We start from the raw sequence: 142,958 nt of genomic DNA, 5'->3' as shown, positions 1-142,958 counted from the left end.
CCTGGGGTGTCCCTTTACCCCCTCTTAGAAAGGAGATCAGAGAGTAGTGGCTCAAAGATGGATTGTTTTGCTGCTTCAATAAAGGCTACACAGGGCGAGAGATGGAAGAGGAGGAAAGATGTTTAGCATTGTGCCTGGAATCTTACCATTAGGAAGGCCTTCATTCCAGCCAGCCATTACCCTCACCACACCATCCTCCTTCCAAACACGATTTCCATTTCACCCAGTACAGAGCCATCAGTAGAGGTTAGCCACATAAGCAATGTGGTTGCCTATCACCACACATCATAGAGCCATTAAAAGGAATGTGATATGATTTTTAAAATAATAATAATAACAATAACAATGTCCACAACATGTTGCTAGGTGATATAAGGAAATTGCCAAGTTCTACCTCGGTGAGACAAATAAATAAATAAAACAGAAAAGTAAGCTAGTGAATGCACCAGGGAAAATCATCAATAAAGACATACATTCAAAGGAGTTACCTCGCCCACCCACCCAGCATCAGAGTGGGAGAGAGATGATGTTCATATTCCATGCTAAATGTTTCGTTGTTGTTGGAGTGTTTTACAATGATTGATTTTATCATCAGGAAAGCCATTAGGGAAGGGGAGAAAATTTCCCATGGAAAGAAGATGGTGGATGGTAGATTGCTGCTACAAGATACCCTAAGGCTAGCAGAGGGGGTTACAGTGGAGAGAGAATGTGGGCAGGCGTGGCCCCCCAACTCAGACTTGCCCACCCGGCTCCAATCAGGCCTGCTCACTTTCTTAAGCACTCATTAAAGGCTCACTCTCTGGAGAAGCACATGAAGTTTGTAAAGTCTTTGCAGTTTACAAAGCTCTTACACATTTTCATTCATTCTTTCAGAAATGTTCAGTCTCTCCTATGAATGAGCCCAGGCCCCGGGTTGTGGGGAGACAATGATTAATTCAGCCAGGGACAGAATGCAACCAGCCTTGTTGGTACCTCATCATCAGAACTACCTCCTAGGTGTGCCTAGGGCAAGTAGGATCACAGAGAGTGTTCAGTCTGAGCCAATAACAGTGCTGGACTTTAAGGGATCCATGACATAAGCCTCATGAAGAAGGAAGGAGCCCTGTAAACAAGCACTGCCAGTCACCAGATGCGAAGAAGGGAGATGCCCTCCTCGGTTAATCTCCTCTGACACTGCTCAGAGGTATATCATTACCCACAATTCCAAGGAAAGGGGATGGATCAGAGAAGGCACTGGTGAGCATAGGAAGTAGAGAGAGGCTAGAAAGATGATGCCAGATTTCCAACAGTGGGAGGGACAAGGTTCTGTAAGTTTCAAGGATGTCTCTCAGGTGTCCTAGTCTCCCTCTTACACCTAACCCCCATCTCTAGCTGGTTCTGGGATAACCAAGGTGCAGTAATCTCTTTGCTCCGTGTCTCTTGGGGTCCCTGGATCCGAATGCACCCAGTCCTGCCTGGCTTTACCACTACCCCCTAGGCTAGGCTTGTTGAGTCCCTCCTGAGGTAGATGAGTCTCTTCCAGTGTTCCCTGAACAAACCAAGCTCCTGTGACCCTCCACCCCTCCATTTGTGGTATTTCTGTCTAGCATGACATTCCTACACCCCTGGATGTACCAAGCGTTAAGCAAGCACACCTCACATCTCCACCACAAACCCTTCTGTGTTTATTTCTTCCCAGAATGCCCCCATCACACCCACGAAATCCCAGTGCTTCATTGTCCTCTGTTGCTCGTTTTTTGTATGTGTGCTTTTATTTATACGTGTGAGTATGGGGTTGCCTACATGTATGCACAACTGAATTATAACTCCTCTGGGGCAGGCACTACAGTTTGAATGGGTCCCCCAAGAGTTATGTGTAGGAAACTCTCTCCCCAGTTTATAAACTGATGATATCTGGTGGTAGGGTCTTTGAGAGGCAATCAAGGTCATATGAGGTCATTGGCATGGGATACCTACGGTCCCCTGGGGGCCTCCCCCACCCCTACCCCCAAATAGATACTCCATATTCTAACAGGGGCTTCCCAACTACAATGTAGGGAGCAAGATGGGCGAGAAAGCCTGCCCTTCAGAAAAATGGCACCGGGATTTGTCTAAGGTGCCTATGGGCATCAGCCACAAAAGTGGGTCACTCTGGGAGGAAAAGTGCTTTTTAAAGGAAATATCTGTTTCCAGATCCTCCACTCAGTACTGCCTAGAAGCGAGGCGTCCTCTGAGAGCAGCCCAGAAATCTCCCTCGGTTTCTCCCCAGGATCACAAAGGCCACCAAGGATCCAGCCGGAGGCCCAGCAGCCAAAATGAGCTCCAAGCAGAAATGCCTGAGGCCTCTTTCTCTATCCATTTGCCACCCTCTCAGCCTCCTGGGGCATCTCCCTGGAACCATGGCCCAGAGCCAGCCCTGGCTCCCTGGGGTGGGCACAGTGGGGCTGTGCGAGCTGTTTTCTGGGTTGCGCCTTTGCTGCTCCATTTCCTGTTAAGTAGGACAAGTCAGGCAGGGACAGCACCGAGCTCTGAGAGGGATAGGGTGGGAACTCAGAGGAATGGAGGAGGCAGGAACCTTGGTTCTTCCAGATCCATCTGAGCATAGAGCCGTCTTCATAAGACCCAGAAAGTGGGGGACAGGGTTGGCCCGGGGGTGTCTCACTAGTGAATGGTAGGTATGAGATTGACATCCATCAGTTTCTGAATATGGAGGAGAGAGTCCCATGAAAGCCAGATTCTCCAGGCAGGGTCTCTATGGTGATCTAAGGCCTTGATCCTTCCACCTCTAAAACAAGAACAACAATTCTCCTTCCCACTTCCCAGAGATCACTGGAGTCCTTTTAGAATCAAATTCAGGCAAAGCCTTGCCCAGTGTGCTCAGGCCTCTCCCTTCAGTCCTGTCTTTTGTCTGCGTGAAGCCAGCTTCAGGAAATGACCTGTTTCCTTTCTCTTTTCTTAGGCTTCAGGATGGTTTCAATGAGTCAAGACCCTCACACCTCTCAGAGCACAGCCGTTCACAGGTTGTGTCTAGTCTACACGGGGCCTTCCTGGAATCCTGTCTTTTCCTCTTCACCATGGTCTCCTCTGCATCCCAATTCCACCTCCTTCCCATAGGTACCTGCACAAATACATTTGCAACATGACCTCCAATAAGCATATACCTTTATAAATTATGAAGTGTTGTTTCCAGTGTGTGTGTGTTTTCTGGGTTTTCATACATGCTCATTGGAATTTTGCTCTTCTCAGTCTCCACTGTGTTTTGGAGCCCTGTCTTTGTTGATGTTGTATCTGGTTAGTAGATTCCAGCATAGAATCCTCAGTCTGCTGCTTTATCCCAGAGGCCAAGAGCCCCCGGCCCTCCACACAAACAGCATGCTATGCACGTCCCTTCCCTGTGGAGGAAACTTTCTGCAGGAGTAAGACCACTCGATCATAAACCATATGCCTACTCAATTTAGTAAGTTAGCGCTTAAGTGAGCTCCTGTCCAAGTCCATTTTGTGCTGTTACATGAGCATTCCTGAGAATGGGTAATTTAGAAAGGATAGAAACTATTTCTTACAGTTCTAGAGACTGGGAATTTCAAGGTCCAAAGGCTCACCTCGGCTCAGTCTTCTTGCAGTGGCACCCATGGCAGAAGGCAGAAAGGCAAGTCGTTCATAAGAATAAGAATAAGAGAGGAAAGGAGCCAGGCGCCATTCCTCATACCTGTAATCCTAGCTACTTCCGAGGCTGAGAGCGAGAGGGCTGCAATTTGAAACCACTTGGGGCATACATACGAGACCCCTTCTCAATCAATAACGGGTGGCAAACGTACCCAACGCTGAGATTGTCAGGGTCATGGCTCCAGATCATTGTGGTCTGGTCAGTCTTCTCAACACAAGTTTCGAATGGTACCACAGTCCTGATTTCTCAGCTATGGCAGGAGATGAAAAATAGGAGGCTTGTGGTCCTGGTTTGTACCTAAATAAAAATCTAGACCCTGTCTCCAAAATATCCAGTGTGAAAAAGGGCTGGAGGTATCACTCAAGTGCAGTGCCTGCCTAACTAAGGCAAGTCCCTGAGTTCCAACCCCCATCCTACCAAGTAAATAAATAATTAAGAAGAAGGGGAACTGAGCTCGCCCTTTTTATCAGTCACCAACTTCCTCAATCACGCCATTGATACACCAGTAACAACGCCAGAACCTTCAAGACGTCATCATCTCTTCAAAGTCCCACCTAGAAACATCGTTGGAGTGGGGTTTAACGTGTGAACTCTGTGGGACATACTCAAACCTTGGCAAGTAGCCTAGGACGAAGTCTAAAAGGCAGTAAGCCCCGTATATGTCGCATTAACTAAAATGACTAAATAGCACTAAATGTGCCAGGTTGCTTTGCAGAAGCTAAGAATGTGAAGGCTGTCTGAGTCAGAGGGCTCCTCTCTCCCACCTCACCAGCTGGCTCCACCTGTCAGTCTTTTGCGGAGGTCAAAGTTGTGTTTTGATGGTTTATACTCAAATCCTTTGATTAACAGCATTTGAGTCTCATTTCAAATGTTTGTCGTTTGGTCTTTTTTTTTTTTTTTTAAGATGAAGGTAGTGTTAAAAATAGGCACCCACTACGCACCGTGAGCTGTAGGATTACATCTGCTAGAGGTTGACATGTCCTGGAGGAGGAAAAAAGAGGAAGAAAAAGGAGGAGGAGGAGGAGTCCAGAAGAAAAAGAAGCAGGAAATATGGAGAAGGAGACATAAAGGAGGAAGACAATGTCATTTCCCATGCAGATAAATCATGCCAGTCAATCAACGAAGGCAGTCGTGTGCTTACCAATGCCCTGTCAGGACACGGAGCAGGAGAATTTGTGGCACAACTCCCACCCCACCCCACCCCATCCCTTAGAGTTCTAAGGAGCCCTCTGCAGTAAGCCTGCGACCTGTGGGGAAAATCACTTAACCTCTGCAACCTTGGGTTCATTAACTATGAATTGGGGAGAGTGTGGTCCCCGCCCTGCCTCCCCCTCCTCCCTCCCAGCCCGACCAAGGGAGATAATGGAGCAGAGCTGGGCCTTTTCAAGCACCATGTGTTACTCTTAGCTAGGAATCAACCAGGGAGCTGGAGCCTGGAAATAAGAGCCTTCCTCACCACAAAAGCGATTGGGTGTGCTGGGAGGCTCCCTACCACTTGAGTTCTCATATCCAGAGAGTGGGGTGAGGTCAGCCCCCAAACAGCCTGAGTCATCTGCCCTCACCAGGCCCCAGCTGCTCCACGTGTAACAAGGAAGTGAAGCTGGAAGGTTCCCAGGCACCTCCCAGAGCCTGCTTTGCAAGCCAGAATGGTGATCCTGCAGAACCCTCGGCTGATGGGGGAACCCTTGGAACTCGATTTGTGTTTGGTTTCCATTTTTGCTGTGTTAGCAAGAAATTCTTCTCTGCATCCCATGGAGGAAAGAAAGCATTTTTATTTCCCCTCAGAGGGGAAGGGAGAGGCCTTTATGTTCCTAAGACCCGGGCATGGCTTAGCCTGTAAAGTCCATAAGCGATGTTGGGATATGCATCTTTCTGGATGGCTCTCAGATCCTGCAGTGGGCAAAAATCAAAGATGTGTGATCTTTTGGAATGGGCCTTTTAAAAAAAGTGTGGTAAGGTGGGCACTGATGGTTCATGCCTGTAATCCTAGCTACTTGGGAGGCTGAGATCTGAGGATCACAGTTCAAAGACAGCCTAAGCAGAAAAGTCTCCATGAGACTCTCCAATTAACCACTCAAAAAACAGAAATAGAACTGTGGCTCGAAGTGGTAGAGTGCTAGCTAGCCTTGAGCAAAAGAGCTCAGGGACAGTGCCCAGAGCCCTAAGTTCAAGCCCCAGGACCAACAACAACAATAACAACAAAAAGTGTGGTAGAAGCTGTACAGAGTGGCTCTTGCCTATTGCCTCAACTACTTGCGGGCACAGATTGAGAGGATCACAGTTCAAAGCCAGCCTAGCTGGAGTGGGATGAGAAATGACCAATAATTCATGCATGATGGTGGTGTATGCCTATAATCTCAGCTGTGTGAGAGACATAGAAAGAGGGTTACAGTTTGAGACTGACCCTGACCAAAAACCCAAGATCCTACCTGAAAAAGAACTCCAGCTTAAAAAGGTTGAGAATGATGCTGCAAGTGAGTTCAAGAGCCCAGTACAACAGACAGAGACAGAGAGAGAGAGGAAGAAGGAGGAGGGGGGAGGGGGGGGGGAGGGAGAGGGGGAGAGGGGGGAGGGAGGGGAGGGGAGGGGAGGAGAGGAGAGGAGAGGAGAGGAGAGGAGAGGAGAGGAGAGGAGAGGAGAGGAGAGGAGAGAAAGGGAGGGAGGGAGGGAGGGAGAGAGAGAGGGAGAGAGGGAGGGAAGGAAGAGAGGGGAAGGGAGTGAAAGATGGAAGGGAGGAGGGAGGGAGGGGCACAAATGGTGAATATGTAGAGAGGAATTAAGAGGAGTTCTCTACATGGACCCCTGGACTTTACCCTCAAAATGCTCTCGGATGGTCTAGGGTCCAGAAAATGTCAAGTCTGGTAGATGCGGACTAGCAATTCCGCAGGGCCACTAGACGGTACTCAGGTCTAAACCCTACAGCATCCAGCCAGACATTGTCTCCAGACAAGGTTGGTAAATGCCCTCTGAGAGGCAAACCCTGGCCCCAGGAAAGAACTACTGCTTTAAAAGTTCCAAGAGGCTAGGGTTCAGAAGAAAAGCAGGCTGCACTCTGGTCCAGGAGAGAGGACATACATTTACTGTGCAAGTTTTCTCTCCCCAACCCTCCCAGACCCATTTCATGCCAGACAAACACACTGGAGGAATTTGTGAGTGATGATTAGAATGGTACTTTTCCAGGGAAGCATCAAGGTGAAGACCTTGAGATAGAATCAACTGGTAGAATCCCTGGGCATCAGAGGTAAAATAGGCAGGAATCCTTCCTATCAGCAGGAGAGGAGAGAAATGTAGGGTGTCAGGGAAGGGGCTCAAAGGGCCCACTCCTCTTCTAGGCCCAAATCACAGAGACCAATTTGAATCCAATCAAGCTACCATTGATGTCGTGGGCCCCCGTGGGACTGGCCTCACAGCAGGAGTCCTCGCTGATTTTTGGAGAAGTCTTTTTAGGTTTAATCAGAATCCTAGCCAGTGGCTAGAAGGGCAAAAGGGGGTGGGGGGAACACATCACTGACATCTAAAAGAGCAAGAAAAAGTTCACCAGAGACAGCTGTCTTCGCAGCAAGGCAAGATGGGGCTTCCAGCCACTGATGGACTGAGTTGCAAATCAAGCGCCACCGTCAAGAGCTGAACCACTTACGCAGGGCAAAGTCTGGAGGAAGAGGAACCCATGGTACCCTGAGATGCCAGGGACTCAGCTGAGACACAATGGGGGGACTGCTAAGATTCAAGCCTGCCCTTCACCCGATGCCGCATCCAGGCAGAGGGACAGGGCCTGGCACTTGGCTGCAAGGTGACAGTGTAGCCATCCCAGCCTTGGATGTTACATGGACACAGTATCTGGACACATCGCCCATCCCCTTTGGCTGCAGAAGTCACAGCACATCATCAGCTGCTAGGAACTTAGTGATCATCGACTTTGGGGTAAGTCTCCTTCGAAGGCCCACGTGTTAAGGCTTCGTCTCCAGGGTCTCCCAGTGGAACCTTTTGGTGGAAGGGACCAGTGTGAGGTCTTAGGTCACTGAGGGATGCCTTTGAAAGTGATTGGGGGACCCCAGTCACTTCCTCATTTTCTTTTGTCCACACTCACGCATCGCCAGCACCATTGCTATCCAGCATTCCCCCCAGAAGAGGAATCCAACCAATCATGGCTGCCCTGGAACCCCTACATCTATGAGCTGGAATAAACCTTTTCTCCTAATAAGTTGGCTATCTTGGGTGTGTGTTGTAGTGACAGAAAACTAACACATCTCTCAATTAAATCAAGGTTGACATTGATGGAGCTCAAGGAAAGCCTGGAGGAGGGGGTGCCTCGGGCAGCAGGAAAAGGCCAAGATTGCAAGTCGAGAGTGGCAGGAAGAAGGGAGCTACAAGCTCAGGCCAGCCAGCAATCAGGTCCCAGCTCCACCAGGCACGAGCTGTTCTGCCTCCGGCAAAGAACTCGGCCTTTCTCTATAAAATGAGGTGAAGAAGAGATGGGTACATCCAAGGGCTTTGGGATGTGATGATGTGATCGTATGAAATATATATTTGTTCTCCTTCCCATTTCCGGGCATGGAACTGCTAAAATCCTTGGAATGCCCCAAGTGAGAAGTGTCTTGTATGCTGATGGAGGCCTAAGCCGGAGGAGTGCTGGTCACTGGAATAAATGCCAGGGAAAGACGAGAGAGTTGGAACTTTTGGCCCCTATCCACAATCTTTTTGGCTCCGACCCACAGTCCTTTGGGCTGAGGAAAGCGTATAAAGGTTGAGTTGATCACCAGTGGCCAATGGTCTAATCAATCATGCCCGAGTAATGAAACTTCCATTAAAGTCCCAAAATGAGAAAGTCTAGAGAGCTTCTAGACAGCCGAATGCATGGAAGTTTCTGGAAGGTGGTGGCCTAGAGACACATGTGCCCTTGGCATTCACCGGGCCTGTGGAGCAAACTAACCGACAGATAGTACTCCCTAAGTTCAGGGAGCTGGCTGCTCTAGCAAATTAAACCCAAACAAGGGTTTGTGAACCCCTCAACTTACAGACAGGTAGAAACACAGATAAAACAACAAAAATAGTAGTTGGCATTCAAAGGGTGGCAGGGAAGGGAAAGACCTTAACCTGTGGGTTCCAACACTAGCTCCTAGGAGATACTGGGAGAATTGAATTGAGCTAGGGAGTGCCTAGCTAGTGTCTGCTGAAGAATTAATTCTGTGCTGAATATATACACATATATTTACACATATATGTCTATAGGTGTGTATTCTGTTGGTTCTCTGCCTCTAAGGAAACCCAACCCAGAACCCAGCAACATCTACATTTCTCAGTCAGCTTGCACTAAAAGAAAAAAAAAAAAGAAAAGAAATAGATGTGTGTGAGAAATAAAACAATATTGGCTCACAGAAGTCTCCTGTGTGGATTGTCCAGTTGGAATATAGGAGAAATTTGAGTTTGTTTACTCCTGCATTCTTGGGACTGGGATTATGTGCATCAAGCTTTGGCATGGACCACAACACTTAGAGTCCTCAATCAATGTGCTTTCTTCTCATGAAAATGCCCTCTGTGCCACTGCAGACAGGGCCCCTGTCCTACTCAGACCCACAAGGAGCATTTGCTTGCCTGGACAGTGGGAATCCGAGAGTACCGGCTCCACGCATTGACTTCTGGATCCACATTCAGCAACCATGACCAAGACACATAGATCATCTCCTCGTAGCTCCAGAGGCAGAGAGCAGATTCCTGCAGAGGAAGGTCAAGTTGAAGCGCACTCTCTGTCTAGACTCACCAGGGAGTTGCAGGGAAGGTGTAGCCCACAACTCCAGGAGCTTGGAGGTCTTTGTCTTCACCTGTAGGGAGAGCATGAGGTGTCATTAGGAAGGTTATGCAATGTTTCTGGTGGTGTAGCTCCCAGGTGGCCATCGGTTGGGCTCTGGGTCCCTCAAGAATTAGTGAGCAGGGCTGGGAATGTGGCTTAGTGGTAGGGTGTTTGCCTACCATGCATGAAACCCTGGGTTTGATTCCTCAGTACCACATACACAGAAAAAGCCAGAAGTGGGAGCTGTGGCTCAAAAGTAGCAGAGTGCTAGCCTTGAGCAAAAAAGAAGCCAGGGACAGAGCCCAGGCCCTGAGCCCAAGCCCTAGAACTGGCAAAAAAAAAAAAAAAAGTCAGTGAGCAGGCTTTCCCAGAGTTCTGCTCTCTGCCTTGGACATCGCCGCAGAAGGCCAGAGTGCAGACTCAGCACTGCAATGCCCAGCGTGCACCTGTCACCTCACAATGTCAGACCTGCAGAGTGACCCCTGGAAGAAGCCACAGACCTGCAGGTGGACCCTTTGCAGAGCCCCACAGACAGGGCCAGAGACACTTGGAAAGGAGTCAGGGACCTAGAATCGCTTAGAGTCAAAGGGTTTTTCCAGGAGCCAGTTGCAGATAGCCTCAGAGAGATGGACGTAGGGGTGGAAAGTCAAGGCCAATGCCCCTTGCAACAAGCACCTATGGACAACCTGCCTTCCTCTCTCCACAGTCCTCAACCCTTCGAGAAAAGACACATGGCTGATGAGCTCTTTGCTATATCACCAGCACCTACCTTCAATATTTGGTGAATGAATACATACAGTTACAATGCACAATGTTTCAGTGGTTTGAAAACTTGAAACCTGGACTATCTTTAGTCCCACCTATGTTAACAGCAGTTGGATAAAACTAGATGTGGACTGTGAGGTTCTGTGATCAAGACACAGAATCCAGTGTAACATATATACACACACAATGTAGCATATGTATACACCCTGTAACATATATACACACAGTGCTGCAGATATATGCATACAGTATAGCATATACACACATACAGTATAGCAGATATACACACACAGTGTAACAGATGTGCATTATACACAGTGCAACAGATGTACACATAGTGTAGCATATATACACACACAGTGTAACATATATACACAAACAATGTCACAGCAAACCAACTCTCCAGTGTAGCAGGATCTTGCCCGAGCTTATGAAGAATGTATCAGTAGAAATACTACTAATGAAATACTACTATTGGACCCTCCAAATAATTCTCACACATTGGAAACATCTGGACTTAAGTACTTTAAAACACAGAATTTATACTGCCCCCAAAACTTCCCAGGTATCCAGAATGTCAAGCAGGGAACTATATTTTACTTGTACCAATAGCAGGGCTTGAACTCAGGGCTCAGACACTGTCTATTCATTGTTGTTTTTTTGCTTGAGTTGGTGCTCTACCACTTGAGCCACAGCTCCACTTCTGACCTTTTGCCACTAGATGCTTACCTTCAAGTTCAAATCTGTGCTGTGACATGCTAACGAGCTCAATGCTCTGCTAGGTCGGATTCCAGAAAACTGCCCACAAAGCTGGAGAGACGAGAGATAACCACACCAAGGCTAGCCATAGGGAAAATATAAAACCCTTTCTGAAACATAACTAAAGCCAAAAAGGCTGCCATGTTGGTTCAAGTGGTAGAGCATCTACCTACCTGTGAGGCCTGGAATCCTAGCTACTCAGGAGGCTGAGATCTGAGAATCACAGTTCAGAGCCAGTCCAGGCAGGAGAGTCTGTATGAGGCTCTTACCTCTAATTAACCACCAGAAAGCCAGAAATGGGAACTGTGGCTCAAAGTGGTAGAGCAAAAGAGCTCAAAGACTCAGGCCCTGAGTTAAAGCTCCACAACTGACCAAAAAAAAAAAAAAAAAGAATGTGTGATGGAGGGTTGAGTAGCATGGTTGTCATCATAAGCAAAAGGATATAGAACAAAGAGGCCACAAGCCTGGAGTAGCTTGGGTATGTCTCCCAAGGGCTGTGCACATGGCCACCTCCCCACAAGCCTTGTGTTCAGGGGTGAGGCCAAGGGACTCTCCAGCCTCCCGAATGGAGATGGGGTCCCCCAAGTGGAGGAGCAGGGCTCCCTGAGTTCCCCTTCCCCTCGCCTGTTTTCAGCCACACCTTGTTGACTACACGTCCACGTTGGTCTTCATCAACTCAAATTATCTCCATGGATTAATTTCCTCCCCACTGTTTGCTCAGAAAAAGAATGCGTGTTTGCCTCCTACACTGATAAAGATTAAAATGTTTATTCCAGACCAATATAACCCAAGGTATGAATTGGTTCTGCAACACTTGGGTGCAAGCAATGTGATGTTACCATTTGTCTAAATCAAACCAAACTTAGCTACCAGCCTCCCCTCGCCCACCCCCCGCCCCCTGTCACTAAAGGATGGGCAAGAAATGCCATCCTGATTATCATTTGGAAGGTTCTGGGAAGAGAATACATTCCAAGATCACCCCAAGACAGGCACCAGAGATGCCTATGAGCTGGGCTGTCCCAACCTCACTTCGGGAAATCACCTCCAAGGTTGAGTCACCCCTTCCATGTCACCTTCCAAAATGAGGTGACATTGATGTCAATGGCCCCCATGGACTCCTCTTTTGACGTAGTCAAGCGTTGGCGTGAATAGGCAAAGTTGTCTGTGATTAAACAGCCCACTATCCTGCACCCTGGCTTTGCTTGACTTTTACATCAGGTTGGTCTGAGTAAATCCCTAGGTCTGTGTACACTCCCAAGGCAGGAGGCCAAAGTAGAAATGCTACGTTTATTAATAGAAGAATGAGGTTGAGTCAGGCATGGTGACTCATGCCTATAGTTCCAGCTACTTAGGAGGCAGAGATCAAAAGGACCATAGTCCAAAGCCAATCCGGACAACCAATACAAGACCCTATCTGAAAAATAACTGAAGAAAAAAGGGCTGGTATTGTGGTTCACGTTGTAGAGTGCTTACCTAGCAAGTATAAAACTCTTGAGTTCAAATTCTACTACTGCCAAAAAGAAGAGTAGAAGGATGTAGACGAGGAGGAGGAGGAGGAGGAGGAGGAGGAGGAGGAGGAGGAGGAGGAGGAGGAGGAGGAGGAGGCTGATTCAACCTCTGACCCCATTTGAACCCCAAACTCAAAAGTGTCCATGATTATATGTGGACAATATCACTGTCACAAGTTTTTACTTCCTTCTTTTGATATATTTGCATTCTCCAGCTTTCTAAAAGGAATGTATACTGTTTTTACAAAAATAATGTAAAAAGGAAGAGAAAGAATAAAAATAATGTTACTGAAAGTGGGAAGAGGAAGAGTGATGGTGGGGTGCGTGTGATCAAGGTGAATTTGAGGCACATATAGACATATCAAAAATAAATAAATGGGGGCTGGGGATATAGCCTAGTGGCAAGAGTGCCTGCCTCGGATACACGAGGCCCTAGGTTCGATTCCCCAGCACCACATATACAGAAAACGGCCAGAAGCGGCGCTGTGGCTCAAGTGGCAGAGTGCTAGCCTTGAGCGGGAAGAAGCCAGGGACAGTGCTCAGGCCCTGAGTCCAAGGCCCAGGACTGGCCAAAAAAATAAAATAAATAAATAAATAAATAAATAAATGATACCAATAAAAATGTCAGATGTTAGTAGCTTCCACCTGTAATCTTAGCTACTCAGGAGGCTGAGATCTGAGGCTCACTGTTCAAAGCCAGCCCAGGCAAGATAGTGCTGTGGTTCAAAGTGGTAGAGGACTAGCCTTGAGCAAAGACAAGCCCCAGGAGTAGCACAAAATTGTGTGTGTATATATACACATATATCTATATCTATATCTATATATATAATATTATTATAAACATCAAAGTTTCCTGCTTTCTTTTGGTGATCCTGGGGTTTGAATCAAGGCCTCATACTTGCTGAGCAGGTGTTCTACCACTTGAGTTACTCAACCAGTCTTTTTTGTGTGTTGGTTGTTTTCAAGTCCTCACTTTATGCCCAGACCTACCTAATCTGTGATCCTCCCATTTGTGCTTCTTTTTGTTACTGGGATGACAAGCATTCACACACCACTGTATTCAGCCATTATACTCCCCCATGCAGTTTGGGGTGGCAGACATGTACCCTGAGCCCAGCCAGTTCATCAAGATAGAGTCCCATGAATGTCCAGCCTTACACTGCAACACCCCCTATCTCTGCCTCCCAAATAGCTAGGATTACAGGCAAGAGCTGCTGCACCTGGCTTCTAAATATTTTTTAAATGACCATTCTTCTGGGCCCAAATCCAAAGCTACTTTCTCCATGTATCACTGCCCAGGCCAAGCATGTAAGACTTGTCTGCTACAAAATCCAGACAAGACCAACATCTGCTGTTCTCCCTGTGTCTGGGCTGTGATCAGCTATGTGGAAGATTTCACCTCACCACAGCCAAGACCTCCACACAGCCCTCAGAGAGTGCTGGAGAGCTCATCCTGGTACCTGTGCCCTACAACAGTAGGCATTTGTTCAGTCATGACACCCTTGGTGTTTACTGAAGGCTGAATGAGGCCTACTGAGACCATCAACTTGAAGCCTCAGAGAAGAAGGAAGAGGGAAGGCCAGGCCCTTCTGACTCCAAGCCCTCACAACAGAGCCACAAATGCCACCTGTGGTCAAAGCCAGGTGGCAGGGACCCTGAATCACATGGTTAGTTCTGGGTCATGCACCATTTGGGACAAAGAAGTTGATCACAGGGCTGGGAATATGGCCTAGTGGCAAGAGTGCTTGCCTCGGATACATGAAGCCCTGGGTTCGATTCCTCAGCACCACATATATAGAAAAAGCCGGAAGTGGCGCTGTGGCTCAAGTGGCAGAGTGCTAGCCTTGAGCAAAAAGAAGCCAGGGACAGTGCTCAGGCCCTGAGTTCAAGCCCCAGAACTGGCAAAAAGAAGAAGAAGTTGATCACAGTGGAGATGGAAACTGGGCGGATGTGGCTCAAGAGGATGAGGCTCCTCCTGCTCCCCCAGCCTCAGTCCGGAGGCCTCTGTTTTCAAAAGGAGATAAAGAAGTCCAGTTCCAGGTTTGGGGAGTTACAGATCTCCCCAGGTCATATGCGACAGCCCTTTTCTCTCCTCAAGTTCCTTATTGATGAGAATGTTCATGGCGCAGAATGTGAGGAAGAAAGGGAGCTACCACGGAGAAATGCCCTCCATCTCAGCAGAATGGAGCTGGCCTGGTGGAGCCCCAGAGTTCCTCCTTGTGGCCACTGTATTAACCTCAGGGCAAGGGTTCTCAATCTCAGCACTTTTGCTATTTCACACAGGCCTGGGTTACTGCTGCTGTTGTTGTTGTTGTTGCTGTTGTTGTTGTTGTTATTGTTGTTGTTAGAGGCTGTGTATTATAGGGGCTCAGTGGCCCCCTTGGCCTGCCAGTGGATGCCAGGAACAGATCCTCAGCTACCAATGTTTGGATGTGATTTAAGTGTGACCCCTGAAGTGTTGGGAACTTGATCTCCAGTATGACAAAGTTAAGATATGGTGGCCTCTTTAAGAGACAGAGCTAAGCTAAAAGTTCTACTACCCCACAATGAAGCCATCTACCATGCGGTCCTCACCAGGGCTAGCCAAAGCTGGTACCATGAACCTTGAGCCTTCAGAACGATGCACTATATATACAGCTCTCTCTTTTACATATAAGTTACCCAGCCTAAGGTCTTTCATTATAGTAATGGAAAACAAAAATGTTCTGCAGACATTGTCCAAAAGCCAAGGAAAAGTCATCAGCTGAGCACCACTGCTCTATTTTCTTCCATTCTTTATCTAACGAAAACACAAAAATGCAAATGTATTGTTAATGGGGGCACCAGGCTGTGCTTTGTGTGTGAATACATTGTGTCATGCTCAAATCAAGTCCAACTCATCCGTCTTCTCGAATATCCATCATTCTTCTGAGGTGAAAACCTTCAGAATCTTCCATCTAGTTTTTTGGGATGTACAGAAAATGGTAGTATAGCTACCTGCTATACAGTAGTCCACCAGACATTCCTGCTCCTGCCCAGGTAACCCAGAGCTCGCCGACCGGCATTTCCCATTTCACCCTTTCTCCCGTCTCCACTGCTTCGTGCTCCGACACGTCTCCCCTACGAATCCTACAAGGGAAGCACAGAACACATGAAAGGAACAGGGGCTTTGATCCTAAGTCAAGCTTCATTACTGAACAGACACAGATACATATTCCTGGTAGAATTTGGTCAAAAGCAATCAGAAGCCATTCATCAGTCAGTCAACAAATACTTATCTATTTATGGATGAGGTACCATCTGTAGGGCACCGGCTAGATGTTTGGAGACACAAAGATCAAGAAGATAAGCGGAGTCTTTGCCCTCACATAGCTCACCCCTTAGCAGAAAAACTGATACAACACAATCAATTATAATAAAGGATGCCAAGGGCTATAATGCAATAGAAGAAGGACTCTGAATGAATTCACAAAAGATCTACTCAGGGCTAGGAAAGAATTCTTTAACTACCAAATATATTCTCTTGCACTATACTATCTTGACCTATCCAACCAGTCTCCCCTTTCCCACACGGCCCCCTCCTCAGCAAGCTCCTCCGATCTGAAAGCACTGTTCTGATCTGCTTCTTACAGCTGTTACCTGGGACCAGGTAGGCCCAGAGTTGGGAGGGTGGATCAGGATCCAGTTGACTTTGCTCCTAGTAGTAACTTCTGGTTCCATTTGGAGCCAGCTGAGGCTGCCGAGTAATCAAATTAGGCAAATATTATGGAGAAGAAAATGGGCCTGTAAGTAGCTTAAAGTGATGGAAATGACCTGAAGGTGGCCATGCAAATGGTCTGTATAATATCCTGTAATAACCCTGTCCAGGCAGCCCGAGGAGGCAGGCTTCCAATAATGAGGTGTCTGATTAGAATAATATTCAGTGGGAGAATGTGTGAGTGTCCGCATAAATCAGGCCTGGAGAGCCTCCCCAATTAGCCTGGAAGGAGACAGGCAAGGTGGGAGCCAATTCGGCACCGGGAAGCTGCCAGGTAAGCTGCAGAGGTGGGAAGGAAAACTCATCATTCTCGTAAAAACCCCTGACATTTTATAACACTTTACAGTTTATAAACCCTTTTCCTGTGCAATAGTTCATCTGATCCTTACAGAATTGTGGTAAAGGATTAAACGAAACAACTTCTCTTGGAGGAGAATGTTCAGCTTGAGATATGATTTTTAGCCCAGCATCCATCATGGAGTTGGGCACGTAGTAGTTGTTCAGTGAACAGAAGCCATCAAGGAGCATGTAGCAGAGCGGGAACTGTTTTCAAATCATCTGATTCTCTCTCCTGTTGCCTCCAGGGACATGAGGAGAGTTACATCCACCCACAGAGAGCTTCCTTGCCCCGCCTTTGCTCACCAAAGCACTGGGAGATACTGCAATCTTTTAGTACATTGCCACTCGAGAAATGCTCTTCCCATCTCTATCTTTACTTCTCAGCTTCAGCTGACAAGAGCAAGAATGGCTAGAATGCATCAAGAGGACACCTCCCCAGGACACCTTACCCTCCCTGAGAGTTGGATATTGAATCTCATCCATAGCACCATTCGTTCATTTATGCACATTCATATTGCACATGCAATGTGCAATTCACTGGGAAATGTATTCAAAAGTAATTATTGAATACTCAGGGTGAGTCAGAGCCATGGGACCTGGAGCTATGAAGATGGAGGGGAGTCCACCAATTCATCAAGGTCAGCCACATCTACCCTCATGATGGTATAGCACCACAGCCAACCTGCCCTTATGTCAGAAATGTAACGAAGGCACATCCATTTTAGGGGTCAGAAAAAGGGACAGGATTTAATTCAGAGAATAGCAAAAACCCCAGTTTTTACCGTGGAAGCCTCATGTTCATAGACTTGTACTGAACATTTCTTTACTGCTTCTCCCACCTGTCTAGGAAACTCCACAAACATCAACTCAGCTGCATTGGGACTGCGAGGCCACCTGGTGGCCAAAAGAGGAATTTCCCAACCTTGACCTCCCCACCCCCCACTGTGTGTTGTCATGTAAAAAGGGTAACTCTCCTTCCCATTTCTCCTTCGCTTTCCCTCTTCTTATTAATTTACTTCACTTGGGAGTTTCAACCTCAAGTGTCTAAAGGAGCCAAACAGAAAATATTTTCATTGAATAATGTATCTGACCTGGGGAGCCACTCCAAGGACAGCTGCTGGGCAGTGACCTGTGGTCATGTGCCGTGCCATGGATCGAGATTGCTTTTTAATTTCCTGGTGAGCCACATGTTTGAACTTTAAAGTGCTATGAGAGGTCCTTGTATCACACAAGGTATCCTTGTCCAAAGAAATCAACCCTGCCACCACTTTGGATTGGAATTCAATCTCCACAGCTATAAGAACACAATCCAATTGTTTAATCTACCTTAGAAGAAAGGGAGGGAGGGAGGGAGGGAGGGAGGGAGGGAGGGAGGGAGGGAGGGAGGGAGGGAGGGAGGGAGGGAGGATGGAAGGAACGGAAGGAACGGAAGGAGGAAGCAAACAAGCAAGCAGAGGAAAGGACCTTCCTAGCAAATGCAAGGCCCTGAGTTCAAACTCAAGTACTGGAAATAACTATAATAACAAATATATATGAAATTTCTGAAGGGTTTCAGAGAGCTATTAAACAGCTTATTTTTATTCGTGTTTACGTTTTAAATTTTATTTTGGAAAAACAAAAAGATTGTACTACATACAACTAATTTGAAAAGGAAAACAATAAAAGACTGATAAAGGCATTTGGCTGGAAAGGAAAAAAGTAAAGGAGGGAGGGAGAAGGGGAAGGAAGGAAGGAAGGAAGGAAGGAAGGAAGGAAGGAAGGACGGACAGACTAACTAGACATGCCCGAGCCCACTCTTCTGTAACATCAAAGCTCCTGCTTGCCTTCTCTCTCCTTTCCCCTCTTTCTCTGTCCCTTTTCAATTGAAAAGCCCAAACGGACACAGTGGCCATCAGATATGAGAACTGCTTAGGAGTGCCACCTTAACGAAATGGTAAGGTCGCATAGAAGGAACTCTTGAGTTTTTTTAAATCCAAACCTGCCATTTCACGACCTTGTTTCCACAGCCTCGGTGTAAACAGTCCAGGAGGCGTCGGCTGCAGGGGCACACATCCGTGAGCCTGCCTCTCCCACAGTAACCTGCACCCCTCACGCAAGAGGAGTCCAGGGAAACAAAAACTGAGCCCTTGTTCAATGGAATTGTTTTTCTGTTTGGTTTCATTACCAGTATTGCGGCAGTATTGTTTCCTGCCATTTCCAATGCAAAGGCAGTGTTTCTGCATTGCTGTGGATTAAACCTGGCTTTGTGAGCTAGCAAAGCCAGCCTCCACTTGGAAAGGTAACTCTAGAAAAATCACATGCGCTGGGGCCCAGAGACCCAGCTGAGGGCTGCCCGGGAAAACGCTTGGTTTCCAGGGGTGTGTTTTGCTTTTCACACCACGCATACTAGAATCTCAGGCTATTAGGGCGAGAAGCATCCTTGGAAATCACTTACCCACCCCCCTCACTTACAGAGAAAGAAAAATGTTTACATGTGAGAATATAGCGAGCTGAAGTGCCATGCCCCAAATCACGCAGCTAGATGGTGACCCGGGTCCCCAGACACCTGGCACAGAGACTGCGCAGCCTTTTCAGAGGATGGGAAATGCAGTCTCACAAGGCAACCAGAGGAGGAGGGAAAAAGAAAGAAGAAAGGAAAACAAGAGAGGCCCACAGCTGGTGTGTGCTTGGCGTAAGCCAGGCACAATGCTAGGCACTGAAGGGCAGCTACTTTCCTAAAACTCCACTGAATGGATCCGGTTCAAAGGTCAGGCTGTCAGCCTCAAGCCACAAAGCAAGTGACTTCCGGAGTTAGGATGGGGATTCAGGTACCCACAGTCTGCTTGAGTTACCCAGTCTGCCCCTACCCCACCATACCTCCAAAGGAAGACCTTTGTCATCCAACCACCCTGTGGTATGACTGCCCCTTTTCTTCCATGTTGTAGGAGCAGTGGCCTCCAAAGGGTAGAGAGAAACATCTAGGATTTCTCCTTCCCAGGTCATGTGGTAGTCAAATTGTGCAGGAAACCTTCCCTTAAAGAACACCAAAAATGGGGCTAGGAATAAGGCCTAGTGGTAAAGTGCTCACCTCATATACAAGAAGCCCTGGGTTCCATTCCTCAGCACCACATATATAGAAAAAGCCAGAAGTGGCGCTGTGGCTTAAGTGGTAGAGAGCTAGCCTTGAGCAAAAAGAAGCCAGGGACAGTGCTCAGGCCCTGAGTTCATGCCCCAGGACTGGCAAAAAAATAACAAATAACACCGAAAATAAGCCAGGTATGGTGGCTCAAGTCTTTAGTCCTAGGTACTTAGAAAACAAAAATCAGGAGATTGTGGTTCAAAGCCAGCCTGGGCATTGAAGTTTGTAAGGTTCCATCTCAGTCAAGAGCTGGGGAGTGATACATGCCTCTCATCCCACAGACAAAGGGAAACACAAATATGAGGAGCAAAACTCCATAACCTGGGACCCTATCTTGAAAAAAACATACAAGGGAGTGGCAGAGTGGCTAGACGGAAAGAGGTGGCACTTCACATACACAGGCTCCAAGTTCACACCCTAGCACCCCAAAAAATAAGAGTACTTTATAAATAAATACATCACTGTTGGTAAGACAGTATTGGGGGGGGGGCAAAAATCATCAGAAAGCCCACTTCCAAGAAGTAAGGGCCCACCCAAGCCGAGAATGAAGGAATCGAATGAGCTCTGTTAGCTAGAAGCTTAGGCTTGTTTGTTTTTTTGCACAGGTACTGGAGCTTGAACTCAGGGCTAGGCACTCTCCTTTAGCTTTTTATCTAAGACTAGGGCTCTACCACTTGAGCCACAGCTCTACTTCCAGCTTTTTTGTTGTTGTTGTTGTTTTGGTGATTATTTGGAGATAGTCTCATGAGCTTCTCTGCCTAGGCTGGCATTGGACCACAGTCCTCAGATCTCAGCTCCCTGAATAGCTAGGACTCCAGGTGTGAGCCACCAGTGCCCAGTAGAAGCTTAAGTTTTAATAGAGCCGTGTGAAGGGAAGGGGCTCAGGAGACAAAAGCCTGGATAGAGGGAAAAAAAAAAAAAAGAAAATTTGGGCCTGGTACTAGTGGCTCACGCCTGTAATTCTAGCTACTCAGGAGGCTGAGATCTGAGGATCATGGTTCAAAGCCAACCTAGGGAAGGAAAGTTCATGAGACTCTTTTTTTTGTTGTTGTTGTTGTTGTTGTTGCTGTTGTTGTTGGCCCTGGGGCTTGGACTTGGGGCTTAAAGGGCTTTGTTCCTGAACCTCTGTGTGCTCAAGGCTAGCACTCTACCACTTGAGCCACAGCTCCACTACCAGCTTTTTCTGAGTAGTTTATTTGAGATAAGAGCCTCTGGGACTTTGCTGCCTGGGTTGGCTTTGAACTGTGATCCTCAGATCTCAGCCTCCTGAGTAGCTAGGGTTACAGGCGTGAGCCACTGGCACCCAGTTCATGAGACTCTTATCTCCAATTAACCACCAGAAAACCGAAAGTGGCTCAATGGCCCAAAATGGTAGAGTGTTAGCCTTGAGCAAAAGAGCTCAGGAACAGTGCTCCCACCTTAAGTTCAAGCCCCATGACTGAAAAAAGAAATTATGGTCAGTACTGGGGATTGAACTCAGGGTCTCAAGACAAGAATTTCTTATAGAGTGTTTTCCTAACATGGCCAGCCCACCCAGCCAAGAAGGGACTGAGGGCAGCCGGAGAAGGAAGGAGCAGAAGGAGACACTGAGGCACCTCACATAGACATGGCAGATTTCAACAGTGATTTAGGGATTGGCCTCATTACTATCTCTTCTTTGACCTGGAACCTTCTAGACCTTCCATTTTTAAGGTTGATAAGGCAAATCACAGATAAGATTATGAAATTGTGGCTCTGCTGGGTTTTATTTGTTTGTTTGTTTGTTTGATCTAACACACTTAGCAAAATTTCTAATTCTAGATGAAGTCTGTCCCTTCAAAGCCTTCAACTCTAGGAGTCACCATTCATTTCAGTGCCTCTGATTTAGGAATATTAATAGTCACCAAGGGTGAAATGTCTGCTGCAGGCTCAAAACTACGCCAGGCATTTCATCCAATGTACCTCATTAAACCTTTGTTAAAAGAAATGTTGCCTTTTAAACAAGACGAAGAAATTGCGTTTGAGCCACATCGAACCTCATCAGAGGCTACAAAAACTCTAATTCCTCTGCCGGCCATCACACTTGGGTATAACTACGGGCTGTTCCCAGAAACCAAATCTACCCTTGAAGTATAGAGTGACTCCGTAGGGATTCCCAAAACACAGCTCCGGAAACCTTTTCCTGGCAGGTGACGTCTCCTCCGCAGTCAGTCCGCAGCCTTCCAAGATGGCTGCTTCCATGTGTGAGCTCCTGCACTTCCTGCATGCAGGTGTGCGTGTGGTGACTACAGGCCTCTCTGCGTGTCAACGCGTTCGTGTTTTTCATCAGCGCAACTATTTTAGAAATACAAGATCTGGCCTCAGCTCTGCTTGTGGGAGAAAAGGCAATAAAGTGTCTCAGAATTTCCTTCCTGCTGGGCAAGAGGTATGGCTGCCAAGTCCCCTGCACATCCTACTCCCCGCTCCCCACCCTCCCCTTCTATCTGGTTCTAAAGCTTCCCTCCTACCCCATGGGCTGTATTTCTTCTCTTCCTTTTCCTTTTTTCCTTTGGATGGTTTTGGGGTTTTGAACTCAGGGGCCTTGTGCTTGGTAGGCAGGCCACCTACCACTTGATCCATTCCTCCAACGCTTTTAAAATTGGTTATTTTTGAGATAGGGTCTTGCCTTTCACCTGGGCCAGCCTGGGCTGTAATCCTCCTTCCTGCCTTTTTCCATGTTGCTAGGAGTTACAGATACTCACCACTGCACCCAGACATTGGGCTTCCTGGTAGCTGGGATACCAGGCAGGTGCCACTACACCCAGCCATTGGTCAAGATGGAGTCTCTCAAACTTTTCATGCCTAGGCTGGTCTGAAACTGTGATCCTTCGGTCCCTGCCTCCCAAGTCGCTGGGATGACAGGATTGAGCCACTATGTCCGGCTGCGCTGCTTCTCCTACAGGCTGAGATCCCAGGATTGAGGTTCAAAGCCAGCCCGAGCAGGTAAATCCACGAGACTATTACCACAGAAGAGCTGAAAGTGGATCTGTGGCTCAAGTAGTAGAGTGCTAGCTTTGAGGAAAAAAAAAAATCTTTGGGACAGTGCCCAGGCCCTGAGTTTAAGCCCCAGGACCAACACACACACACACACACACACACACACACACACACACACACACACACACAGCGGAGTGAAGTCAAACTACTGACATCTGCTCAAAATCCTCCTTTGGCACTGACGATAAACCACAACATTCTTGCTGGAATTGCAACCCCTACACACACACATGCATACACGTACACACACATGCATACACGTACACACACGTGCACACGTGTATCCACAGGAGCACACACACGCACGTTGCCTCTCCTCTTCTCAGCCCCTCTCTTTCCTCTCACTGCCTGCAGGCCTCCGCTGCTTTGAGGATGGAGGTGCTCCCTGCTTTGTGCTGGCTCTGCAGGCCTCCGCTGCTTGGAGAATGGAGGTGCTCCCTGCTTTGTGCTGGCTCTGCAGGCCTCCGCTGCTTTGAGGATGGAGGTGCTCCCTACTTTGTGCTCGCTGCTCCCTCTGCTGGCTTCCAGGGTCTCTCATGGCTCTCCCCGAAGGCCTATCTCTGTAGGTGTTTCCTACCCCAGCCCAGCTCCAGGAAAGCTCAGACCTCAGCTTCTCCCCGGCTGCCCAGATTTGGCTCCTCCCCAAACCCCGCCCAAACTCATTCTGTTTAGCTCTTGCACCTTTCTCTTCCACCTGGGCCACCAGAGATGAAAGCAGACACCCCAGGAAGCAGACACTGAACCAGTGTGGAGCTTTTGTGGTTCTGATTGTGACCCAAGAGTGACTTCCTTGGGGAATGCACCCATCCCCACCCCCAGAGCAACTACGGACCCCAAAACAGACTCAGCAAGGGCTATGGAGCCTCAGCAACACCACATGCCTCTCTGAGGAGAAAGGGGAATCTCGGGAAGGAACTTCCGAGTCTGCCCACACCTTGCCCACGCCCTGGGCAGGCCTTCAGTAACATTGTTCACATCTTTTTTTTTTTTTAAGTTCTCTCATTTCAATTCTCTTTCAAAGCCCCTGTACAGGTTGAATGTGCTGTGCCTGTAATGAAGTCCCATCCCCCAGTGCTTCATCACATGGGCTTATTTGGACATGAGGCTGTTGCAGATGTAGTTGGTTAAGATAGGGTCATTGTAGAGGAAGCCAATAGGGGCCCTTGTATAAGAAGTGTCAGGGGAGGGGGGGTGACAGGAAGGCAAAGGGGGGAAGATGTAGCTGAGGCCAAGAAACACTACTGATGGTCAATCTATCACCAGAAGCTAGAATAGGCAACAGTTCTGAGAGGGACAGCCCTGGTGACACACAGACTTCGTGCTTCCAGCCCCCAAAACCAGGAGACAAACTTTTTGTGGCTGAACACTACTCTGTTTGTGGCAGCCTGAGAAACTAATACAGACCCTAAGGACCTGAAGGAGAAAGTCTCACTCCAGGTCTTTTAATGTCTTTCTATCCCTTGCTGATTTCCTTTGAACACAGAGCAAACAGTCACCAAGCTAAGAGCTTTCTGCGGGAACAGCACCTCACTAAGTTTTAATTGAGTTGTCTGAGTTTTCTGTATTTATTTTTATAATTGCCATCTATTTCTGGAAAGTGATAATGGGTTTTCTCCACACACAGCAAAACAAGGTTTCCTTTTCAGATAAAGAAATTAAATTTAAAATGAATTAATTAAAAAAAGTCTGTGTCAAATTAATAGAAATGGCACAGATTCTGGGAGCTGGTGGTTCACACCTGTAATCCTAGCTACTTAGGAGGCTGAGATCTGAGGATCTCAGTTCATAGCCAGCCCAGGCAGGGAAGTTGTGAAACTCTTATCTCCAATTAAAAAAAAAAAAAACAGAAGTGGTGCTGTGGCTCAAGTGGTAGAGCACTAGCCTTGAGCACAAACAGGCTCAGGGACAGAACCCGGTCCCTGAGTTCAAGGCCCAGGACCAGCAAAAAAAAAAAAAAAAAAAAAAAAAAAGGAAGGGAGGGAGAGAGGGAAGGAAGGAAGGAAGGAAGGAAGGAAGGAAGGAAGGAAACAGGAATAAGGTAAATACGAGGATGGTGAATGAAGTTATAGTTCTAGCTACTCAGGAAGCTGAGATCTAAAGATCTCCTGTCAAAGGTAACCCACATAGACAAACCCAAGACACTCTTATCTCTTGGGAACTAGCAAAAAGCTGGAACTGGAGGTGTTGATTAAGTGGTAACACATCAGCCCCCAAGCAAGAACTTGAGTCTCTTAAGTTCAAGGCCCAGAACAAGCTCGTGCACGCGTGTGCACATGTGTGCCCACACACACAGCAAGTCAAAGTCAGAGAGCCACATCTCTTTCTTTGATGTCCCACACCACGAATACAAGATAGATAATAATGAAATGACAGCACACACAATGGCTAGGAAAGTTTGAAAGTATAGCAGTCTTCACACAAGCGTTGCTTTTGCATACTTTCTCCCCCCTCATCTGTCTTCCCTTGTTTAGGGGCCTAAGGTCTACCAACAGCCAGCCTCCCTCTTGTCACCAAAGAAAACCTATCTAATAAGCTGGATCCACCCAGCCCGGAGTCTGAGGGCCTGGGAACTGTCACATCCCGGTCACTCCATGATGAGTGACTTGAGGCAGATCCCTTTGTCTCCCTAGGTGTCAGTTTCCACTCCACGAGAGCTAAAGCTATCTTCCAGTCCTCATCTCACTCTGAATTGCATGTTTCTGGGCTAGTAGGAGTTTCCTTCATAGGCGAACACTGTGAGAGGGCTGAACGCACTTGCAGGAGTGAGTGCCCAGTAGTGAAATTCAGGTTGAACCGTCCATGACGGACAAATAATTTCTTAAGTTGAAGGACAGAACGTTCCTAAAATCACCTACTTGACATGTCTCCAGATTAGTAGAGGCCTATCATCACTCAGACCCATACCCCGCTAGGGGGCTTGCCTCGGCACCGCTGGGTCCTGCCTTCCATTCCAACAGGAATCAGGAAGCCAGGGTATATATTGCATTTTTAACTTTTAGAAAGGGAAACATGGGCATTGATTCACATGCATATCTGTACACGTGTGTGATCACGCAGACATACACTCATGTGCGCGCACACACACATACAACACGTGTCGACTTCTGAGGGGGGTTGAGCTAGAAGACGGATCTTCCCAGCTGTAACTGGAGACGTGATGCTCCCACTTTGCCCACTGCCCCGCCTCCCTCCCCCAAGATCCCCCCTCAGATAGCAAAGCCCTTGCCTCTCTCTGATTGACTAGAGGTCTCTGTCCGCTAGGATTTGTTTCCGGATGTCAAGGTGCAAGGAGGTGGAAGTGCCCTGACACTGCTGGGAGCAGAGCAGAAAGCAGCAGACTCGGCCCCAAAGACAGAAGGCCGACAGTCATACGAATGGCGCATGCTCAGTGCCAGTGTGGATGCCCTCTGGCAGAGACAAAGGTCCCTCCTGACTAGGGTACTTACTGGCCTTTCTGATAAACTAGATCTACCCGGCTTGGAGTCGGAGGGCCGCCAAAGCGACAGCTACATCCTGGTCACTGACATGATGAGGAGAAGAGGAGCATGATGGGAGAAGAGGAGCACACAATGGCCTCCCTGTGGCAGGGAGAGGCAGAAGGCCTGGTTTAGCTCAGGAGCCAGGCTTCCTAGGATCACAGCCTGGGACTACCACCACCAGAATTTGGATACGGCCTTTCTGTGCCTGGATTTGGTCATCTGCGCCACAGAGATTAGCACCGTCCCCAACCAAAAGCCTTTGAAAAGAGGAAAGAAATGGGTTAAGTCAGGTGAGGGCTCAGTCTCACACTCATACAGAGCTTGGGAGTCAGGGAGTCGGCCCCAAACTGTGGAATCCTGACAAGCAGGCACCTGTCGCGCCCAAGACAGCTCCACTACAGCAGTCCCTGTCAAGCATCTGAACACCTGGCCCAGTGAGGCACTTTGTCCACTTTGATGGTGGTGATGGTGGTAGTGGTGATGCTGTTGGTGGTGGTGGTGTGAGCCTGGAATTGAACTCAGGGCCTCATGCATGCTAAGCTTATTCTCTACCACTAAGCTACCCCCAGCTCCTGACCAGCCATTATCCAATAAACAAGAAATGCTTTTCCAGCTGCTTTGCCTGGCTGAACCCCCAGTCATTCTTTTGGCCTCCTGTAAACCCTGGAGCTAGCCTTGCAATTTAGTTCCTTTTCATTATCAGTTACTTTCCAAGTAACTAGTATCTGCGTAGTGCTTCCCAGTTTACAAAGCAATATTCATTTATATTCCACATTCACATAAATTCTGTTAATATGGTCACATAGTTCAAAGTTTTATATACATATGTGTCTATATATCTATACAGAGATATTTATTTGTATTATCAATTACTTTCCAAGTAACTAGTATCTGTGTAGTGCTTCCCAGTTTACAAAGCAATATTAATTTATATTCCACATTCACATAAATTCTGTTAATATGGTCACATAGTTCAAAGTTTTATATACATATGTGTCTATATATCTATACAGAGATATTTATATCTCTGTATAGATATTTACATATGGGAATGTCTGATAGTACTAGGGTTTGAGCTCAAGGCTTTTTCTTAGTTTTTTGTTTTTGCCAGTCCTGGAGCTTGGACTCAGGGCCTGAGCACTGTCCCTGGCTTCTTTTTGCTCAAGGCTAGCACTCTACTACTTGAGCCACAGCACCACTTCTGGCTTTTTCTGTTTATGTGGTGCTGAGGAATCCAACCCAGGACTTTGTGCATGCTAGGCAAGCACTCTACCACTAAGCCACATTCCCAGCCCTGAGATCACAGTTTTTTGCAAGCAGGTGCTTTACCCCTTGAGACATAGCCCTAACCTGTTTTTGCTTTTAGTTATTGCTCTGATAGAGTCTCTTGCTTTTTCCCAAGGCTGGTCTCAGACTTTCACCCTCCTTCTTATGCCTCTCTTGGAGCTGTGATTACAAGGCACCTGCAACCAGATTGTTGGCTTCAATGAGGTCTTGATCACTTTTTGACTGAGGCTGGCTTTGAACCACGATGAGCTGCAGCTGCTCCTGAGCTATACTTGTCAATGTTATGGGGGGGGGGGGAATCTATAATAATAGATCAACAGTGGAGAATCTTTCCTGTGGCACCCCACCTATTTCCTACCCTTCCAGACTCCACCCTTAATCACCCTTAATCTCACATGTTAGAATTTCCTCCAAGATCCTTCTAGAGCTTCATTCTGTGCACACAGGCAAACATTCCCATCTCGTTTTCTTTTAAACATGAAATAGTCACTATACATACTGTTCTCTCCCTGACTTTTATGTCTTTTTTTCTTCCTGAGAGATGCTTTCCCCTGTAATCAAGATGATAGGCCTGTGCCATCACATTCAGTTCTTTATCACTTGAGATGGGGGTGGGGGTCCCTCAAACTTTTTGTCCAGGATAGCATCGAACCATGATCCTCCCAACCTCTGCCTCGTGAGGAGCTAAGATCTCACGCGTGAGCCACCACACCCAATTATGAGCTCTAATATATTTATAGGATAAATTCCCAGACATAGAATTGCTAGGTCAGAAGATAGGTGTATTTAAAATGCTGACAGATATTGCCAAATTGCTCAGCTAAAGCTTATATTATACTCGTTTATCGTCCCATGAGAAAGATGAGAGCACCTATTTCCTACACCATCACTGTATCACAGTGCATTATCAACTTGCTGGACTGTTGCCAATCTCATAGGCCAAAAAAAAAAACTTTACCTCAGTGTAATTTTAATGTACATTTCTCTCGTTCTGAATAAGGTTGAGCAACATTATATTCATATATATATATATGTACGTATATATATGAGCCATTTGTACTTCCTTGCCTTAGGTATACTTCCCACTTATCTCCTTTGGTCCTCTTAGTACCCCGTGAGACACAAGTATCCTAATATCTACATTCCAAAATCATAGCACCAAAGCTTCAAGTATTTGAGTCTGTCTCAAAACGGTAGGCTGGTATGGAGGAGACGAAACATCATCTTGCAGAGTTTTGTGGAGAAGAGGTTCTGCTTTCTTTTTTCATCTTTTCTGGATCTTGAGGATCACAATTTTATCAGCCTTCACATCACCCCAGGCCCGAGAGGTGGTGGAAAAGCAAGCCAAGGAGCAAGAGTGCGGAGCCCTGGTTCCTGACTGTGACTTACTGGCTGTGTGCTCTGGGCAGGTCCCCTAACTCTTAGGGGGCACTTTTCATATCTGTAAAACCAAGATTTGGACTAAATCACCAAGGCCCCTTCTAGAAAATGACTACAGTGGGAAGCACTCCATGAATCTTTTATTATTTTTTCCTTTTAAGCAGAGGAAATAAACCTCTCTGGATGAGAGCCTCCAAATCATCTCGGTTTATGTGAACCTCATTTAGTCACAGGTGGGGAGTGGGGAGGCAGGGGAAGGGGGAAAGAAGGGGGGGCTTCAGGAAAGGGGATGGGGGCTGTTGCAGTTGTATTCTGAAATCAGCCCAAACTAAGAGCCTGTTGTGAGATTTTTTCAGTGTGGCAAGCTGATTGATGTTGGCTTGATAGTTTGAAATTGGCCATGGTAGGGATTGGCCTGTGATGGAACTATTTACACAGTAGCAATTGGCAAAATCAGAGAGAGACAGAGACAGAGAGAAAGACACAGAGAATCCCTCTCTCCCATGTCCATAGCCAGCTAGTTGTTGCCCACTAGTCATCTCTGCCTGGGAATGTGCCAGCATCCTAAGTAACAGAGGCACTGGCCACATCCTCTCACACACACCGCACACACACACACACACACACACACACACAGAGTACACACTGTCCACACCCATATATATACACATGTGTATACATATACCACACACAGCACACACCACACACGTGCACAAAGTACACACTGTCCACACCCATATGCACACATACACATGCTACCTTTAACACACAGCACCTATACACATGCAGACGTGCATGCTACAAGCTTACACTTATGCACATACTGCACTGATACACATGCTAGACATACCACAAATACACATATGCATGACAGGCACACTACTCAGCTACATGTACTGCACACCTACACATGCAAATGCGCATAATACACGTGTACTATATGTATGTGTGTGCCCACACCATGTACAGGTGTGTAGTACACACACATGAATCCACTACACATGCCCATCCTATGCACAGACAGTTGCACAGTACCTAAATGCACTACACACAGACACACAGACACCTGTATCTATGTCAGATTTCTGCCTGTCACCTAATTCCTATAAAAGTGACCATAATTGAGATGTTGGCAGATAATGAACTTCATCACATGATCACTTTGTAGAGGTATTTGCATTTCATAAGAGAAGCTTTTAGAAGTGATCAAATCTTTTGTGAGTCTGCGGAGAGAAGTAGTCCCGGTGAAGGATATACGGAGGAGGAATTTGGGGTCCCTCCCTTCCCTGCTCCAAGCAGATAAGCACTTGGGAGTCAGCCACCCCAAATCATAGGGTCCAGCCTCACCCCTACTAGTTCAGCTGACTCTTGAAAAGGCTGCAGCTGAGTCCTGATGGCTGATGCCCCCCGCTGACAGCCCCTCACATGAGGACTTCTTTTGCCTTTGTCCACAAAGGCAAGCATGGAAGCCCAGAAAATGAACATTTCTCTCCAAGCCAGGTTGGAGGTGGCGCTGACCTCAGTCCCCAGAGGCTCTGGTAGTTCAGCAAGGTGTCACTAGGCCAGGAGCCTCAGGTGTCAGGATAGCCAGCACACTGGCCCTTGTACTTGGCATCTGACCCCATAGCCAGGCCTAGGACGTTGATGGCGAAGCCACCTGCCCAACAAAAGTGATCAGCGGAACTACTGAGGAAGCCATCCGGGCAGAGGACCATCTGGTACCCAAGATCTCCATCTCCTCCCCACACCCCCTCCTCTGATCTGGGCAGGGCACGGCCAGCTGGTCAGGAAGAGCCATGGAAAGAGAGAGTCCTTCAGACTGGGCCTCTTCTTGGGATAAGCCCCTGGGCACATGCCTCTGAGATTTCCCATGGGGGGGGGGAACCCTTGTCTGCTGAGTCAATGCCACCCTCACCCTGAGGACATTCGAAATGAGGAGATGCCAGTGATGTAACCGGGTGCAGCCATGACCAGGAGTGACTTACAGTGTCCACAATGCCAGGATCCAAAGTCTGGAGACATTGGGAAAGTGACCATCTCCAAGCGCTCCCCCCACTTTCCTGTGTTATGGGGGTACCACAGAGCTGCCAGCACATCACTCCCATCACAGCCACCGTGTCCTCTGCTCCTGAGTACCCGGCCTTTCCCCGGGGTAGGATGGGCACAGAGGGCCCGTCTGTCCTGGAGTGGGGACAGGGCAGCCGAGACCAGGCTGTCGGGGAACGGGCATGCTTGCTGCTCAGGCTCTAAGTGCTGCTCGGGCTCCATCCAGATGGTCTCCATTGATCCACTGGAGATTCTGCTGGGGCAGTTCTCCATGTCATTCTTCTTCCGGCTCCAATCCCTCCTTCTTAGGCCATCCATCATCTGTGTACCTGCCTGGGCCAGCAGGAAGGAGCAGGCTCTCCTAGGAGCCAGGGCCCAACCCTCGGGTACCTTGACAGCTGCCATATGTAACAAAGTATGCTCATTGCTGCAGGTCTAGTTGAGGCGGGAAGAGGTGAATGCAAGAGTCCTCTATGCCTCACCCTGACATGGACCCATGCTGTGCTCCCGTCTCAGTGCTCCCTGTATCATGCTTCCCGGAAGCCCAGACCACCCTGGGATCTGAGATGAAAAAGCTGGAGCCTGATTGCCGTGGGGTACCCTGGAGGTGGGTGCTGATTTAGAGTGGACTAAAGAGACTCAATTTCTACTCACCTCCCTTAGGTTACACAACAGCCTCGAGAGGTCCATAGGGTTACTTACTAACTGATGTCCCTGGCACACTGGGAAATGGTCAGCTGAACCCAGCACAGCCACTTTATGTGCCCAGGTGGCCCTGGGGCAAGGGATGAGCCTCAGAAATGCAAAGACATGTCCCTCCGCTGCCGTGAGACAAGCAAAGAGAACAAGAGATGCTCTGTGCCGTGGGAGGAGTCGTGGCCACCACACCCCTAGGTGGCCCCCAAGGCCACAGCACGAGGACGATGTGACTCACTGTGACAAAGCAGCCTCCACAGACTGTGAGTTCCAGAAGCAGAGCTGTGGTCTCCCGGCCTGCAGGAGCGAGCTCTGGGCCCACAGCTTCCCCCGCAAAGGAACCAAGGCAGACCTGCGGACCAGAGGAGGGACAGTGATAACACAGCAGGCGGCAGGGCAGAGCAGACATGACAGGACATGACCGGCTCAGGCAGGGTGAACTTGCCAGAGGGTCAGCAGGAAACAGCTCCCTGACTTGCGGAGCTGATCGAGGCCATTTTCCACTTCAGGCCCTTGTGGGGAGCCTAGGGACCTCATCACCAAGCATCCTTCTCCCCAGTGCGCTTGCATTTTAAAACAAGCCAGGCCTAGCGGCCTACCAGTCCCGGTGCCACATAGAGAGGAAGGGAGGCCCAGAAAGGACAAGGATAGACACCAATGCAAATGGTGGTTTTCTTGGGATGAGGGTGAGAAAGAAGGGGTACCCTTCAGAGTACCACAAATCACTGCACTGTGAACATCACCTGGGACCCCCACCCCCAAGCGATGTGGGCTTTGTGAATTCTTACAACCAAGAAATTGTTATTGGAGCTGGGAATATGGCCTAGTGGTAAAGTGCTCGCCCCGTATACTTGAAGCCCTGGGTTTGATTCCTCAGCACCACATATGTAGAAAAAAGCGGGAAGTGGCGCTGTGGCTCAAGAGGTAGAGTGCTAGCCTTGAGCAAAAAGAAGCCAGGGACAGTGCTCAGGCCCTGAGTCCACGCCCCAGGACTGACAACAAAAACAAAAACAAAATAAATGCTTTAAGGCACTATAAAAAAAGAAATCGTTATTTTAGTTGCTGATGCCTGTAACCCCAACTACCGAGGAGGCCAGGGTCAGGGGTTTAAGGCTTAGGTGACATAATAAACTTAGGTGACATAATAAAATGCTGTTGAAAGAGATGGCTAAAGGGGAGAGGGCGAGGGAGGGAGATGGAGGAAGGGAGGGAGGGTTAGTTGTACCCACCTTGAACCAAGTCTACGTTAAGTGTTGGGGGACATACAACAAAGTAAGAACAGTCACAGTCCGGAGGCTCCATTCTGCTCCTTCCATCTGGGCTTCCTCCAGTCGCCTGCCCTTCTCTGGCTGGCTGCAGGGCAGGGTCCCCAGGAGTCTGTTCTGATAGCACGGGTTGGCAAACCACACCAGCTGGGCTGCTGGGTCTGCTTCCCAGCAGGGGGCGGCTCCTTTCCCTGCCTGGCAGCATAGATGAAAGGAAGCACTGGCCCGAGGCGGCCTGGCCTGTGGCATGGCCTCCAGCTAAGGTCGCTCCTGTATATGCAGCTTCTTTGCCTGGCCATCAGCTCTGCGCAGGTGTCAGATGTGCCCCAGCTAGGGGGCCCCGTCCAGCCAGATAGGAAAGGTCACTGCCTTCCTTCTCTCCTTGAACTCTTTTGTGCTTCCTTCCTTCCTCCTGTCAGAGCCTGATCTCTCCTCCAAGGAGTGCCCCACCTCCACACCCTGCCCACCCTCTCCACACCTCAGCCCACCCTGCAAAGATAAGGGCAGGATTCCCCCATGGCCTTGTTGGTGGAAATGACCGGCTCTGCCTCCCTCCAGGTGCTGTGGGAAAGCCCGCCCCCCCCCCAAAAAAAGACAGTGGGTCGCACTGAGCTCAGCATGGACCACACACCGCTCCACCAGCTTTGCCGTCACTCATTGCTCCCATTTTTACCACAAACCTCTGAGAAACGCATTCTTATCACCACCATTTCCACAGGCAGAAATCCAAACACACAAAACTGGCTAGTATGGCTGTACAAAGAAAAAACAACCACACCAGTCCCCTCCCTCCCACGCGCCTTCTCCTCACGACCTGGGCTGCGGCTGCTGAGCCTCAGATCCCAAGTCAGTCGGCATCTCCAGGCCACACCACTTCCTTTGTGTTTCTGTGGTGTTTCTGTCTATGTGGCTGTTTAGAGCAAATAAATTGTTTACATTTTTTAAAAGAAAGAAAGAGAGGGGGGAGGGAGGGAGGGAGGAAGGGAGGGAGGGAGGGAGGGAGGGAGGGAGGGAGGCAGGAAGGAAGGAAAGAGAGAGAGAAAGAAAGAAAGAAAGAAAGAAAGAAAGAAAGAAAGAAAGAAAGAAAGAAAGAAAGAAAGGAAAAAACAAAGAAAGAAAGAAAGGAAGGAAGGAAGGAAGGAAGGAAGGAAGGAAGGAAGGAAGGAAGGAAGGAAGGAAGGAAAGAAGGAAGGAAGGAAGAAAGAAAGAAGCTGACTGGTAGTAGAACCAGAACTTAAACCCAAGGAGACAGGCCCGCATGCCCCACTCAGCACTGAGCTGTCAGAAGCAGTATGCAAGCAAAGAAATGCTGTGCAGACTCAAGAATACCCTTTATCTTCCCTTTTTTTGCAGAGAAGCATGAGAGGAAGTGGTAGGATTTGAAGCCCAGGCCCTCTATTACTGGGGCCACAGCCTTAGTTCTTTTTTGCTTTCGTTTATTTTTCAGATAGGATCTCATACTTTTGCCTGGGGCTTAACTTCCCACCACGATCCTCAACCTCCTGCTTAACTAGGATTTCAGGCATGCACCTGTACACCCAGCCAAGAAGACTCTTTATAGCCTCGACACTAAGGTCCCCTCTAGCATACTCCACTCCCATTCCACTAACTCCTCCCTCTGGTCAGATATCAGGAGATAGGAGGCTGTGTGTGGGTTTCAGAATTCCCTAGCCCCACTCTGGGACTTCGGTTCCCCCACAAACCATCGGCTCCCCTCTGTCCCCACCAGACACCTCTAGCTAAAGGATCCTGGAACTTGCGTCAGGAAGAGGCTTCAGGGTGGGAGGTAGGGAGGCAAAAAAGGAGAATGGCCTGGTCAGAGCCTGGAGATTGATGGGCTCTGCTCTGTGCTGGCCAGTGGATTGTTGGAGCCAGGCAGTGATGTACAGCTGGCTGCCAGGGGAAAGCCAGCCGGATGCCTAATCAGATCAGACACCCTCTCCTAAGTCCCCTCCATTCCTCCACCGCCTCCTCCGAGCTCAGGGCTCCGGCCCCGTGCTTCCCAGCTCCGCCCTGCCCAAGCTCGCCTGCTGCCCCAGTTGACTTCATAAACAGCCCTTGCAGGAGGTGGGCACCTTGGCTAATTGAATCAGTGCCCAGGAGGCAGCAGGCAGGACGCTGGTTAGCATCACAGCTGAAAGGTGGTGGCAGCAACAGCTTGAGCAGAGTCATTGGGGAGGAACCCAAGCAAGCAGAGAGGCCCAAGCAATCTGGGCCTTCATAGATACTCAACTCCAAGGTGGGAGTTCCAGGGGGCCTCCACCCCCATTGTAAGCATGGGAGCAAGGGAGTAGGCTTATGCAGACCACTATCTCTCTCTCTCTCTCTCTCTCTCTCTCTCGCTCTCTCTCCCTCTCTCTCAGAGTGAGAGAGAGCGACAGAGGGAAAGAGAGGGCTTATAACGCTTATACACACTGGGGGGATAAAAGAAAATGCAAAGAGATGCAGAGAAGAAAAGGCAGGAAGAGTGGCCATGGTAGTAACCCCAACACTTGGGAGGCTGGGGTAGGAGGATCTCAGGTTTGACGCCAATCCCTGCTACATAGCAATAGCATGAACTACCGCTACCCAATGAGAGCTTATTGCATCCGTGCAAGAAAATGAACAGTCAAAAAAAAAAAGAAACAGGAAGAGCACTATAGCATGCTCGTGCACACATTCACAGCCTGAGAGTCTTGTGTGTCCGCTCTAGGCTGGGCACAGCTGTTTCAATCACATTCTTAAGCTGTTCCAGTGCCTTCCTAGCTGGCAATGGTCTCTTAGTCAATGAGGGGTTGCATATAAACCCATGCGATTGTAACAGAGCTGAAAAATGCCTACTACTTGGTATTTTTTACTATTTCCTTTGCGTGTTTAGATATATTTTAAGTATATAAACACCACTGTGTTACAGTTGCCTCTAAGTTTCAATACAGGGACAAGCTGTACAGGTTTGTGGTCTCCGAGTAAGAAGATGCCATTCATATGCAAAGTATATATCACACATGCATATATGTAACATGTCGCCTGTGTATACACTCTCACTGTGTATTAGGTAGTATCATCAAAATATGAAACTGATGACTTTCTCAGCACATGCTTCCATTGTTAGGCAACAGATGACTGTTATTAGCAGACCAAACTAGTTTATAAGTGTTTTTGTCACAGCTAAGCTTCTCAAGCAACCAATGAGTATCATGTGAACAGACACTAGGTTGCCTTGAACCAAGAGATCCTTCCTGCTTGGAAGGTTCCTTGATTTTCCATTGTCCCTGCCCCTTGAAGGTGAGACTGTGTCCTGACCTATGAACTTGCTCCTGCCACTGGGTAGCCCAGAATCCCTAGCAGGGGAGCTCACCTCCATGTGTCAGTCAGAGGCAGGTGCTCTATCAAGCTGGGCTTTACACCCACCTATCAGTAATTACTTCCTGCACTCCACAGTGTGCTGTGGGCTCCAGGAGGTGGGCCCAGATCTGTGGAACTCCTGGAACCCCAGGGTCTTGGGGACTGGGGGTTGGCTAGAATGTGGGAGATGCTCTGCTATATTTGCTGAATGAAGAAATGTCCCTTGTACATGTCGTAAGCGACCTAGATGCAGCTGAGGTTGGATGGGTGGCTTGGACAGTTTTCTACAGGATGTCTAGCTCGCTGGATCAGGTCTTTTGAAGGGGCCTTGGAGGGCTGGTCAGCGTTTCCTCAACAACCCTGTAAAGACTTTCATTACCTCTCCCAACTTCCCCAAACACTCTGCTTCCCCTGCTGGCTAGCCTTTGCTCCACCTTTCCCCAGAACAACGGCCCACCACTTCCCCTTTTAAAGCCATGATGCCTGAGAGTGGGAGAACCAGAAGGTCCTGGATCGTGAAAGTGACAGGGGGTGACAGGGGCAGGGTTCAGCCTAGGATCCCACCACTGAAGTCAGGTCCACATTCCCAGAATGGAATCCTGAGCGTCTTAAGATCTCTGGCTGTAAAATACAGATTCCTCACACTACCCTCCAACACTTCAGGTAGCAGGACCAGACCCCACTACACTTAGCACAGCTAAACCCCTGGTGGCCTTTTCCATAGACTTCTACTGCCCCCTGCTGGGCTGATCCAAGATGGCTACCTCAGGTACCACCTGAGATATTAGCCAAATAGCCAGCCCCCAAACATACCCCTCATACCCTCCGGCTCTCATGAATCCTGAGACTCACATTGGAAAGTCCCTCACCTACTATCACTAATTACTTCAATACATAGTACAGTCATGGTGTATGACAAAACTTAAGTGGCCACACACCTGGGGGCTCGGAAATCCCTTCCTAGCTCCAGGCCTACTCTAGCTGGACATCCTACCATCTCAACATCAGCACGTCAGGAAACTATATTCACCTTATTCTTTTTTTTTTTTTTTTTTTTTTGGCCAGTCCTGGGGCTTGGACTCAGGGCCTGAGCACTGTCCCTGGCTTCTTTTTGCTCAAGGCTAGCACTCTGCCACTTGAGCCACAGCGCCACTTCTGGCCATTTTCTGTATATGTGGTGCTGGGGAATCGAACCCAGGGCCTCATGTATATGAGGCAGGCACTCTTGCCACTAGGCCATATCCCCAGCCCTCACCTTATTCTCAAACCTGAGTCTCTCTGGAAACCCACCTTCTCTTAAAGGATTCCAAACTCAGTAGGGGTTATCGTTGTCTTTTCTAAGTCTCTTCCTTTCAGTCTGGTCCCTCACCTACACCTCCCACACGAACTTCATCTTCCACTGGGCTGTGGAATTGTTTTCCTGAAGCTCTGCTCCTATGCATTCCCTGTTTAAAGCCTTTGGCCAGGCCTTTTTTCCCCTTCAACCAGGCTTTCCACACTGCCTTCCCCTTCTCAGAGAGATTGTGGTGGTAAGACCATCATGAGTTGAAACTATCAAAAAAGAAAAAAAAAAAAAGAATGTAACACAGCCAAGCCCCGGTGGCTCACACCTGGAATCCTAGCTACTCAGGAAGCTAAGATCTGAGGATCTGTCACTAGTCAAAGTCAGCCTGGGAAGAAAAATCTATGTGACTTACCTCTAACCAGCAAAAAGCCAGAAGTGGAGATATGGCTTAGGTGGTAGAAAGCCAGCCTTGAGTAAAAAAAGCACACACACACACACACACACACACACACACACTATGCAACACAATAGCATAATGCACTGATCTATGTAACACACCAACTGAGGGTGCACAGGGCTTCTCAGCCTTGAGAAGGAATCACAGGAATACCTAGAGAAAATAAATGCAAAGTGTGGATCTTCTGAGTGTGTGTTTCCACTCGTATCACCATCAAGTCAAAATCAGCAGCCAAGCCATGGTAAGTCAGGGACCATCTGCAGATCACCACGCCTTCTTTCCGCTGAGTGCAGAAGTGCTTTCCACTGCTATCGTTCCATTCACATAATTTGTCCCCAGAACGCAATCTTCATACCTACCTTAAGCCCCATCAAAACCCTCTTCAGCCCATTGAAATATCACCTTTTGAGATGACGCTTTTCTTGGTCTTCTAACAGTTGCTTCCTCTGAAGCCCAGGGCCATTTCACCTCTGTGACACTTACATCCCCTTCTCAGGACAAACGTCTGCAACACCTCTGCCCTTCTGAGCTTGTGCACACCTTGAGGCTGGAGTAGTCTACAGCTTTACACACATGGCACTCCATAACTGGCTGGCTGAGCTGATAGCAGGAGTGTGTGGATATTCTTTGCCATAAAGCACAAGTTGCAATGAGGAGAGAGACGTGGACAGGACAAGCCTACGTGGAAACCAGGCACAAGGAAACCTGGGGAGAATTACAGCTACTCCATCATGCTACAGAGTCCCAAGGAAAGGAGAGAGCTGATCACAGGCCATCTAGCTGGTAAATCTCCTTCCTGCTGTACTTGAGGCTTCATAAAGACCCCTAATTGTTTCCTTTCTGGTAGTCTGGTGTTTTTAGCAATTCCCAACCGAGCCCCCTCCCACCATTTTTCTGGTATTGCTCCCATCTTAGCAAACTGTATGACATTCTTGAACATTGTCATGGTTGGAATATCCCTTGCCTTCCAGGTGCTAGACAATCTCTATATTGATGTGTAAGTGATGTTAGTGGGGAAGGGGGGCCTTGGAAGGGCTCTGAGTTCTGATGTCAGCCCCCAGCCTAGGCCCAGGGAGGAACAGGATGCTAGACAAGCAATGTGGTCATCTGGAGATTCAACACCCCCCCCCAACCCCCGAGCACTCAGGCCACACAGAAATAGTTCAGGGATGTTTTAATGCTGCAGAGAAATCTGAAGTCACTGAAAGCTACAGCTACCCCCATGGTTACCATTAGCAAGGCTGGCCCAGCAAAACGGACATCAGTAGGCAGGAGGCCTGCCCAAGTCAAGGAACCAGGGTGGAGAGGAGGAGGGGGGAGGAAGAGGAGGAAGTGGAAAGGGAGGAGGAGTAGGGTGGGTCTCTAGAGAATGTTCTTCCTGCTCTGGGCTGGTGACTCATCAGTGGGCCTTGGGGCCCCAGAAAGGACAGAGGGAGAGGCCTCCAATGCAGTGACCAAGAGGGCTCGCTATCAGAAGCTGGAAGGGGAGACAGCCATCATCCCTCCACCTCCTCAGTTTGTCCTCCACTCCCTGAGGGTACACTTCAGTGTGGTACCCCATCACTTTGGACCTTTCTTAAGTACAACATTGTCATACTCAGTTGCCTGTGGCCAGCTAGAGACAGACGACTCCTGCTGGAGGACGCTGGGGCTCCCATCCTTTGGGGCCTGCCTCTCCCACACCTCCCCCTGGGGCGCCCGCGGACTGTTGTGCAGGGACAAGGCGCCCATGCCCTCAGGCTCGTCATATATGTGGTCGTGGGGAGGAGCCACTGGCTCCTCGATGCTGTCATACAGTGGGTCTGCCCCAAATGGGGCGGGGCCTGTCAGGATGTCCCTGAAGTTCTTCTCCAGGGAGCGGGCCACTGCATCGAAGGGCACTGCGTACTCCCCCTCGGGGCCCCAGGGGCCGCGGTGTCCCTGCAGCAGGGGAGGGCAGCGAGTCGTGGGGCCGGGAATAGGGGCTCTCTGACTGGGATAGTTTGGCAGGTACCACAGGCACTGTGGTTGGCAGAGGGACAGGCCCAAGAGGGGTGGCATGCTTCTGAGCATCAATGGCCTCTTCCAGGGCCTGGAAGATCTCATTGCCTTGGCGGGTGTCAAACTCAAAGTTGCCCTCTCCAGAGACACACCGCCGGCCAGCCTCAAAGGAAAAGGTTACCTATGAAGGAAGGGAAAGAGATGGTGGTTGTTTTTTTTTTTTTTTGGGGGGGGGGGTTGTGGGTTTGTGTTTTTGTGTTTATTTGGTTGGTTTGGGATGGTTTGTTTGTTTCCCATGGCTTGAACTCAGGGCCTGGGCACTATCCCTGAGCTTTTGTGCTCAGGGTTAGCACTCTACCACTCGAGCCACAGCATCACTTCTGGCTTTTTGAGTTAACCTGACATAAGAATCTCTTGGACTTTCCTGTCTGAGCTGGTTTTGAACCACATGACCCTCAGGTCTCAGCCTCCAGAGTAGCTACAATTACAAGCATGAGCCACCAGTGCCAGGCAGGAAAGAGATTATTGGCTGATACAGTGCACTGTGGCTCCCACCACCCCCAAATATATGTGGGTCCAGCCTCCCTCCACCAGGAAGTATCTGAGCCCTCTCCTCAGCTTTTTGTCCCTCTTGCTGTCTGTGGGGTTGTTTTTTTCCTCCCTCTGCCTGCCCCTCCGCCCTCCTTGGCTCTCTCCAGCTTCCATCTAGCGCCCCTTGATCCTCCTCCCTCCCTCCATATCAACCATGTGCCCTTTAGCTTGCCTTCCTTTTCCCTCCCTGCCTTTCCTGCTTGACTTCCTCTCTGTCTTTCCTTCCTCTCCCTCCTCCTCTTCCTTTCCATTCCGTCTTCCTTCTTGAACCTCCTTTGCCTCTCCCTGGCTACCTGTCTTCTGTCAGGGCATATCCTTCCTCTCAACCTGTCCAGTATAGCACAGCCCCTCGCTCACCTTGTCACGCCCAAAGCGCCGCAGAAACCTGTAGGGCCAGTCATAAAGCTGGGAGCGGGGCTCCGGGCCGCCCCACAGTTCCAGGGCACTCTTTCCAGCTGAAAGAGTATAGGACCCTCGGAGCCCACAGCGCTCACTGGCTTCTGTGGGTCTTATGGTCACAGCAAACTCCTTAAGGAAGACCCCTGGGGAGGAGAGGAAAGAGGAGGCAGCTAGCAGGAAACAGCTGGTCTTCCTCCACGCTGCCCTGTTCTAAAGAATTAGGACAGAAGTCTGGATAGGTGCTGGTGGCTCACACATATAATCCTAGCTACTCAGGAGGCTGAGATCAGAGGCCCACAATTCTAAGTCAACCCGGGCAGGAAAGCCCATGAGACTCTTATTTCCAATGAGCCACCAAAAAAGCCACAAATGGAGTTGTGACTCAAGTGGTAGACTGCTGACTTTGACCTAAAAAGCGAAGGGACAGTACTCCGGCCCTGAGTTCAAGCCCCAAAATGACAGGAGAGAGAGAGAGAGAGAGAGAGAGGGAAAGACATGCCCTGACAGAAGACAGGTGGCCAGGTGCTACATCTCTGGGAAGACTGTTACCTATGTCATCATACCCTGCCTGGGTGGGAAAGGCGGGGCTGCCGTGTCAGGCCCCTCCCCCAAATGCCAGGTATCCCCACCCTCTCCGCCAGAAGGCAGCATGACCTCAGCCATCACCCAGTCTCAGGCCCACATCCTTCCTGTCACTGTTGCCAGAGCCTCAGCCCGGTCTTCTCCCCCCACCCCCATCTCTCACCTTGAAACAGCGCCCTCCCCAGTCCCTGAGCGAAATCTGCCCCCGAAGCCCTGCATTGCCAGCCCTCCCACTACCTATGGGCGCAGCTTCTCCTGCGTCCCCATGCCATCAGCACAGAGGGCACAGAGGCAGCAAGAGCAAGATCAATTGCCTTGTTAACAAAGAGCTCCCTTGCACAGCCAGGCCCAGGGCCGGGCAGAAAGCAGTTCTAGTTTTCATGGAGGTATTCCCATCCAACGAGGAGAGGGTCACAAGCAATAGCCTCAGCTGGGTCTTCACCACCAGCCAGGCAAGGTAGGGGTGAGCCTAGGGCAGAAGCCAGTAGGAGACACTGATAAGGGAGCTCTACTGGGTCAGATACAACAAGGCAGGAAGACTTGGCCAGCAGCTGGCCCGCACCTCCTCTCCACCACACACTGGAGAGAGGCCCTGCAGTCCCCCCCCCCCCTCACCTGTGGCTGAGCTTCTGTACAATTCATTCTCCTCCATGCAGGGCCTGCCACTCATGCCCCCTGGCCCCGGTGACTCCGTCCTCTGCCCCTGGGGAGGAGGTCCCATTGGTGGTGTCACCACCACTACCCACTCCAAGACCCCTGTCTGAGGCCCACTCAGACTGCTGGCTCTGACTGGGGCCATCCACAAAGTAGGCAGCCAGCATCCTGACTGAGACTCGTTACCACCTCCCCACAGGAAGTAGCTAAGCCTGTCCTCCTCTGAACACTTCTTGCCCTCCCTGCACCCTGGACTACTCACGGGGAAGGCCAGGAGGCAAATGGCCTGCATCCAGTCCTCACGCTCTGCGGTGGGGGCCGCCAGCAGGTACAGGCGTTCCTTGGTCTCCAGGATGAAGGGACTCGTGTCCCTGGGGCCAGTGGCCTCCCCACCTGCCTCAGCCACCCGCAGGCAGTCACTTAGGCGGATCACCTTCCGGGTGGTCTCTCCTCGACGGGACTTCTCTGGGCCCTCTTGGAGTTCCAGGCGAGACAGGGAGCAACTAGACTCTCCATACAGCACAGCCATAAACCGGCGCCACTTCTAAACCCAGGCACGGGAGGTACAGGTCAAGAGGAAGCCACACAGTAATGGAGAGAGAGATAGGGTGACTGACTAAAGGGGAACAGAGGAACCATGAAGGAGGGACTGGGATGACAAGGGGGGATGGGGAGAGAAAGGCAGAGATTACAGGAGAGCTGGGGAGACTGGGATAACAAAGATTGCAGGACTTAGATCAGTCATGAGCCCAAGAAGGAAGGAAGGAAGAAGGAAGGAAGGAAGGAAGGAAGGAAGGAAGGAAGGAAGGAAGGAAGGAAGGAAGGAAGGAAGGAAGGAAGGCAGGCAGGCAAGCAGGAAGGAAGGAAGGCAGGCAGACCTAGCAGGTCATGGTCTGAGGAGAAAAGCCAGAATCACAGAAGCTCAGAGGAGGACAGGAGGACAGTCTAACCCAGAGATCTCATCCTCATTCTGTGAGAAGGTCTGAGGAAAACCCTAACTCCAGGAACCTCCTTCCATCCTTCTGAACCTTTGGGCCTCACCTTTGACACATTGGGGGTTGTCAGGGAGAGACACTGACTCAGAGTTGGGAGGAAAGGGGCCTCGGTGTAGAGGGGGAAGACTTCCTCAATTCAAAAAGGCCAGGGAAGGAGGAGGAAGAGAGTGGACACACTGGGGTCCTGGCTCCCAGGAGCCCCCACTTCTAACCCATCCCACCAGAATGTAAAGGGGGAAATGAGCCACCATTATCACCCGGATTGTCCCCCTTCCATACCCTTCCAAGTTGTCCCAATGAGAAACCCACTCAGAGCAAGACAGCAAGAGATTAAGTCAGCACCTCCTCCCTCCCCCCTCCCGCCTCCCCCAGACAAACAGCTCACAGCAAAAGAGCCCAATTCCCAGCCTGGTTTGGGAGGCAAGTATCTGTAAGGCAGAAACCATCCCAAGATTCTCATCTAACCTGCAGGAAGACGTGGCCCCACACACTAGCATTCCAGGGCATGAAAAATATCCCTTCACCCCTGGAATCTCTCCCCTCAGCCAAGAGCTCTGCCCAGCCCAGCCTTGGTGTGCCCACCTTGCCAAAAGTCTGTTGCTGCTGGAGGTACAGGAAACCCTGCTTCACCGCCACCTCCTCCATCCTGACCATCGCCACCGCCACCGGGTTCCAGCTCTCCACCACAGCTCCTACCGCCCTCCCTCTCCTCTCTCTCCTCAGCTCATGTTCCCCCTTCTCTCATGTGCATTTCCTCTCTGCCTAGAGTTTTCTGCACTATTCGAGTCTGCTCAATGACGACAGGCTGATAGGCTCTGTGGTTTCTTGCTTTTTGTGTGCGTAGTTATTTTTTCTTTTCAGTTATGAGTTTCATGCTTCCTGTGTTTCCAGTGAGTAACACAATGTCCAACACGCCAAATTCCAGTTCTTCAATGAGCAGCAACTCAGGGGTAATAAGCTGGTATGGAAAGTGGCTGACCCAGAAGCCAGATTAGACAATAAAACCAGTAGCAGAAAGCCTCACGCTCAGGCTGGGTCTCCTGAGCAGGACAGAGCTCACAGAGCCCTTAAGACCCAACCCCCACAACCTAATCATTAAAAACAGGACCCAAGCCACATTCTGATGGCTCATGCCTATAATTCTAGCTACTCAGGAGGCTGAAGCCTGAGGATCACAGTTCTAGCCTCGGTAGCAAAGTCCAATTAACCACCAAAAAGCTGGAAGTAGAGGTATGGCTCAAGTGGTAGAGGGCCAGCCTTGAGTGGAAAAGCTACAGAACAGCACCCAGGTTCTAAGTTTAAGTCCCAGTACTGGTATATTAAAAACAAACAAAAAACAGGATCGGTAAGGTCCTTCAATGGCCAGTCAACTGGAACAAAGGTCTATAAACTCAGTAAGAACTGAACCACAAGCCAGGTGCTCGTGGCTCAAGGCTGTTATCCTAGCTACTCCAGAGGCTGAGATCTGAGGATCACAATTCAAAGCCAGCCTGGGCAGGAAAGTCCCCGAGACTCTTATCTCCAGTTAACCACCAGAAAACCAGAAGTGGAGCTATGGCGTAAGGTGGTTGAGCACTAGCTCTGAGCAAAAGAGCTCAGGGACAGCAACCAGGCCCTGAGTTCAACCCCCATAACCAGCAAAAAAAAAAAAAAAAACCCAAAACACAGAACCACATACATGGCACTGCACAGACACTTGGCACTGCCCACAGAGACACACACACCCCCACACACAGACACTTTAACACAGGATATCAGGCTGCGGTACCCCTTGACAATGGCAGGGCAAGTGGGAGAACTCTCGTTTGTAACTTCCCTGAGGTCACCGCTATGTTTGGGGGAGAAGGGTATCTTTAAGGCTAATGCAAATATTTTTCCAGCCCCTAAGTAGAACCCAGACTCCATGAAAGAAGCTGAATTGCTTCAGAGAAAGCCAGGCTCCATGGAGAAATTCAGTGTAGTGCCAGATGACCTGAAGAAACAATATGAGTGTAGACAGTGCGGAACTATTGGGGAAAAGTGAGACGTAGGCCAAGGCTTCCGGGGGTCAATCCCACAATGAGTGCTACCTTTGTGGGGACAACAGAGTTCTCTATACCTCAGGGCTTCTGCTGTACACTAGCCACCTGCTGGACCAGAACAGCTTGGCAAGATGAACGGGATGGCTCTGGAGCTGAAGGAGATCCACAGATGCAATTGGAAAGCTCACCTTGGGAAGCGGCTAAAAGAATGGAATGGGGTGTCATCTACCATCTCCTAAATGTTGGAAGGGTGTGGTCTTGGCCTCTTGGAGGGACTAGGGTGTTTAGGGTCAGTCATCCTGGGGTTTGCCAGAGGGGAGCCCTTCAAACCTTACTGTGCAGATCCTGCTAACAGTGGACTTTCTAGGACAGTGGGTTTTGGCTGAGCTCTGAAACATGGATGTTGCTGGTGGCTGAGCCAGGCCATTCTGAGGAGTCAGGCAACAAAAGATTCCCTCCTCTCCTCTCACCCTGCTCTCCTTCCCCAAAGGTAATTGGGGGTCCATTCCACTTAGAGCCACAGGGGGGGACCCAAGGTTACCAGATTTTTAGGAAACTATAAGCCTGGAGGCCTGAGCCCTAGATAATCTAGTCATCTCATTCCCATTTCTGGCCCAATGAAGTTACAAAAAGTTCTCTTCTTACAGCCATTGTCTACAGAAGATAGGGAGTGTGATGGTACCAAGAACACACCTGTTGTGCAAATTGAGCTTCACAAGCAGACTATGGGGACCGTGAAGTGGAAGTTCAAACCACAGTATCTTCTGGCTAGAAGACAGGGATGCATGGAGCTTTGAGCTGGGGTCCTAGACATTCCTCCCAGATACAATAGGGGCACAGAGAAAAAGAAGACCTTAGTTGGGATCCCCAGTAACCAGAGATGGAAGAAAAAGCCTCACAGAGGAAAGGGTATCTATAACATGAGTGAGGTTTGATCTGGCCCTTGGCTTCTTTGCTTTCATTGCAAAGAGGTATCCCAAACGTGACTTTGATCTCTATTATAAGCCACATGGGCCCCTTTCAACAGGAGTTAGGAGAGACCACAGGTGGAAGACCTTTGCAACTTTTTGTTATTTTTCTTGTAAATATCGGTTGATTGTGGATTATGGGGCTTGAACTCAGGGCCTGGGTGCTGTCCCTGAGCTTTTTCACTCAAGGCCTACCATTATGAACCACAGTGCCACTTCCAGTTTTCTAGTGGTTAATTGGACATGAGTCTCGTGGGGACTTTTCCACCCAGACTAACTTCGAATCACTATCCTCAGCTCTCAACCTAAAGAGTAGCTGGGATTAAAGAATGAGCCATCAGTGCCTGGCCCTTCTAGATCTTTAACTCAAAGATACTTGCCCTAAATCTTTAGGAATAACAGAGGAAGGAGCAAAGGAGACTGCAGTTGACTCTGTGGACAAGTGTATGGATTAGGTAACCCCAAATGGTGTGCTAGGAAGAGGGAGCTACCCAAGGGGCAGCTCTGGGCCCACAACCAAAAATAAGGTATAGGGGAGGCAGACATAGGACATAGGGTTGAAAATAATGAAAGACTAGGCAAAAAAAAAAAAAAATGGGAGCAGGGAGTCTGACCAATCAGAAAAAAACTATTCATAAGGAACTTGTATGATGATACATTATTTTATGATTACTGTTAGGAAAATGGAGAACAGAAAAGGAATAGGCTGAACTCAATCATCAACAGGCAAGGACTGTTTATTAAGGAACAGCGAGGGGCACAGACCTTCCCATGGGTTGGGAAGTTGTGCTCCTAAGTGGATTTTGGGGTAGGCTTACATAGGGCTTAACAAGGAAATGGGGGGGGGGGAAAGGTTATGGTCCCAGGGTGAGGTCCTTGACCAAGCCCACAGTGGAGTGCTCCACCTGGGGTAGGGGGCTATTGTCCCTTGGGGACCAACAGTCCTGTCCTTGGCCTGGCCCAGATTGGAACTGCCTGCAGACAGGCATGTGATCAATCAGGCCCGTGGTTTTGCTTGATCTTGGGGAAGAAGGCAGGAATCAATCCTTCACTTACTATTAATGTTAATCTCTTACTGTGCCTACTTTATAAACTGTAGACCAGGAGCTGGTGGCACATGCCTGTAATGCTACCTACTTAGGAGGGTGAGATCTAAGGATGACAGTTCAAAGCCAGTCCAGGCAAGAAGTTCATGAGGCTCAAAATTAACCAGCAAAAACTGGTAGTAAAAGTATGGCATAAGTGGCAGAGCACTAGCCTTAAGGGAAAGAAAAAAAAAAAAAAGGCAAGCAAAGGTGGATGGCCCTGAGTTGAAACCCTGGTACCAGAACAAAAAAATATACTTTATGAGAGGTATTCAAGTGTGCATAGGGTGGTACTATTCACATTTTCGGGCATTCACTAGGAGTCTTGGGATATATCCCCTGTGGAGAAAGGAGGGATGACCCCACTAAGAAAAGAGAGAACTCAGCTCTAGGAGCTTTCTGAGAGAAAGAGTCTGTAATGACTTAAGAAGGCCAGAATGGCCAGAGCATTGTGAGCAAAGGAACCAGAGTAGAGATAAAGTAAGATCATGTAGCCTCATGGACCATACCAAGGATTTGAATTCTAAATGCAATAAAGGCTGCTTAAAGCTTTTAAGCAATAGTATAAGTTATCTGAATTGATTTTATCCTACAGTTGTATAGAAAGTGAACCATCAAGGTGCAAGACAGGAGACAGGGAATCTAATACTAGAGCTTAGGAAGTCTATACTAGATACAACAGGACTAACAGGACTTGAAGGGAGACTAAAGAGGTTAAGGAATGAGGACTGCCTAGGCATTTATTCTGAATATTTGGGCCAATAGTTGGGTATCACAATAAGGAAAAAAAGGTGGGGGGAGGCCAATAGAGGGTGAACAGACACTTGGGTCTGGCCCATCAAGAAACTGTAACTTCTACCCTATCAGTCCTGCAGGTAGGGAATCCAAAGACGGTCATTTCAAGGGCCATTCTAACATGCCTCTGTAGTTCACTACAAGGTCAGGGAGCCACTAATCAGACACAACTTTTACACTCATAGAACCAATGATTATACTTTGGAAGGCTGTTGCATACACATGCAAACAAAAACCAACAAATGTTAAAAGAACGAAGCTGGCCGGAAGCAACAGTCAAGAGCTCTGCCTTACTTCTGCCTCCTAAATCTCCCATTTCAAGGTCCATTTCAAGGAAGGAGCCAATCTTGCAGGCTGAAACCCAACCACAGAGGAAGTCTGGGTAATGTAGTTTTGAGGTGTCCTACCTTTCCGAACCAGGAAGACACTAGGAGGAAGTAGGAGGTAGGAAATGAATGTTGAACGCCAGCTAAGAACATCCACAAAAGAAAGGGTGTGTCATTCATGACCACTTTTATTAGCATTGCTCCAGGTAGGGCCCCCTCGGGCCCCCCCACCCCACAACTGAGGAAATAAAAAGCAATGCTCTCAAAATGCTAAGTTCTTATCTAGGGGCCTACAATGGAAGCCAGCAGGGAATCATCCTGAAAGCAAGAACTAGCATTCTCCAACACTGATAATTCGGGGCCTGGGGCTGGAATGTCATCAGCCTGAAGGGGTAGGTCTCCAGCTGAGCCCTGGGGTCCTGACCGCGGCGGCCACCTCCACCTCTCCCAGCCTGGGAACCCGATCCGGATGAAGGCCTGAAGGGTTGCCACGAGGGCTTCGGTGGAGTCCTCCCCCCCCACCCCACCCCCTCTCCGGTGGCTATTTCCGCGGCTTTGGGTGGGGGAGAAGAGGACAGAAAGGAAACAAGGAAAGCACTCCCGGGGAGACATATAAGTGTGACGCCGCCGAGCAAGTGTTGGTGGCGGTGCAGGTGTCCTTAGGTGGCGACGGTGGTGGTGGGGTCGTGGGCCTGAGCGCCATCCGGAGCCCCCCTCCCGATGAGATCGGCGGGCGTAGTTCCGCCGAGGGTGGGGTAGGGGCGTCCCGGAGCCGGGCTAGCAGACGACACGTGGGCCGAGGGACCGACCACCCGGGTGCCGAGGCCCGGGACAGGGAGCGACCCGTGTGACCCCGGCCCTGCGTCGCCACGCAGGAGCCCTCACCGCGTCCCGGAGCGGAAGGCGGCGCCACCTCTCAGGCCGGCGCCCGGCTGTTCGCGGGAGCGAGCGCGGCCCCTTTAAAAACCATGTAAACAAAGCTTTGTTCCCCCGGCTCCCCTCCCCGGCGCTTCCCGGGCCCGCTCCTTCCTCCCACCCCGCGTCGTCTCCGGGCCGCTGACGTCGCCCGCGCCTTTACGCCGTCCCAGCGGCGATGCGCATTCTCCAAACGCCGCCAGCCCGCCGCGGCCTGCGCAGTCGAGCGGCGCTACGCCGCGAGCGTAGCGCGACGAGCCCCCCGCGCGCATGCGCAACGGCGACGACGACGGCAGCGGCGGCGGCAGCGGCCCCGGCCGAGGTGCGCGCTGGGGGGGAGGGGGGGCCGGAGAGGAGCATGAATGGAGCAAAATGGCGGATCATGTGCAGGTGAGAGGAGCCGCGGGGGAGGGGGCGGCCGCCGAGAGAGGGAAGTGGAGTGGGGGTGCGCGCGGCCCCCGGGGCCCGGGCCGGCTCGGGGCTCGCCAGGCCGCGCCGCCGCCTCTCGGGGCCTCCACGCCGCCGCCCGGCCCGCGGCCCCGGCGGCCCTTCCCGCCTCCCGGGCCGGGGGGCCTCCTCCATCCCCTCCCACCCGGCCTCACGCCTCGCGCGCGCTGCGGGCGAGGCCGGAGCAGCGGCGGGCGCGCACGGCCGCGGCGGCCGCCCGTCGGTCGGTAGGCGGAGGCCTCGGGGTACCCCGCAGGGGAGGACCGGGGACCACCCCCCCCCTTGCCGGCTGTCCTGTGGGCGGGGGGTGGGGGGGCTCCCTCGTCACGCCGCCGGTCCTCCACCAACAACAAAAAGCTCCGCTCCGCCGAACCCCGCTCTCCGGAGTCTTTCCCGCCGCTCGCTTCTCACGCCCCGGAGTGTGAGACACCCCACCCCACCCCCCCGCCGCCGCCATGCAGCCCTCGGGCGCTCCGCCACTCTCGGTCCCGAGCGGCCCGAGTCCGGTGCGGCGCCCCCCACACCCGCAAACGGGACCTGAGGCCTCGGCCCTCCGCCCCGCGCGTCCCGCGTCCGCGGCCAGCAGTGGCGGAGCGCCCACACCTCGCGTGCGGCGCGGGGCGGAGGGGGGTGTGTCTGAGCCCGGAGCTGCCGGGCCGGGCGCCGGCGGGTGGCCGAGGGTCTCGGCCCCGCCACCCAGCTGCCCCCCACCCCCGGGCCCCGGCCCCGGCCCCGGCGTTGCTTTGGGACCCGGCCACTTTTCCTCAAAAGACACCGCACAGGCCCGGAAAAGATACGGCGCACACCAAGCCCAGGAGGGGCTGGCGGAGTTACGGGGTATTTCTTGCAAACTAGGTAAAGTTGTCTTTTTTTTTCCCCCTCTGGGTGCCTCTCGTTCTCAGTGTAAAAATAATAATAACAATAATAATCGGTTACCAGGAACCTTCCCATTTCCCACGTCCCCAACCCTGAAGATTTTGTGTCGCAGGAAGTTGAGGATTAGTGAGCCGTGTGGCCTTTATTTAGCATACTGTATAACACCGTTCCCTACACGAAAAAATGGTCGCGTTCCCAAGGTGGCTGTACCAACGTGGAGTTTTGTGCTTCTACCTGCTTGTTTGGGAGAAGAGAGACTGATTAAAAGACTGGTTCCAGGCCATGCGTTGATTGGCATAGTAAATCTTCAGGGTGTGAGGGGCAAGTTATCAGGACCCAGTTTTATCAGGCTTAACCACAAATAAGACCACACGATTTGAGTGTGTTTTTTTAAGCCAGTGCCAGTGCACTAATTCAGAAGTAGCAGTAACAATACAGAGTGGCACTCTGAGTTTTATAGCAGCCATTTCTAAGAAGCTTGAAGGAGTTCATATGATTTTTTAAATGGAATTCTTGCATTTTAAGCAAGCAGCTGGACAAGAATTACCTCTTAAACACTTAAAGGAACAAAACCAAAGCTGGACTCATATGGTTTGAAAAGTAGAACCATGAGAACAGTCCCTTGACTTTGAATTCACTGATCTTCCTCTAGTAGGAGGGAAAGTATCCATAGACAACCTTTCCACACAAGGCTTTGGACTGTAGAGGAAGTCACTACTACTTTTATGATCCTTCAAGAAAGGTCTTTATTTTTAGTAAGGAGATATTTCTCTCCCATTTACCCAAGAAAAGTGGACCAAAGTAGGGATTAACTTTCAAAACAAAGGGGTGAATGCTTGTCAATGCTTCTTATTTACTCTTTAAGAGCTATAATGTCAAAATTAGTGGTTAATGGTCTTTGTATCAACAGGATTAAGTTTTTGAGTGAATTCTTTTTTAGAGGGAATAAGACCTACTGCCTTTCTTTGCTAGATTACAAAGTCAGTTTTAGTATTAGATGCAAGCTTTAAGGTGATGCTTTTATAACAAAAACGTTCCCTGAGTGGTCAGAGTAAAGTCAGTCAGGTGCCAAAGGCCTAGAACGCGCATTCCCCTCACCCTGGGAAAACTAATCTGCAGTGTATTGAAGAGGTAATACTTTTTCCTAACACCATTTGTATATGAAGGGCACCCCTGGCTCACTCGTGTAATCCTAGCTACTGAGGAGGCTGAGATTTAAAATTGGGGTTCAAAACCAACCTAGGTAAGACAAATTCAAGAGACTTTTGCCTCCAACCAGCAAAAAGCCAGAAGTGAACAGTGGCTCAAGTAGAGCTCCAGCCCTGGGGTGGAGGTCTGATCTGCAGGCCCTGAGTTCAAGCTTTATTACCAACACACACACACACACACACACACACACACACCCATACCCATATGTGGATTCTGTTACAGTTTATGATCGTGGCTATGGCAAAGGTGCACACATTAAACAGTTGAATCATGTATTTCTAATTCTTTTTAGAACCACCAGGGTGAGCAGGTTTTGTTTTTTTTTAACCTATACAAGTGTGTGGTCAGGTCCTTTAAGGTTCAAATATTAGCATTTCCTGTCTAAGGTAGTGTGTTTTCATGGAAGATTTTTAACTACCATGAAACTTGAGTGAGCAAGAAGTTACAGTATTTAGAGTGTTAGCTCTGTTGCTTTCATAGTCAAGTGTCTCCAGAAGAGTGGTCTTTCAGCAGCTCTCTGGAATGGTTCTCTTATTCTTGGTCTTACAAGATGATTGTCTATAACTCAGTGATGGGGGCATTATCTGGAAGAAGAAAATCAAACCAGTTTATTTGCATTTATCTTTGGTTCCCCCCCCCCCCGCATTAATTTCTTTATTTTTTTCCCTGGTTCTGGGGCTTGAACTTGGGGCCTGGGTCCAGTCCCTGAGCTCAAGGCTAGAAGAGATTTACCTCTTAAGCCGCAGCTCCACTTCTGGCTTTTTTGGTGCTTAATTGGATATAAGAGTCTTAGGGACTTTCCTGTCCCCTGGCTTTGGACTGGGATCCTCAGATCTCAGCTTCCTGTGTAGTGAGGATTACAAGTGTCAGCCACCAGTGCCTAGCTGCGTTTACTTTTTGTTTTTTTGGCCCATCCTGGGGCTCAAACTCAGGGCCTGGGCACTGATCCTGAACTTCTTTTGCTCAAGGCTAGCATTCTACCACTTGAGCTACAGCACCACTTCTGGCTTTTTCTGTTTATGTGGTACTGAGGAATCAAATTCCAGGGCTTTCATGCATGCTAGGCAAGTACTCCACCACTAAGCCATGTTCCCAGCCCTACATTTTTTTTTAATGTACATAAAACCCTGAAACTAGTGCTGCCTACTTATTGCAAAGATTAAAACAACTCAGCCAGCAGTGGTAATGAAAAGGTTCATACTAGGTTCGTAGAGCTATCTGGTTTCCAGGAGCTGGAAAAGAAAAGGAATATAACTATTCATTATGTATAGAATATGTGATTTACTATATCAGTGCATTAAACAAAAGATAACCAGTAATGTGAATGAGGAATAATTCTGGTGTTTTATTGGACTTAAGCTATGCTGGGCCATGCAAAGAATCTTAAAATATTACTGCATTATAACTAATAACAAAACACTGTTTTCAAAGTAGTCATAGTTTGTCTTAAAATTCAGGTACCATAATTAAATATTGACAACCACTCTAACTCTGGGGAATTATGAAGAATCACTATAACTGGGAAGTTAAAATTTAACAGAGTACAATGGGGCTGGGGATATGGCCTAGTGGCAAGAGTGCTTGCCTCGTATACATGAGGCCCTGGGTTCGATTCCCCAGCACCACATATAGAAAATGGCCAGAAGTGGCGCTGTGGCTCAAGTGGCAGAGTGCTAGCCTTGAGCAAAAGGAAGCCAGGGACAGTGCTCAGGCCCTGAGTCCAAGCCCTAGGACTGGCCAAAAAATTAACAGAGTACAAAATTTTAACCTGATTTATCTAGCAAAAGTGATAGCTGTCGTTACAGTTTTTTTTTTTTATTAATGTGCAAGGAAATGATAGGCACGAACATAGCCCATGTTGAAAAGGGAGTACTGTGCAGTTTTTGAGAATTTTATATGGGGGGGCGGGGAGGACACATGTAACGAGTAATATTTTTTCAGCTAAACAGCATGGGAATGCTCATTGCATGCAAGGCCCTTTGCTGTGCAAAGAATGCTTAAGACTCTGGAGCCGGCAGTGAAGGGTCAGATTCGGATGCTCCCTTTGCCTCCTGCTACCCCCAGTCCCACAATGCTGAGGGTATGAGAGTATGAACCCTGGGCCTTGTACTTGCTAGACCCACCACTCCCCATACTGCCATCATCAGGAGTACAAATGTAGATACTGGAATGAAGGTATTCTTTTGAAAACATGCAACATTTGTATCAGATAATACTGGATGGAAGACCTATATCCCTTCCTACCCCAGTCAGTCTCTTTTGTGGGTTTATGTATATAATACACCTGTATTTTTATTTATTTTTTTATTTTTTTGGCCAGTCCTGGGCCTTGGACTCAGGGCCTGAGCACTGTCCCTGGCTTCTTCCCACTCAAGGCTAACACTCTGCCACTTGAGCCACAGCGCCGCTTCTGGCCGTTTTCTGTATATGTGGTGCTGGGGAATCAAACCTAGGGCCTCGTGTATCCGAGGCAGGCACTCTTGCCACTAGGCTATATCCCCAGCCCTGTATTTTATTTTTGGTTTGTAATGATGGTTCACTGTACTGTCCAGGCTGGCCTTCAACCAGACTCAAGTTGACGTATCTTCTTTACCTCCTCTCCTAAGTGGCTGGAACTACAGGCATACACTACTCCACCAAGAAAAATATATCTCAAGTTAAAAATAATCTATATTTACTTGGCAGTTCTAACTTTAGTATACCTGCTCTTGTGAGAAAACCTTGAGAAAAATTAAAGGAGGCATATGCATGTGATAATCATTCAAGCAATACATAAGATACATTACTCTCATGGAATGATCTCTAATTTAGATAGAGGAATAGAAGCATTCTTTGTCTTCCCTAGAAATTTGCTTCCACTTGTTGCAGAAATGAATGTTCACAATCGCAGCTGCATTTTTCTCCTTTCTTAGTTGGATTTTGAAAGCAGTATTATAACAGCACTTCCAGGAGGGAGAGTTGCCAGTTTAATAAGACTGTGAGCTAATGTCTGGGTAAGTACAACTACTAGGGCTACTTCGCTCACTGGCATCTGTGTGAAAGAGATAGGGTTTCGAAATAGTACTATCTCACAGATTTCCTCAGGGTCAGGAACCTGGGAGTGGCTTATCCAGCTAGTCCTGGTTCGAGGTCTCTTTTACAATCTTTCAGTCTAGGGGGCTACAGTCCTTTCAAGGTCTGACTGAGGGTAGAGATCTGCCCCCTGTGCAAGTCAAGTTCTTTGCAGGCTCTTGTTGGACTAAGGGCCTCAGTTCCTCACAGTGCTAGAGACTCCTGGTGCTAAGGATGTTTTGCTCTGCATAAGTCCCCCATGTAACTCCTTATTTAAATATAATTTATCTGCAAACATGTCCAAAAATCCTAAGTGTTAGGTTGAAGCATGGCTCAGTTGGTAGAGCACTAGCCAATGAGTGAAAGTGGTGCAAGTACTGAGTTGAGTCCTAGTCTCAGACCTAGAAAAAAAAGAAGTAATGCCCAACCAACTCTTTTAAAAAGAGGGTTGGGGGGGAGAGAGGGATTTTTACAAAGTGAATACTCTACGTAACCAGTTCCTCAACCAAATTACTATTCTGGTACCCCAGACAACTCTTTGATACCTTCAACCTCTAGTAATACCTTGCCCACCCACCCCACCCACAGGGCTTTTATTCTTAAGGGCTGAACAACTTGAGAGTCCGTTTTGACCCCAGCAGAAGTAGTTATTTGGCTTCAGAAGACTTTGAGAACGTGGTAGAAGTTGTGTTACTACTCTCTGGTGGGAAGAAGAGGGAAATACACCTATACAAGATTTTTCATCCAACTTAAGACTATTTGTGAACCTTAGAATTACAGTTTAAGATAGGTTCCTTTTTACATTAAATACTCTTTTCCTTTTTTTTTTTTCCTGCCAGTCCTGGGGCTTGGACTCCGTGCCTGAGCACTGTCCCTGGCTTCGCTAGCACTCTACCACTTGAGCCACAGAGCCACTTCCCACTTTTTCTATGTATGTGGTACTGAGGAATCAATTGAACCCAGGGCTTCCTGCATGCTAGGCAAGCACTCTACTACTAAGCCACATTCCCAGCCCTTTATACTTTTTTTAAGAACCTGATTTTTATTTGTTTCTCTTTTGACCCCTTTGAAAGACTAATTCTAAGTCACAGCATATATCCCCTATATCACATAAACTCAACTCTGTTCTTGAGAATGAATGACTCAGCAATGACCACACATGTTCGTGTCCTCTTGTTGCCCTGTGGACCCATGGCCCATGGCAGGAAGTAGAAGAAGCCGTATTTCTGCTTTCAGGGACCTTCCATGTGAATTGAGTATGGGATTGTTAATCCTTAATGAAATCCTTGGTCTTGTCAATATGTCCCTGATTGTTAAGTACCCATTACTTTTCCCTATACCTTACCTCTGAAGAGTATGCCTTATTCCTAATATCCATTATGACAAGCAGGGAATTCCACTAGCATGGAATTCTCCATGGAATGTAGATAGTGCCCTGGGAATGTATCAATGAGTGTTTTAGGAAATAGATGGGAGCTGTAAAATAAATAAATAACCTAGCTTCTACATATTTCTCACAGTCTCTATCCTTGGCTCTTTCCTACAATGATGACTACAACTACACACACACCCAGTGCCATAATATAGATGTATTTCAGAAAAGGGCAGAATTGACATTAATTAGACTTTAGCTGCTTGTGTGCCACTTTACATCATCTCAATAAGTACTGTGTGAGATGGGTATTATAAAAGTAATACTAGGGCTGGGGATATGGCCTAGTGGCAAGAGTGCTTGCCTTGTATACATGAGGCCCTGGGTTCGATTCCCCAGCACCACATATCCAGAAAACGGCCAGAAGTGGCGCTGTGGCTCAAGTGGCAGAGTGCTAGTCTTGAGCAAGATGAAGCCAGGGACAGTGCTCAGGCCCTGAGTCCAAGGCCCAGGACTGGCAAAAAAAAAAAAAAAAGTAATACTAATGGAAATTTTCCTTTAAATACATTATTAAAAGGCCTGGTACTGGTACCTCTGATCAACTAGAGACCTGTTAGAGGACTTAGATATAGTAATAGTTATTGTAAAACTTAGTGAAGTGGAACCTCAGTTGGGTGGGATGCTGCCATTCAGCTTTTTACATAAAAAGTTAGGAGTCTGGAATATCTTCTTTGGAGAAACGTCCTCAGTTTTTGTAGGACTTTGGAAATGAGTAGCTGGATTGTTTCTAACTGAAGCTCAATTTCCTGTCTGTTGGCTATGGGTTCTGGGACCTCTGCATTCGCGATTTAAATATATTAATAATCATTCTTGTCTTAGGCAAAAATACTATGTAATTATTACTATTTTAACATGGAGATACTCAATACCTTTTAGGAAATTTATTTAAGTATTTTCCTAATTCATTCTAGAACTACATGTTTTTTGCTTAAGTAGGAATCTAAATATACCAACTGCTGAGTGTTTTGGTGCATACCTATCAGGAGGAAGCGACCCTAGGCAAAAGGTTTATCAAGATCTCTACCTTACTTACCCCATTTCAACTACCAAGCCAGATATGGTGAAGTACACCCATAATCCCAGCTGTAGAGGAGACATAGGTTGAAGGATCAAGTCTAAGGCCACCCTGGGAAAAAAGCATAAGACTATAGATCTGGAAAATAAAGCTAAAAGGAATAGGAGTTTGGTTTAAGTTGTAGACTCTTGAGTTCAAACCTCAGTACCATGATTGATCAAAAAGATACACATACACATATATGAATTAGCCAGCTTGTATTGTAAAAGCAGCATTGGAATGTGTTCTTTTTGTGTTCCTAAAAATATGTAATAAGTGATTGAGATATTTAGAAGTTTCCAGAAGGGTACATGTTAAAATGGCTCTGCCAGTTGCGGTTTTTAAGACAGCTAATGTCTCTCATATATGCCTAAGTTATGGCATCTATTTGCTGTGTAGCACTGTGGAATTGTTTAGAAGAGTACTGACTTGGTGATTTGGTAAGACAGAAGAAACTAACTAGGAATGCACACCAGTCAAGCCTAATATGATCTTTTCTGATCCTGCTCTGTGTCTAGATTGCTAGTTGTGTGAATAAGGTACACAATCTATGCTTAAAGACCTTTATAGCTAGAGATGTTACTAAGGGCTAAAGTGATATCAGGAATTTGACATGTATACATAAAGCATAATGACTTACAAGTATTAGACCTCCCTTAGAGAACCAAAACAGCTTCTTAATGTGGTTGATAGTTAAGCCAGATCTAAATAGACCCGTGTTCTCCAGGTTGATAAGGAATGCTATAACAAAGCCTTGTGTTCCTAGGATATTCCAGGAAAATAAAAGTAAATAGGGCTTCTGAATGGGAAATAGGAACAAGTGAGAAATGAGACTGTATTGATAGGAAGGGAGTAGAACATTAAGGACCTGATAGAAGTGACATAATTAGGGTATGGCAACAGAGTATGGTAGCTCGTGCCTATCATCCCAGTTACTTGAGGGACAGAAATAACAGGATCATGGATACTTTGAGGCCAACTTGGGCAAAAGCGAGACTCTTTCCTGAAAGTAATTAAAGTAAAAAGGACTGAGATTGTAGCTTTAGTAATAGTACCTAGCAAGCTTGACAGCCTAAGTTTAAATCTTAGTACCACTCTCCCCCCAAAAGAAGTGACAGAATAATTATTGTGACAATTGTGGAAAATTGGTTGGATATAGGTACAGGAGGTGAAGCAGTAGTGTGTACTAGAAATAATCAGGGTTTGAAGTAAGGTAAGTAAGTGTGTAGATTGCAGAAGGTTACACATAGTGCTTGAAAGTAAAGCAAGAAAGTGGGAGCACACATTTCTGAGTTGCTACATTTGTAATGGATGAGCAAAATCTTGAAAAGAGTAAAGCCAGCTAAGTGCCTGTGGCTCACACCTATTATCACAGCTATTCTCGGTTCAAATCCAGCCTGGGCAGGAAGTCTATGAAACATCTCCAATTAACCACCCCAAAAAGCCAGAAGTGGAACTGTGGCTCCAGTGGTAGAGCACCAGCCTTGCAAAAAAGCTCAAAAGACAGCACCCAAGAAGCCCAGGACAGGCACCAAAAAGTAAGAGTAAAGTCAGTTTTGAACGTACAGAGTTGGAGGTGTTTATACATTTGAGGGGTGATATCTAAATAGAAAAAAAATTTCTGTTATTTGTTTTAGGCAGGGTCTCACTAATGAAGCCCAGGATAGCTTGGAACTAGAGATTCTCCAGTACTATTCCATTGTGGAAGCCCATTTCAGTAACCTTTCAGATGCTACAAACATAGCGAATGGTAGCTGGACATAGTATATGCCCATCTTATTGCTGATTAACTAAAGCAACCAGAAGACTTGAAGGATAGATATTTCTACCTTGTTTGCTGCTCTAGCCTCAAATTGTTACTATCAATAAGAGTAAACTGTGATAGCAGCAGTGAAGTCCTTTTGAGTTTAATGGATTGGCATGTGGGTGATGCAGAAAAGAAGAGGCCATATATTATATTAGGAGATTGAATAAACCATGCAGTATTGACTGCTGGGAGCAGCAGTGCCTCTTAAAGCTCCGTTAATTGAGGCAACTAAAAGTAAGTCTGTTATCTGCCCATGCTCTGTTCTGTCTCCATCCTACTTGGGGTTTTTGTTGTTGTTTTTTTGCCAGTCCTGGGGCTTAGACTCAGTGCCTGAGCACTGTCCCTGGCTTCTTTTTGCTCAAGGCTAGCATTCTGCCACTTGAACCACAGAGCCACTTCTGGCCTTTTCTATATATGTGGTGCTGATGAATAGAACCCAGGGTTTCCTGTATACGAGGCAAGCACTCTTGCCACTAGGCCATATCCCCAGCCCTCCATTCTACTTGTAACTTACCGGAAACTAGATTCCCTTTTCCCCATCAACTTTGCCTCAGAGGTATTCAGAAAATAATTATTTTTTAAACTCTTCTGTTAGAAGATTTTACTAAATCTTTTGTGTATGTCACACTTTCCTGGTCTTCTATATTTGCTGACTTAATGAATTTTCAGAAAGTATTTTTCATAAACCATATAATAACATAAACTTGAAAAGCAAATTGATATTTTACAGAACAGTTAAGGGAAAAATGATTTAGAATTCCAGAGCAATGTGAGGGGCAAGTATGCCAAAATCTCTTAAGAAACGTTTACTTAATAGTCTTTCACTTTTTTTGTCAGAGTAAATGTGGAACTATGAATTCTTTCCTCTCTGAACCAAAGTACAGAGCTCCAAAACTTAAGTATTTTCAACTGCCTTTATTTCTCTGCTTTAATGTTATGTTTTGACTTTTCTTGTGTGGATTTCTTGTTGAACCTTCTAAATGAGTACATACAGTGTTCTTCATGGGAAAAGATGGGGGAGCTGAGAAACTTCTGCATCTTTATGCTAATAGAAACTCTGTCCTCTTCCTGTATATCTGTATCTCGTCTTTATCACTCTTCCCAACTTGTAAACGTTTGCAACATCATTAAGCTGGTAAGTCAGAAGCCACATGAGATGCTGTCTTAATACTCTTAATGTCTTAATTTGTAGCTTCTGCTACAAATTGCAGAATCTGCAATTGCAGAAGCTGCAGCTTGCAGAAGCTACAAATTATTCTTTATTATTATTTCAGTAGGTTGATAGATTGAAATTGATCAAAGCCTCTGTCAGATTACGTTTTAGTAGCATACATTAGTTGTACAAGGAGGTGTTTTACTGTGATGTTTGTATGCATGTAAACTGTGTGTCCCAATTGTAAGTTTTCATACCTCTGATACACAGGAATGAAGAAAAATATCCAAAATAAGTGTGCTCAAGGAAAGTTGGCTATAACATACATTGAGCCCTATGAGAATCAAGAATGTTTCTATAGAGCAACAAAGTATTGATTGGTGGATAGTGTCTTATTGGTATTATATGCACACATCACATTCCAGGATTTTGAAATTTCTTTTGCTGGGTTTTACCTTTTTTTTTTCTTTCTTAACTGTTACTGTTAAAACAGATGATGTGCTACAAATTTGGAAATTTCTCCATAAACTGTTAGCTTCCTAGTCATATATACAGGTTTGTTTAGCATTGCATTATTGTCCTAACCCCCTTGTTTTGTTATGGTTGAACATGGACTTCAATTCCAGAGTTCATGTTTTCTAGGCAGGCATTCACCTTAAAGTACACCTCCAGCTCTTTTGCTCTTTGCCTGGACCATCCTGGACTTCAATCTTCCTATTTACACTTTGTGCTGGAGCATGCCACCACACTCAGATTTTGTTTTGTTTTTTTGCCAGTCCTGGGGCTTGCACTCAGGGCCTGAGTACTGTCCCTGGCCTTTTTGTGCTCAAGGTTAGCACTCTACCACTTGAGCCACAGCACTACTTCTGGCCTTTTCTATATATGTGGTGCTGAGGAATGGAACCCAGGGCTTCATATATACGAGGCGAGCACTTTACCACTAGGCTATATTCCCAGCCCTTCCAGCTTTCTTTTGAGATGGGGGTCCTGCATACTTGGCCTGGAATTGTGTTGCTCAGCGCAGGTTTCCAAGTAGCTAAAATATAGGGAAGGGCTACCAGCACCAGGCACTAACCCTTCTTTAAAAAAAAAAAATACAGGCAGAGCAATTCTGTTTCCGTACAGCAATAGCTTGTTTCATATTGAATATTATATTGTTATATAGGTATACTTAGAAAGCATTTTTAAGCCAGTTAACATTTCTCTTTCGGGCTGGGAATATAGCCTAGTGCTTGCCTGGTATACATGAAGCCCTGGGTTTGATTCCCCAGCACCACATATATAGAAAACGGCCAGAAGTGGCGCTGTGGCTCAAGTGGCAGAGTGCTAGCCCTGAGCAAAAAGAAGCCAGGGACAGCGCTCATGCCCTGGCCAAAAAAAAGTCTCTATCAGATCTTCTTGTTTTATTTGCCCACACCTTAATGTTTCATTTATGAATACAACTTTACTTTGTGTCCATATGAGTCAAAGCAATACTGTTATCAGGCTAATGAACTAGGATTAGAATAATATAATTTTTAGGCTAGAAAGAATCTTTTGTTGGTCATAGGGCTTGAACTCGGCCTGAGCACTGTCCTTGAGCCTTTCACTCAAGACTTCCTCTCTACCCCTTGGAACCACTTCCAATTTTCTGGTGGACTGCCCGAGCTGATTTCAAACCACAGTCCTTACATCTCAGCCTCCTGAGTAGCTAGGATAATGGGGGGGGGGGATAATTCAGATGCCCCTTGTTTGGAAGATGGCTAGCTGTATATTGTAGATTTTTTTTAAATAATGTATGAATTTTAATTTTTCCAGCCAGTAAAATCTTAAGCCATATGGTTAACACAGTGAAAAGTATAAGGAAACATGCCAGAGAAGGTTTGGGCAAGGATGAGACAGGCAGATAGGTTTTTACTTTTTTTTTTTTTTATTAGCTTACATTGGCAACACAAGGGGGGATTCCATTGTTACATTTTGACACGTGTTTATGATATGTTCCAATCAGTCTCAGCCCTCCATAGGTCTTCAAGGATTTTAGTGTCATACTTCACTCTGTAAGGCAAGCACTCGGTACATACTGGAGAAAAACAGAAAAGAGGATAGATAGCATGGATGTTTCTTTCGTAGTGCTTACACTTGTGCAGTTTTGCTAATTAAATATATATTAAGAAGTGCAGTGAAGGGCTGGGGATATGGCCTAGTGGCAAGAGCACTTGCCTCGTATTCTTGAAGCCCTGGGTTCAATTCCCCAGCACCACATATACAGAAAATGGCCAGAAGTGGCGCTGTGACTCAAGTGGCAGAGTGCTAGCCTTGAGCAAAAAGAAGCCAGGGACAGTGCTCAGGCCCTGAGTCCAAGGCCCAGGACTGGCAAAAAAAAAAAGAAGTGCAGTGAAGGAAGATGGTATAATGAACTACTTTAAGGGACTTATTTTTGGGTGGGAGTATTGAGGAAAGGAAATGGCAAGTCCAAAGGCTGGGGGCAAGTGGGAGACTATACTGACCATAGCCCAGGAGCCAACAGGAATGGGGTTAAGAGAAGACCTAGAGGGCTGGGGATATGGCCTAGTGGCAAGAGTGCCTGCCTCGGATACACGAGGCCCTAGGTTCGATTCCCCAGCACCACATGTACAGAAAACCGCCAGAAGCGGTGCTGTGGCTCAAGCGGCAGAGTGCTAGCCTTGAGCGGGAAGAAGCCAGGGACAGTGCTCAGGCCCTGAGTCCAAGGCCCAGGACTGGCAAAAAAAAAAAAAAAAAAAGAGAGAAGACCTAGAGTATGTTGGATTGTTCATTCAAACCAAGCTTTAGAGATTTGAACAGTTTACTAAAATGCTCATTCCATAAATCAAATTTAAAAAGCAAGGAGCAAAATTGTAATATCTTGGTTTTGGTTTTCAGGAGCTGGGCGAGGGGGAGTTTTGATGACAGAAACAAGTACACTGCAAAGCAAATCGCATTGCTTGTCATTAAATCTTGACATATTTTCAGATCGGCTATTTGTGATAATTAGGTCATAAAAAATGATGTAACTAAATTAAGGACTTTGACGTTAATAAATGTGCATTGTCTTTTAAATAAAATTAGAACTATAGTGGTTACACAGGTCAAATATCAAAAATATTTGGGACCAAAAATTACTCCATGTTCACATTTATTTGTTTGTCTCTAATGTGGGGATGTTTGAGCTCTTGGGGCTCGGGACCAAGTCTAAACAGGAACCAAGCCTAAACATGAAGTTCACTTAAGTGGACGTACATATTTTGTACACACCGCCTAAAGGTAATCTTGTGCAGTGTTTTCTGGTGTGCCTCTGTTTTCGCTGTGAGCCCCCCTCACTTGAGGTCAGGTGTGGAATTTTTCATTTGTGGCTTTGTGTCAGCATTCAAAAAAGTTTTGATTTTGGAGCATTTTGAATTTGGGGTTTTCAGATTAGGAATGTCGAGCAGTATATGCATTTAAAGTTGTGGTTTAGCTACCCAGGTTTGAAGTTCAAAGCCAGCCTAGGCAGACAAATCTAAGCGTCTTATCTCTTACTTCAGCATAAAGCTAAAATTAGAGGTGTGGTTCATTTGGTAGATAGAGCACCAGCCTTGAGTGAAAAAACTGGAGCACAAGGCCCTGAGTTCAAGCCCCAGTGCCAGCACACACACACAAAAATGAAATATAAAGGTGTGTTTTGGTATATCCTGTGTGTATGCATATAACCTTGCACCTATAACCTGGTAATTCCCATCTGATTAGAGCATTCTAGTATTCTTAATAAGCCAAAATATTTTTACTAAGACTATTTAATGTTCTTTGATTAAATCACACTATGCTAAATATGTAATTATTTAAATAAAAGTTAAAATCTAATGTTTTATTAGACTTTTGGTTGTGTCTACTGAAATTCATTTTTGCATAGTGATCTAATTTTGCTTTTTTACCAAGAGTTTTCTTAGCAGTGTGTAGTATCGTCACTACAACCTTCATCCACTGGTCCTTATCGCTCTATCAGTGATTAACATTTCTTTATTCAGAGTTTGTTCCATGAGTTTATTTCTCTGCCTAAAACCTGTGACTTTGTAAGTTTTCTGGTTTCTTGTAAGGCAGGTGCTTCCATTCCATCCTTGTTCTTTGACATGGCATCTGTTAATCTTGGTCAGTTGTCACTTATGAATGAATTTTTACATTGGTTTGTCAAGATTACTCCTACCAGTTTTTGTTTTGTTTGGTCATGGCACTTGGACTCAGGGCCTTGGTGCTGTCCCTTAGTTTTTGTGCTCTACCACTACCCAGGCTGGCTTCAAACTGCAATTCTCAGATCTCAGCCTTCTGAGTAACTAGGGTTACAAGCATAAGCCACCAGCACCCCGCTTTATTTAAGATTTTTAAGTTGTTTATACATAGATGCAGTCCTCAAATTTTTGTTGTTGCCACACTATGCTCTCCCTGGTATCAAGATCATACTGGTCTCAGAACCATGTGTGCGTGCGCACCAGTCCTAGATGCTGTTCCTGAGCTTTTTCACTTAAGGCTAGCATTCTACCACTTGAACCACAGCTCCACTTTGATTTTATGGTAGTTAATTGGAAATAAGAATCTCATGGACTTTGCTGCTTAAGCTGCCTTCAAACCATCATCCTCAAATCTCAGCCTCCTGAATAACTAGGATTACAGGCATGAGCCACTAGCACCTGGCTCTTTCTTCCCTTTTTTTGTTCTTTTCTAAAACAATGTTTATACATTTAATATTAATATTCAAACATTTCTAGCATTTACCATTAAGCCAACAAGCTCAAGTCTCTTGGATTTGTCTAGCTGGGCCTGCCTAACCCAGATCCTTAGATCTCAGCCTCCTGAGTAGCTGGAATTCAAACCTGCATCTCTTGTAGAATTTCCAACATGGCCCAAAAATGCTTAGCGTAACATCTGTGAATTACATAGCCATTGATATATCATAAATTACCACCAAAGAGCAATACAAATTCATATTGACTAAGTGAATCAATCAGTTTTATTTGGGTTTATGAAATATATTCCTGAAATACACTTGAGTTTAGTTATGAAACTATTTGCCTTTTAAAACATCTTGACTTGATATGTTCAGGCTGAAACACTTTGATCTAATACCCTTAAGAGTAAACCTATCAATGCTCCTGTATAATAGTAAAAGCTTTTAATTGATGTTTTGCTAGCAGACTTCACAGGAGCTGGGTTTAATGCACTCTTCAGACTGTGCTTGTCTACTTTGGAGTTTGAGGAGCTCATAGCTGTGTCATTCTGTTCTCATCATGCTCCTTATCAGTGCAATGCTCCTCCATCTGTAACATCTGCTAGTTGTCAGCACAAGGAAGGTATTTGGGTTTTGACTTTATTAAGTTACTCGAAGGCTTGCTAAACTCACTAAAAGTTACTGATGAATAGCTTTGTTTGATATGGAGTATCAAGCAGGAACTGTCGACAAGGAAATCAGTGCCTAGTTCTTGGTATCTTTGTTCCTCTCTTACAAAAGCAATATGTATTGCGATTATCTTCAAATTGATACCAAGGTGGTTTTTTGGTGGAGGGCTGGGCATTGGTGGCTCATGCCTGTAATCCTAGCTACTAAAGAGGCTGAGATCTGAGGGTCACAGTTCAGAGCCAGCCTGTGCAGGAAAATCCATAGGATTCTTATCTCCAATTACCTTCAATTGACCACCAGAAAACCAGCAGTAGAGCTGTCACTCAGAGTGGTAGAGTGCTAGCCTCGAGCAAAAAAAAAAAAGCTCAAGGACAATGGCCAGGCCCTGAGTTTACCCTTTGACACCCCCCCCAATAATTTTATATATATATATATATATATATATATATATATATATATATATACACACACACATATGTATGTATATATTCTATAAGTATAAGAATTTTCAATGGCCTTGAAGTAATTTATAAAAAAGACATAAATGTTGCATTACATTTCCACTTTCATTAAACTGTTGTATTACTGAAACTTCAGAGAAATAAAATGAGTATGTTTGTGAGCCTTATAAATAGTTTTTCAGACTTTCAATATATAGCCTTTTTAAGGGCAAATCCTGCTTCTCAGATCTCCAGTGTTGATTAACTGTTTTGATTTCAATATAACATATTAATAGACACATAAGTGTGAATTTCTCAAGGTTGTTGCTCTTGTGTGACTATAAACTGATCTACAGATTTTAAACAAGCCACAAAACCTATTACAGTCAGATTAGCAGCATACATTTACTGTGCTAGAAAATGTCTATAATACTGCTTGCTATGTTGTATGAATTATTTTTAAATGCCCATAGAAAACTCAGGGAGTAGTGAGAGTATTCTCTTTCCTTCAGTTACTCCCTCTCATCCCTGTTCACAAGTTGAATAGTTCATTTTTCACATAGCTGATGTTTGTGTGTGTGTGTGTGTACATGCACACACACATATATATAGTTTTGTTTTGCTTTGGCTTTTGTTGGTCATGGGGCTTGAACTCAGGGTCTGGGTGCTGTCCCTGGGCTCTTTTGCTCAAGGCTGGTTCCCTACCACCTTGAGCCACAACTCTACTTCCAGTTTTCTGGAAGATAAATGTCTTAAGGACTTTTCTACCCTGGCTGGCTTTGAACTGCGATTCTGAGATCTAAGACTCTTGAGTAACTAGGGTTATGGGCATGAGCCCGTTCTAAATGTTTAAGATAATTACCTTGCATCTGGAAATTACCTTTTGGGGAAATTACACCTTTTGGTAAAAGTAAAATTTTGCTTATATGCCCCCCCCCCCGGGAATATGAAAAATACTCCCCTTTGAAAATTTCAATTGAAAATAAAATGAAATAATTTCATACTTAGCATTTGTGTTCTTTTTTTCCCCTCCATACCTAATATAAATTAGGAAAATCAGGATGTATAACTTGTCTTTTCTATATGAACTGAACCAGTAGATAACTAATAGTAGATGATGACGAAATGTTTAGTAAATTCTATTCTAACTAATAAATGAGACATAAATTAGCCTGCCACTGGTGGCTCATACCAGCCTATCTACTCCTCTTGATAAACTTTTTGCTTAGGCTGGCTTCCTCCTGGTGGCAGGGATTACGGGTACGCACTCAGTAGTTGGTAGTTGGTATATTTAGATTCCTACTTTAGAAAAAACCTTGTCTTTCTCATCAAGGACATTCTCTAGTAAAATGGGCGTTGTCGTTTGTTTATTTTGCCAGTTCTGGGGCTTGGACTCAGGACCTGGGCACTATCCCTGAGCTTCTTTTGCTCAAGGCTAGCACTCTACCTATTGAGCAACAGCACCACTTCCTACTTTTTCTGTTTATGTGGTACTGAAGAATCAAACCCCAGGTCTCATGCATGCTAGGCAAGCACTCTACCGCTAAGCCATATTCCCAGCCCTGGACTGCGTTTTTGTGTTGTTTCAAAGTGTGTGAGACAACAAAAGAACACAAAAACTACCAAAACACTTTGAAACTACTGCGTTGCTTTGTGCTAAGGCACAGTGGATTTAACCTCCATTGCCTTCATTTGTGCCTTTGTTGTACTGTATGTGCAGAAAAGGTGTGAGTAATGTCTTAGCAGTATTGTGGGATAACTTGGGTTTTACATGCTGGAATATTGTCGGGAATCCTTAGGAGTCCATGGGCTATATTTCTGAGAACCATAAACTAGAGAATTTTATGCATCTATACTGGTTATATCTGCACTCATTTTAACCATATTCTTAGAAAGATATGTCTGTGTTTTTAAGGAATTGGCACATACTGCTTTCCCTGGCTTGTCAAGCATTAAGAACTTGGTATTTTATGGCACTTCCTTTAGGATGTCATCAATTATACAAAATGTTTAGGACTATAGTGTTAGGGTGCTATAGTGAATGACAGTATGTTTCCAAATACTCTAGTTCACATCTGAGAAATGTATTAGGTTCCTTTACTTTTAGATTGCTGTAACAGAATACATTTCTCTCACAAGTGTTTGGTGCCATAAATATGGGTAAAGAAGTAAGATTTAGGGATATAAAAACAGATGATGATAGTATTATTGGGTGAGCAACTTTATTAGATACATGGCAATATTCCTGTATCTTTCCCTAAAATATAACCAAAAACAGAATCTTATTTCTTCCATCATTTCTCCACTCATGAATTTGGAGCAAGAGTTCAAAGGAGGCCCGGAGTTCAAATCTCAGTCCTACAAAAAAAAAAAAAAAGAAAGAAAACGTACAGAGAAAGACAGGCTGGTGACAGACCTTTCCACTGCATACCAGATGCCAAAGAGAAAAACTGATGGCAGCTTAAAATTGCATATGGAAGCAAAATTATCTTTCAAGAAGGAGGGCACTACAGGCATCTCATTGTAATGACAAAGAAAAGTTTAAAATGCATCCCCCAAAAGTTCCTGTGTTGGCTAGATGTTGTATATATGCTTATCTGAACTAGGGAAGGGGAAGAAAAATAAGGGAGGGTGTAACAAATAAGATAAGAAATGTACTCACTACCTTATTATGTAACTCTACCCCCTTTGTACATCACCTTGTCAATACAAATTTAATTTTTAAAAAGTTACTGGGCTGGAAACAACCCCAAAATGCTTATGTGGATAATATTTGGAAGTTGGGCCTTTGGGAGGTAATTAAGGTTAGATGACAGGGAAGGTGAAGCTCTGGTATGGGATTAGTGGTATTAGGAGAAAGGAGACCAGAGTGTACAAGCTCCTGGTTCCTTACCATGTATGTTACAATGCAGCAAGAAGACACACCAGATGCTGCATCATACTCTTAGACTCCCAGCCTCTAGGACTATTAAAAAATAAATGTCTGGTTTTTATACATTAAGAAAACAGCAACAACAAAGGAGGAGGAGGAAGGCACAATTGGTCATTTGTAGGTTACCAAAGATTGAATTTACCACCAATATATCTTTACTTTAGGAACTTTATAAAGGATATATACTTTAAAAAGGAGCAAAAGCACCAGGGGATGGGCTGGTTATGTGAGAAGTAAAGGTCACCAGAGAAATTGGTAAGCATAGGTAAGTGTAGATAAACATTGTATGAGGGACTGGGAATATGGCCTACTGGCAAGAGAGCTTGCCTTGCGTACATGAAGCCCTGGGTTCAATTCCCCAGTACCACATATATGGAAAATGGCCAGAAGTGGCGCTGTGGCTCAAGCGGCAGAGTGCTATCTTTGAGCAAAAGGAAGCCAGGGACAGTGCGCAGGCCCTGAGTCCAAGGCCCAGGACTGGCAAAAAAAAAAAAAAAAAAAAAACATATGAAATAATTTGCACACATCATGTTCAGTAGTTCATTCTAGTTTGCTTTCAGATCTGACACTGGGAATAAATGGAGCTTTTAGAAATAATCTGGGAGAATATACTGCTGATTTCAGGGCTAGGAAACAATTTTTAAAAGTTAAAGCAAAGTATTGTTAACTAAGGTACATAATGATAGATTGAGCGGTGTTAAAATTAAAAAGTTTTATTTATCAAAAGACACTTTGGGGACTCTTGGAAAAATAGAGGAGAAAAGGAATAGGTCAGACTCAATCTCCTACAGGCGAGGACTGTTTATTGAGATAGAACAGCGTTCCCATGGGCTTGGAAACTGTCCCAGGGTGTGAATTTGGGGATCAGGCTTATATGGAGTGTGAGCAAGGAGGCAGAGGTTAATGAAAAAGTCCTTATGTATAGGAAGTTGGGGACTTTTTGGTTGGGCCCCACAGTGGGCTGTTTACAGCTGGGCTTGGGTCAATTGCCCTGCCTGCACATCAGAGCAGGTTCGCACATACCTGAGGTTTTATCTGATGCCTGTATGCCTTTGGGACAGTAGGGTGGGGGTCAATCCTTCATATTCCATCTTTGGATACGTAGAATGGGCCCAGATGGGAGAGGCAAGTCCTTCATATAGGATATTTGGATATATAAAAAGAATGTGCTGAGAGGGGAGCAACCTGGAGTTATTAGAAAAAGCAGATTCCCTTCAGGGGCAGTACTAAGGATTGAACTCAGCACCTTGTGCTTGCTGTGCAGGCACTCTACCACTTGAATCACATGCCGGTAAAAGACTATCTGAAATTTGAGTAAAAAAGCAATCCACAGAGGGAATAGAAAAACAATATATAACTGACTAACACAGAGCTCAGGAGTTACTAAAAATGGCAGAGGACATGGCTTGGGTAGTACAGAACCTATCTAGCAAACATGAGGCCCTCAGTCCAAACCCCAGAACCACCAAAAAAGAAAGAACTGCTATAGCCAGCTCTTAAATCCATGTGTACCTCATGAAATACCTTCAAAATATGTAAACTGATAAAAAATTACAGTGCTGTAAATCTACATAGTGAATTTACATAGTAAAAAGTTTCATTAGTTATTGTTAGGACAAGAAAAAAGTAGACACAGATTTGAAAGCACGTTGTCAAGTTAGATTTAACAGACGTTCTCAATATGGAACATTTAGAGAAATGAAGACACACAAAACCACAGTGATTAGTAAGCCCTTGAAGCCTAGAAAAGAATGAGCACCCAGATCTGAAAACAAGAGTCCAGAGGGTTCTTAGAAGTGAGGAGGAATGGGCGTATACTTGAAATGGGTCATTTAGAGGTCAGATAATTTATCGTTTGTGGTGGATCTTATTTTGAAAACTTGACCTACAAGTGAATTCAGCTCTTAATTAGAAACAGAACTCAGGTTTTAAAGGATTTTTAAACGTTATTTTTATAAATACTAGATTGAACCATATAAAACTGCTGTTTTTATGGGTCAAGAATGGTTTGGTATTTGGTATTTTCATATTATTCCGCCTAACAAAAGAAAGGGAATTGAGCTCTTCTGGTCTGATTGTTTTTTATTCATCTTCCTGTAGAAAAACAAATGTTAGGCTAGAAATCGGCATCCTATCAAAAGCATCTGTTCCAGAATCTTCCTGACTGCACTTAATATTTTATACACCACCAAGGTATCACAGGCTTTAGTAATGACACATTCTCAGGCTAGAAGTAATGTGGAGTTTCTAAAATGAAACCATTGGTTTCTAACGATCCCTTACAAAGCCAATTACCACCCTCCTGAGTGAGTTAGGTACTCGATGTGGGGGCTCATCCAGAGTTGGCAGAGTCCTCACTAGGAAGCAACTGGCCCAGACCTATGAACTCTGGCAGCAGTAGCAAATTAGGGGTTTCGAACCAGAAACACAGATGTTTCCACAATTAATTCTGAATAATTTTCTAAAGGCTTGCTAGTCCTGCTGGTCAAATGTGTAAATAAGATGCCTGGTCTCTAGTTTGTGTTCTACTACTGATTTGTGGTAGTACAGAAGAAAATCTCATAAATTGACACTAAAGACTCTAATTAATTTATTGTTCTCACGCTTTGAGTTTAATTTTGCACATGTATTATAAAGTTACTTTTCCTAACTAGTGTAGCACAGGTCTTGCTAGCGATTCATTTGTTGGTCTGGCAACCATCAGAACCTGACCTAGGCATTCTCGCTCATTCCAGTCCAGAGAAGATTGCCAGCAAAGCTAACAGAACTTCACATCCTTTCTGATTGCTTTGTTGCTACTCTCAAGTGGAAGTTGCTTTTATGCAGTAATTGTACCAGAGTAGTTATAGCATTTGAAAGGTCAAGCATTGGAAAGGTTGTTGGCTAAAAGCATTGGGGATAGAGGAAGCCATGTGCCCAAAAGGTTCCTAATGTAGTGTCAGAAGCCAAGTGCTTCTTAATTCTTCCCCCAGGTAAAGCAGCCCTTCCCTCATTTTGCCAGGAGTCAAATAAAACTCATCCAGGCCCATGGCAGTGCTTTCAAAAACACTCAACTTCAGGGTCTTTTCAAGGTTCTTCCTCTTACATATTGTACAAACCTCTAACATTTATGGAAGGAACCCTTGATTTAAAAAAAAAAAAAAGCGATGTCATTATTCCTGGGATCTAAGTTTTGTTTGAAGTTTGTTTAAATAACATGCATGAGAGCTGGCCTTTGGTACACACCTGTAATCTCTGCATTCTGGAGGCTAAAGCAAGAGGATATGAGTTTGAGACCAGCTAGGCTATATGATGAGTTGGTCTTTAAAAAAAAGAAAAAGCTGGGCATGGGTGGCTTAACCTAAAGTCCTAGCTGCTCCGGAGGCTGAGGTCTGAGGGTCACGGTTAAAAGCCAGTCCAGGCAGGAAAGTCCATGAGACTGTAACTTTATTTAATAAACTACTTTTAGGGGAAAAAAAAAAAAAAGCTGGAAGTAGAGCTGTGGCTCAAGTGATAGAGCACTAGCCATGAGCAAAAAGAAGCTTAGAGACAGGCCCTAAGTTCAAGCCCCAGGACTGGTACCAAAAAAGTAAAGAAAAAAAAAGAATGACATTCTATTAGTTATGTTTATTTTTTTTACCTAACTTACAACCATTCCCTAAAATATTTCAGTATCCAGTTGGGCTGAATCTAAAATTATCTCATTTCTTCACATGTAGTTTCTTTAATTTCATAGGCTTTTAGGGACATAATGTGGGTGCCTAGAGATTTAATTACTATTAGTACCATTTGTTGTAGGAATATTTCTTGTATATAAACTATAGGAGCTAATTTTTGCTCCTCTAATGAGGAGAGCAAATTGTTCTTCCCATCAAATGAGTAAGATCTGTTGGTGGAGTAACACTGAGATGTTTAGGATGCATTATGACTGTGTCTGGGAACATTACTATTGTCCTTTCAGTCTTGGTAGTTTCCAGTTGTCTTTTATCAGCCTGTAAGTGTTGTGTGAACTTTACTTGGATGAATTCAGGTTGGGTGAAATCTTTTGCAATAAAGTGATAATTTTTCCCTTTGGAGGAGACATACTTAAATGTACCTACCTCTTTGGCTCTTTCACTTTTTTAAATTTAATTTTATTATCAAGATCATGTGTAGAGGTTACATTTGCATATGTAAGATAGTAAGTATGTTTCTTGTCCAACTTGTTACCCCCTCCCTCATTTTTCTCCTACCTTCCCTCCTCTCTAATTCCTCCCCCCAGTTGTACAACATATTATCTTGTAAGTATTGCTGTTGCATTGGTTTGCCTTTTACCCTTTGTCTCACCATTTTAATGTTCCCCTTCCCTTCCCTAATTCAGACAGACATATATAAAATACCCAGGGGGCGTGGACTTACTTTTTTTGCCTCTCAGAAGTGAAGCCTGAATTAACTTCTCTAGTAAATACTGTAGCTTGTATCTCCATCTATCTCTATTTACCTACATATGCTCTTAACCCTACTTACTCAGCTCTGTTTTTTCTTATGGTGTTTATCATTTAACATAACATAGAACTTTTTTCTAAAAATTAAATTTAGTATTCTCATGTCAGCTCCAAGCAACCAAGGATCTTTGTTGTGTTCACTGCTGTGTATCAAGTATTAACAAATGATGCGTAATGCATAGTAGGCACTCATATAACTGGTATTAAATGAATCCTGTTTCCCATGTGATCAGAAAGGTCTTTTATAAGTTAGTGGACCTCTCTATAGTCACATAAGTAGTGTCAAGCAGAGCTGAACATAAAACCACTAGGGAAAATCCTTCTCAGACTTTGAAGTGTTTTCATTAGCTTACTTTGTGGTCTATTCATTTAACTATTGATGCAGCCATCTGAATAGTCACATAGGTGTGTGGTCAACTGCTTTGTTACTGACTTTCTCCCAATGACTACAGGTGACCCAGTAGTCCCAACCCTTGTGTTTTTTTGGAAAATTCCAAAGGGTAAGTTAGAAGGTTTTATGCTAACTATGCACATTTAATTGGATGGTCAGAGTCGCTAGAAGTGATGGAGGTACAGCACTTAAGGATAAGATTGGTGACAACCCAGACCTGTCAGCAAACTTGAATAAAAGTCATCCAGTCTTAAAGAAACAGGGAAGTACCTCCTGGTATTATGAGCATTCTCTTCTAGACTGTCTGAAGCATTTGGTCTACCTACTTCCTTTTGTGAGACCTTAGCTCAAAACACATATGCCTGTTTGGGAGGTAAGAGTTGGTAACATTCATATACTTGTTTCCTGCAACAACTTCCTTTAAAAAAAAAAAAGTTAGAAAGCTAAATGCAGTAGCTCATTCCTGTGATACCACCTGTGACGGAATCAAATAGACTGATCATAGGTTGAGACAAGCCCAAGCCAAAAGTGCTTGAGGTGTGGCTCAAGTGGTATTATGCCTACCCAGCAAGTGCAAGGCCCTGACAGCTGGAGATCTCCAAAACAAGTACTGGTATGTTACACATCTATTGCTTGGTTTCTTTGTGCACTGGAGGCTTGGCTCAGCAGTAATGCACCTGCCTAGCAAGTGTAATACTGAGTTCAATCCCTAGTGCTACCAGAAGAAAATCTATTTTGTTGTATATTTTGTTGTATTTTTTGCAACAAATCTGTAACAGTTTGTCAGCTCTGTTCTTCAGGTAAAGTGTTTTGTGGGTTGTTGGTGTTTTGTTTTTTTTTTAATGCAAACAAGTACATGAATAAGCTTTGGGAATTTAAAATGTTTTTAATTGTAGATGTGTCTCCAAATTTTTTTCACATTTTAAGCAGAGTACCAGAGGTAAATATAAAGTAGCAAACCCATAAGGCAAATCAGTATATTTTGTTGCCCTAAAATATATTTCAACAGGTAGCAAGGCATAATTTAGGGAAGTAGCATATTATTTAAATGTGAGCCTTACTTTGAAATGATTTTATTAATCTAAAGGTCTTTTCCTGTGTAGGTCCTCTAGTACAGGATTTTTATGCTACAGGGCTTCAGTATGGAGTCTAATTTAGATTCCTAGCCACTCTTACCCATCTCTGATTATGAATGGCAGTTACAATGTCTTTGTAATACTTTAGAGAATTGTAGCTATTCTGTAACAGGGTGTGTGTGTGTGTGTGTGTGTGTGTGTGTGTGTGTGTGTGTGTGTATTTTAGCATAGAACATTGATTAATAAACCAGGTAGTATTAAGACAAAAATTTGTGGAGAAAGAGTAGGTCTTCTTATAGTGTCAATTAGATTTGTTTTTACTGGACTTTATTATAAGTTTACAGAAGAATTAAACAAATAATCCAGAGTTCTAACCTTATCATCTCTCCCCCACAGTTTCCTTATTCATTGAATTTACCATGTACACCCTGTGGGTTTTGACAAAGGTAGGACATTATTCACCGTTACATTTATCATACCAAGTAATTCTAAATATCCCCTATGCTCCAACCCTGAATTCCTGATTTTTGCCTTTCTAGAATGTAAATTATAGGTAGACTCATTCAATATGCAGGCTTTTCAGATTGCCTTTTTTACTTAGCAACACACATTTAAGTTCTACTGGGCCTTTTTGTGGCCAAGTTTTGGCAATATAAATAAAGCTACTATAAACATTTCTGTACAGATTTTGGTAGAGACTTAAGTTTTCAAGTTATTTGGGTAAATACCAAGGAGCTCAGATGCAGGATCATATGGTAAGAGTATGTTTCATTTGTATAAAACTGCCTAGTTATCTTCTTACCAGTAGCTTTTGTTGTTCCATATCTTTGAAGCATCTGCTGTTATCAGTGTTTGGGGTTTCAGCCATTCTGGTGGGTAGGTAGTGTGGCTCATTGTTGTTGTAGTTTGCAGTACCCTCATAAGTGATGCTAAGCTAAGCTACTTTGGGTATTTTTATTTGCCATCTGTGGGTTGTTGTTTTTTTATATGAGTTGTCTACTCAGATCTTTTGCCCATTTTTTAATTGGGTTGTTTTCTTACAGAGTATATTTTGGATGTCATCCCTATATCAGATTTTTGGGAAGATTTTCTCCCAGTCGGTAGCTAGTCTTTTTAGTCTCTTGAACAATCTAGATTTCCTTTGTATAAATGCATTTTCTATTAATCCTGGAGTTTGTAAGAACAGTAACATAGAAAGAGACTGGAATACTAACGTGCCTAAAATTTCTTAAATATTTTCCAAGCCAATTTGCACTTATTTGGCTAGACTCGTGCTCATATCTAAAATTCTTTTTGTCTGATTGCTTTGTATTATATATAATTCAATATTTAGATGTAGCTTTTAATATTTTAATAGGATCTCTGACAAAATACCCCCACTACTCTGGTTTGAGTATTGTTAGCCAATTAATATTAAGAACATAAATTTAGAATAATGAATGTGCTTCCGCTCAAAAGTATCCCTTTGCAATATAGCTTACACAATATTGAGTTAAAAAATAAATAGCTCCTGAAAACCAGGACTAAACAATAATAAATACAGCTTTCACATTTTGACTTGATTTATTCCTAATGGCCAAGAGGTCATCGCGCACGCGCGTGAGTGTGTGTGTATGTGTATGCATGCCAGTCCTGGGTCTTGTCGCTGGGTACTGTCTCTTGAGAAAAATAGATTATCTACCATTTGAACCACAGTTCTACTTTGGTGGTTAATTGGAGATGAGTGTCTCACGGACTTTTCCCACCTGGGATAGCTCAGAACCTAGATCCTCAGATCTCAGCCTCCTTAGTAGATAGGATTATAGATGTGAGCCACCAATCTGGCCACTTTCTACACTTTAAAGTTATTTGATCATGCTTGCTACAGGGTAAAAATTAAATGTGTAAGTTAAGCTTGCCTAGCATGCTAGGTTCAGTCCCCACTATGTGAAGGAATGAATGAATGAATGAATGAGTAGTATTGTTTGGGGTTTTTTTTGTTTGTTTGTTCCAGTCCTGGGGCTTGAACTCAGGGCCTGGGTCCTGTCCCTGAGCTGCTTTTTTTCCCAAGGCTAGCTCTCTACCACTTGAGCCATAGCTCTACTGCTGGTTTTTTGTTTTTTGTTTTTAGTAGTAGTTGTTGTTTACTGGAACTAAGAGTTAGGGACTTTCTTCCCAGACTGGCTTTGACCCATGATCCTCAAATCTCAGCCTCCTGAATAACTAGGATTATAGTAAGCCACCAGTACCTGGTAGTGAATTTAAAAAACAATAATTTCAAACAGTATCACCAATTTAAATTGTTAGGTTTGTGGGGTGACACCTGTAACAGGAGTATTGGATGTCTATCAGGAGGATTATTCTCATATATTGACATGATTTATTTTTTTTTAATGTGGTTTTCAGGGAAACTGTAAGGTAGCAGTAAATTTTTTTTACATATGTAATTGTAAACTGCAAATTTGGGTTGTCGAGTAGCTGGGTGTTAGCTTTCATTCCTGGATTGATCTGTTGGCCTACATAATCTACTTTCTTGCTCAGCTGTTTTTATAGTAGAGTTTTGGCCTTTTAATACTATAAGCATGGCAAAATCAATTGCATTTGAGGCACAGAAAAAGATGTCCAAAACTTGTTTTATGTTTCTTTGTCTCCTTTTTGTACTTAATTATTCTATTTTGTAAATTAGAAGATACAGAAATTTTCATCCCTAAAACATAGTTTTTAAATGCAGTAAGCAAACCATGCAATGCAATATCAATTTCAAAGCTAATTATTTTCCTAGTAATGTTGTAGATTGAACCCAAGTCTTATACATTAAGACTATATATACTTTGTCTATGTGCATGCCAGTACTGGGGCTTACCAAAGGGCCTAGACCCTGTTCCTGAGTATTTTCACTCAAGGCTAGTGCACTAACACTTGTACCACACCTCCATTTCCACAGAGGTTAATTGCAGGTAATAATAGTCTCACAAACTTTACTACCTGGGTTGGCTTCGACCTGCTATATCCTCAGATCTCAGCTTACTGAGTAGCTGTTAATACAGGCATGACCCACTGGCACCCGATGGTGTTATTTTTTAAATAGAGTTTCACATTTATGCCCAAGCTTGCCTAGACTTCATTTTTCCTTACTGATGATTCCTGTGTAGCTGGAATGATAGGCAATATGCCACCACACTCAGCTTATTAGTTAAGGTGAGATCTCATAAGCTTCTTACAATCGCTAGGCCTCCTGATCTCCCAAGTAGCTAACAGTCTTATTACACATTCTTACACAAGAAAAGGCACAACACTACCAGAAGACATTCTACAAAGTAAATTACAAAAAAAATCTGTAGATGTGTTTATGGTGTGAGAATTGAAACATGATACAGTGGTCAAGCTCAGCTGGCAGTATGTGTCTAGATATTTGTCCCCTCTCTTCATGTCCATAAATGACTGCAAGGCCATAGTGAATATTGATTTGTGTGTTCTATGTACATTTTAATAAGTAGATGAATGCATAAGATTGGAATCTGTGGTAGTGAAAACCAGTTGTATATCCTATATCCAAACTCCTTTCATCTGTAGGAAAAAGATGTTTAAATTCCTTTAGAGGACCCATTACAGATTTTTTTTTTATGTAATCCTCACCCCCTCCTTGTCATCCTCCTCCTCCTCCTTCTTTCTTCATCTTTCCTCTTTTTCCTTCTCTTACTTTGTACCAGTTCTGAAGCTTGGACTTGGGGCTTGAGCACCGTCTCTGAGTTTTTTACTCAAGGCTAGCACTCTACCACTTCTGGCTTTTGGGTATTTAATTGGAGATAAGAATCTTTATGGACTTTCCTGCCCAAACTGGCTTTGATCCTTGATCCTCATATCTCAGCCTCCTGAGTAGCTAGGATTACAAGCATGAGTCACTATCACCCAGCTAAGCACAATCTTATTTGTATTGTTATTATAGAGGTAGTGTACAGAGGCTTACCATGACATGAGTCAGTAAGAGTACATTTCTTTGTTGTTGTTGTTGGTGGTGGTGGTGGTGATGGCCCTCGAACTCTGGGCCTGGGTGCTGTTCCTGAGCTCTTCAGCTCAAGGCTAGGGTCTCTACTACTTGAGCCACTACCCCACTTCTGGTTTTCTGGAGATAAGAGTCTCACAGACTTTCCTGCAGGAGCTGGCTTTAAACCTCTGACTTTGAGCTTCGATCCTTAGATCCTCTTAGCCTTCTGAGTAGCTAGGATTACAGGAGGGAGCCACTGACACCCAGCAGAGTATATTTCATTTTCGTTCTTTCTCTTTTTCTCTTTTTTTCTTTTTTTTTGGGGGGGAGGGGCGGGGCTAGGAGTCTTTATTGCTCTGTGGGACCACACTTCACTGTTCATGGCGCAAAGTGTGGCCCCAACAGAGTACATTTCTTTTTGGACAATGTTACCCTTCCTTTGCTATCTCCCAGAATTGTCTCTTTATTTAAAAAAAAGAGAGAGAGAGTTCTAACACTTGGGTTGGTTTTTTTTTTATCATTTTAGTATTTGCTTTTAATTCTGATTAACATAATTTTTAAAATAGGAAGAATAGTATTGTAATAAACAATTTTAGAAAATAACTGCAAAGTCATGTAAAATCCATTTATATAAAAATCTACACATGTGCCGGTGCCAGTGGCTCACACATGTAATTTTAGCTACTGAGGAGACTGAGATCTGAGGATTGCAGTTCAAAGCCAGGTGGGGCAGAAAAGTCGTGAGACTCTTACCTCCAATTAACAACCAAAAAGCCAGAAGTGGCACTGTGGCTCAAGTGGTAGAACACTCCTTGAGCTGAAGAGCTCAGGAACAGCACCCAAGCCTAGGGTTGAAGCCCCACCACTGACCAAAAAAAAAAAATCCACACATGAGAACTGCAAGTGAACTTGCCTAGAGTCGCACAGAGTTGGTTGTCAAGAGCCATATCCAAGATGCTTAACTCTCCATCTCCCTGTGTTCTCTGCCTAGGTTTTATGTAGTCCCTTATTCTCAGAAGATGTTTTAACCAAATTTGACAGTTAGTAGCCAAAATTATTCCAAGATCTATTGTACTGTCATGCTCTCTAGTTTTACTTCTGACATCCTGAACCTCTGATATGAAAGGGAGTTGTGCAGGAACTTGGGAGCTAGGCAAACTGCCCCACCCCCAAACACTTCCTTCAGAAGCCATCTGGCTAGTGACACTTTGAAATACAGAGCCAGAATTTTCATGCCTTCTCGTTTTTCATGAGAATCTAGAATATTAGACATAGACATTGTTATGAAATATTAGCACATATGTCAAATTTCAAAACCAGGGCTGGGAATATGGCCTAGTGGCCAGAGTGCTTGCCTCATATACATGAAGCCCTGGGTTCGATTCCCCAGCACCACATATATACAAAACGGCCTGAAGTGGCGCTGTGGCTCAAGTGGCAGAGTGCTAGCCTTGAGCAAAGAGAAGCCAGGGACAGTGCTCAGGCCCTGAGTCCAAGGCCCAGGACTGGGGGTGGGTGGGTGGGGGCGGGAACAAAACTACAGGCTGGCCAATACCTGTTATAGTGGATTAGATTCCCCTTAATGCTGAAACTACCCATTCTCAACATCTTTTTTGTCATTATAAGAAAGAACCCAAACCCCCTTCTAGCACAGATGAGTAAATGCTGATGGGTTATATAGATGAGCCAGAAAACAATGAAATATATAGAGAAGGTCAGTTCCACTGTTTGCTTCATAAGTAATTTGTTTACCTGTTTTTTACCCATGTATTACCCATAATGCAGAGATCATATGTTTATTACAAGTTAGAATTGATTTGTGTTTTGAAGTTCAATGTAGAATTCTGCAGCCTCATGTGTTAGCAGACTTGCCATCCTTATCTAATACATACCAGGCTCTGGCATAGCGTTATCATGCGCTGAAATATGTGTTTATTTTGTTTTAAGGCAGTAGACATTACACAGCATCTGCAGCTCAAAAGTGTTAACTTCTCAGTATTCTCAAAAGTAGAATGTCCCCAAGTACACCCAGAGCCTTACCTACCTTTCCTGAAAAATAATGGGAGGCATGGTTCTAAAACATGAATTGGGGCTGGATCTGTGGTTCAAATGATAGAATGTAAGTATGAAATTTAAATAATATTCAGTAACTGCCTCAGTAACCTCCCAAACTAAGAAGTGAAATATTTACCCATGCTACTATTAATGAGCACTTGACTCTGTTTAGAAATTGTGTTCAGTGCTTCCATGATCATTCCTGAATGTGCTCTTGGTGGAATTAATTCTCATCCCTGTTGACTGTGTACGGAGAAATATAAAAGCTGGGTCATAAAGTGTCTGTTAGCTTTAATAGACATTACCATGTTTCCAACAGGTCTGAATCAATTCAGACTTTACGAGCAGCTTCTGAGTTCCACTTCTGTATCCTAACCATCAGTGTTTACTCCTAATTGAGTTGATGTAAGATTACAGAGACTGTAGTCCTTTTCCTTTGTCTATTAGATGTTTATATTTTGTGTATTTAGATTGTTGGGTTGTTTTGTTTTGTTTTGTTTCAGTCCTGGGGCTTGAACTCAGGGCCTGGGCACTGTCTCTGAGCTTCTTTTGCTCAAGGATAGCATTCTACCACTTGAGCCACTTCTGGCCTTTTCTATTTATGTGTGTACTGAGGAATCGAACCCAGGGCTTTATGCATGCTAGGCAAGCATTCTACCACTAAGTCATATCCCCAGCCTATTTAGATTTTTTGTATTTTGGCTTTGTAAGCTTTTTCATAAGCTAACTTTTGAAAATTGAGTAATTTTTTTCATGTGTGAACATTCTTACTCAGAAAGCTAGCTAGTTTTCCCCAGTGACTCCTTTGCAATAAATACGTTATTTTTCTCAAAAACAACTTCTGAGAGCTTTGCCCCCAAAATTTTGTCTTACATTAACTTAATAAACAAGAGGAAACCTTGAGTGAAAATTTTTTTAAGGATATTTGATAAGAAAGAACAAAACAGAACTAGTAATAACAGTTCAAATAGCTTTTGGAGGGTTGGAGATTTAGCTCATTGGGAGAGCACTTGGCTGGCAAGTGCAAGGCCCTGAGTTTGGTCCTCAGCTGTGAGGGAATAAATAGCTTTTGAAGTAGATTTTTGATTTTTCAGTTTTATGAATTCTGATTGTTAAACAGGATCAGCTTTTTTTTTTTTTTTTGGCCAGTCCTGGGCCTTGGACTCAGGGCCTGAGCACTGTCCCTGGCTTCTTCCCGCTCAAGGCTAGCACTCTGCCTCTTGAGCCATAGCGCCGCTTCTGGCCGTTTTCTGTATATGTGGTGCTGGGGAATCGAACCTAGGGCCTCGTGTATCCGAGGCAGGCACTCTTGCCACTAGGCTATATCCCCAGCCCTAGGATCAGCTTTTAATGAGTAAAACATTGCTAATTATTAAGAGATGATTTAAAAGAAGAATGTGGCTTAAATTGAATTTGTAAACTTAAGTGTGGGCAGTTTCTTGACATAGAATAATCTAAACTTTGACAGAGTCATAGTCAAAAACTCAAATGAAATCAGGTACAGGTGGCTCATGCTTGTGATCCTAGCTACTCAGGAGGTTGAGATCTGAGGATCATGGTTCAAAGCCAGCTGGGGCAGGAAAGTACATGAGACTTACATCCAATTAACCACCAAAAAAGGGAGAAGTGGAGCTGTGGGTAAATGGTAGCCCTAACACTAGGCTTAGGACAGTATTAAGGACCAGCACCTCAAAAAAAAATTTGTTTCAAGTTAAAAAGAGTATTGCCTTCAAGTTTTGTAAATATGCTTTTTAAAGTTTCAGTGGCATCAGGTAGGACTGTAGGTGTGACAGTCCCAGGGAAAAAAGCAGACATTTTCTTGAATCTATTTTGTGACTAAGTGGCATCACAAAATAGATGACCATAATAAAAACTGCAGGACAGTGAAAGGTTGGGCTCCAGTGCTGTCATGTGAAGAGGAGAATGCTGTGCTGTGTTGCCAACCCAAATGTGAAGTTCTAGTTTTAATAGCTAATTAGATAACCATAGGGTAAATTGTTTTTTGTTGAGTTCACAAAAAAAGTAATTCAAAATATTCCCATTAGATTTGCTTTGGAAACAGAATCAAAGGATGACAAATGTAAACATCTTGTTCCTCTTTAGCTTGGTAGTGTGGGCAACCCAAAATAACTTTAAAACCCTGTGATTTTAGGTGTTTTTACTTAATTGTTTGTAAAAAAAAAAAAACCGAAATTGTTTCCCGTTTGTTTTTTCTGGAAACAAAGAAATAAAGCCTAATTCTTCAAACTGTTTGTGCTAAGTGGTCAAATTACTTTTTTATTTTAAACAGTCTTGTTTCTTGAGCAGGGAACTCATTACCCTCACAGTACTTTGTCTGCTAAATTAGCAAATCAAAACTAAACAGCCACCACCAAAGCCCCCCACCATAACCTGCGTGTAGGTTTTTAGCAGTTAGGAACTGCAGAGACAGATGCTTAGCCAGTGTCAGGTGAACAGTTTGGTGGAAATAAACATAAATGAGAGCTGCAGAGGGGAAGCGCTGGGAACCGACTGATCAGACCTTAAGGAGAGTCATTATACACTAAGTAGCAGGTCTATTGGGGGAGTGTCTGTTCAGAATATTGGAAACCTGTGATGAGTTTACAGGGTTCATCTGTTCTCTAAGAGCAGATTTTGACAGCTTCACTTTTGGTTACAATGTCCTTCTTGATGTCTTCTGTATTACCTGTGTTTTAAATAATTTGTTACTTTTTTTAAGCGAATCATTTTTTTAGGTGGAAATAAAAAACAAACTGCTGTTGACAAAATTTTGTGAAGAAGACCTAATCATTGCTTAGGAATATAGGGATTTATAATTAAGTTCATTGAATTTTTCAGTAAGGTCTCAGACCAGTACTGGCAAGCACAAGAATGACATGCACATGACGGGTGCTGATGGCTCATACCTGTAATCCTAGCTACTCCGGAGCTGAGCTCTCAGGGTCACACTTCTAAGCCAGCCCAGGCAGGAAAGTCTGTGAGACTCTTACCTCCATTAAACTACCAAAAAAGCTGAAGTGGAGCTGTGGCTCAAGTGGTAGAGTACTGGCTTTGAATACAAAAACCTCAAGGACAGCACCCAAGCCCAAGTTTAAGTCCCATAACAGCACCAAAAAAAAAAAAACGTGTGTTTATGGAATATATATAATTACCCTTTTCTTTGGTTCGATGGGTTTGGAAACTGATAATACTAGGTAGTTACTTACTGCATATGGAACTTTAGGCTTTAGATCTGACTTTTCAAGTAGAGTTTTCGAAGTAAAGAAATCCAAGTTGACCCCTGAAAATCAGAGAGAAACAAGCATAAGGCTAAACATAGTCCTAAAATATTTTGCAGGGCAATTTTATTTCTTAGTGAGGGTGATGGATGTTCTTTCATGAGCTCATGGAAGTGACACTGATTATGGAGTGGCAGTATTTGTTTTTCCTCCCTTTGGTCAATGTTGGAAATTTATTGATCAGGTTGAATCCTGCCCTAAGGCCTTACTTAGTGGAAAAGCTGTGATTTATAAAGCCACAGCAAAATGAGGAAAGTGATCATAGAAAGGCTTAGGTAGACTGACTAGAGTAATATGTTAGGCAACCTCCAAAGGTGGTGGTTGTTGTTTTTTTTGTATCAGAATAGTTACTTCTACCCTAAACAACTTGAAGAAAATCTTGCTTCTACTACTGAAAGTAGGCTCACATTTTTTCTTAAAGTCCAAACCATTCTTTTAAAAGGTAACAACAGCTCTTTACTGTCCTGTTCAGTCAGTGGAAGGTGATAGTTAAGTATGGTCTTAACTAGTTCCTTTCCACTTTGCCTTGGATACCATGTTGACTCCTAGATTTACTCACATCCCTTTAGGGCTTTGACCAAAGCACACACCCTCCTTGGAACTGGTTCAAGATTTGGAGAGAAGGGTTTGTTTGGGGGTGTTTCCCTTCTCTTATCTCTCAATGAGCAGATGTTAGGGTTGAATTTATTTTGACCCTTCCATTTAAATTGGAACTGAAGCAAGAGTTTAAAGTACATCAGAAGAAAGTGCTGAACTTTAAACATGCGTGACCTGAGGAGGATGGTGCGTACTGCATTTGCAACCATTCTAGAACTTTCTCAGAGGTGACATTTTAATGTATAAGGAGACATATAAACTAGCAGCCACTACTTGAGAATTTTAAAACTGTGTAAAGATCTCTGGCATTTGAATTGTGTTTTGTGTGTTTTACTGTACCAGCATTGTCTCTTCATATTTTTTAAATTGATGTCAGAATAAGTAAGATTAGAATTTTTATTACAAGTCCTTAAAAAGGTGGGTATTTGAGAAGAAAAAGCATATCATTTGTGATTGTCAAGGGAATGACTAAAATTGTAAGCTTTCTGTCATCTAAAGAATAAAATTAAGAGAGCTACAGATGGTTATTAGATAAAACCTATCTAACTTCCAATAAGAAGCAGTTCTCTCTTCATTGAGAATCACTTATCTCTGTCCATAATTTCAAGCAGATAGTAGGCTAGACTGACTTGTTTTTTGACTGATCTTTTCCAGAGCCTGGCCCAACTAGAGAATCTGTGCAAACAGCTATATGAAACAACAGATACAACCACTCGACTTCAGGCAGAGAAAGCTTTGGTTGAATTCACCAACAGCCCGGATTGCCTGAGCAAGTGCCAGCTGCTGCTTGAGAGAGGAAGTGTACGTATGATTTACAAGTCCTGGAGGATGTCCAAGGCTTAGGGGAAATACTGTGTTTCTATACTTTAGGGTACAGACCATACTGTCTCTTCCTCGATCCTTCGAGGTGTCACTGCCTTTTCTATTTCATTTCTGCAAAGTACCACACCTGTCAAGTTAGGAAGACAAGCCATGTGGCCTAATCAGAAAATTCGCTTTATACAATGTACTTCTGTCCTACTAGTTTTTAGCACTTAAGTGTCACTTCCATCTGATATGGAAGATAAAGTTGTATATAAATCACCTCTCCTACCCAAAGTCTTTGTCACTCTACAAACTCCCCCATCTTCTCTGCTTTTCCTATTCCCCGCTGCTATTCACTGCTTTACAAGTCTAGGAGAAAAATGACATTGACAGTGAAAATTATTGTTAGTTGAGGTTTTAGAAGTCCTTACAGCTTAAACCAAAACTCTACTGTTTCTGCCAAGATGGAGGTCTTAATAAGACCCTGCCAGTGCCATGAAAAGGCATGGAGGGTCAGAATCCCACCTGGAGGTTAACAGGTAGCACCCGTCTTCTTTCAAAAAGAGACAACAGAATTGAGTGCCTCCTTTTTACATATGTTCAGATGACTTTTTAGGCTTGTCTACCTATATTATTGTTTCACTGATAGAAGAATTCAAGAAAAAGTACAGCTTATTATAATTATCACTGTGGTGAAGGTGAAAATAGAAATGATAATGAAGAATTGTGTCTTGAACAGCAATATACCCCTAAAGAATTTGTTTATAAAAATTAACTCTCTAGAGAATATTCTTTAGATTGGCAAGAAGTAAGAGAAAGTGGAAATCTGTTGAAAATGAAATTCTAAATTATTTTTGAGTTCTGTAGATAAATTATAGTTAAAATTGCCCTTTGATGGTTGGGAGAGCTAAGTCTTTTTCCACCTTTTTAAAGGCCATGAAGTCATGGGCAGACATTGACTAGTGTTGTGAGTTAAGTTATACACACTTCTTTTAGATCATTCAATCAATAGATTCATTGCATCTGCCCTCTAGAAGATATATAGCTCTTAAAGTCAACTCCTTCCTGCTGCTAGAGTGCACATATGTGCTTGATCCTAAGCTTGTTTTATACTGGTAGTGTTAGGTAACATTAACACAAATGAAAGCCAACTGTCTTTAGAACTTTTAGTTTGTTAATAATTATCCTTAATCTTTGATTAGATTATTTTTGGTGATGCAAGTCTGTTCCAGATATATATAATACTATCTAAGCCATGTGGCAGAATTTTTACATGATTCCTTCTTAAACATTATTACCATATAGAATGTACTAGCTCTATGACACTTAAGGAAAATTTTAAGACTGAAAAAATGTTAAAGCTACACTTGAGAGTAAGATAATATTGTTCCATTGCTCAGGACATAATTTTTCTTTTCCACGAATAATTGTTCAGAAATTTACTACAAAACTGTCATATATTCCCCAGATCTAGAGCTGATAACTGTGCCTTTGGAAAGATAAATTTTGGAGATTAACTGTGCAGCATAATGTGGTAATTCCTCTAATATTTCCTTTTTTCTTCCTTTCTAATACTGTATTACAGGAGTATTTTAAAGTGAAAGTTTTTGAAACATCATTGTTAGATGTGAGTGACAAACCTTGTGACTGACTGAGTCCTTTTTTTAATCCCTTTTCACAGTCATCTTACTCCCAGTTACTAGCAGCTACATGCCTTACCAAGCTTGTATCACGCACAAACAACCCCCTACCATTGGAACAGCGAATAGATATTCGTAAGTACAGAATCTTCTGTTCTGTCTTGAAGAAATTCGATTGTTTAGTGCTCTGGTAGTATAAGTCAAGTGTGTGATAATGTACTAAAATTGCTAGGCATACAGACTAGTATCTAGTTTTTTCCCAGGAAGTTGGATTTAGAAATTTAGCCATTTGGGAGTAGATTCAAGGCTGGTGTACTTCAGATTCTCCCTTACGACAGTTTAAAATCCTGGATTTGACAGTTTACCAGTAATCTCAAATTTGGTGTCCCATTCCTTAATAGCATATAGAAGTTAATTTAAAAGTTTAAGTGATGCGATGGCTCAAGTGGTAGAGTACTAGCCTTTAGCTGAAGAGCTCAGGGACAGAGCCCAAAACCAGAGGTCAAGCCTCGTGTCTGATACCTTCCCCCCCCCCCCCCCCCCAACAAAAAAGGTGGAGATTTAAGGCAGGGCCTGGGAATGTGGCTTAACAGTAGAGTGCTTCGCCAGCATGCGTGAAGCCCTGGGTTTGATTCTTCGGCACCACATAAACAAAAAAGGCCAGAAGTGGCACTGCTGCTCAAGTGGTAGAGTACTAGCCTTGAGCTAAAAGAAGCCAGGGACAGTGCTCTGGCCCTGAGTTCAAACCCTAGGACTGGCCAAAAAAAAAGTTAAGGATAAATAGTTGGTGTTTGTCATTCCTCTGCTGATTAGCATATTTAAGTTACATACACCCTTTCCCTGGCAGGATTCTCCATCATATGGACTATTTTTGTTTTATAGGGAACTATGTGCTCAACTATCTTGCCACACGGCCAAAGTTGGCTACTTTTGTGACACAAGCTCTTATTCAGTTATATGCCAGAATCACAAAACTAGGATGGTTTGACTGTCAGAAGGATGACTATGTCTTCAGAAATGCAATCACAGATGTCACAAGGTTTTTACAGGTATATATGTTTGGTATACTAGCAGTGGATGAAACAACATAAATAAATTTGTTACAGTGCTTATCTGTTGTTTTTTTAAGTTACATAAAATGGAATTCTTTGGTATAGTCTCTTCAGCATTTTTTAACCTTGCTCATTCTTTTGAAAATGTCTTCATACCATTCCAAGCTAAAACATCTTTTTGGATTTGGTTTTTAGCTTTTTTTGTTTGTTTGTTTTAGCTTTTAGTTTAGTACTAGAGATTGGCCTCGGAGTCTCACACTTGAAAATACCTTAATTTAGCTGGGCATCTATGGTTCACACCTGTAATCCTAGCTACTCAATAGCTGAGATCTCTGAAGATTGCCGTTCAAAGCCAGCCTGGGCAGGAACATCTGTGAAATTATTATCTCCAATTAACCAACAAAAAACCAGAAGTTGAGCTGTGGCCTTTTTTGCTTGAGCTTTTTGCCTTGAGCAAAAAAAACTTAGGAACTGCCCAGGCACTGAGCTGAGGACCAGCCAAAAATAATAATAATAATTAACTGATAACCTGTAGATGAGCACTATTTTATCTGTTAAATACCTCAGTGAATATCCTAGTATGTATATCTTGTCAGACTTTGAATAATTGTATTTGTAGGGTAGAGTCCTAGCCTTAGAATTACTCAGTCATTTTTATTTTCTCAAATTAATAGGTTAAAAAAAAACAATTGGTATCTTATTATTTGGGGTATGAATTTGACAGAACAAATTTTATGTGTTTTTCCCCTTAACTATTCACCTTTTTCTTACTGTTATATGTAGTCTCTGTATACTATATTACCCATCATTGTTCACCTTACAAGTACATCTTGCCGTTTATCTTTTAATGATAATAAGACATACTATAATAGCAGTTATAGGAACTTTCAGAATATGAAAATTTTACTTGTTGAGGAGGTAAGCTTTAGCAGTCACTCTGGCAGTTGACCTTTGTGTCCTTCAAAATAGCAGGTTTATAGTATAATTCTTTGATGCCTTATCAAGGCAGTTTTGTTAATGACACAGGAGTTTTTCGTTCAGGACTGGGTGTTTCAAGTGTTGAAATAAGCACACATTAACTCTTTCACTATACATTTTTCCTTCCCAGGACAGTGTTGAGTACTGCATCATTGGTGTCACAATTTTATCTCAGCTGACCAATGAAATTAATCAAGTAAGTGCTACAGCCTTCCTCATTGAAGTAAGTGACCTATTTTTTCTTAGTCTTGGTGTTTCTGCTATGTGTGGGATGATCTTTTTTGGCAGTTGTGTGCTTTTGCGGTAAGTGATTGATGCCCTTTTGAAACCAGTTCCATTGAGTTTTCCTCTGTAAGTGCAGCCCTCCTCCTCTTTGTCCTGGTCCCCTTGAGGTTTCCAGAATATTTACCCTCCCATCCCAGCTTTTCTAATTGGTACTAATGTTCATTATAGAGATGACAGTGATAGTTATAAGTCAAAATCATAATGAAATGTCTTGCTGGTAAAAAAGAATAGTTCCAAAACGAAAGTCACAAAAATGGAATCAGCATAATTTCTGTAACCCTTCTGTTCCTATACACATTAATGTGTATTAGTCATGTAACAATCAGTTCCTATAAGTTAGTGCTAAATTTTTTGTCAATAAATTTTTCAGAGTACATGAAATATTCTGCTAAATATATATCACCTGCTTTTAAAAATAGTCGTTGATGTCACACTGCACTACAGAGGAAACACCAGTGGCATTTTGTTTTGGTGTAATTTTTGCTTGTGCTGTTATATTTTCAATTATTTACTTTTATATCCATCTAAAGCTCTGTTATTATTGTACAAGCCAATATTAATTGTAACATCTCACCCTCAAGTTACCAGCATTAATAAAGTTAGCATTATTGTGGCTATTGCTCCTAATTATGCAAGCATTTTATTAACCCTGTCAGCATTCTTTTAGTGCAATAGCTTACAGCTTATTTAAATCTGGAGTTCTTGTGCTCTCTATTCATGCAATCCCCATTGGATCAATCATTATAAAAATAATAGCAGGTTGAACTTTTGAGTTATTATCACAGGGCCACTGATATAAGCACTTCACTTTTATCCACTGATTTTATTCTCACAGTTATCCTGCCACTGTTACGATTAAACCTAGAAACAAAGAAGACTTGATTTATCTCAGAAATCTTGCTCATATTCTTTAATGTGACAAAAGTAAAATGAGCATTCCCTTGGATGAACTGATCATTAAATCAAATAGGTGTAAGTTTTCGGTGAATTAGACCAGAAATACACCGAATCTTGAAACCCTTTTATTCCACTTATTGATTACCTACTATTTGTTAAAAATAGAAAGCATACTAATGACAATTTCATCCTTAATCACAAAAACATTAATGATTTAGTTGGAAGACAAAAACAAAATTAGAGATTATAAACCATTTAAATTAAGTTCTGACTTCTACATATAGATGACATGTTTAAATAGGTAAGAAAAAAAGAGATTTTACAGGCTGTTGTCATTTATCAGCCATGAATTTACATGGCTGTTAGTCAATGACTATTTTGGAAATTCTATAATAACAATAACTTCATTCCTGATGAGTTTGTTTACCAAAACCCATGCTCTCACTATGTCTGGTTTTGTGACTAAGTCACAGTGTGACCTGACAATAATTACTAGCAGTGTCTTCTTACAATTTAAAGTTTAGCTCCCTAAGTACAGAGAAAAATTTAAATGTGAAGTCAAAATACTCATCCCTCCTTTTGTTTTTATTCTTTAAGCTAGAGAAAACTGAGATCCTGGTTAGCTGGGAGCTTACTGTCCTCTGTATCTTCTCATGATGTGATTTAGCTGTAATTTAAGCCTTAAAAATATACTTTGTATTTATCTTGCATTTTTTGAAGTCTTTCTGGTTTATTTGAAGACTACATGAAGAATTCTTATCTTGAAATCGATTCTATAACTTGGATTGGCCTCTTTTTTTACAGGCAGACACCACCCATCCGTTAACCAAGCACAGAAAAATAGCCTCTTCTTTCCGTGATTCATCACTATTTGATATCTTCACACTTTCCTGCAATTTACTAAAACAGGTAGGATTGTATGTTGGATCATTATTCCCGATTCCTTTTGCAGCCTGAGACAGTTAGGAATTCATTAGTCCTTAGCCTGTGAACACTAATAAATCTCTAGTCATCCTTCTAAAATTAAACATCTAAAAGTATAAAGCCAGCCAGATTAACCACTGAGTTAGAAAAGGATTGTTATTTCCCACTTCAAAAATGTTCCTCCAGTGGGGCTGGGAATGTGGCCTAGCCCTGGATTCGATTCCTCAGCACCACATATATAGAAAAAGCCAGAAGTGGCGCTGTGGCTCAAATGGTAGAGTGCTAGCCATGAGCAAGAAGCCAGGGGACATTGCTCAGGCCCGGAATTTAAGCCCCAGGACTGGCCAATAAAAAATGTTCCTCTAGGTAAAGAACAGTAAATGAACACTCATCCCATTCTCCTGTCTTAAGGAACCTAGTTTACCACAAAGTTAGAAATCTGTTGTCTTGTTTTATAACCACATAAAATCTCTATTCAGAATGAAAGCATGTTAGCTTTATGGTATTTGGATTCTTAGTATTGTTCAGAAAACAGGTTCAGACAACTACATTGTTATACAAAACTAGGTTGACTCTTATCTCCTGCTGAGTTAAAAGTAGCAAATAAACAAGTAACATCTGTAAGAAAGTGGATTTTGAATTTTTAACATCCATTTAGATTTAATAACCTGAAGGGATAGACAGTATCACATAAGGAAATTGCCTGTTTTAAAGTAGACAGTTGGTTTTCAGTGCATTTATTGATAAGAGTTGAAGTAAGCAAGAAATACAATCTAAGAGTCCTGTGCACTCATACCTATGTTCAGATACTTTGTCCCTTTTGGAAATTAAATAAGACTAGTCTCTGGCTTTCTATATACTTCTGTGAGGATTTTGTGTTTTGTTTTTCTTATTTTCCAACATTTCCCAATTTTACTTTCACATTAATGAGACCCGTCATTTATTCAATTACTTAGTTTTACTTCTGAATTCCCATATGTGTTCTTTGGATTGGGCAAAGGTACCTAGCAAAGCTGTTATCACCCCCATGGGAGAATAGCTTTTGAGAAAATTAAGAATCAAGTCCTGGGCTGGGGATATAGCCTAGTGGCAAGAGTGCCTGCCTCGGATACACGAGGGCGTAGGTTCGATTCCCCAGCACCACATATACAGAAAACGGCCAGAAGCGGCGCTGTGGCTCAAGTGGCAGCGTGCTAGCCTTGAGCGGGAAGAAGCCAGGGACAGTGCTCAGGCCCTGAGTCCAAGGCCCAGGACTGGCCAAAAAAAAAACAAAAACAAAGAATCAAGTCCTCCTCACCAAATAGATTATGAGCAATCACTGAAGCCTGTCTGGTAGATTCTTGAAATGTACGGTCAACATAGATATGGGGTAGTTTCAGCTGTACTCTGCAGATACACTGCAGGAGCATAAGTAAAATTCAGTGGTGATTTTGTTTAATTTCTGGTTATGAAGATTCTTTTATAATGTATTAAAAAGCTCAGGGACAGCACCCATGCCCTGAGTTCAAGTCTCCTGACCAACAGAGGTGGGCAGGGGGAGAATGAGTGCCCATGGATCATGCTTATAATCCTAACCACTTAAGAGGCTAAGACCTAGAGTATCATGATTTGAACCTCAGGCAGACAAGTCTATAAAATTCCACCTCTAAAATATAGCACCAAAAACAGGGCCAGAAGTATAGCTCAAGTGGTAGAGTGCCAGCCTAGCAAGCTGGCAGGAGGCGGCTCTGAGTTCAAATCCCTTTAGTGCCTCTCCTCAAATAAAGAGTAGGGTTGAACTTTGTCTTAACCTTATACAGAAATTACTACATACAATCTCCCACAAATTCTTTTTCTTTTTTTTTTTTCATCAGTTTTGGGGCTTGAACTCAGGATGTAGGTACCAACTCTGAGCTTTTTCGCTCAAGGCTAGCACTCCAGTACTTTTAGCTGCAGCACCACTTCTGGTTTTCTGGTGGTTAATTGGAGATAAGATTATCGTGGACATTCCTGCCCTGGCTGTCTTTAAGTACTAGCTTCATGTTTTTATAGTAAATGTGTGTTCAGAATATAAAGGAGGATAGGTATTTTCATAATAATAGCGAGACTCTTTTTCAAAGGGAAAAAAAATGTAATATGCTAAAATATAGCCCTCCTTTTCTGGCTTAACAGCCTGCTTTTGAATCTGGGAATAATCTAGGAAGAGAAGAACAATTGTTTGGTGCTTATTGTGGCAATTTTTCAGGCTTCAGGAAAGAATCTGAACTTGAACGACGAAAGTCAGCATGGCTTGCTCATGCAGCTGCTCAAACTTACCCACAACTGCTTGAACTTTGATTTCATCGGCACATCTACTGACGAGTCCTCAGATGACCTGTGTACAGTTCAGATCCCCACCAGCTGGAGATCAGGTAAAAGAGCCTACAAACCTAAATCTGCCTGCTTCTTGTCTATAAAGAACCCCTGTGAACACGTATTTATTACCTCGAAAGAAAACTTAGAATTTTAATATCTGTTTTCCTATTTGGAGAGGTTGTTAGAGCCATCTTTTAGATTCTCCCAACAAGGGAGAACTCTTAACTACTGAGTAATAAGTAGATCATGTTTCTTTGTATGAGCTACATAAGAATTTCTGTTATCTATTTATTTAGGATAATATCTATTCTTGAAAAGCAAAGCCCACCAAAGACACCCATGACTAACATCTGTGATCCTTGGTATTCAGGAGACTGAGATTTAGATAATCATAGTTAAAAGATAGACTGGGCAGGAAAATTCACTAGACTCTCATCTTCTCAAATAACTAACAAAATAAGTGGGGGTAGAGGCATGGCAAGCCTAGCAAGATGAAGCCTTGAGTTCATCTAAGCAACTTAGACCTTGTGTCAAAAATATACATATAAGTCAGGTGCTGGTGGCTCATACTTATAATCCTGGCTACTCAGGAGGCTGAGATCTGAGGATCACTGTTCAAAGCCAGACTGGGCTGGAAAGTCCATGAGACTTTTATCTCCAATTAACCACCAGAAAACTGGAAGTGACGCTTGTGGCTCAAATGGCAGAAGACTATCCTTGAGCTGAAGAACTCTTGACAGTTCTAGACAGCACCCAGGGCCAGAGTTCAAGCCCCACAACTGACAAAAACGAAAAAAGTGAAAAAGGAAAACAATCCTCTACTAGTTTATTGCTTCCTAAGGAAATAGACATTCTGTAAGATAAATAAGCACAAAATTAAATTTTCTGATATAAAGTGAAGGAAGAATGCTAGCAGCTCTGTAGACAGAATAAAATGTTTTTTGTTGGTTTGTTTTCCTAGCATTTTTAGATTCTTCAACTCTGCAGCTGTTTTTTGACCTGTATCATTCCATCCCTCCTTCATTCTCACCTCTGGTAAGTCCGAATTACAATTTCTGAAGTAAATCTATTTCTAGAAAACAGCAACAGTGAATGAGCTTTATATGCACTTTGTTTTATATATCATAGAAATAGAGCATAGACATATTTGGGGCTGGGGATCTGGCTCAGTGGAAGAGCACCCACCTGGTGAGCACGAGGCTCCAGGTTCGGTCCCCGGCTCCGAAAAAAAAACACAAAACTACAAAAGAGCATAGACATATTTAAGGTTAGTCACCTGGCCTGTGAAATTAAGCTTATAGCCCAAAGGTTATAGCAGTAAAGTCTTCATTCTTTTTCAGTGATTCTTTTCTGGGGAATACTGCATCGCAGTGATTACTACCAGCTGTAGTGGGGGTTATATTATCTAACTGAACCACCTAGATTTTCCAGATTGAGGAAAGTTTTTCAATTCTTCAGGCTCATGATACAAAGAGATACTGGAACCTGTTAGGGGAAGGCTAAGTTACATACTTACCCTGAATAATTTAAAGCTATCCTTGAAAGCAGCAATTAATCTCAAAACATTCAAGTTCTAAAACCATTCTGGTCCATTATTAGACTGTTGGACTACAATAACTGCGGTACACAAAATACACCCAGGAGTAAAACATTAAGCACCCCAGTGGGGCTAGCAGGAATGGGGATGTCTAGGGGACACAGAAGAAAACCGTGGAAGAGCTAAAGCCATGGGCTAAGGGAGAGCCATAGAGCAAGAACTTCAGCCATCTGTAGAGAAACTGCTAGCCAGAATAGGAGAGGGGAAGCCAACAATAAACTAGAGAGCCACAGAGCTTGGCTAATTTTCAGACTAAATGCAACCATAGATAGTTGTTATGGGCTTCTTAAATCTGATGGCTTTTCTTTTCTAAAACTCCTTAAAGATGTCTTTATGAATATAGTAGGAGGAGACAAGGTCTGGTGAAAATAGCTATCTTGTCTTAATGACTGTGTTTGTGTGTTGTGTCCGGCTTCCAGGTATTATCCTGCTTAGTACAGATCGCTTCAGTCAGAAGATCCCTCTTTAACAATGCTGAGAGGGCCAAGTTTCTCTCTCATCTGGTTGATGGTGTTAAGCGAATACTGGAAAATCCACAGGTGAGAGTTTGGAAATTTTGCATATGTATTTTATTAGTGTATGAAAAGTTGTAGGAATCTGAAGGAAATCAATCTTAGAAAATCATTTAGCAGAAATCCAAAAAACAGTTTAATCTTGTTCTTCAAAGATGTATGTGTATCTGTAGACAGCTACTGAGCATATTTGCCTCAAAGCTTCAAAAATGCAGAGATGGTGGTAAGGGGATGGGATGATCAGGTTGGTACCGGAAAATTAAAAGTGGAGGTGGTCACTTTTCCCCAAGGGATTAAGACCTAAAGTTTGATCTTAGTTTTTATTCACATTTCATAAATAGATATTAGTATCCTAAGTGTATAGAGCTATCTTTATAGGAAGAAAATGTTTCTCTTGCAAATATTTGTTCTATATTGGTTTGTTTCCTGTGTTTTTCTTTTCGGTCCCTAAACTTCAGCTAACACTTGCTATTTTTCAGCTATTAATTCATATAGTAGAAAAAAATGTTCATTAAAGCAATTTGGTTTTAAATATACTTAGTCGTGACCCAATCTAAAATTTTCTTTGTTTTGGCCTAGTATCTTACCTGTAATCAACTATTCAGAAGGCATAGGTCATGAAGATCATGGCCAAATACCAGCTCCCAGGAAGAATAACTAAAAACCAAAATGGTAGAGTGTTTGAATAGTAAGCACTAGGCCCTAATTTTTTAAATTTCTTCATTCAGCAATTATACCAACCTCCTACTATGTGCCAGTATTACAGTGGCGAACATAAAGAAACCTATAAAATACATTGCTTTAATATTGTATATAAGCAAGTCTGTAATATGCACAAATTTATTATAGTATTCATGCTATAAATATATGAGGCATTTGTGTGACTAACTTTGTAATAAACTACAGGGTTGTGTTTAGTGGTCAGTTTGACAGACGAGAGAACCAAACAGTACAGTCGTATTTAGCTCCTGTTAATCAGCTTTTGCCTCTGCCATTTGAGGTTAATCCATCTCATGGGCAATTATTATGAACACATGAGATAATAATGTGATATTACCTTTTAAATAAAAGTCACTTTTTACTTGTTTCTAAACATTGTACAGAGTATCATTCTGAATTCTAACCTAGAATTAATAGATTCCTACCCTTCCCCCATGCCAGCCCTAATACATGTCGTTCTTGAAATAGACGGGTGAATCACATCTTCCATTTTATTTTTCTCCTCTGTTGTTGCCAGAGTTTATCAGACCCAAACAACTACCACGAGTTTTGCAGACTACTGGCCAGACTGAAGAGTAACTACCAACTGGGAGAATTGGTTAAGGTGGAAAACTACCCTGAGGTCATCCGGTTGATAGCCAACTTCACAGTGACCAGCCTACAGGTTTGTCTTGGGTTGTGTGTGTCTTTGTTTTTAAACATTAGGATCTCTTCTCTTACTGATTTTAGCTTCCTAAGAACATTCTTCCACCTGACCCCCTTGGCAAAGGTGATATGAAATCTAAGCTCCCCTACAGAGTAGTTTTTACTCTTGCAGCTTATTTATTTAAATTTATAAGAGTGCAAGGAGCAGGTTGAGGATGTTGTAACTCCATGGTAGAGTGTGTTAGGCTGGTGTATTAAGACTCTGAGTACCTGGGATGGGGAATGTAAGGAGTATGATTAGATCAACATGTGGAAATTATAATACTTTGATTCAAGGGAAAGACCTGGTGCCAGTAGCCCACCCCTGCAATCCTAGCTACTCAGGAAGTTGAGATCTGGAGGAATGCAGTTCCAGTCCAGCCCGCGCAGAAAAGTTGACATTGGGTCTCAAACTGTATGCTTGAGAATTATCTGGATGCTTGATGAAAAACACGGGTGCTTGGATTTCACCCCCCAGTTTCTGGTTCATTAGGCTCAAGTTGGAACTTTGGCATCTGCATTTCTAACTAAACTTCTCCGGACAGTTCACATGCAAGCTAATAATCTGAAAAGTTATATATAGCTTTCCTTATGAGGTTTAGACAGCCAGCAGAGAGCCATCTTCTTATTTTCTGAAATACTAATGACCACTTCAAACTAGTTACCATATAACTAATGAATAAAGCCCCTGAGAGTTTATCATTTTTCTTTTTTGTGTCAATGCTTTGAGACTGTGTACAGAAATGAAAATTTGCCTTCTGCTCTTTTGGTTGTCCTTAGCACTGGGAATTTGCTCCAAATAGCGTGCACTATCTCCTGAGCCTGTGGCAGCGGCTCGCAGCCTCTGTGCCATACGTCAAGGCCACAGAGCCCCACATGTTAGAAACATATACTCCTGAGGTCACCAAAGCCTACATCACGTCCCGTTTGGAATCTGTGCACATTATACTGAGGTAAGGAAACTTAGAGTGACTCACACATTTCCTTACTTAGAAGCCTGATATCATACATACTAGAGATCAGATAGCCAGCTTACAAAAGAGGACTTAAAAAAATTCCTATCAGTGGTAATATTGTTCATGGCTAACCTTCCTTGTCAGTGTAGTAGAATATATGAGAGCCTTAAAAGTCTTACAGAACAGTCCTTCTATTTATGTCCCCCATCCATAGCAGTGTTTGAGTACAGAGCTCATGCTTATATGTTTTCTTTCCCCTGATTTTCTTCAGGCATGAGAAATATTTGTAGGATAGTCAGAGGTGAAGGCACCTCTGGCCTTCAAGCCCTCAAAATCATTTGGTAGGACTGTCTTGTATGCTTTTCATCAGCTGCCCACAGCTGTCTGCCCCTATGAATAATATGTTCTGTCTGTAACCATGTTATATATATATATCCAAATGGCTTTTACCAGGAAAATAAGGCACCCTACCCTAAAGTTAATAAGAATTATGATGTGTAAGTCATAGTACTTAATGTGAACTCCTAAATAAATGAATAAATAAGATTGTGTGGTGTAGTTACCAACTCCTAATTTCAGAGCTTGCTAGAATATATAAGAATTCTCGGGCTGGGAGTATGGCCTAGTGGCAAGAGTGCTTGCCTCCTACACATGAAGCTCTCAGTTCGATTCCCCAGCACCACATATATGGAAAACGGCCAGAGGGGGCGCTGTGGCTCAAGTGGCAGAGTGCTAGCCTTGAGCAAGAAGAGGCCAGGGACAGTGCTCAGGCCCTGAGTCCAAGGCCCAGGACTGCCCCCCCCCCCAAAAAAAATATATAAGAATTCTTGGCAACTTATCATTGTTACATTAATGCAATTTCTTTCTACCTTAACAATTAAATAGACTGAACCAGAACAGAAAACTGTAACTAAAAAAATGTCAGATACTTGCAAAAGGAGCATATTTTAAGTAAAGTTGTCTTTCCTTGGGGACCTTTCCTGTATATTTTTTCATTGGCTATTGTCAGGGAATTTGCTTGGTCTCAGGATCTGATTTTTTTTTTTAACTCATATTCTTAATTTGCTCAGAGTCAAGTGTATTTAATTGTCTTTAACTGTTCACTAGATAGTCTTATCCAGTTCTGGCTTCCCAGAGAGAGTGCTGAGGAATGGAGAATTGTATAGAAGTTCTGGGATCAAAAAGCTGGGCAGGTGCTGGGAATATGGTCTAGTGGTAGAGTGCTTGCCTCATATACATGAAACCCTGGGTTCGATTCCTCAGCACCACATATATAGAAAAAGCCGGAAGTGGCACTGTGGCTCAAGTGGTAGAATGCTAGCCTTGAGTAAAAAGAAGCCAGGGACAGTGCTCAGGCCCTGAGTTCAAGCCCCAGGGCTGGCAAAAAACAAAACCAAGCAAACAGAAAGCTGACAGGTTTCTCCGTTTCCTTATTTGTGGAATAATAATAAATAGATCTGCCTCATGGTTCTTACAAGGACTAAATGAATTTTGCCTGGCCTTATATGTGGCACATGGTAAACAAACAGCAGCCATCTACTTATGTGCCACTGTTACCACCATTGCCCTACTGAACTGTAGAACAATAGTGAACTTATAGTATTAAAAACTAAGAACCAGTAAATGAGGCAAGGCTCAGTACAGAGTCATAAGTCTTCACCTGTAATTCTGAAATCCAACGACATGTGAAACTGAATTTTCCTATCAATTTGGCACCAAAATTGACTTGACTTAATATGAGCTGATATTAAATCATTTACAGATTTTTTCAAATCCTACTTAGAACTGGATGCCAGAGGCTCACGCCTATTACCTTAACTACTTGGGAGGCTGAGATCTGAGGAATACAGTACAAAGCCAGCTAGGCAGGAAAGCTCATGAGACTCTTAGCTCCAATTAACTACCAAAATGCTGGAAGCAGAGCTGTGGCTAAAGTGGTTGGATGTTAGCCTTGAGCACTAAAGCTTAAGTACAGTGCCCAGGCCCTGAGTTCAAGCCCCAGGACTATTAAAATAAAAATCCTACTTAATACTCAGACATTTGCTTCAGGAAGATTGAGTTCGATAAGCTACAAGGCTAGTCAGAAGCATCGTATTAACTTCCTGAATCTGAAAGTACTTGAGTTCCTAGAACCATCTGGCCACAGTAGACTCACATAAAGGACCATGTACTTCTTTGCTATACTTGGGCTATGGGTGTGGCCCAGATGATAGAGCCTAACAGTTGTGAGGCCCTGAGTTCAAGCCCCAGTACGAAGTTTACTATAACCAAAAATGTGAAGACATTTGTCTTTCACCTTAATAATCTTTTCTTGGGAAAAATTAATATTGGGATGTGGGCCTCTACAATTGGAAATAGTGGTTAGTCTAAGAAGAAAGAGCTGCTGTATCCAGGAAATTAGTAACCATACTTTTAAGACAGCTACCTTCCTTTTTCCCTTGGGAATAGAGATGGTCTGGAAGATCCCCTGGAGGATACAGGTCTGGTCCAGCAACAGTTGGACCAGCTGTCCACTATTGGGCGTTGTGAGTACGAGAAGACTTGTGCACTCCTCGTGCAGTTGTTTGACCAGTCAGCCCAGTCCTACCAGGAGTTACTGCAGAGTGCCAGTGCCAGCCCAATGGACATCGCAGTACAGGAAGGTGAGTGCAGTGTTCAGGAAGCTCCAGTCCTGCAAAGGCATGGTGTAGGAACTGTTCACTGCTTGCCACCTCCCGTTCCTGTCTCCCCACTTATTCTTCATCACCTCCATGCACACTGAGTATTTGTGAGTCAGTCAGTGCCACAGGGGACTAGGGAAGAGTGACTGAAAGCATCTGCAGTGGGTATTTTTCTACAGAAGTACTGCACTCCAAAAATAATGATTTTTATTTGATACAGGAACATTGATTATCTGATAAATTTCCCACTTGCCATCACAGAGCAGAGGATATAGCCTTCCTCTGTAAGAAAAGTTGGACCTCATGGCCTTACCAGAGGGCTCTTAAGATTAAGAAAGCTCCTACGTAGAAATGTCTTTGTGAGATCATCCCTAGAGGGAATATGACAAGTCTTTCTCCTGCTACAGGACGGCTCACATGGCTGGTTTACATCATTGGAGCTGTGATTGGTGGCCGGGTTTCTTTTGCCAGCACTGATGAGCAAGACGCTATGGATGGTGAGCTTGTCTGTCGGTGAGTATATTCCATGGAAGCCTTCCATTTCCACTTCACTTCCGACCACTGCCCATTTCCTGATGGGGTCCTCTTAGTTCTTTGCTCCCTTTGTGTAGAATGTAGAAACGAGATACTGAATGGCCATGGAAATGAAGCCCAACTCTAAGCCTTTGAGGAGTGCAGTAGGAACTCTGCCTGTGAGCCATACTGAAAAACATTTTAGTAATCCACACAGAAATGGTGTATAAAGTATTAGGAAATTAGTGGCACATAAACTGCTTTTGCAATGCCAATACAGTTCTAAAATATAGTCCCTCAGACTTCTTGGCCATAAGCTCATCTGCCTATAGGCTTATAAGTTATTTTGCCTGTTTAATTCTCCTTTTATTAAAAAATCTTTTGAATGGATGTTAAAACTTAGTGAAAACTTAAAATTCGGAGGAAGGAAATATGAACAATAGTTAGTGACTTCTAAAACTCTAAGGAGAAATACAAAATCATTGAACTCTGGGTCCCATGCTCAATAGTAATGTGCTGTAATTTGAGCCAGCCTCCGCCACTAAAAGATCATTTTTTTTGTAAAGGCCCTAAGCATATGTGTCAAAACTCAACTATCGTGCCCTGTATTGAGGACCTCTAAGAGCATTTGGAGGGTTTCACTTAATTTATGAATTTCCTTAAAAATAATAATCCCATTATATGCTAACAGAACATTTTTATAAAGAATATCAGTATTTTCCAAAAGAATTAATGAGAACAGTTTCCCATTTCAGAAATTTTCACAAATCTCTTTCATGTCTGACATGTAGAAGTTAACTATCGGCTTCTGCTTTGTCTATGGTGACATCACACGTTCTGTAGGCTCTGGGAAACAGAGCAGCAATGCTCTAGTGTAGTGAAAATGATCCATTGACCTTGCAGAGAGCCTCTACCCTAAAGGGAGGACACGCAGAAGCCTGCTGTCTTAGAGTTTATTGGTTTCCAGACATCCTAATCCATAATTCTTCTAAAAATTCCCATTTGTCTCCTATGACCATTTTGTTTATCACGTACCCCTTTGCCTTCAGGTGCCTTAATCCCAACTAAGATCTCCATGCTATTGTCTGGCTGAAGACATGAAGAGTTGAGCAAACATTAAAAAAAAACTTAAATCTAAGACTTTCTGATTCTGCATTTTGACATGATACTGTTGTGTGTCATAACATAAATTTGGTTTAGTGAGTGTCTTGAAGACTCACCATGATTGAGTCTAATACTAATGATGTGTTACAAATAGTTGCTACCTGTTGTCATACTATTAGAATGTGAAGTGACTCACAATAAATCATTCTTAGTCAGCATTCGGTCACATGCTTTCTTTAGAAAGAGAAGTACAGAGAAAGGAGTGAAGTCACAGGCAGTACATCTGCTGTTTGTCCTTGGACATATTCCCTGCCTGTGACACTCATTGTCCTTCATATGTCTCTCTTCTTTTCATAGCTCTGTGAGAAAAAAGATTAACAACCATTGGATTAGTCCTGTCTTCCTCATGTGCATAGATGAACTAGACTATAAGGAACTACTTGCATGCAAGGTCTCACAGAAGTTTCAAGGGACAATAATCATCCTTTATACCAGCATTTTCCCTTGTTTTTAAGCTGATTATGAGTTTTGCTCCCATCCAAGGCTTCAGTAAACAAACATCTGTGGTTCCTGTGGAGCAGAAATGGAAATGTTTACTCCCTCACCAGAGCTTGCAGCCTGTAGAGAATGCCTGTCTCATAGGGTGGGGAGATGAGGATGAAGAGGAGGCATGTTTTACTATTTGGGGGTAGCTTGGGTTGTTTAGAATGACCAGGTTATCCTGCTGTTGAGAGAGAATCATTGCTCCTCTTCCTCTAGGGTGCTCCAGCTAATGAACCTAACAGATTCTCGCTTGGCTCAGGCGGGTAATGAGAAGCTTGAATTGGCCATGCTGAGTTTTTTTGAGCAGTTTCGTAAGATCTACATTGGGGACCAGGTGCAGAAATCCTCGAAGGTAACAGATTCGTAATTGGCTCCATTTAAGTTCTCACTTCTTAGATATACAGTTACTGATTGAGGAAAACAGTGGATAACAGTTGAGAAACAGCCTCCAGATTTTGGGTACTGGGGTAGTCCAAATGTTTTTCCTACTCTATAGAATTCTGGGAGATTCGTCAAAGAATTGAATCCATTTCTCTACTGCTCCATATGCTTAACAAATGGCCAGTCAAAACATCTGTTGCTCTTCCCCCAGAACTGGCAGCTCTTCGTCTCTCTACATAAATTAATATTCAGAACAGCAGGAGATTTTGGCAGTGATTTTGCAATTTCAAGATTGAAGGGAGCTGGGTGCCACTAGCTCATACCTATAATCCTAGCTACTGAGGTCTAAGCACTGTGGTTTGAAACCAACTTGGAGAGAAAAGCCCATGAGACTCTACAGATAACCAGCAAAAATTTGAAAGTGAGGCTGTTGCTTAAGTGATAGATCACCAGCTTTGAGCAAAAAACCTGAAGGGCAAGACCCAGATCCTGAGTTCAAGCCCTGGTGCTGGAACACACATCCCAAAAAAAAATTTTTTTAAATTGCAGGAGACCAGTAAGCAAGCTCCACTTCTATCTGTTATTTAGTAGTACTTGAAGTTGGCCCACCACTTCAGCAAGTATTCCCCAGGTTTTTCTGTTTTTCCCTGTGTTACCCAGACAGTCCATGGATACAGTTGTTCTAATCCATGTTTCCCCCTTTCTCTTCCTTTAACATGACACCAGCTGTACCGTCGACTCTCAGAAGTCCTGGGCTTGAACGATGAGACCATGGTTCTGAGCGTCTTCATAGGAAAAATGTAAGTGTTTTGGCTCACCCTCAGCAAGAGGCAGTTGCTGTCCTGTTGCAACTATAAAATGTTATCTTGGCATTGTACTGCCACTGCCTTGGTATTCAAGCATTGGTCGTTTGCGTCAGAAAATTGTGCATTTGAGTGTGTGACAAGCTGTGCTTAGAGATATGGCCCGGCCCCAGAGCATTCCAGGCTTGTACAGAATCTTGCAGCATCTCCTCTTTAGCCTCTGGAATCATGGGTGAAATCCCATCATGGCATTCACCAAATGGAGCTCCTTCCCCAGTGATTGGTGCTCGGCCTCTCACTTGATCAATCACTGAGCAGCCTGGGGTGCCCAGAGTAGGCATTTGCTTTCTGGTGCTGATTTCCACTAGTGATTCTGTTCTCCATGAGAGAGCCCACTTCCAGGTGGACTTACTCCTCTCCGGAAGCACTGCACCACTGAGTCTTCAAAATCTAGTTCTGTTGTCTGAAAGGTCTTCAAAGCTGAAGCTCCCAATTGGCCCTATGTATGGTTTTTTGTTTTTCTTTTTAAGTTACGCCCCTTTGGTTACACTTTCCTCTTTTTAGGAGCTCCATTTATCAGAGCACACACAAGGAACCAAATATATTATCCAGGGCTGTGTGCAAGTGACAGTTGGCTTCCTTCTAACTATCCTCGCCCTAGCCCTCACATCCATGAGCTGGTTAATAATTTAAGATGGAAAAAACAAAGGGGGTCTAAAGGACTCTGCCAGCCAAGAATCCAGACGCAAGGGCTACTAGAATTCTGCAGCTGACAGTGGATGGTGCAGGTGCAGAATTGCATACGTCTGCATGTTATCACTGCCGCAGAAATCTCTTGCCCTTGCTGCAGAAATCAGCCCTGGAGTGCCCCAGAATTCCAAGGGCCTGGGTATGGGCCAGTGTAGCTTTGGAACCAAGTAGTGAAGATTATCTGAAGGATAATTTTTCTAGTCAACTAAATGTAAGTACAGAGATTTTATACCCACTTTTTGTTTTTTTTTGTGGTTGTGATGTCTGTGAATTGGTGATGCAGATGTGTGGTGACTTTTGATGGATGGCTTTTCTTCTCTCAGCCCTCAAAGAAACAAGACAAATCAAAAGTGTCTCCTGCTCTTTTTTTCTTGTTGTCCTCCAGCATCACCAACTTGAAGTACTGGGGCCGCTGTGAACCAATCACCTCCAAGACACTACAGCTTCTCAACGATCTCTCCATTGGATATCCTTTTTAAGCCAGGTCCTATGCAAAACAGAAACTACAACATGCCTTCCTAAGAAGTCATGGCTTCCTGCTTTTGCTGTTTTAACCTAGCTCTAGTGTATACTTAGGTATGCTAACACAGCATCCAGGATTCAGACCCACAAAATGAGCCAAAACACAACCTAATTTATCCCTGGCTAGTTCTGAGGTGGCCTGGAAATATCCAGAGAACCTCACTCTTAGGTATGTCCAGGGTTTTGGCATCCTGAATGAATACCAAGTCCCTCAACTAAATTGTAGAAATACCCAGTGCCAAGCCTTTACTCTAACTTAAAGAGGCTGTGCCACCTCTTGATTTGGACAATATTGGCTATAAGAAATTTAAATTATTCTAAGACAGCTTTTTACAGTTAGGCCAGAAAGAATAGAAAATTCTATAAAATTATTTCAGTGACCTTGTTCATGACTAGTACCATTCTGAATAGGAAAGAATCTCATTCACAATACATAGTGGATGTCAAACACTGGGTTTTAGGGCTCCAATTTCCTCTTAGAACCCCTACCAAGAAAAGCTCTTCTAAGATAGTCATGATTCCAAGGGCAAACATCTGGGTGTTATTTTCTAACAGACAGGAGTTGGTATGGGTATTCTCTTACTGAGCAGTTAAATATTGCCAAGAAGAAAATACCTTCCCCTACCCCCCTTTTGGCAGTGATATACTCAAGTGTTTTAGAAAATAGATACTTGGGTTAGCTTACTACAAATGCTTCCATCTGCCTTAAAGATTCGTAGTTTCCTCTACACTTTCCTTGACCTTCTCCCTCTGTATTTACGTACAGTAGTGTAAGGAAGCTAGTGAAGCTTAGTGCGGTACAGTTCATGCTGAACAATCACACGGTGAGTGATTTTAGCCCTTTTCCCTGTCCAACGTAGCCACCCACACCTACTTCCTTGACACATTAAAAAAATACTTACATTGAGGTCCTGGATGCTGCTACACCAAAGACTGGTTCCTGACTCCCTTATACTTGCAGGTTATACTTCCTGCCATCAGAACTTTTCTTTGGGGTCAGGATGAACTGAGCTATGGTGAAGTTACCTACTACTATTCGTACTCCAAATAAATTTGTAGTGGGTAGCAGTCACAATAATTTTTTAAACATAAAAATATTCTTACCTCCTTAAGGCATAACCATGGAGCACTAGCTTGAAAAGGCTCAGTAATTCTAAAATTACTGGCTTGCATTCTGCCTCTAACCCATGTTTTTACCTTTTTAACTTGTTTTCTTTTTTTCAATAGAGCGAGCACTTTTCATTTTTGGGTATTAACAATCAGTCCAACCTGACAGACATGCGGTGTCGGACTACCTTCTACACGGCACTTGGGCGTCTCCTCATGGTGGATTTAGGTACTGCAATAAATCCTAGAGGCTCATAAAGTAATCTGGCACTGTTCTAAATTTTTATTTGAAGACAAAAGACTAGATAATGGGGGAAATCTCTGTTGTTTCAACAGTAACCAAACCATCTGAAATAACAGTCAGATTGCACGAAGAACACATCATGTTTTCATGCTCCCTGTAACTGGAAGAGAATAATAGTATATTCCCAAATAATAGCCTAGCTTTAAAATTCTCTTCACAGTGGGTACAGTGGCACATTCCTATAATTCCAGCTACTTGGGAGGCTAAGACAAGAGGAATGTGAATTAGAGGCCAGCCTGGGCAAGATAGCTAGAACCTGTCTAAAATTTTTAAAACTTGAAAAATTCTCTCTATTCAGGAATTGAGATTGCTAAATGTGTCTTGTTGGCCAGAAACTTCTTCCTTGCCACCTGAGGTAGTTTATAAAGGTTTCCTTATTCAGGTCTCTAGAACCTGTGAACCAGTGTGATTTAATCACTGTTTCATTTTTAGCACTGGCGGTGATGGTAGCAAATATGACTCAGTGAATAATTCACGCTCAGTGGCCTTCCATCTTTGGGCTGTTTAAATTTCATTGTACTAAAAAGTTATTATGAAATCTAGTTTTACCAAAGTATAACTAAAGCCTCCACAAGCATCTGTTCCAAGTTTAACTCTCACCTAGTTCTCACACACACGCCAACATCTGTCCTTTCTTGAGCAACTATTGTCTTCACTGAAGACAGAAGAGACACATAGCACGTGCCCTGTATATACAGGTGACTCTCTGGTGACTGGCTCAGCCTCAGAAACAGGATACCCCTGCACTGGACAGTTTCTGTTCCTTCCTAGTCTGCATATGCATTTTATTCTTAAATTACTACTAACACCTGTCGGGGTAATAAAGGGACCCTTAAATTATCTAGGTCCCTCTCAGTTTTCGTCCAGCCTGTTTCTCAAGTCTACACAGCTTGGACTTACTGGTATCAGGGTCACACCTGGGGTTGTTTCCCTTGCAGGGGAGGATGAAGATCAGTACGAGCAGTTCATGCTGCCACTCACAGCAGCGTTTGAGGCTGTGGCTCAGATGTTTAGCACTAACAGTTTCAACGAGCAAGAGGCAAAGGTGAGTCTGTCACCCACCAACTGACCAGCTTCCAGTAGAATTCAGTCTAGCCATAGCTAGTACTTTCACAAATAGTGATTGTCCATAAACCACTGGGTAGCTTTGAACTCCGTCTCTTGGGCTCTTGGGATTTTTATATTAAAGAACCAATAAAAATTTACAGTCTTAAGTTAAAGTATATTGTTAAGTAGCTTTCAGGGTTTCTTTATTAGCATACATTAGCATATTATAGTTTTCTTACTGCTTTTTTGTTATTAAAGGACAAATTTCAGAATGTATTTTGGGTACAAAAGACAAAGTGTAAGAAATTTATTTTGCTCTTAAGGAAAGTTTTTTGGGGATGGGTCACTTCCATATGCCTTTTTAATCACTGCTATGTCTTTATGTCTCCATTTCTGTTGCTGCTTATTAGTACTTTCATTGTTTTCCTAATCATTTTCTGCCATTTGTCAATTTTGTTATCTTTTGCCAAAAATTTTTTTTTGTTTTAGTTCCATTTTTCTGTTTCATTTGTATTTGTTTTCATGCTTTCCGTGGAGTTGCTGCTCCGTTGCTCCTTTTACTTCTTAGCTTTTCCTTTTCCCAGTATTAGTGCCTCTAAGCATAGTATTCTACAAGTTTCTTTCAAAATTGTGATTTTTTAAAAATCAGGGGTTGGAGGCATGGCTCAGTTGGTAGAGCACTAACCAGTGAGTAACAGCATCAAGTACCAAGCTCAAGTCCTTGTCTCAAACTAACAGAGAAAAAATAAAATCAGCAAGGGGCATGGCTCAAATAATAGCATTCTTGCCTACTAAGTAAAAAGTCCTGAGTTCACACCAGAAAAAAATCAGAAATTCAGACTTTACCATCTTAACTATTTGTATAGTTAATAGCATTAAGCATTTCAACATTGTCATGAAACAGAGCTTAGGATCTATAAGCTTTAATGTGTAACCTTTCTCATTATCACTCGATTCTCTGTAATTTCTCATTTCAACTAAGATTTCTTCTTTGAATTTTCCACATGTGTAGAATTGTATGGGATTTTTTTTAGTTCTTGATGTCTCATTCTCAGTCTTTTCATCTCTTTGCTCTCCTGACCTGTGGATAGTTGTGGCAAAATCAAGTAACTCCAGTATCATGTTAACTAACTAATAGAATACCATTTGTGGTGTTCTAATGTCACCAAGGCTGACTAGTAGAACCATCAAATGGTCAGGTTTTTGCCAGAAACTTTGCCACCTTTTATCTGACATGTGTCTTGGCCTGTTTGTTTTCTGTCTTCCTATCAGCAAAGTAGTCAGAGAGTTACAACACTGACTCTTAATTCTCTTTCCTTTATTCTTATGTTGTGGGATCTGAAATGGGTACCACTTAGAGGAGAGGATTATTATGAAACATCCCTAACATCAACCAACAACTTAACAGGGGTATCAATAAACATCAGCTCTTTTACCATCATATTAGTTTCACACAAAGCAAATAAAATTATCCGAAAGAACCATCTGGGCCATGAACTACCAAGGTCACCCACATTTTTCTCACATCCCATGTAATAATTTTTTATATCAACCATATAGAAAGTAGAGCTCATGATACCAGCTCCATACCAGCTCAGTAATAGAACTGTTTTTTTAAAACAGACTTCACAGAAATCTGGAAGGGTTTGGGTTTTTTTGACAAATGAGTCAAGATGCCCAGATGTTCTGCTTTCTCAAGCATATTAAAGACTGCTAGGTTTCAAAAACAATCTTACTGCTGTTTAGGAACCCCTCCTGTAAAAGGAGAAAAGGAGCATTAAACTGAAGTCTGTCCTTTTGAACTCAGGACCTTGCACTTGCTAGGCAGGCCATCTACCACTTGAGCTTTGTACCCAGTGCTTTTGGTTTTAAGTTTAATTTTCAAATAGGGTCTGATTTTGTAGAGCCCTCTTCAAACCTATGCCTCCCTAGCTTGTATTTTAGTTGTATGGTACCACATCTGGATTTTTTTTTTCCTTTCTCTTTTTCTTGAGATGGGGTGTCACTAACATTTTCCTGCAGCTGGTCTCAAACCACAGTTCCTTCTGCTCATCACTTCCTATAACTGGGATTCAGACATGAGCCACCAAGTTTGGCAAAAATGGAGTCTTGATGTGTGTTTTAGCCTATTCCCACCTAGCAACATGACCACGGGCAAGTTTTATGGCCGCTTCACACCTTGGTCACTTTTCTGTAAAGAGAGCAAGTTCTTGACAGCTCCAACGTTCAGCATGTCAAGTTTTATTTCCAAACACACACCAAAGAGAAGATGCCCTGTAGACTTGCCTAGGAGGAGGGTCTGCACTTGAATTCCTTTTAAGATACAAATCTTTAGGGCATATCCCTCTTCTGCTTTTTCTTGTCTGGGCCTTTTGTTGTTGGTGGTGGTGGTGGTTGTGGGGGCTTGAACTCTGGGCCTGGGCACTGTCCCTGAGCTCTGCCACTATAGCCACAGTGCCACTTCCAGTTTTCTGGTGATTAATTGGAGATAGAGTCTCACAGACTTTCCTTCCCAGGCTGGCTTTGAACTGCGTTCCTCAGAGATCTCAGCCTCCTGAGTAGCTAGGATTACAAGTGTGAGCCATGGCTTCAAACATTTTGTTTGTGAGGTTTGTTTTGCTTTGTTTCATGGTGCTAAGGATCAAACCCAGGGCCTTGTACGTAATAGTGCTAGGCAAGTGCTCAACCACTACTGGCTCTCCAACACAGTAATTCTGTACATGAAACAAGGGTTCACCATGTAGGGGTTTCCATGTGTTGGTAGCATGTTGGCACTTAAAATGTAGGGGTTTCCATGTGTTGGTAGCATGTTGGCATTTAAAATGTTTTGGATTTTGGTGGGACTTGGGAGTGCAAACCATGCTTGCTTATCTAGCATCTCTGAGGCCTGACGTTCCTTCTCCAATAGTCCCCTGCCAAAAATAAGTTATGGATTTTTGGAGATTTCAGATTTTTCTGATGAGGGACGTTCAACCAGTATAACAAGGTTTCTAAAACCAATTTTCCAAGTGAAAAGATTGCATTCTAGCATGAAAGAAACTGATTCAGAATATTGGAGAAGTATTTGTTAAACTGTGAGATGAAGAAGATGATACAGATGTGTGAATTCCCATCAGATCAGATTTGGTTTTTCTTCTCTTTTAACATATTTTTACATTCTACCACAGCGAACTCTAGTTGGCCTAGTGAGAGACCTGAGAGGGATAGCTTTCGCCTTCAATGCCAAGACCAGCTTCATGATGCTATTTGAATGGATGTATCCTAACTCAAACTAGGAGCATACTATATAAACCTTTCCTGGAGCATGCCTGGGTGATGTCATCATTGGGGTTGGGGAGGGTCTATGGTAAGGCAAGACGATGGAGTTACTCAACAGGTGTGCCTCATGTCCTGTAAGCTTCCTTACATGGTGATCTAATGACATCATGTTGCCTGAAATTGAGAGGTAAAGAGGTGGTTTCCCAGTTTGTCTTTGGGGTCCCAGATATGTCTGAACTAAATACCATGGGGGAACTATTGAAATGTGAATTTTGTTACACTTAAGACATTTCAATCTGCTTTTTAAATAAAAACTTGCAGTTATTAGGATATCTAATTCATAACCTTGAGCAGGTCATTTCAACTCACTACCTCTTATTCCAATCATATGTAAAGGAAATAGCTAATCTCTTATATCAAAAAAGTGGTAATTTGAAATGCATTGTGTTCTTCAGAAGAAAGTTATGTCATATAGACTCCAAGATTAGCAGGCAAGACACAGGAAAGTACAGAGCTGTAGTTTTGAGTTTGTTTTGCTGGTGCTGAGAAAATACTTTAAATGTTGTATCTCTCTGGATTCAGAACTTCTTCCTTAGCTCCTCATTTACTACAGATATCCATCCTACATGCCAATTCTCCAGCGGGCAATAGAGCTCTGGTACCATGATCCTGCCTGTACCACACCTGTGCTCAAGCTCATGGCTGAATTAGTTCATAATAGGTAAGCAAGAAGATGTTCAAAGGGCACAGCTGTTCATTTATTTGAAAAAGTCTTGAGAGAATTTCCTTTATCTCATGCTAATTTAGAAAGCTTTAAAAGGTATGTGTTTCTTTGTGTCTGTGTGTTTGAAAAAAGGATATCACCAGCCATGTAAGCTGCCTGTGGGAAATAAGTCACCTTGTGGAATATAAAGATAGCTGTTCTTACTGGTTTTTATTCACACATGTTAATTATACAAAGAGAGGCCATTGCCATACATGTATATGTTCATTGTGTTCCAAAACCCATCTTACTCCCTGTTTCCCTTCTTCAAATAGTTTCATCAGATTTTGTGATTCTACTTTCATACACACAATCTACCTTGGCCATACGGGTTCCCCCTTTTTGCCTAACTCTTTGCCACCAGTACTCTGCAACAGAATCTTTCCCTTTCCCCACCTTCCATTAGTCAGCAGCTTTCATGGAAGTCTTTGGTAGTGTTTTAATGTATATATATTCCAAAATTACCTACCCTCTATCTTTCTTGATCAGGATACCCATTCTTAATAGGAAGTAATTTTGACAACCAAGATTCTCATTTCTCTAACCACAGAAGCAACCATTTGGTGGTATTACCCTCTCCACTCCACATTTCAGAGTGGAAACAGTTGAGAAAGATATAATATGCTTGAAAATACCTTTTTTGTTGTTTTTGTTTGTTTGTTTTGTTTTTTGTTTTTTCGGCCATTCTTGCGGCTTGAACTCAGGGCCTGAGCACGTCCCTGGCTTCCTTTTGCTCAAGGCTAACACTCTACCACTTGAACCACAGCACCACTTCTGGCTTTTTCTGTTTCTGTGGTACTGAGAAATTGAACCCAGGGTTTCATGCCTGCTAGGCAAGCACTCTAGCACTAAGCCACATTCCTAGCCCGAAAATACCTTTTCCTAAGAAAGTTATTTACTAGGCAGATTTCAGCTTGACAAATATTTACTTATTTTTTTGGTCGTGGTGCTTGAACTCTTGGGCCTTGGCACTGTCCCTGAGCTCTTCAGCTCAAGACTAGCTACCACCTGAGCCACAGTGCCACTTCCTACTTTTTTTCCCCCCAGTCTTGGGCTTGAACTCAGGACCTGGGTTCTGTCTTCTTTGTACTCAAGGCTAGTTAGTGCTCTACCACTTGAGCCACAGCCCCACTTCTGGCCTTTTCTGAGTAGTTTATTGGAAGTCCCACAGACTTTCCTGCACAGGCTGGCTTTGAAAGTGATTTAAGCTGGGATCTGAATGAAAGATGTGGTTGTAGCCCTGTACTGCAAGCATCTTACTGGAAGCATCAGAAGATAAGCTGAGCTTGAATGTACACGTGGCTGGAGCCTGGGGAGTGAGGAGAGACTATGGTGGAGGAAGTCAAACGGGGGGGAGGGGGGACCCACAGGACAGGCCATCTAGTGCCCTGCTTGGCCCAGCAGTCATGAGGGACAAGCATTTGCCCTTCAGTGCTTGGAAAATTTACAAAGTGGCAAAATGACCTGGGTTCCATGGCTTAAAGATGTTTAAAGATGTTATTCCCGTTTCCTGCTGTGTGAAAATGCAGAGACTACGGGAAATAGCTGAATATTCAGGTACATTTCAGAACAAGATCATGGTGGATTTGCTTGATGGTTGGGTCAAGCAGCATCTCAGGCCTCACCAACTTCAGTAAAGTTCAAAGGCAGAGCACACAGAAGTGGTGTTCTGATCTTATGAGTGTCCGGAATGAACTACAATTGCTAAAGCTTTGTTCATCCCTGCGGATTTTATCTTTTCCAATTTCTCTGTAGCATGGTAGCAGTGCTCATTCCCTCAGTTGCTAAGCAAGTCATCCAGAGAGACCTTCAAAGTTAGTGTCAGAGCCCGGAGTTGGTTGCTCATGCCTGTAATCCTAGCTACCCAAGAAGCTGAGATCTGAGGATTGACTGTTCGAAGCCAACCTGGGCAGGAAAGTCTGTGAGACTTCTATCTCTAATCAACCACCAAAAAACCACAAGTGACACTGTTGGCTCAAAGTTGGTAGAGCACTAGATTTGTGTGAAAAAGCTTAAGGAGCATGCCCAGTCCCTGAGTTCAGGTTCCATGACTGGCAGAAATTAGTGTCTTGGGGCTACAAGTTAGTACCAAGAAAGGACTGATAGAACCTGTACTCTGTATGTGTGTATTTGTGCACATTGTGCTCATGCCGGTACTGAGGCTTGAACTCAGGGTACTGTCCCTTCAATTTTTCACTCTAGCCTGGTGCTTTACCACGTGAACCACACCTCCACTTCTGGCTTTTTGGTGGTTAATTGGAAATAAGAGTCTTTCACACTTTCCTACCTAGACTAGCTTCAAACCACCATCATCATATCTTGGCCCCCTAAATAGCTAAAAATTACAGGTCTGCTGGCCTTGGGGTTTTTGTTGTCGGCTGGTCTTAAAAATAAAGTTTCTATTATTTGAGCAGCAGAACTTGAATCTCATATTGGGCTTTAAGATATATAAACACTATCATTGGTTGAAATTTTTGGCTTTTGTCTCATTGGGGTAGGTAAGTCTGCAGTTTTAGTACAGAATCACCAAGAGTACTCTTGAGGTCCCAAAATGTACCCCATTCTTCCAAGAAAGGAAAACACTTTTCACTTTGGTCTTATGAAGCTTCCAGAATGAAGGACGATTGGTAAAGCTGCTATGTATTTTCTTCTTAGATCTCAGCGGCTCCAGTTTGATGTCTCCTCCCCCAATGGCATCTTACTCTTCCGAGAAACCAGCAAGATGATAACCATGTATGGTAGGTGCTCATGAGGAGCGTGCTCCAGAATTGAATGCAGCAGTGTAGTCTCAGGCATTCCCTTAAGTGTTGTATTTCTCATAAATGGGTGTTGGTGCCCACTTCCTCGGAGGGCTTGGTTGGTCTGTTTGCACCTTTGGAGGTGAAGTAGGAGGCTTGAAATGGCATCAAAACTCAATTAGCTAAGTATGGTCATACATGATCCCAGCACTCAGGAGGCTCACTGGTTCAAGACTAGCCTTGTCTGCATAATGAGACCTGCTCTCAGGGGCAAAAAAAAAAGGATGCTGGTGGCTCATGCTTATGATCCTAGCTACTCAGGAGGCTAACATCATTGTTCAAAGCCAGCCCAGGCAAGAAAGTCTGTGATTTTTTTTTTTCTTTGTCAGTAGGGGCCCTCCTACTTCTGTTTCTGAGTTTTTTTGCTCAAGGCTAGCAGCACTCTACCACTTTGAGCCACAGAGCCACTTGTGGTTTTCTGGGGGTTAATTTGAGATAAGAATTTCACCAACTTTCCTGCCCAGCTTTGAACTGTAGTCTTCTTTTTTTTTTTTTTTTTTTGGCCAGTCGTGGGCCTTGGACTCAGGGCCTGAGCACTGTCCCTGGCTTCTTCCCGCTCAAGGCTAGCACTCTGCCACTTGAGCCACAGCGCCGCTTCTGGCCGTTTTCTGTATATGTGGTGCTGGGGAATCGAACCTAGGGCCTCGTGTATCCGAGGCAGGCACTCTTGCCACTAGGCCATATCCCCAGCCCTGAACTGTAGTCTTCTGATCTCAGCCTCTTGAGTAGCTAGGACTACAGGTGGGAGCCACCGGCCCCAGACTCTGTGAGACCCTTATCTCCAGTTAACCAAAAAAAACTTGGAAGTAGAGCTAATGGCTCAAGTGGTAATAATAAACTACCCTTGAGCAAAAAAAGCTGAGAGACAGTACCCAGGCCCTGAGTTTACCCAAGTACTAGCACAAACATAAATAAAATGACTGAATAGTGTGTGTGTGCGTGTGCGTGCGTATGTGCACGCCCGCGCACATATATGTGTGCCAGACCTGGGCTTGAACTCTGGGCCTGGGCACTGTCCCTGAGCAGCTTCTGTTGCTCATAGCTAGTGGTCTACTACTTGAGCCACAGCTCCACTTCCAGTTGGTGATTAAATGGAGATAAGAATCTCATAGACTTTCCTTCCTGGGCTAACTTTGAGCTCTCCTGAGTTGCTAGGATTACAGGCATGGACCACCAGTGCATATCAAGTTTGAAGAATTTTTTTTACCTTATATGTTTACTCAGGCAATCGCATCCTAACACTTGGAGAAGTGCCAAAGGATCAGGTCTATGCCCTAAAGCTCAAGGGCATATCCATCTGCTTCTCCATGCTGAAGGCTGCTCTCAGTGGGAGTTACGTCAATTTCGGAGTCTTCCGTCTCTATGGAGATGATGCCCTGGATAACGCTCTCCAGACCTTCATCAAGCTGCTCCTCTCTATCCCCCACAGTGACCTACTGGTGAGCCCTAGGCCTTGATGGAAGCATTTTGCCCCTCTCTGTATTGTTCACCTGAGACCATGATTAAAGATTTTAAGTAACTACGACCTGGCCAGCACCAGCTCACACTTAAAAGCCTATCTACTCAGGAGGTTGAGATCTGAGGGTCACAGTTCATAGCTATCCCGGGCAGACAAGAAAATCCAATTATCTCCAATTAACCAGCAAAAAGCTCAAAGTGGACTTGCAGTGCAAGTGGTAGCACATCAGCTGAGCAAGAGCATGAAATCTAGAGTTCAAACCCCAGTGTTGGCACAGAGACAGAGCAAGCATGCATGCACGCACATACTCTGAAGGCGTGGCTCAGGTGGCAGAGTGCCCACCGAGCAAGCAAGCATGAAAGTAAATGTGAGACCTTGAACTCACACCCCGGGACCAAAAAAGAAAAGAAGCTACAAACTTACTTCCTCCTACTATAACTAAGTCATTTGTTGTTTTAACGAATGAAAAGAAAAAATTTTTTTAACAGTGCTGGGGTTTGTACTCAGCCTCACACTTGCTAGGCAAGTGCTCTACCATTTCAGCCACACTTCCAGCCCTAAAAGAAATTATATTGTTGGGCTGGGGATATGGCCTAGTGGCAAGAGTGCTTGCCTCATATGAGGTCCTGGGTTCAATTCCCCAGCACCACATATACAGAAAACGGCCAGAAGTGGCGCTGTGGCTCAAGTGGCAGAGTGCTAGCCTTGAGCAAAAAGAAGCCAGGGACAGTGCTCAGGCCCTGAGTCCAAGCCCCAGGACTGGCCAAAAAAAAAAAGGAAATTATATTGTTTATGGCCTTCCTCTTCTGCTGAAGCGTGAAATGCCTAGGCTGATTTTCTTCTTCTACAGGATTACCCCAAGCTCAGCCAGTCTTACTACTCACTACTGGAAGTCCTGACCCAGGACCATATGAACTTTATTGCAAGCCTGGAACCTCATGTCATCATGTATATTCTCTCCTCCATTTCTGAAGGACTTACTGCACTTGGTAAGCACCTAACTTTGTACCACTTACCAGTGTCCAGAAGGATTACTGTTTGGGGGAAATGGCCCTAACAACAATACAATGCACACTTCATCCTAACATGCGTAGATGTTCACCAGTCACACTAAACTGGGTTTGTCAGCATCCCCAGTATCTCAGAGCATAGGTTCATACCTCAGGCTCCTGGTGCCTAAGCAGAGAGTCCTCTCCATTTATAGTAGTGATCTTCAATGAGTGGTTCTCTCCAAACTGGTTTCCCTGTTTGTCAAGTGGAATCCATACCTCCTGGAGTTCTCAGGAGGATAAATTAAGAGACAGTACCTAGAATGTACTTAGCACAGAATCTGGCACAAATGAAACACTTCCTGAATGCAAATGATTTACTACTATTTCATGAAGCAGAAGAGACACATACAAAGCACATTTTACCGACAATTTAAACATTTATTTGTATTATCCATTACCACGCACTCCATTTCAAATTTAGAAATTGGGCCTTGCTGTGTGGTGAGTGGAAGGATATCAGGTAACATCCTGAGCAGTGGCCAGTGCGTTCTCAGTGGCAGTGCGTTCTCAGCCAAGGGCAATCCCTGTTTTCCCAAAGTGGCCATCAGCAGCTCAGTATTCCTGCTTTCCTACCTCTTGCCTCCAGACACCATGGTGTGCACAGGCTGCTGCTCCTGCCTGGACCACATTGTGACATACCTCTTCAAGCAGCTGTCACGCAGCACCAAGAAGAGGACGACACCCCTGAACCAGGAGAGTGACCGTTTTCTGCATATCATGCAGCAGCATCCAGAGATGATCCAACAGGTAAGGAAGCTGAGCACTAAGGGGCAACTGATGCCGTGCCCTCTTGTATTGACACACCTGTAGAAGGGGAGCAATGTTAACATTGCTCAGGTGAAGGTCGATGTCTGAAAGTTGTCGTCAGGGGTCGGGGCTAGAGGGGTGGTTAGAGGGGTGGTTATGTAGAGCAGTAGCCAAGCAAGGAAGCCATGTTAAGTGAAAGGTTCTGTGTTCAGACACTAGTGTAAAGGGGATTTTGAGCTTTTTTTGTTTTCTTGTAGTACTGGAGACTGAGCCTTGCAAATACTAGGCAAGTGCTCTACCACTGAGTTATATTCCCCAGCCCTACAATGAGTTATTTTTCTGAGTAATTGTATGTAGAAAAGCCTTTTTTCTTTCTTTTTTTCACTAGTGGGCATTGAACTCAGAATCTTGACTTTGCTAGACAAGCACTCTACAATCCGAACATGCCCCCTGTCCATATTCTGTTTGTATGTAACAAAAGTTTTGAAGCAGTTTGCAGAAATAGAATTCTAAAATATATTTTTAGTGGGTAGAATTATTTACATATTAAGCCTGTAGTATCAGCTAATCTTAGCCAGGTAGCAGTGAACTTCACAAGTTCACCACTTTTAGTGTCCAAAAGCTGTCGTCTCTGAGGCCGGTACATGGAAGTGATAGTGTAGGGTGGCTTTCCCTACTGTAATTTCATCTGCTTCATCCCATCCCATTTGTAAGTGAAAGTATGTGTCAAACCAAATGAAAGAAGAGTAAAGAAAATATCACAAAAGAAAAACTTACTTTGAAATCAAAGACTAAAATAAAGTACATGATTTATAAACCACACACAGTCTCCTGTGCCCCTCACTGGGCATCCCTTCTCTCACCTCAGCCCCACACTGTCAATCACTGCCTCCTATTTTATGGTGTGTGTTGTTGGTTTTCCCAGATGCTGTCCACGGTGCTGAACATCATCATCTTTGAAGACTGTAGGAATCAGTGGTCTATGTCCCGACCCCTCCTTGGCTTAATACTACTTAATGAAAAGGTAGGAGAGCCACTCCCTGGTGCCACACCAGAGGCAAGAATAGGCCCCCATGTGGCTGACACTTCCTAGACGTTGTGAAGATGAAATACTTCACAAGACAGGAACATGGCCCACTTACTGAGCAGTAGCATGAAGGCGACTTGCCACACGGGTGCTTGTCTAAATTAAGTATACATGCATACACCGTATTCCATCCCTCCTTGAAGAACATTCTTCCATCTGCCAATTACAAGCCAGTTCTCCTTTCTCTGCCTTGCCTTACCTTCTCTTTCGTTCTTTGTCCACAGTATTTTTCTGACCTAAGGAACAGTATCGTCAACAGCCAGCCACCAGAGAAGCAGCAGGCCATGCATCTGTGTTTTGAAAACCTGATGGAAGGCATTGAGCGGAATCTTCTAACAAAAAACAGGGACAGGTAAGTGCCTGGGGCAGCAGATAGCCTGCCAAGACATCCTGGGCACTTGGGATTCTTCAAATCATTGAAGCAAGTATGCTCCTTATAAGTCTCTGTGTTCCCCCGTTTTGAGACTACCTGAAGCAGTGCTTTCCAATAGAAAAGCAATTCATTTGTGTACTTAAAAATTCCTTAGCCACTTAAGAACAAAGAAGCAAAAATCATCTTTGTATTTTACATAACAGTTTATCTAAAATATTGTCAGTGTATAACTGATACTTTAAAATTGAGACTGTTAATAGTTTTAAGTCTTAAACCCTGTGTATTTTATACTTAGTGGCATATCTCAAGCAGATGCTAAATTGTCACAAAAAAATACTTGATCTGTGTTGTATAATTCATAAATTTGAAATTTTTCTAGTTGATGAGTCTTGTGTAGGTTCCAAAAAAAAGTTATTTCCCAAATCAGAATTGAATGTGGGAGGAGGTAGTTTCTACATTTTGTTTTTGTCAGCACTGGGGCTTGAACTCAGGGCCTGGGCACTCTCCTTAAGTTTTCACTCGAGGCTGGTGTCTGCCTCGTCCAGTTCTTGGTGGCACTGGCCACTGGTTTTCAGTACTTGCTAGCCATGTGTGGCTAGGAGGTATCAGAGTAGACATCACAGTCATGTAGAACTGGCCTCTTAGCACTGAGACAATGCAATAGCCTCACTTGCTGTTCTTCTTTCTGCCCTCAGCTTGTGAAGGTTGCTTCCTACCTTGATTAGTAAGATTGCTTTTGTGATGATGTTAAGGCCAACATTGTCCTAGAACCCCAGATTTGACCCATCTCTGGCCTGCTGTGAAGTTGCCTGGCAGAAATAGGGACAAAAGCCAGCCAGCTTTCTTTGACAGTCTTAAGACTGAGATTAAGTGAAACAACCTTACATTCCTACATTCTACTTCTCTACTACTTTTTTGTTTTAAAAAACTTAGGCCAGGCCCTTTCCCCTTGCTCCTCCCCAACCCACATGACTCCTTTCTGCAGGTTCACCCAGAACCTGTCAGCATTCCGTCGAGAAGTCAACGACTCAATGAAGAATTCCACTTATGGCGTGAATAGCAATGACATGATGAGCTGACCCCTCCTCGGACTCGACCTGTACAGAGCAGCATCCCTTTGGTCTGGCCCAGAGGGCGAACAATTGCAAGGGAGATGGCCTGGCTAATCCTGGCTCCTTCCTCCAGGGATGTGGGGAAAATGGCAATGGTCAACTAGCGGCTTCCCCAGGGAAGAGGGGTGTGTGTGCACTCACAAGGGGGCAGGGTGCTGCTGGTTCCTGGGGGCTGGGTGGGAAGGGTGGTGGGAGGAGGTAGACAAGACACCTGAGACTCCAAGCTCCCTCCTCCTGGGGCCACCCAAGGGGGGAGAACCCCCAGTGTCCTGCCACAACCTGCCTTGTATAAACATGTACATTTTTTCATAACATTTTGAACAGGTTTATATTGACTCAAGTTTAAAAACAAAGCGTGACTGAAAAAATTTTTACAGAGTCTAGTGCACCAATGCTGATGTGAGGGATTATGTATGGCGAGTGAAGAAATGCATATTCTGGTGGCCTGAAGCTTTACTGGACAAGGATGTGTGAAAGTGCAGAGATATATTTAGTGACACAGTGTAGAGAGGCAAAAAGAAAAGTAAAAGTTCCAAATGTATATTTTTTCTTAATGCCCTTTCCTTCCCCTCCCCCCAAACAATCACTTCCTGTTGCTGTATTAACCCTTGTTATTAGGAACTCTAAGCCATGCCAGATCACTCCCTCCCCATTAACCATGGATGCTGCCCTAGGTCCCCTGGCCTCTTGCAGTGACAACTCCAGCTAAAAGTGTTTGGTATTCTTATCTCCATCCTTCCTCCCACTTTGCCTGTCATCGTCCTCAGACAAATGCCTCTTGTTAAAAATTGGATTTTAATGTTTTAGGGTTCTTGGTCTCTATTATAGAGACCAGAGAGAAGCATTGAGCCAGTTGCTCCTGTTGAGCAATTTGGATGAGTCCACCCACCAGAGGCCTGACTGTGTGTGGCCATAACTGTGTCTTCCCCAGCCCTTGAGGCGGTGTGTGTGGATGTGTGCGTGTGGATATTTATGTATGTACCCTGCACTCATGAATGTATGATCTGGAGGGAGTTACCAAGAGGAGCAGTTCTTAATAACAAGGTCTATCTAGCATGAAGTATTTAACATTCTCCCTTGGAAAATATACATTTTTATAAAATGAAAACCATAAATGTTTTGAATATTAAAAAAATTAACCTACAGAGGAAAATTAATGGAGAAAGCTATTTGCCTTGTACTTTTCCACAACTGTTGCTGCTAGTTGTACACATCTCTAGTTCAGCTCTTGCCCGTGGAACACTCATCAATTAGGTTTTATTTTTTATTTCTCTCCCCTACTCCCAGGAATAAGCCTGTTAATTATTTTTTTTCCTTCTCCTCTGGCGACTGTGTGGTGAATCCTTTCTTGCGTGATCTGGTTGCGGATAGACTTGTAAGGGTGTTTGCTGCATACAGTGTAAGCATTGTGACCGCCAATAAACTTCAATGGTTTCTACTGACTTGTTTTCAGCAGTCACGTGTAGTATGTCCAGGGACATGTATCTTGTTAAACATAAAAGCCAGGGCATGACAGGGGCCCCTAAACTTTATAAAATTAATTTGCTTCTTATTGGATAAAAGTCTGGCTCAACTTGTTCTAAATTTAAAAGTACAACTGGGCCCATTGATATACAGATAGCATAGTATCTATTATCCTGTTATAAAGGTCTTTACTTGTTTCCAGAAGATAATGTGGCCCCCTGCAGATGATGAAATAATTGATGAAAGCAGAGTTTTGTTAATGTTCTGAATGTCTGCTCCTGAAATGTCGGTTAGGCCTCATTTCTTGGAACCTGGCAAATTCAAGGGCAAACTCAATTATTCCCTAGATACTTCGTAGACCTCATAGGCCAAATAAACACTAGTTAACAGGGACTCCTGTAACTCCTATACTGTGTAGTGCTGGAAAGCACTTAGCTACAGTGTATGTGCCTTACTACAGACTGATACCTAGTGACTGGCCTAAGAGTGCCAGTCTTGTCTGCCTTACTGAGAAAGACCTTTCTGTGGTGTTACAGCATTCTGGGAACTGACAGGATTTTCTCAATCTTGAACTGTTTCATAGGCTGAACAGCAGGTAGAATTGATCTCAGCCAAACTCTGTCTCTAAACCTACCAGAGTATAAAATGCTGAAGCTTCACTGTGAAAAACAGTTCTGGCAGCGCTCCAGAATTTCAATTTGCAAGTAAGTGATCAGCAGTAAGTTGAAGAAGTTCTCTCTGCTCCAAACATCTTGAGGTGCCAGTCAACTGGGCACAACCCCAGAGCTCCCCTTCTGCAAAACTGTCAGAAGGAAGAAACTAAACAAAGATGGTGGTCTCCTTGGTGCATCCCAAATACTGTCCAGTCATGGCAAGGTGCCTGCCACAGTGAAGGCCTTCCAAAACCTGAAAAAACTGAACTTCATAAAACTTGGAGTTCTTCCTCCCTTAATTAGAATTTGAAGAAAAAGTGTCTCCCAGAAAAGCTTTTGGCCAAAAAACAACTGGTAACTTTTGATTCAACCTAATAAATGTGAATAACAAAGCCAGTTATCTTTATTTCATCAGAAATCCTTATGGAGGGGTTGGAGGTGTGGCTCAGGTGGAAGCATCCTAGCCAGCGAACCAAAGTGTCAAGAGTCAAGTCCCTCTCTCAGACAAAAAGGAGATCCTGGTGGTCTTAGGCAGCCAAAACAAGTTCGTTTGGGAGAGTCTAGGCTAGGCTATTTACTAGGCACTGGTTGGTTGATTCAGGTATGATTCCTGGCATAAACATACCTTACACGGAAATAACACCTAAATTCTTTACTGCTGATTAAAATTTGGCCAAAAAAGATATACAAAATTTTGGTAAAGTTTGTAACATAAAATTTTAAATGTTTAGGAAGTTTTTAACTACAGTGGGGTGCTTCAAGAAGTAATGAATTTGAGCAGAAATGTCAACTTTACTTTTTTTTTTTTGCCAGTCCTGGGCTTTGAACTCAGGGCTTGAGCACTGTCCCTGGCTTTCTTTTGCTCAAGGCTTGCACTCTGCCACTTGAGCCACAGCGCCAATTCTGGCCATTTTCTATATATATGTGGTACTGAGGAATCGAACTCAGGGCTTCATGTATATGAGGCAAGTACTCTTGCCTGTAGGCCACATTCCCAGCACCAAGAAATGTCAACTTTTAATGGCAGTGGCAACCTAAGAAATTATATATAATAGAGTAGGCATCAGTGCCGTGGCTCATGACTGTAATCCTAGCTACTCAGGATGCTCAGATCTGAGGACTGAGGCTCAAAGCCAAACCTGGCAGGAAAGTCCATAAAACTCCTGCCAGTTAACCAGCAAAAAGCCAAAAGTAAGGGAAAAAACAAAGAAAGGTATAGGAGTATTCCTCAAGTGATAGAATGCCTACCTAGCCAGCTTGAGGCCCTGAGAATAAATCCAATACCACCAAAACACAAGAATAAAAATAACGAACAGCCAGGATTGGTTAAGCTGCTAATGGTATGTAAGGGGATTCTTTATTTTGAGCTGTCTTCTCTGTGTTAATGACATTATTTGGGGTGGCTTAGATGATGCTCAACACTGGCTGGACTGTGGACGGGTGTGTTTCAGAAATTAGGTCGATTAAAGCAGCAGCTGACCAAAAAGCAGGAAAAGTAATCTGCAAGGCTATTTATTCCCACTGTTCTTTCTGTATAACAAATAGCACAAACTGACATCAGAACTTAGTAAACTCAAGGCCCTGTACTCAAGCTCTAGTACCACAAAAAAAATAAATAAATAAATTCAGGTACTAGTAGTTCCCACCTATAATCCTAAGCAGCTCAGGACGCTGAGAATCCAGGGTATTGAAGTTAAGGCTAACCCAAGACAGAAAAGTCAGTCTGACTTCATTTCTGAAATAACCAGCTAGAGATAAGGCCCAAGCGGCAGAGTGCCAGCCTAGCTAGTGAAAAACCCTGAATCCAAACCCCAGTTCCACCAAAAGAAAAACAAGCTCAGCCACAGAGCATTAAATATGTACCAGGCCCTGCGTTTATCTCCAGTGTTCTGCCAAAGAAAAGCATGCTCTTTTGATTACGTGCTCTTGGTCTAAATTATTCGATTCCAATTAAGGGCTGAGAAGGTAACTGGGGTAGAAACATCCTAGACCCATGTTATTTGATAAATTCTGTCGCCTAAAAAGCCTGGGAAAGAGTTACTCCACAAGTCTGGCCTGTTAGTTGGTAAAGTTTTAAAAAGTACTTGGGGAAAATAAAATTGTAAGAAAACGAAAAACTGTGGAGTGTACTTATGAAAGCCCCATGCACAACTATTCTGTTTTTAATTGTGTCATGGCTCGAAAACAATCCATAATGCACTTAAGCCCCCCAATATGTGTTAACTTGCCTCCTTACTAGGCTGCAAAGGAACGGGCAGACGAGGGACTCCCCTAACTCAGAGTCCTAGGGCATGTCAGGCATGGGGGTTCCAAACTCCTGCCTGTTGAGAACTGAGGATCACAGTTCAAAGCCATCCCGGGCAGGAAAATCCATGGGATCTCACCTCCGGATAATCTCTAGCGAGCCGGAAGTGATGCTGTGGCTCAGAGTGACCGAGCGCTCCGGGATGGCGTCCAGTCCCCACGACTGACCACCAGAAGGAAAAAAAAAGCCTGTCCCCAGCTCTTGAATACTACGACTGTAATGGACGTAAGGCATCCAGAACGGGGGGGGGGGGGGGGGAACGAGCGCGGCAAGGCTGGGAATGAAGCCGCGTTTAGAGCTAATTTCATCGGAGAACTGATGACCCAAGTCTGGGGCCGGTGTCAAGAGATCAAGGCAAAGCCCTTATCGGCCGGGCCACAGACCACCGCCGGCCCTTCCACTCGGCCAGACCCACGGCGGCCACCGCGCCCTCGCCTAGCTCAGCACGGTGCCCTCTGCTCGCCTACCTCCTCCTAGATCCGAAACTGGCTCCCCGCGCCCCCCAGTCCCCCGCTTCGGCCCCCAGCCCGCAGAGCCTCGGGGCCTGCCTGGGGTGTTCCTGCCCCTCCCCTCTCCAAGCCACAGAAATGCGGGCGGGGGCTGATCCGCCGGCCCCTCGGGGACACGCACGCCGAGGCCCCTGGCCACAGCCCAAAGAGCGCTGCGGGCGTGGCGGGCCGCGTCCCACCCCGAGACCGCCGCTCTGGCCCCGGAAGTGGTTCTGCGCGGCCCACGTGCGTCTGAAGAAAGCGCGCGCCTGCGCACCGAGGTCCGCGTCGGGGGGGGGGGGGATGGCGCCGTCCCGCGCAGGCGCAGGCGGGGCGCGGCTGTCCGCTCGCGCACGCGCACTGCGAGGCTTGTCTGCCCCGCGGCCTCTCCCCGGGCGTCCGCGGCGGTCATCGCAGTGACCCTGTCCAAGGCTGTGGGGCGCTGAGCTCCCGAGAGGGGGCTTGCGGACGGAAGGGAACGTCCGTGCGTAGCGGGGAACGCGCGGCTCGGTGGCAGGACTTGGCCGTGGAGAGAGGATCGGGGAACGCGGTGCGGAGCGGCGGCGTGTTCCTGCGAGCCCCGCGGCGCCCAGCTGCGCGTGCGGGAGGCGAGGAGCGGCCGCGGGCCCCGCCAAGGCCGAGCCCGAGTGGAGGAGCCCCGGGAGGTGTCGGCGTTTCCTCACCACCAAAATCCATGACATGACACGGAAGACTCCGCTGCAAAGACGGCCTGGGAAAATAGGAACCCGTGAAATTCAGCAATATCTAAAACCAGCCGCGAAATCGTGACCGAGAGGGATCGTGCTAGCTGGGACTGCGAGGGCGCTTTCATTAAAAATGAAAATAAAAATAAAAAATTAGCCAGGTGCCCGTGGCTCACGCCTGTAACCCTAGCTACTCAGGAGGCTGAGATCTGAGAATCGTGGTTCAAAACCAGCCCCGGGGCAGAAAAATCCCCGTCGGACTCTCATCTCGGATTAACCACTCAAAAACTGGAAGTGGAGCTGTGGCTCAAAGTGGTCAGGGACAGCACCCCAGGCCCTGAGTTCAAGCCCCGCAACCGGCATCATCATCCTCATAAGCATATAAACAAAGATAAACAACAGGTCATCTCAATATATAAAGAAAAAAGTATTTTAAAAGTTGCCATCTAGCAGGTGCCAGGGTATCCCACATGTAATCCTAGCCTCTCAGGAGGTAGAGATCTAAGGATCACAGTTCAAAGCCAGTCAGGGCAGGAAAGTCTGTGACACTCTTATCTCCAATTAACCACTAAAAAGCTGGAAAGGAATTCTAGCTCAGCTGGTAGAGCACTAAGCCTTGAAGGAAAAACAAAAAAAAAAAAACTCAAGAGACCCTCAGTTCAAGCCCCAGGACTGGCACAAAAAAATAAAATAAAAAGAAAAGTCAGTATCCATGATTTTTTTTTTAACTTAGCACAGGAAGAATGGGCACCACCTTTTTTTCGGTACTGAGAGGGTTACACCCAGGGTCTAATGCTTGTCACCAAATCCCAGACATTCTCAACCTGGCAATGAACATCAAACACCCCTGTATATAGTACCAACTTCTCAGGAAGCTGAGGAAGGAGGATTACAATCTCGAGGCCAAGAGCATACTTACAAGTCAAAAACTTGGATCTTTGCCCTAAATCAAGAAAAAAGCAAAAATGCCAGCAGAGTAGCCCCCATCCATATTTCCAGCAAATAATAATAATAATGAGAAGCAAATAATAAAGTCCATAGACTGGAATGGCTAAGTTCAGACTGACAATGCCTAGTGTTGATAAAGATACAGAAAAATTAGAATGATTGTACACTGCAAGTAGGAATGCACAGTGGTAGTCAGTGCTTGCTGCTTCCCTTGTGAACACATCTCTCTGCGTTGGAGGCTGAGAGCCCCTCTCTGTGGTATGCCTCCATACACTTGGCCCTCACCATGCTTCTCACTCCGTGGTTCTAGGCCGGCCGCAACAGCAACTTCACCTGAGAACCTGTTAGACACTTTAATTCTCTTGACCCCACCTAGACCAACTCAATGGGAAACAGCCGAGGAAAAGGCTGACCATTGTATACTTTAACAAGCGCACAGGTGAGCATGAGGCACCCAGAGGAGGAAAGGAGGGAGGAATGGAATAGGAGGATGTTCTTTAGGGCTGATTGGATACCTTCCCCCTCCCCAGGCTTTTTAACAGCCTGGAGAGGGCAGCGGGCTTTGGCTCCAGTCAAGGTGACGTCTCATGAGCGGCAGTGATCCAGGGGGCCCATGGTAAGGCCGAGCGGGGGCTGAGAAGGCCAGGCCCCGGGGGATGAGTGGAACTGGACCCCCAATGGGCACACACCCCAGGGGGCAGACAGACGGCCTCTGGGCAGCCCCCAGCCTTCCGCCCGGCCGCTCTGCTGTCTTTGGAGTGTTGCAGGCTTACCTCTGAGCTACTGGGGTCGGCGGGACCGTTGGCTTGTGTCCTCCAAGGGCTCTTAAATGGCCCTTGACCTCGACAGGCCCCTTTTCAGGCAGCACCCAAGGGCCTGCTGGCTGCTGAGCTCCGAAGCTGGGGGGCCCCAGGGCCTTTCCTCACCACAAGCCCCTTCCTTACAGCTGCCGGGCCAACCCGACCCGGTACCAAGTTACAGCAGCGGCGGCATCATGACGGAGAGGGAAACGCGGACCATGCTGTGGGGTAAGTGAGGGACCCCCGGGGCCCCTCCGCGGGGACAAGGTGGAGGTGCTGCTGCTCCCGGGGCCTTGGCGCTCTCAAGCCCATTCCGCTCTGCCCCGGGGCAGGTGCTGAGCTAACTCACGACAAGCGGATTTGCACCTTCAAGCCCGAACTGGAGAGGAAGGAAACCTGTAAACTGGTCATCAGTACGGTGGGTGTCCCCCCCAAGGCTGGGAGGGAGGAGGAGCGAGCGCAGCGGCTCCCATCGCGGCCGGGCATCTTCCGCCCCGGCCCTGAGGCCGCCGCCTGCTCTCCATCCCGCTCAGGTTTGCCTGGGTGAGAAAGCCAAAGAAGAGCTGAACCGCGTGGAGGTCCTGACCCCGGAAAGCATGGAGGACAGGAGGTCGCCCGTCACCCTGGCTACGCTCAAGCCCTCTGTCCTGCCCATGGTGAGCCTCTCCCCCAAGACCCCAAAGTGGGGTGCGCAGGCAGGTCCAGCCAGGTCCGACAACACGAGGGAAGCAACCTAGCCCTGTCCACATCCTTGCTGACCCCCGGCAACCAGGTAGCCTGTCTTCAACAGGATCGTGGTTACGTGGGTCCCTGCCAGTGGCTGGGACACTGGGGACTTCGCTATGGCTTACATATCCAGCTTAGCTTGGGCTTTCTGTGCAGTCAGCCATGGTTTGTGAATAGTGGTAGGGATTTTCTTTCTCTTTTTTCTTTTTCCTTTCTTTAGTCAGTCATGGGGCTTGAACTCAGGGCCCGGGCACTGTCCCCCGAGCTCTTTTGTTCAAGATTAGTTAGTGCTCTACCGCTTTGAGCCACAGCACCACTTCTGTGTTTTCTGGTGGTTGATTGGAGATAAGAGTCTCACAGCCTTTCCTGCCTGGGCTGGCTTTGAACCACGATCCTCAGATCTCAGCCGCCTGAGTAGCTAGGATTACAAGCTTGAGCCACGAGCGCCTGGTTCTTTTTTTAAAAATTAATTAATGTATGTATTTATTTCTGTTTAGATAGGTCTTATTATGTAACCCCAAGCCAGCCCTCGTTTTGAGAGCCTCCTGCCTCAGCCTCCTGAGTGCTGGGATTACAATTTGTGCCACCGAGTCTGTCTGCTTTTCCTCTATGTATAATTCTACCACGCTATTGCATGGACTGGGACCTCCAATATCATACAGCTGCTCCCTGATTCAGAGCGGGCTTATATTCAGATAGATGTATGGTACATTGGAAGTGTCATAAGTGGAGAATGCACTTACAAAGATATAGTCTAAGCCAGGCTGCAGCAGCTCACGCTTGTAATCCTAGATGCTCAGGAGGCTGAGATCTGAGGATTGCAGTTCAAAGCCAGCCCAGGCGGGAAAGGCTGTGAGACTCTTATCTCCAATAAGCCAACAGAAAACGGGAAGTGGCTCTGTGGCTCAAGTGGTAGAGCCTTGAGCTAAAGAGCTCACGGACCGTGTGCAGGCTCAGAATTCAAGCCCCACAACTGACAAAAAAATAGATGTGGCCTACTTGGATATGTTGTGGCAACAGAGCCAACAGGCTTTGCTGACATATCAGACACAGAATGTAAGAGAAAAACACTTTTGTGCCCGACTCAATAGAATAACAGCTTGTCCTGGTGGAATAGAATAACAGATATCTACTGGGACAGAATGGTGGATAGGGACTATATTTTTTAAAAGTCCTATATATGTTAAATTTTGGCTATCTGGCAGCTAACCCAGTTAACTACAGGACTGGAAGTTCAAGTGAGAGGGTCATTTAAAAAAAAAAAAAACGGGAGTATGTACACATAGAAAAGAGTAGAACTGAAAAGCTGGGTGCTGGTGGCCTGTAATCCTAGCTACTCGGGAGGTTGATATCTGAGGATCACACTTCCAAAGTCCAAAAGACTCTTATTTCCAGTGAACCACCAAAAGCCAGACGTGGAGCTGTGGCTTACGTGGGGGAGCACTCGAACACGCTAAGTTGGGACAGGGCCCAGGCCCTGTGGAGAGGGACAGAGATTGCCGCCGCAGGAGGGGGGAGGGCTGAGAACAAAGGCCCATAGGGCCCGCATTCCTCAGGGGTTCAGGACTGGCTGCTCCCCCCACCCCCGCCCGTCAGGTGCCAAGATCCAAGTTCACCTGTGCTCCTCTGACCTTTCCCACTGCAGGTGGCCATGTCGAGGGTAGAGCTTTCTCCTCCAGTGGTCTTCCAGCTTCGGACGGGCTCGGGACCCGTGTTCCTCAGTGGCCAGGAGTGCTATGGCAAGTCAGAGCTTGGATGTGGGCCGGGGTGAGGGTGCAGGGGTGTGCGGGACATGGACACGATCACTCAAGCACTTGAGCACGTCTTGGTGTCTTGTTTTTCCTAGATAAACTCCCCGAAGGTAACATGATTGCCCCCGGCCTGAACTGGAAAGCCATAGGGAAGGTCCAGGCTCCAATTCTCCTTTAGCTCTCTCTGTGGGCCTCAGCCCTCACTGGTACCATGAGAAGCTGCCTTTGACTTCACTTTCAGAGAGTCTTTTTGGTGGTGGTGCTTGAACTCAGGGCCTGAGCGCTGTCCCTGAGGTTTTTACTGAAGAGCCACACTTTCACTTTTCTGGTGATTCATTGGAGATAAGAGTCCCACGGCCTTTCCTGCCTGGGATGGCTTCAAACTGCGATCCTCAGATCTCAGCCTCCTGAATTGTTAGGATTACGGGGGTGAGCGCAGGTGCCCGGCTTTGAGTCTTCTTAGGAATAGATGGGGCATTCAAAAGAAGTTCAGCATAGGTCTGGGAATATGGCCTAGTGGCAAGAGTGCTTGCCTCATATAGCTGAAGCCCTGGGTTCGATTCCCCAGCACCACATATATAGAAAACAGCCAGAAGTGGCGCTGTGGCTCAAGTGGCAGAGTGCTAGCCTTGATCAAAAAGAAGCCAGGGACAGTGCTCAGGCCCTGAGTTCAAACGCCCCAGGACTGGCAAAAAAAAAAAAAAAAGTTCAGCATAACCCATTTAAACATGGCTGCTAGACAGTATAGAGCCATCGTGATGAGGGTAGTTTTCCTGCTTCCAAGCCCCTAACATGTTTCATTTTCCTTAAAATAAGCTCTAGATTCTTAACTGCCTGTTTCAGGTTCCTCTTGTCCTTCCCATCTTATGTTATAATAAATACCAGAGGCCTGGGTATTTTATAAAAGATTTGTCAGCCTGAAGGCACATGCCCGTAATCACAGCACTTGGAGGCTGAGTAGAGGATCATGAGTTTGTGGCCAACCTGGATTTCATAGTGAGAGCCTGTCTTAAAAAACAACCAAAAAAAAAAAACAAAAAACAGGGGCTATGAATATAGCCTAGTGGCAAGTGGGCCTCATATACATGAAGCCCAGAGTTCGATTCCCCAGCACCACATATACAGAAAACGGCCAGAAGGGGCGCTGTGGCTCAAGTGGCAGAGTGCTAGCCTTGAGCAAAAAGAAGCCAGGGATAGTGCTCAGGACTGGCAAAAACAAAAAACAAAACAAAACAGCCAGGCACTGGTGGCTCACACCTGTAATCCTAGCTACTCAGGAGACTGAGATCTGAGGACCATGATTCAGAGCCAAGCTAGGGAGGAAAGTCTGTGAGACTCTCTATCTCCAATTAAGCACCAAAAATTGGGATATGGAGCTGTGGTTCATGCAGTCCAGAGCTAGCCTCGAACACGAAAGCTCCAGGAGAGCAACCTGAGTTCAAGCCCCGAGTTCCAGCACATACGCATAAATCAAACAGAAAAGGTTTGTTTGGCTCGCTATCCCAGTGGCTGGAAAGTCCAAACAACATGGCTCTGACAACTGGCAAGGGCGCCCAATATGTCACAACATGGCACCCACGGGGTGTATGCAGAAAGGGCACATGTGTGAGAATTCAGTGAGCTGAGAAAGGAACTTTCTAGCAAAACAATGCTGTGGAACAGAGCCAGTCTCAAGACCTAGTCCTTCAAGACAGAATTAATGCATTCGCCAGGGTGCATCCCCACGACCGAGGTACCTTCAGCTAGGCCCCAACCCTCGCAGTTGTCAGGCCGAGAATGCAGGGACCCCAGCAGGGACGAGGCGCAGGCCATCCTGCCACGTCCACTCCCTCTCCTTCCCGCCCTACCCACTTCCCAGCACATGTCTTCCCTCCTCCCCTGTCCTTTCTGTCTCTTGCCTTGGGCCGGGGTGAGGGGGTTGTGTGTCTTTCTCTATGCCCTGACACACCCTGGCCCCTATTTTGGGGTACAGAAGATAGGTGTACATATTCAGCCCCAGGGGTACCCCCAAGGCCACGGTGAAATAAAAGGAGTCGGCAGACGCCACCCTAGACCTGGAAACTCTGCCTTTGCTTCCCCTCCTTGCATCTGCCTCGCCCACACCCTCACAGAGCTTTTAGACTCCTCCTGGGCAGAGGAGGAGGAGGAAGAGTTTGAGGAAGAGGAGGTAGACGTGGATGACGATGACGATGACGGCAGCGGCAGCGAAGCAGACGTGTCTGCAGAGAGCACTTCTGCCCGACAAGGGAAGAGGCTGGTGCCCCACAAGCAGATGAGCGTGACGAAGGTGGGGAAGGAGGTGTCTGCCTTGGGTTTGTTCGGGAGCCGGGAGAGGCCCCTGGGAGGAAGTGCACGGTGAGCCCAGACCACTGTCTCAGTGCTGCCGGCTGCTCAGCCAGGATGGCTTGGGCCGGGGGAGTCTGTTCTGGCCCTGGGCTTCAGCCTAACTCTCTCTAACAGTGCTTGTCTTTGATTTCCAGAAAAAAAAGCTGGACAAAGAAGAGGCGGCAGAGAGGTAACACTTCCCCTTGTCTTGTTAGATTGCCCTGCGTTAGTTCCGTGAGATACGTAGTGCTAGGAAGCCCGGTCCAGCTGGCATGTATACAGACACGCACGCGCGCACACGTGAACTGGAGTCAGCACGCCATCTTGGAAAGCATGCCATGTTCTTATTTTTGGACCTGATTCCACTTAAGGCAATCCTTCCAGAGAACGCAGCTCAAGATATGGGGGAAATTGTGTGAGCAAGAGAACTTACCATGGCTTTGTCCAAGTACTAGTGAAAACTTGAAGCCCTCTAAATGTCTACCGCATCACAATGAGCTAAACCCTTGTATCTTTTCTCTGTTCTGCTTGGCCAAATGGAATGTCACATGATGCTTTCAAAGCACACAGCAGCCTGCAGTGTCAGTAAGATTAAAAGGACAAGATAGCATATCATGATGTTTTTAAAAATGTTAATATTGGTAGGAAGTAAAAATAATTATAGGGCTGGGAATATGGCCTAGCGGCAAGAGTGCTTGCGTCCTATACATGAAGCCCTGGGTTCAATTCCTCAGCACCACATATACAGAAAATGGCCAGAAGTGGCGCTGTGGCTCAAGTGGCAGAGTGCTAGCCTTGAGCAAGAAGAAGCCAGGGACAGTGCTCAGGCCCTGAGTCCAAGGCCCAGGACTGGCCAAAACAAAAACAAACAAAAAGAAAATTATAAGTAGCATATCCTCTTATTTGCTCTAAATTGTATGCAATGTGGTAAAAATTTTTCTAATGAAAAAGGTATTTTTGATACCTGAAAGAAGCAGAGGGAAGCCTAAAAGAGGAAGACAAATGTTTGAAAAGGAGAAGGGCTGGACTGGGCGGTAGGGGGATATAGCTTAGTGGTAGGGCATTCATCACACACGAGAACAATGGAGAGAGAGGCAGAGTGCCCCACAGCTTCCAGGCTGGGCTGCCTGCCTCCCAGAACCGCCTCGGCCCAGCTCCCTCCCTGCACAGACACGGGGCGAGCCCAAGCTATGGCCTTCCCTGATCTCCGTTTTGCCCACCTCCATCTCAGCTCCCTGCCACCTCCACACAGTTCCAGGTCCACTCCAGTGGCAGACAAGACCCCTGCGAGAAAGGTGAGTAGGAAGCTAGAAGGGCCGGCCTGGGGCAGGGGGCGGGGCGCGGTAGAGACGGAAACTCCCTTTCTCTACAGGCCAGAATCACATTGAAAACTAAGAAATCATCAGCCAAGAGATGAGGAGCCTACGATGGCCTTGTCCCGACTGAGGAAGGTTCAAGACCCCGCCAGGCAGAAAGTGTCTCCCCTACCACCTGTGCTCTGGTGTTCCCTAATGGCCCCTCCACCTGAGTCAGAATACGACGGCATGTGGGGGCCACACAAGAATCCTATACCTTCTCCACCCCCCCCCCCCAAATAACCCTCCGGTTCCAGGAGGCCTTAGAAGAGCCCAGCAAACAAATGCAGGGCCCCAATAAAGTTTACGTGGTCAGGATTTTTCTCTTCTTCCCTGGGTGGAGAGGCTTCCTGCCGCACCAGCCCCTGTGCCCAGCAGAGGGCGGCCTTCAACCGGCAACACCGATCTCCCTCCCTCCCTCCCATCTAAGCCCCTGCCTGGGGCTGAGCTGGTGGCACGAGCCCCTCACACCCTTTGACCCGGTCAGACCCACCTGCACCCCTACCACGAAGGACCTGGACCCTGAGGCCCCCACGTCCAGAGCCCGCTCCCCTCTTGTGAGGCCCTTGTCCAAAGTGAGGATCCCAGGTACTTGCTTTTCCAGGCTGCTTCTGTGAGGGTGCTGCGCCCCACAAGCCATTTGTACAGGGTCCTCTCAGCTAAATGACCCTGTTGGAGGGTTCCTGCCTGGCTCTGGCTGCCCTGTCCAGACCTGGGGAGATGGCTCCGATGACCCTCTCTTCATCCTTATAGCATGGTTAATAGCGTGAAGACCTCCTTTCTCCCCCTCCTACCCCCTACTCCCCCCCCACCCCGGGCCATGCTGGGGGCTACACTTAGAGCTTCTGCTAAGCTTCTCCCCACCTCCCCATGGGCCTGGTCCGAACACACAAGCAAGCCAGTAGAGACTTTTCTCCGAACCCCCCAGGTATTGGGGGTTGATTCCCTAGTACTGGAGGTTAAGTCCAGGGCCTTAGCAAGCATTCTACCGCCTGGACCACACCCCCAAGTCTTGTTTTCATTTCGCCAGGGCCTCCCTGACTTTGAGTTCAGCTCCCTGAGCTAAACTCAAAACCCCCAGTCCTCTTCGGCGCTACCTCATGAGTATCCAGGATTATAGACGTATGTCATGCCCAGCTCGGGTCAGAGGTCTTTCAGCACCTACATAGGTCAGCAACCAGGATTTGGGCTCTTTCGGTGTTCGGTTCCTTGGTGTTCGCTGAGCCTGGGTTTTGGCCACAGGCACACACCGTAAGCAAAACGCGGCTCCTTTCATTCCAGTTGCCTGCAATCTGGAGGAAATAAAGCCAACACCAGGAAAGGACTGGAAATGCTTTGAAGGGAGCAGAACTGTTAGGTCTTGAAAGCACGTGACTGACAAGGGGATGGGGACTCCATGCGGACCTGGCAGAAGGGTGTTCCTAGGAACTGGAGAGTGTGTGCAAAGGGCTCGAGGTAGGAGTGAGCTTGCAAGTCTAGCAAGAAGGAAGACAGCCGGGGGGAATGGCCACTGACGGGCGCACCAGGAGCTGTCCAGAGATGTGCTCACAAATCCCATGAGGTGGGACTGACTAGTCCCGCTTCTCCAATGAAGCACAGAGAGGTTACACCATCTGCACCAAGGTCACACCGCCGAGTAACCTGGCCCGAGAACCCTCGCATTTAGCCGCTCTGCTGTTTCCGGGAAGAGATGGGCAGGGGCAGGCATAAGAATGAATTCCGTTCAGAGGAGCCCTGGCCAAAGACTTCAAGCCTTCCAGGGCGGGGCAGGGGCCTGGGATCTGGATCCTTACCAGGGGGCGCGCCTCGCACCCCTGGGGTCACTTGATCATGGTGTGCTAGAAGGCAGCAGGCAGCAGCTAGCCGACGGGAGTCAGTCCCAGTTGCTAGGGTTGCCCTTGGCCCTTCTCAGGCTGTGATTCAGCAGGAAGAGGGTCACTGGGCTGAGGCAAGTAGGCGTGGGGGGGGGGGGGGACTCTGTTTGCCACAGCTGGGCTGTGAGGAGAAGGCGGGAGACAGCCCTAGCTGGAGGGTGTTGAACTTGGCACTAGGGGGTGGATTAGCTACAGCAGTGCTGGTCATTTCTCCCCTAATCACCTCTCACCCACCCCCAAGAGATGGTCAAGAGCCCTCCCTTCTTCTTCCTCTTGTCCCCAGCTTACTCCATTAGGAGATAGTGCCAAAGGTTAGGTAAACTGAGGCTGGATCGCATAGGCCCATGCCCTCTTCTTCCACTGTGGCAATGGGTCATCGTTTTCAGTGACTTCCTACCTCTGTTGACATGAGAGAAGCCATTTCCTTTGTACAAACTGGGAACCTGACACCAGAGAAGTGGAGAGGCTTGCCATCGGTCACGCAGCCTGGGAGGACCACGGTGAGGGGAAGCCCAGGCCCCAGTCCTCTACCTGCGGCCTCTGGACCCACGCCTGGCTCTCCAGGAAGCCAGGCGTGCAGATGCACAATGGGAAAGGATGAGGAACCAGAGGTACTTATGCAGGAAGCTCACTGCCCCTATCAGGCCGCAGAGTGCCCTGGCATCCGCCTCGGGCATCTGTTACTATGGAGACCTAGGCTGGGGCTGCGTGTAGCCAGTGACATCACCAGGTGTTCAGCCCCCCCCCCCCCGCAGGCCTTGAGCCAATATCCCCCTGGCTAATGAGCCCCCAACACCTGCCTTCCATCGCCTGGCTGACACCTGTTACAGAACCCTAAGGTCTGAGATATCCCTGAAGCATCTGTAGCCTTTTGCTAGTGACCTGGCTTGACCCCTGGAGCTGAGGTCATGGGGAGCTGGCCTTTAATACTGCCTGGGAGCTGGCGGGGAGTCAAGTCAGACCTGGAAGGAGCAGGAACGGTCCAAACCAACCTCCAATGGTGGGAAGACTGTGGATGATGGGAACGGCCAGGAGGCCCAGCAGAGCTGAGAGGAAGGACAAGCAGGCTTGGGGAGTGCTGAGCACTGTTCTGGGAGCTGAATACCAAGCCTTCGCCCAGCCGGTCTGCTGGCTAGGCCCTCTGTGAACTGTGGAATGGCGTCCTTGAGCCAGGTAAGGAGCTCGAAGATCCCTGGCAGCTTGACAGTCTTTGAGTTTAAATCTCCAAGTGCTGGGCTTCCAGGAGTGGCTGAGAACAGGGCTCACACCACATCCGGGGCCCCTGCCGAGGCCCTTGGAGTTTGGGCTGGGCAGGACTGAGCATCCCCCCCCACCCCCGCTGGGGCTGCTCAGTGCTCAGAAGGTATCCTCTTGGCTTGTTTGTGTTGGGGAAGGTGGCAGACCGCTTTGTGGATTGACGGAGGAAGGCGAGAAGGAACCCAGGGGTGAGAATTTGCCCATCCCAGCCAGCTCTCTAAGACAATAAGTCTCCAGCCACACACACAGGAACAGCCATCTGTAGAGGGCTGAACAGCTTAGATGGGGCCTTCCTCCCAGGCTCCCCCCAAAGGACCCCGTTTCCAGTCACATCCCCACCACCTTTTGGTAAGGAGGTGATAAAGTGAACTACTGATGACCAGCTTCCAGAACCTCAGCTGTCACTGAAGGTCCAGCAAGACTTCTGTGCCCCTCCAAGGAAGCCCTTGGGAGTTGGGGCCCTGGGGGGGGGGAGGGGGTATGGCCACAGTGCCTGCAAACAGAGCCCAACAAGATACAGAACCAGCCATGTTGTCCAGACTGTTGGCGAGCATGTCTGCTTTTGTCAGGGAAGATGGGAAGGCTGGGGCATAAACTTGGGGCCTGGGTGCGGCCCCTGAGCTTTTATGCTCAAGGCTGGAGAGCTCTACCACTTGGTAGGCAAGCACTCATTTTTTTTTTTTTTTTTAGCCATTCCTGGGGCTTAGACTCGGCCTGAGCACTGTCCTTGGCTTGTTTTTGCTCAAGGCTAGCACTCTACCTCTTGAGCCACAGTGCCAGTTCCAGCTTTTTCTATGTATGTGGTGCTGAGGAATCGAGCCCAGGGCTTTGTGCATGCTAGGCAAGCCCTCTACCCCTGAGCCACATTCCCAGCCCGAGCTCTACCACTTGGAACCCAGCTCTCCTTCCAGCTCTTTGGGTGGGTGGGTGGAGATGAGTTTCACAGATTTTCCTGCCCAGGCTGGCTTTGAACCATGATCCTCTGATCTCGTGAGGATCATGGAATCCTACCTCTTGAGTAGCTAGGATTACAGGGCGTGAGCCACCGGGCCTCCGCAGCAGGCATGACTTCTAAGCGCTACAGTCTCCCTTGGGCCTCCTGAGGAAAGGTACGTGACTGTCCGCATTTCTCAAAGGCGTTCACGGGGGCCCCGGGGAAACTGGCTTGTACACTGTGGCCTGCTGTGCTCTGTCTCTATCTCGAGCCGGCTTTGTGCCTCTCTTGGGGTCCTCTCAAGACCTCGTCCTCCTCATCTCTTATCCCAACCTGTTGCACCCACTGTTTGCTGCCAGCCAGCCACAGCCCCTCCTCCCTAGTGGCCTGGGCCACTCCAGCAGTGGCCGGAACCAAACCCACCCCTGCCCCCTGGAAGGAGGCTCCTCCTTTTAATTCTACCTCAAGCCAGGACCTGCGTCCCCTAGCCCAGCTCAGTACCTGCTGTCTTACCCTGGAGGAAGATGGGGCTCCAAGTCTGAAGGAGAGCCAGTGCACTGAGACGGGCAGGCAAGGGAGCCTCCTCCCCCTGCCGGCCACAGAGCCCGCACTGCGCCTGGGCCAGCAGGTTCTGTGCTTGCTCTGCACCAGCGGGCCAAGAATAAAGCAGGAGGGCTGACGGGCCAGCCTCCTGTCCAGAAAGCTCCCCCAGCCCCAGCCCCGCAGCCCCGCAGCCCGGGGCCACTAAGCAGCCTCACTGGCCAGGAAGGTGGCCACCTCACACCTCAGCTCCCAATTACACCCCCTCCCTCCTCCCCTTTTCCTCCTCCTCCCCGCTCCCCTCTCCTCTCTCCCCTCAAAACCTGTGGCTCAGAGACCTTCGCTTCTCTGGGACACTACCCCTGGGACCTGCCCACATCTGCTCCAGAGCTTGGGGGCAGAGGAGGGCGACAGCCCTACGAAGTCTGTCCAGCGATGGGAGCGACACGCCTGCTGCCTAACCTGACTCTGTAAGTGCCGCCTGGGAGCGGAGTTCTTTTACACGTTCCAGCCCCACCGCAGACCTGGCTCCCCTGGACTCCCATTTGGGTTGGCTGGGCAGGACAGGGCAGGGGGGAGGATGGGGGGGCCAGGTGCGCCCCACAGGTGTGCACTGCGCTTGCCACTGGTACCTACAGCTGGTGCACCCTGTCTCTCTCCACAGGTGCTTGCAGCTCTTGATTCTCTGCTGTCAAACTCAGGTAGGCACACCTACCTAGGTTTTGCCCCCCCCCCCCCACCTAAGAGGAGGGAAGGTAGTTCTACCCCCACCCACCCCAGGGAGGTCCAGGAAGTACTTTGGTTTGAAAAGTTAGCTTAGGGTACCTGTTGGGGGAGAGGGTATGGAGGACTTGGGGATCATTGGGCTCATCATGTCGGTACTCTTGACAGTCCTTTCTGCTCCCCCTGGGTCTCTGTTGCCCTCTGTACCCCCCGGCCTTGGGTTCCAGGAGGACTGAGAGGCGGACACTCCCAGAGCAGGGAACAGCTGGAGGCAGTGGCCCAGATGAGCCTTGTATCTGAAAGGACAGGTTTGGGCCCACTCCCCCTAACACAGGTGTCTGGGCATGGGCGACCAAGGTCTCCCAGGCACCCCGTGCCCAGCAGGGTGAGGGGACTCCTTACCTACAGGGCACTGGATCAAGCCCAAAGAGATGCATTTGCAATGGGATTCAGGGTTTTCCTCTCCACACTCCCCCAAGTCTGCCTTCTGCCTATCCCCATACACACCTCCCACCGCCCCCCAAGCCTCAGCCCCCCATACAAGGCTAGGCTCCATCCCTTTTTTGTGTGTGATCCTCCATAAAAGTGCAGCTATTAAAATGCACTGGTCCAGAACCGCGCTGGGGAGCCGCGGCCCGGCTTTCCCAGGCTGGAGGATTGCTTCTCTTCCCATCCAGTGGGGACTTTTTTTTTAAGGTAAATGCCTTGAAAAAAAAAAAAAAAGGAGAGGGAAAGGGGCTGCCTTTGAAGCAGTGGGGGGGTGGGAGAGAGACAACACCCCCTTCTTTTCCTTCCCCCTTTTGCTCTAGCCCCGTTCCAGGCCTTTTGCTTCACACGTCCAGGGAGAGCAAGAAGAAAGCCCCCAGCCTGGCCGGGCGGGGGCCGGGGGGTGGGCCCAACCTGTTCTGGAAGGGGAATTAGCACAATGGTGCGGCTGGCCGGGCATTTATGGCCTGGATGAGGCCCCATTCAGGACGCAGGAAGGTGGCAAGGCTGTCCTTTCCCCTTGAAGTGCCCCCTGGCCCCCCTGGAGGGGGGGGCAGCAGGCTGAAGCACAGCCATGCTTGAGGGGCCGGCTGACAAGCAGCTGTCTTGGGCAGTGGAAGGGGAGGGTCCCCCTGCAGCGGGAACATGAAAGGAACAGGCCAGGTCCCGCGGGGAGAGGGACTGGTGGGCTGTGTGGGGCGGTCGTGGGCTGCTTTTGTGAAAGGCTTGAAGGGGGACAAAAAGAGGAGGGGGCTTCTGGGGGCCCTCTCTGCCCCTGACCTGGAACAGACTGCCAGGAGGAGGCTGCCCGCCAAGAGGGGCGGATGGGCTGAACCTGGGCCAGGAGGCTCGGGCTGGGGCAAGCAGGACCCCAACCCTGGCAGAGAGGCCAACCGGGGCCAAGCCAAGAGACCTTTCATCCCAAAGGCCGGTCCCAGGCCGTGCCGGGAAGGGATGGAGGGCGGGGTGGGGACGACGATGCTGCCGTCCTCGGGTCTCAGCAACCCGCCGGGCCTGGGAGGCGCTGCGGACAGTGACCTATCGGAAGGGTCAGCCCTGAGCAGGTCACTCCTCCTGCGCAGAGCTCTGCCTTCTCCACCCCTGCCCCAAGGTGATGCGTGGCCCCCCCTACACCCCGCTCCACCCAGATGGTTGGGACAGCCCGGGGATCAAGATGGAATTAAACACTAGAGGTGGGGGCAGGAAGGGGCTGTCCTCACACAGGCCAGCAGGATCCAGGCGGAGGAATGAAAAACGAGGTGCGTTTATTCATGCTAGACCTGAAGCTAGCCGCAGCAGCCCCTGGGGACTGCCACCCTTGCAGGCACCTTGCGGGAGACCCAGGGCAGGAAGTAATCATTAGCTTTCTCCACCACTGGGGTGCTGCGGCTGGGGAAGGGGAGGCCCAGTACTGAGGTGGGGCTGAGACCGCTTTCCTAGGGTGCCTGCCTGGAGATGGCTCCTCCCCCGCCCTGGCCAGCCCCAGGACAGCAGTATCCCCAACTGGCCACAAGCCCTGCTCTGGGCGATATTGTGACTCCCGCAGACAGGGGACCCCCTTCAATAGCAACTCTCACTGCTGCCTCCGTCTCCCTGTGTGTGTGTGTGTTGTAGGGGATATTGGTGGAGATTGAATTCAGGGCCTCGTGCGTGCTACCACTTAAGCCACATCTTAGTTATGAAAGCAGCTGCAAACCACACTAGCCTCGCATTGAGACTTGGAGATATATATACTGAGACCGGGAGAGACATGTGGAGGAATCTCACTCCACACAGCCCGTCCAGGAGGAACCCTGGAAGGCGTCGTGCTCCTCCAAGGGCCCTGGGCATCTGAAACAAGGCAGCAGAGGGCTGTAAAGAAATGTATACAGGCCTGGCAGCAGTGGCTCATGCCTGAAATCCTAGCTACTCAGGAGGTTGAAATCTGAGGATGGAGGTTCAAAACCAACCCTGGCAAGAAAGTCTATGAGATTCTTATCTCCAATTAACCACCAAAAAGCCAGAAGCAGAGTCATGGCTCAAGTGGTAGAGCACTAGCTTTGAGCAGAAAAGCTCAGGGGGGCTGGGAATATGGCTGGGAATATGCTTGCCTTGTATATGAAGCCCTGGGTTCGATTCCTCAGCACCACATATATAGAAAAAGCCGGAAGTGGCGCTGTGGCTCAAATGATAAAGTGCTAGCCTTGAGCAAAAAGAAGCCAAGGACAGTGCATAGGCCCTGAGTTCAAGCCCCAGAACTGTGTGGCACCAAAAGAAAAGAAATACACACAGAGCCTGGCACCCGTGGCTCAATCCTATAATTATAGCCACTTAGGAAGCTAAGACCTGAAAGATCCAGATTTGAAGCCAATCTGAAAACCCCCTGCTTTCAGTTAATCAGCAAAATTCTGGACTGGAGGCATGGTTCAAGTCTTGTCCTTGGACAAGAAAATCAAGTGAGAATGCAAGGTCTTGTATTCAAGCCCCAGTAGCATAGCAGCACGAGAGAGGGAGAGAGAGAGAGAGAGAGGAAGGAAGGAAGGAAGGAAGGAAGGAAGGAAGGAAGGAAGGAAGGAAGGAAGGAAGGGAGGGAGGGAGGGAGGGAGGGAGGGAGAAGAGAGAAAAGAAAGAAGGAAAAAATGCTTGCAGGGGCTCTACAGACCTAAGAGATGCCAAAATGTTCTCTAGAGACCCTCATTCAAAGCCTCTCATAGCCCGTCTGCTCCCTGCACACGCAACTCACGCCCTTTGCGGCCAGCGGGGAGAACCAAGGAGAGATCTGGTTATCCTGGCTAAAGGGGCCAAGACCCCGGAGAAGAAGAAAGGAGTTTGTCTGGTGCCTTGTGCGCGCTGTGGACGCACGCATAGGACACCGCGATCTTTAAGGCCCGTGGCTCCTGAACTGGGGGCTGCCGCTCTGTGCGCTTATCACTCTAAGCGGGAGCAGGCCGCGAGCTCCTTCACTCAGAATAGCACAGAGCCCGCCCCGCAGCCTGGGAGCGGCCTGGCCGCAGCGCCCGTGGCTTCTACCTTTCACCCTCTACTCTGCAGGGCAGGGGGCCTGCCCACCACACTCCTCTCCTCCCCCC

The 142,958-nt window shown here is 45.5% G+C and overlaps 4 protein-coding genes and 1 long non-coding RNA gene across 7 annotated transcripts in view; 3 read left to right on the top strand and 2 right to left on the bottom strand.

Moving 5' to 3' along the window:
* Positions 1–39,047: 39,047 nt before the first annotated feature.
* On the bottom strand, positions 39,048–43,825 carry Dok2 (docking protein 2). The gene is given in 6 exon segments (XM_048330877.1): positions 39,048–39,793; positions 39,795–40,051; positions 40,819–41,003; positions 42,058–42,145; positions 42,359–42,640; positions 43,674–43,825. Coding segments are annotated over 6 exon segments (1,227 nt in total). The 5' UTR covers positions 43,746–43,825; the 3' UTR covers positions 39,048–39,450.
* A 5,631-nt stretch (positions 43,826–49,456) lies between these two features.
* Xpo7 (exportin 7) lies at positions 49,457–121,999 on the top strand. Of its 2 annotated transcripts, none has more exons than XM_048330876.1 (28): positions 49,457–49,591; positions 85,446–85,592; positions 87,277–87,370; positions 88,118–88,284; positions 89,396–89,461; positions 91,252–91,356; positions 93,596–93,761; positions 94,667–94,740; positions 95,722–95,841; positions 97,052–97,198; positions 97,999–98,171; positions 100,623–100,816; positions 101,242–101,347; positions 103,211–103,346; positions 104,102–104,175; positions 105,314–105,394; positions 106,211–106,274; positions 106,678–106,786; positions 107,800–107,906; positions 111,076–111,164; positions 111,780–111,887; positions 114,585–114,667; positions 115,952–116,166; positions 117,037–117,175; positions 117,825–117,985; positions 118,911–119,009; positions 119,297–119,424; positions 120,431–121,999. In XM_048330876.1, exons 1-28 carry the CDS (start codon positions 49,472–49,474, stop codon positions 120,522–120,524), a joined length of 3,366 nt encoding a protein of 1,121 aa, XP_048186833.1. In that variant the 5' UTR covers positions 49,457–49,471; the 3' UTR covers positions 120,525–121,999. The 2 variants fall into 2 exon arrangements, with proteins under 2 accessions (XP_048186833.1, XP_048186832.1); XM_048330875.1 differs by having other exon boundaries at positions 89,396–89,488.
* On the bottom strand, positions 57,020–79,117 carry LOC125339650. Its single transcript, XR_007208575.1, has 3 exons — positions 79,106–79,117; positions 72,193–72,208; positions 57,020–57,192 (listed from the first exon to the last, which is right to left on the bottom strand). It is a non-coding gene; the product is annotated as an uncharacterized LOC125339650 (long non-coding RNA).
* Positions 122,000–127,706: 5,707 nt separating the features above from the next.
* Positions 127,707–134,602, top strand: Npm2 (nucleophosmin/nucleoplasmin 2). Its single transcript, XM_048330997.1, has 9 exons — positions 127,707–127,735; positions 127,981–128,147; positions 128,252–128,337; positions 128,453–128,575; positions 130,291–130,384; positions 132,508–132,683; positions 132,877–132,911; positions 133,953–134,016; positions 134,564–134,602. Exons 1-9 carry the CDS (start codon positions 127,707–127,709, stop codon positions 134,600–134,602), a joined length of 813 nt encoding a protein of 270 aa, XP_048186954.1.
* Positions 134,603–138,895: 4,293 nt separating this feature from the next.
* Positions 138,896–142,958, top strand: part of Fgf17 (fibroblast growth factor 17) — a 6,235-nt gene continuing 2,172 nt past the window's right edge. The window contains exons 1-2 of one of the 2 annotated variants that reach the window (XM_048330425.1): positions 138,896–139,151; positions 139,346–139,382. In XM_048330425.1, the coding sequence (XP_048186382.1) occupies positions 139,117–139,151; positions 139,346–139,382 (72 nt within the window). In that variant the 5' untranslated portion in view covers positions 138,896–139,116. The remainder of the gene's footprint in view (positions 139,152–139,345; positions 139,383–142,958) is intronic. The other variant, XM_048330426.1, reaches the window with a different exon arrangement.

Source organism: Perognathus longimembris, chromosome 21 (genome assembly GCF_023159225.1).
Source record: "Perognathus longimembris pacificus isolate PPM17 chromosome 21, ASM2315922v1, whole genome shotgun sequence".
Classification (NCBI taxonomy): domain Eukaryota; kingdom Metazoa; phylum Chordata; class Mammalia; order Rodentia; family Heteromyidae; genus Perognathus; species Perognathus longimembris.
This window is presented reverse-complemented; position numbering and strand designations above follow the sequence as displayed.

Coding starts and splice junctions, on each gene's coding strand:
- Xpo7 (XM_048330875.1), top strand. CDS start 49,472: ATGCGCAACGGCGACGACGACGGCAGCGGCGGCGGCAGCGGCCCCGGC. Junction 91,357..93,595: donor CCTGCAATTTACTAAAACAG/GTAGGATTGTAT, acceptor GCAATTTTTCAG/GCTTCAGGAAAGAATCTGAA. Junction 117,986..118,910: donor ATCCAGAGATGATCCAACAG/GTAAGGAAGCTG, acceptor TGGTTTTCCCAG/ATGCTGTCCACGGTGCTGAA.
- Npm2 (XM_048330997.1), top strand. CDS start 127,707: ATGAGCGGCAGTGATCCAGGGGGCCCATG. Junction 128,576..130,290: donor AGCCCTCTGTCCTGCCCATG/GTGAGCCTCTCC, acceptor TTCCCACTGCAG/GTGGCCATGTCGAGGGTAGA. Junction 134,017..134,563: donor ACAAGACCCCTGCGAGAAAG/GTGAGTAGGAAG, acceptor TGACCCGGTCAG/ACCCACCTGCACCCCTACCA.